At 46.7% G+C, this 136,666-nt stretch overlaps 1 protein-coding gene across 1 annotated transcript; it reads left to right on the top strand.

Annotated features, from left to right (window-relative positions):
* Window positions 1-53,495: 53,495 nt before the first annotated feature.
* Window positions 53,496-109,657, top strand: LOC119445472 (glucose 1-dehydrogenase 1-like). Its single transcript, XM_037709754.2, has 9 exons — window positions 53,496-53,601; window positions 70,335-70,474; window positions 71,378-71,470; window positions 87,731-87,869; window positions 94,297-94,337; window positions 94,503-94,572; window positions 103,659-103,695; window positions 108,426-108,489; window positions 109,295-109,657. Exons 1-9 carry the CDS (start codon window positions 53,565-53,567, stop codon window positions 109,466-109,468), a joined length of 795 nt encoding a protein of 264 aa, XP_037565682.2. The 5' UTR covers window positions 53,496-53,564; the 3' UTR covers window positions 109,469-109,657.
* The last annotated feature ends 27,009 nt before the right edge of the window (window positions 109,658-136,666 follow it).

The raw sequence follows: 136,666 nt of genomic DNA on the forward strand, positions 1-136,666 counted from the left end.
TTAATCCTGCCTGAGTGATTAACTCCCTTATATAAAAGTTCTAGCTACATTTCACTGAAGACCATTTGAGCCGCGCATATTACAAGAACTTGAAAAAAAAGCTGAAGCCCAACCCAGTTCCAACAATTTTTCCCACCGACCTGTCGTGAAGCACAGAAACCTCCCTCGACAGCGGCATGAACCTTGAACTGAGATTAGTAAGTGATTGCTGCTGCTTGATCCTTGTCCCGCCTCTAATAATATCAGCAATAATGATCTCAGTCGCTTAACGACGCAGCCAACGGCATTATGATTCTTTATGCAGAGCCTGTCGCCACCGCATGCTTGCCCGCAATCTGAAATGCGTCGGCAATAGGGCTCCCGCTAATCAAAATCACAATTTTACCTATCCAACTACATAACTTAACGGTATGTCGGTGTGAACTACCAAAATACTTTATCCAGAGGCGTTTCTTTTGCCTAAAAATATAGAATTCCTTATCCCATAGGTATACCGAGTATTTTTTAAGCTTCATTGACACCGACGCCTAAAGAAAAATCTGTAAACACCTTTCCTCAGCTTCTGTTATTGTGGGCGATGAGTGGCTGCCGGCACTATTATATCGCACTGAAATTGCGTAACCGTCCTATTCAATGCAGAAAGCACAGCGCAAAAGCTACTTTGACATTGAGACAAACACATGGACGGACGGTGCTCTCGCCAGTAATTTATTATAAGAAGGCACACTGAATATAATACCTGCGGTGCGCATGCGTGCACATACAAGAAAAAACTGCCAAACATACAGCGATCTGCAACAAGCATACTAGATCAGACGCAAAAAGTAAAGCAGCGTATCATGTAGCAGAAAAAATAACTGGAGTGTAGAACTCGCCTCAAAGCTCCTTTTACATCAGTGTGTGTCATTCATACGGCTTTAAGATGAACCAACCACCTCATAAACGTCGCCTTAAGCATTCTCCATACTGTTATCACCATTTTTCAAAATATTCTACGCCACTGGGGCGCGCAACTGGTCCAAAATATGCGCCTCCATCGAATTCTGCGGCCCGTCCGCGGGAGCCCAGGCGCATAGCGTGCCGTGCGCAGCGCGCTCAGCCGGCGGGCGAGAAGAATTAGGAGGAAAGTGCGCGCGTGGAGGAGAGTGTCGCTACTTTCAAGATCAAGGGGTTTTAGGCCTTCTCAGCTCACAGCGCGGTTGCGCGGCGGCAACGAGAAGCATTGCTCATGCGCAGTGTGTCCGGCATGCGCAAATTCTCCCGCCGCGCGCATTGCGTCACGCAAGCAAGTGCGTGTCGTCTGCTGCGCGCGTACCGCAATAAGCTAGCCGTACGGTTCGGGATTAGTGACGATGTTGAATTTCTCATTAGGCTCCCCACGAAGCATCAATAAACTTGAAAATATATGTAATGTTTTGTGGGCGTTCTCAAGATCATTGTTGATCTGTAGCCAGGCCACGCATGCTCATGACACTTGTGGGCGTATTTAAAAAGAGGCTTCCGTCTTTGAGGAGCGTATATATATTCTTGCACATTACCGCATCTGTCAGAGCAGCAACTGAATTTCAGCATGGCCCGCGTTCCGAGAAGAGAGGTGGAAAATCGTACAATATTCGCTCAAGGGATATCACAGCGCTCCGTGGTGCTCTCGCGCACAGGCCGCTAAAGACCATCAACAGGATTATTCAGGCATTCAGCAAGGAAGGCTGACTCCGTGATGCCCCACACAGGCGTCGACCAAAGGCAACGACGGAGGATGAAGACGCGCTTATGGTAGCTGCTGTCGTCGAGAATCCGTTCCAGTCCGCTAGGCAAGTGCGGGAGAAGCTAGATGTATACGCTTCCCTTGCTACGGTCCGGCGACGCCTCCGAAGTACTGGACTGCGAAATTCTGTAGCTGCACGAAAGCCAGTCGTCACTGCTTCGAACAAGAAGTGACGCTTCCAGTTTGCCGAAGCACATGCCTCATGGATGGCAGATGACTGGGGCTGAGTGATCTTCTCTGATGAGTCGACTTATACAACTCGACTTACATCGCAGCGATAATGCACAGAAATTTTGGACAATGTGTTGCTGCCCTACGCTCACAGCGCCTTTCCCGATGCCGACTTTATGTTTCAACATGACCTGGCGCTGGTTCACATGGCAAAAGTTGTCAAGAAACATATAGAAAATCGCAGAATCAGCATGCTTTCCTGGCCGGCCAAAGGCGCTGACATGAACATCTGCGAAAATATATGGGGGTACATCAAACCAGCCATGGTGCGAAAACCTGTCCGCCCGACGACTGGGGACGAGCTGTGGGCAGCCGTTCGACAAGAATGAGAGGACTTTCGAGCGCATCATGAGTTTGTGCCAGCGCTGTACGCGTCACTGCACTCTAGGATGGCAGCAGGCGTTTCCGCAAAGGGTTGTATGACAAAATACTAACATCATCAAAGATAAATTTATTCGTGCCTACTAATACTACTTCTAAACGGATCAATCTTCTGTTGAACTTGCACCAAATAAAAGTTCGAATGTTTGTGTTCCCTTGCCTGTTCATTGTACGATAAGAACACAGCAGAAGGAAAACTAAACAAAGTGAAAAGTTGAAGTAATTACAATAACGCCAAGCATAAGAAGCACAACGTTCTGAATTAAAAGCATAAAATCGTGGTTTCTGTCATAGTTTGGTTTCTATTGAGGGGAAAAAACTGCTAGCAGACGACACACGCGCGCTACGATGACGTAATGCGCACGAAAGGAGCCTACCCTCTCCGAGCATGCGCGCAGATATTGTGGCCGCCGTCTGACGGCGCTGGTGATATAGAAAGCCACGCGCTCCCGTGTTCACCCTTAAAAAGATTGCGACTCTACATAGCAAGCATGTCTTTGATAGTTCTATTAAGACGCTCTGTGAGGCAGTTCGTCTGAGGGTGGTACGCCCTTGTAAACTTGTGCTTTGTAGCGCAGGAGTGCCAGATGTCCTGGACAACCTTTGATATTAAAAAGCAGCCCCTATCTGTGAGGAGCTGTCGAGGAGCACCGTGGTGAATTATAACGTCTTCGAGGAGGAAGGCGGCGACGTCGGTTACAGAGCTGGTTGAAAGCGCCCGAGTGATGGCGTACTGTGTCGTGTAGTCGGTAGCGACTGCTATCCACATATATCCGCAGGCAGATAGCGGAAAAGGGCCAAGAAGGTTCAACCAAACCTAAAGAATCGCCCCGATGGCACGTCAAGCGGTTGAAGGCGGCCAGCTGGGAGTACTGCTGGTTTCTTTTGGCGATGACATTTTTCACAGGAACCGACGTAACGGCAGACGGAAAAGTAAATACCGGGCTAACAGACGCGATGCCGAACACGGCCATACGTCCTCGAGACTCCGAGGTGACCCTCGGTAGGCACATCATGTAGCTGTGTGAGGACAGTTTGACGCACATGTGTAGGAATAACCAAGAGCAGTTCAGGACCGTCAGGCTGCATGTTGTAGCAGAACAAGATGCCATCCTGCAGCACAAACATACGCAGAGAAGGGGAACGCGTCTCAGAAGGCAGTCGGAGAATGACGTCTCGCAAGTAGGCGTCACAGCGTTGAACACGTTCTCGGAACACGCAGCCTTGGCTGAGCCATCACAATGCCCGAGGCCCGCCTGGCAGTCCAAGCCCACGGACACGCATCGAAGGAGGCACCACTCCAACATGTCTGCCCCCACGACCAAATCGTTCCCCTTCGCCACGCCCACGTCTGTCCCGCTCGCCTCTGCCTCGTCGCTCGTCGTCGTCTTCCGTACTGTCGATCAGTTTCCTCTCGAGCAGCGCTTGTTAACACTGTATATATATATATATATATATATATATATATATATATATTTCTTTCAATTCATTTATTGCACTTTAAGGGCCCGCAGGCATTTCATAAGGATGGCGTAACATCAAGTTTACAAGTACAATGCAATAAAAAGCAACTGGTAACAAAGTTGACAAGCATCAGGTTGGTCTACATCGAGTTTCCGAATACAATGCAATAAAAATCAACTGGAAACAAAAATTACCAAAATACATAAGTGAGATCAAGCAAATAAAAGAAGCGTACGGTAGAACGAAGGCAGGTTCACAACACGCTAAGGTGGGCGTGTTTCGTGTGAGAGGAGGTGGCGGGTTAATTGTTCGCGAGGTTTTACTTGATCTTAGCATGCAGCTATGCTGTCAGGGAGCGTGTTCCATAACGGAATTGTCTGCGGGAAGAAGGAGCTATTCATTGCCGATGTTCGGCCGCTCACGCGTGCGACAGGACGTGCCTGAGTTAATCGCGAGGATGATCTGAGTGGTGGGTTAGGCAACACCACCTAGATAGGACAAGGCCGACGCACTCCGATGATGACGTCACGCTACCTGGCCCGACTGTCATAGAATCTAATGGGAATGGTCCCGCGTAAACAACAGTGATTTTGACGTCACCGCTTTTGTCCCGCCAGCCTTCACAATGGAAATTTAAGGCAAGGTAGAATGACGTCAAAGATCGGAGTGCGCAGGCCTTGTGCTATCTAGGTGGTGTTGGTTTAGCAGTGCGTGTCTTGTATGCGACAGATGAAAGCAGGAATGAAACAGGCACAGAGGAACGTTTGTGCGACGTGATTCTAACGCTGGGAGGGAGAGTGTCTGTTTTATAGCAGTTATACTGATGTATGGAGAATATGGAGATGTTATAAAACGTGCTGCACGGTTTCATACTGCTTCTATTTCATTGGTGAGATATAATTGTGATCAATGCCATATAGATGACGCGTACTCGAGGTTTGGTGGCACGTATGCCAGTTTCTTGATGTCAGCGGATGCTGATTTAAGATTGTGACGTAGGTATCCAAGTATGCGTGATGCCTTAGAACAGATGGTTTCGATATGCGATACTCAGTGATGGCTTTAAATGCACTCCCAGGTACCTATACGTTGAGTCAGAGCCTATAGGGCACGAATTAATTTGGTATGTGTAGTTTATCGTAGTGCGTTTGCGCGAGAACAATATTAATTTACATTTCGTCAACTTTCACCCGCCGCAGTGACTCAGTCAGCTAAGGCGTTGCGCTGCTGAGCACGACATCGCGGGATCGAATCCCGGCTGCGGCGGCCGCATTTCGATGGAGGCGAAATGCAAAAACGCCCGTGTGCTTGCGTTGTAATGCACGTTAAAGAACCCCAGGTGGTCAAAATTAATCCGGAGCCCTCCACTACGCCATGCCTCATAATCAGAACTGGTTTTGGCACGTAAAACCCCAGAAAGAAGAAAGATTTTGTCAACTTTAAGGGCGTGAGCCATTAATTACACCATGCACCAATACTATCTAAATGATGTTGCAGATTAGTTATGTCATCTGAATTATGAATAGGGTTGTAAACAGCGCAGTTATCGGCAAAAAGCCGTAATTTTGATTTTATGTTAGCGGGGAAGTAATTGATATAGATTGAATATAACAGTGGTGATAAGCCTGCACCTTGAGTACGCCTGCTGTTATGCTACTGAATTGAGAGTTGCTGTTATTGGCAGTGGTAAACTGAACTCGACCTTTCAGAAAGTGTTCCAGCCAGTGGATTAGATTTTGAATGATACCAAGTGCAGAGAGTTTAAGGAATAAATGATTGTGAGATACACGATCGAATGCCTTCGAAAAGTCCAGCTGTACGGCATCTATCTGAAAGAGCTCATCGACATGATGTAGCAAATCATGTGTCAATTCTCTGAGTTGAGTTTTGCAGGATCGTTCCTTGTGAAAACCATGTTACATACAGCAGGTAGAAGTTAATGGACTCGAGATGTGCCATTAGGTTGGAAGCAATTATGTATTCAAGCAGTTTGGATGTGATACTAGTCAGAGAATGTGGTCTGGAAACGGTGCCAAATTCTTTGCCAAAATTTTGGACAAGTTTACCTATTTTCCAATCGTTGGGAACGACCGAGTTTTGCACAGACTGGTTAAATATTAGGTACAGTATTTTGCTAGATATTGCAATGGTATTTTTCAGGAGCTTACTGTTTATGTTGTCGTAGCCTGCTAATGATGCTATTTTAAGGCTGTCTATTAGTTTATTTCAAGGTAGGTTAACAGCGCAAGGCCACCAGAAGGAACAGAAGAGAGAACAGAGTGCTGAAATTCCAACAGTTTAATATCTTTCTAGAAAGCATCGCTATTTATACAGTCATACAATAGCACATTAACCATGGGCAGAACGCCATGACAAAACCACACAAAATTCAACGAGGTGAAAGCCCGAGGTATCTGATCGCCTTGTCAGTGAGAGCGACAGAGGGGGTACTGACGCAACCATCCCTCAAACGTAGAATTTCTCCCGCTTCGATTGTCCCCCGTGTAACACGGTCTCTGTGTTTCGCGACGATACTACAATTTTTTAATGTTGGCCTGCATCCACATGCGCAGCAGTAGGCAGAAAGCCATCCCTGTTTTGCGTGGTCTACATTGTATTTGTGTTCCTTCAGCCTTTCATTTATGCAGTGGCCCATCTGTCCGATATAATATTTGCCACAAGACAGTGGAATCCGGTAAATGACGTTGTCTGCACACTCTATAGGTTTCTTTTGATGTGCGATACGGCACTCTCGTTTGGACCTGGATGCTGGGACGGTCATTTTGCATAGGCTACCTAGTTTTTCCGAGCAGAGAACTTTGACGTTTACACGCTCAGCGACCTTTTTCAGATTATGCGCGATTCTATGCATGCACGGAATTACTGCCAAATTTGCCTATCCCGAGTTGGTCCATCTGGATTTACATCTACCTATGACAAAGATCTGCGCAGCAGGCCTTCAGCAACAGAGACCTGCACAAGGATTGGGTAGCCTGCCGAAGTTAACCTCTCAGATTGCTCACGAAAACTGTCGGCCATTTTGTGTTCGCAGGATTTTCTTAGGGAATTATTGAAACATGATCTAACAATGCCGCGTTTTATATGTTTTGAATGCGCGGAGTTAAAAGGAAGAAGAGGCTTGTTACCACGTGGGTAGTGCATCCAGCAGGAACGCCCTTCGTGCGAAAATAGCTTGACATCAAGGAACCTTATAACACCATTCTCGAAAAATTATTGGGTTAGTTCAAGTGGTCTAAACCATTTGCTCACTGTGTTCAGAAATAAAAAAGCATCAGACTAAAAATTCGTCCACATATCTACAAGCAGCTAAGGCGTTAGTGTTAATGAACGCATACGAAACAGATCTGTCAAGTTTTGCTAAAAACAAATCACTGATAATGGGAGTGATGCATGATCCAATGCAAATACCTTTGTTTTTTGAAGATGAGGTTTACCACCCCAATAGATGTACGTCGACTGAAGATAAAAACAAAGTAATTCTAAAAAGCAGTTAACGCTGATGCTAGACTGAGTCTGGAACTCAGAAGGGCCAAATTGGTTATTGCATTCATCAATGCAGTGAAGTAGTGAGTCATGTGGTATAGAGTAATAAAGGTCCTTAACGTCAATTGAAAAGGCAAACAGGCTTTCACTGCATCGTGAGCTGACAAATTGCTGTACTGCATCAGATATCTTTACAAGTGTGGCGGCCTCACGGTTGCACAGCAGCAGCCAGATCACCCTCTCGCATCTATGACTCAGTAAAATCTTATCGCGCTGTTTGCGGGAAAGGGAAGTGGTGCGAGGGTGCGCAACCGAGCCGTAGAAGCTGTACGATTAAGAAAATAAAAGTTAGTTGTTGCTTGTTCTTCAGGGACGCACTACTCGCTTCTGCCTGCTGATTTCCAGCCACGCTCGCGTCCCACGCAACATTGGTGACCCGGACGAGCAGCAAGAGCTATGGACACACCTCAAGGCACCGAAATTTCGACACTCTCCGGTGTCGACGTCAAACTGCCTCCTTTTGGACTGCGGATCCTGCGTTGTGGTTCATTCAGGTAGAATTACAATTCGCTGCACGGCGCATCACAGCAGATTCCACGAAATACCCATTATGTGGTGAGCAGTCTGCCCCCATCAACCGCTAGCGAAGTTCGAGACCTGTTGCTTTCTCCACCAGCAGACAGCGTTTACGAGGATCACGACCTCCGAAAGCCAACGTCTACAACAGCTTCTTCATGAAGCCAACCTCGGTGAGAGAACGCCAAGCCAGCTGCTACGTCACATGAAGCAATTATTTGCCAGCAAAGTGGACGGTCTTGACAGCCTGCTGCTCCGAGAAATATTTCTACAAAAAATTCTCCCGAACGTCAGAATGGTCATGACTGCCTGAAATGAGAACCATCTATCCAAACTGGCCGAGTTAGCCGACAAGCTCATGGCGGTAGTTCCCACATCTGTCGCGGCCGTCACAAACGAACCGTCTTCACATGAACAGCTTCAAGAGATGAAGAACGAAATCTCGCATCTCGTGGATTCCGTGGCCGCCCTTCATACCGCGTCACGGTCAACCAGTCAGGGTGCTCTGCAATCGCCTACGAAACGCCAAAAACTATGTTGGTACCATCGCAAGTTCGGCAATGCTGCACGCAAATGCGTACGTCCCTGCGAGCTCTCGGGAAACGCCCCGGGCAGGCGCTGAGGGCGACCAGCGCTTCTGCCATGCAAGAACATCACTCATCAGTCTTTTTCGTAACGGACCTCAACAGCGGCTTCCGCTTTGTCGTTGACACAGGCGCCGAAGTGAGCGTACTCCCAGCATCGCCCGCGGACCGTAAGCGCCCGAACACATCGCCTCTGCAAGCAGTGAACAACACGGCCATCGCCACGTACGGAAACCACTCCCTAACCGTCAGTCTGGGCCTGCAGAGAACGCTACGATCGATCTTCATAATAGCCGACGTGAAATTCGCCATCCTCGGGGCGGATTTTCTGCGCCACTTCGGACTGTTAGTCGACGTGCATAACCGGAGGCAACGGGACCCTGTGTCACAAAGCGATGTAAAAGGCAAGCCTTCAAGACATACGCCGCTCAGCCCTACGCTGATCAAGCCAGCAGGCCCTCTTCGCTTGACTTCCATACTCAGCGAATTTTCTGACTTGTCACACCAGCTCCAAGTGGGATCCCAAGTAAAACACGACGTGTTTCACCACATCACCACAACTGGGCCACCGGTTCACGCTCGACCACGTCAATTGTCGCCTGAAAAACTGGTGGTGCCACGATAGTAATTCGACCATACGTTGGCGTTGGGCATCATCCAACCTTCTTCCATTCCTTGGGCCTCTCCCCTTCACATGGTTCCTAAGCGCTCATCGGGTGACTGGCCTCCTTGCGGATACTATCGAGCGCTGAACAGTGTTACAACGCCCGACCGGCACCCCATGCCACATATTCATGACATACTGGCAGGTCTGCATGGGGCCAAACTTTTTTCAAAAATTGATCTCGTGCGCGCATACCACCAGATACCTGTATCACCAGAAGACGTCCCCAAGACTGCTATCAATACACCCTTTGGTCTATTCGAATTCCTGCGCATGCCATTCGGCCTTCGCAACGCGGGTCAACCGTTCCAAAGGTTTATCGACGGCGTTCTACGGGGCCTCAATTTTTGTCCCGCCTATCTGGATGACTTGCTTATAGCGAGCACCACCCAAAAAAAAAACATGAAGCGCACCTGCGGATTGTTTTTCGGCGCCTATCTGAGCACGGTGTTATGGTCAACGCGGCCAAGAGTGAACTCGGCGTGCCTGAGCTATCATTTCTGGGACACATCATTTCGAACTCGCGAGTGCGGCCACACCCATCTAAAGTGAAGGCCATAAAAGATTTTCCACTGCCAACCACGAAGCGCCAACTACGTGAATTTCTCGCATTGCTAAACTTCTACCGCCGCTTTGTGCCTAAATGCGCACATATCATACAACCACTTCACGGACTGCTGAAGACAACGCAAGGATCTTCGAATGACCTGCCTTGGTGCGAAGAAAGGAAAAGGGGCTTTCAACCAAAGCAAGCAGGCTTTGGCAATTGCGGCTCTCCTGGCATACCCACAGCCAGGAATTCCCCAGTGTTTAATGGTCGATGCCTCACACATAGCCATCGGCGCCGTGTTGCAACAGCTGAGCGACGGCACATGGCACCCAACTGCATTCTTCTCGAGGAAGCTGACCCCTACTGAGCGCCGCTACAGCACCCTCGGGCACGAACTGCTAGCCGTCTACTCAAGTTTACGCAACTTCCGGCATTTCTTGGAAGGCGTCCAGTTCTTCATTTTAACCGACTATAAGCCGCTGATCTATGCCCTCCGCTCTATGCGTTCGGACGGTGGCACGCACACGGCCCGTGAACTTCGGCAACTGGCATAATTCTCCGAGTTCACGACAGACGTCCGCCACGTAAAAGGGAGCGACAACGTCGTTGCCGACGCACTGTCGCGGAGTGCAATAAACTTTGTCAACGATCCAGAAGGAGTTAACTTCGACGCGCTCGCGGCAGCACAAAGAGAAGACGAAGAGCTAAAAAGTCTTCTAACAACATAAACAGCCCTCAAGCTACAGTGGATGGAGATTCCGGGATCAGGGGACCAGATTTGCTGTGACACCTCCACGGGCAACCCACGCCCCTTCGTGCCTGCCAATCTACGTCGCCGCATTTTTCTTTCTGTTCACAAGCTATCGCATCCTGGAATCAAAGCTACGAAAAAGTTGCTCACATCATAATTCATTTGGCCAGGCATCAACCGAGACGTGCGTTGCTGGGCAAGAGGATGCATACAATGTCAGCGTGCCAAAATTCATCGACATACTGTGACCCGTTGGCAAAGTTCGCGCCTCCAGACGCGCGTTTCGACCACGTCCACCTCGACATTGTCGGACCTCTGCCGCCTTGCCAAGAGCATGCCTATTTACTGATGTGCATTGATAGATTCACGCGCTGGGCGGAGGCCATACCTATAGCGGATATCACTGCTGACACGGTTGCCCGTGCTGTTTTGCACCCCTGGGTTGCTCGTTCCGGGCACCATCCATAATAACAACGGACCGTGGAAGGCAGTTCGAATCATCACTTTTCGACAGCATTACACGTTTCATTGGTGCTTCTCGCATCAGAACAACCGCCTACCAACCGATTAGCAAGAGCATCGTGGAGCGTTTCCACCGCCAGGTCATGTCGGCGCTCGCCGCAACAGAAGAGCGCAACTGGATGGAGGCACTACCACTAATTTTCTTGGGAATCCAGACAGCTGTCAAAACAGACATCGGCTTCAGCGCGGCCGAACTGGTGTACGGAACGACACTACGCCTACCAGGAGAATTCTTCACCGGCAGTCCGCAAGACGGCTGTACAGCTACCGCAGCCTACGCACTTAGGCTACGAGACATAATAGAGTGTTTTAGCTGAGCGCTTGCTGTCCGCTCCGCTCAGACCGGCATATGCTAGCAAATGCCACGCAACCGCTTAGCGGGAACGTTATTGCGCTTGCGCACAATGCTCATACCGGCAGCGTACCGAAGACCGCATCCCTCGCTCCGCTACAAAGTCGACTGAGCGGAGCGTGACAGCGTGTCTACTTGGTCTCTTCGTCGTTTTGCAGCCGAGTTGATAACGCGTCCCTCGCGTCTCGGCAAGACGCGCTTATCACATGCGAAATCTACGCAGTTCCCTGCAGTATCTCATAGCGTGAAATCTGAGCGGAGCGGAGCGTAAGCGGCGCTCTGCTAAAACTGTCTAATGGAAAACCTTCACGCTACGCCACCACGCCGGGCAGCGCCACGCGCGGTGTACGTACCATCGGAACTCGATTTGCGCACACATCATAGAGTAACATGCGGATTACAAGAGTGGCCACTCGAGCCTAAAAGCGGCCGAGCTACGCAGCTTCATGCCGCCCGCTAGAGGGCAATACAACACTCCCTGTCTCCAAGGAAACGCGCATACTACTAATCTATTGTAGGAACTTTTCTATAGTGCATTATACGTCTACTTGTCTATGTGGCTGTAGACGTAGACGTTATCAACGGGATCAGCCGGCCGTGAGCGGTGGATGATAAGACTAGTATAAAGAATAACGCATCGCTACAAAATATCGGCCATGGTGTGATCAGGCAAGGCGGCGCTAAAAAATATGCGCGATAACGTCTGCGTGGTCATTGCAGGGTTCGTCCTGCCAGAACGTGTCTGTCTGCTTGGCTGCTGCTTGGTAAGAAGGCCTTCATTACGTTCTTTTTTCCCTTAATTACTTTGCAAATTGCTTATGTATTTGTCACTTCAGCCGTAAGTTAACATTTGTCGCATTGTGCTGTTCGGCGCAGAGAGCTTTTTGTGTTCTTCACTTCGCGCATGATGTTCGTGGATTGCTTCACATTATGTAAGAAACAGCAATTTGGAATGCTGCGCAGCACGTTTGCGAGAAAATCGTTTCTGGGCGCGAGAAAGTGAGTCGGCACACGCCGGTATACGTAGTCTGAATTTAATGCACGTGTGTTGCAATTGTGTGAAAGAATGCAGTTATGCTTAGGATCGTTATTCGTGGCGTGCGCAGATTGCTTGAAGCCTTTGTTACGAGCGAAATTAGAGAGAACTTGCGAATTGAGAAGAATGTAAGCTGGTGGCTACGACATATTCTGAATAAACACTCCTGCCTCAGTGGCACATGCATGGCACCGAAGGTTGCTTTTTTTTTTAGCTGCGACAATTACACGTGACACTTTTTGCGAAAGGGCGATCTGAAGTGCGTAAGTGAAAATTTGTGCGAAGGCGGGAGAGAATACATAACCAATACATTTTTTTTCAGGTCATGCCGACCATAGTCAAGTACTACGGGAATTACTGCTGTGTTGCGAGGTGCAGTAACAACGGGAGGACAGGGAGAGAGCGTGGTTGGCTGAGAACTGCAGTGAGCAGCCTTCATTCCTTGTTTGCTATGCAGCCCGAAACTACCACTTAATAAGAAAGGTTAGGCTTTAAAGGACGAGCGTTGTTGTTCCTCTTTAATGCTAATGCCGTCTTCTGCAGCTTTACTGTTCTGTGGGGTTTTTCATAATATCGCCTGTTTATTCCTTTTGTGAAATTTATTCTCAACATGTGGCAGCTGTATTGGCATGTCTCTCATTGTGCAGTGCACCAATCTTTTTGTGCTTGCGTTCATCGAACGTTGCGAAAAAAAAAGTGTACATGTGCTTACTGAGAATGACTGAAAAATAAAGTTTCGTCTCTTCCAACACTTGTCATGTTTATTTAAAGTGCCTGCATAAACAAACAGTGGCATCGTGAGCTTGCTGCTCTGGCGGTACAGCTTACACGAAGCTACTCGATGCATGCAAGCAATGCGTTAAAAAATCAAAATATAGCCATAATATAGCCTCCGGGACGAGCACTCGCACGGAAGCAATCTTGGAGGCCGTGTACACTTTCTGATCGCCAGAAAATAGCCTTCGAGATTAGCTTTTCTGCGGTACTAATCTCCGAGTCTGCGTAGATTCCACACACCCACTAGGTGCGCTGCGAACCAAAATCGGCCGGAGGGGCCTATGGAAGTGTCCGCTCTTATCCTTGTATGTTACTCTATGCACACATAGGTTTGTGCGCCATGACTCACTTCATCGGCCGCTCCAATCACCGTATAACGGGCCATTCCGAGTGCTGCGTCGAGGTAACAAGCAGTTCACTATCGACGTGCGCGGTCGTCACAAAGTGGTATCACTCGATCGGCTGAAGCCAGCGCACATTGAAGATGCAGACACCGTTTCACATGCAACGCCATCTATACATCCACCCTCCAAGGCTCTACTCGTTCAAACACGCCAAGTCACAAGGACACGCAGTGGACGAGTCTCCAGGGCGCCCCGTCGTATGGACTTGTGAACAGTTTAAATCGTCCTATGAACGTTAACTCACTAGGAGGGGAATTGATGTGGTGGCCTCACGGTCGCACAGCAGCAGCCAGACATTCTCTTCCATCTTTGACTCGGTAAAATCTTATCGCGCTGTGTGCTGGAAAGGGAAGTGGTGCGAGGGTGCGCAACCGAGCCGTAGAGGCTGTACGATTAATAAAAGCTAGTTGTTGCTTGTTCTTCACGGACGCAGTACTCGCTTCTGTCTGCTGATGTCCAGCCACGCTCGCGTCCCACGCAACATAAGAAACGATCATCCACTTTTAAAGAATTTAGGTTTTTCTGCAAGAAAAGGGCGACGCATTTTTGCCAGGTACCATTTTCTGAAATGATAAGCCTAAAAAGCATACCAACTTTATGCTTTTTCGCAGTGAAAAAGACTTCAAGAAAACCATTTTGTGCATTAGACATGCCCTTTAGAACACATTCCAGGTTTAATTTACGACAAATGTCCTTAGATTTGCTTTTGACCTTTTTCAAAGAAACCGTGTTGTGGCAATCAAAAAAGGAAGAAACCGAGCGCCGTGCCTTATCCTGATACAACTCAATAGACAAGACTTCGAAGCCACCGTCTTTCTCTGCTGGGAGCACACACAAGGATCGGTCTTTTAGAAAAGAAGTAACACGTTTTACAGGAAGTTTTCAAGCAGTTGGCATACAGCGGCTCAGGACATGAACGCCGTCTGCTATGCAACATTCGTACTCTGGTTCAGAAACATGCCGGTAGACTTGCCTGACGGTAACCAGGAGATCTGGTGGGGAACACTTTGGTTCAACCGCGAACTATGGTTCCAAGGAAAGCACGTCAGTGACGGGCTGGGGAAGTTCGAGTTTTCCGAGTTGTTTAAAAAATGTCCAATGAATGTGTGGATAATTAAAATACCCGAAGAGATTGATAGGGGAGTCGAGGAATGTCTCCTGTCCAATGCGTCACAGAGCTTATCGCAAAAAAGGTGATTGGCTCTCTGGTGGTCGGTGGCAGATTCCGAAGACAGTCTTCAGGAGTGAGTTATGCACACATATCCATGTTAGCTCTATGTTGCTGTAATGAAAAATGAGGGAAGATTGCAAGGTATTTTTGATAGCTACTAATACGCCCCCTCCTCTCCTGCCATTTCTATCGTGGCGGTATAGCATGAAGTCTGAAGCTAGAATTTCGCTATCTTTGATGTCGCCATTCCGCCAGGTTATGTGAAATTCGCTGGGTGGAAACGCATGATGCAGTTCTTTCATTTGTGAATCTGTTTGAACCGGCGATCGCAGCTAAAGTTAAACGGTAGTGGCGAAAGTGCAGTTCAGACAAATAGTCTAGCATTGGCACTTTCGTCAGCGGCATTCCTTGTGAGCATGCATGTGGCGGAACTTGTGTTAGCGCTGACTATGCCTCTGTCAAAGAAGCTGCAGACTGTAACGTGAACATGAGCGCAGCAATTGACGACATAGATGTGGTACAGCAGGCGATCGAAAATGATGACATGAATGCGTTTGCTTCATTCTCAAAAATCTTTGCACAAGTACAGAAACTGGCAAAAAAAAAACTTGATGTGGAAATCACCAGCCGACGAACCGGTGTCCGACAGCAGGATTGTGGGAGCATTGCAACAGAAAAGGCTGATGAATATTTCCGTAGAACTGTGTTCCTTCCATTCATGGTCCACGTATTATCATAGTTACACCAGCGGTTCGAAAAGCACAGGACAATCTCAAAGGGCTTTTCTGTAATTGTACCATCCGCAATACCACCAACGCCAGATGTTCGAGAGAAAGGAGCGGAAAATCTCCTGGCCGTTTTTACGCAGGACGTGGCTGCGAGTGCTGCTTTGGGAGAACTGCCACTATGGTGGACAAAGTGGGTGAACAAATCAGCAAGCCAGCGCCGCAGCACAGGAACAGATGCCCTCTCTCATTGCGACTGCAGGTTCTATCCAAGTCTGAACAAACAGCTGGAGATTCTAGTCAGCCTTCCAGTGGCCTCTGCCAGCGCACAGAGAATATTTTCAAGCATGACATTACTAAAAACTACTTGCGCTCTACAATGTCTTAGGACGTATAGTTGGGCTGGTGCTTCTATACGCCCACTCTTGAGACGTCGACATAAACGCGTCCAAAGTCATTGACCGCTTCGCCATAAACATCGCAGCCGAGTAAAGTTTGTCCTTTAGATACCGAAAGAGCAACAATCAGAGCAAGTAAAAAGCTCTGTTCCTTCAGGTCCATAAACGCGTAGTTATAAAAAACGTATGACCCTTCGTTAGATTTTAGAACTGCAGAAAGTTATGCCGTGTGCACTCCAGCCCTATTTTAGTCTTCTGTAAATTTCTATATCACCATCAGGGTCCCTTGTGAGTAATTGACCTAGATAACTGTACTCCTTTACAGACTCTAGAGGCTGACTGGCGATCCTCAATTCTTGTTCCCGTTCCAGTCGATTGAACATTGTTTGTCTTTTGCATATGAATCTTTAACCCCACTCTTACACACTCTCGGTTAAGGTCCTCAATAATTTGCTGTAATTTGTCTCCATTATTGCTGAATAGGACAATGTTATCTGCAAACTGAAGGTTGCTCAGATATTCGCCGTTGATCCTCACTCCCAAGCCTTCCAAGTCTAAGAGCTTGAATACTTCCTGTAAGCATGCAGCGAATAGCGTTGGAGAGATTGTGTCTCCTTGGCTGACCAATTTCTTTATAGGTATGTTTCTACTTTTCTTGTGGCGAGCCAAAGTTGTTGTGCAATCCTTGCAGATATTTGCCAAGATATTCACGTATGCCTCCTGTACTCCTTGATTACTCAATGCCTCTATGACTGCTGGTATCTCTACTGAATCAAATGTCTTTTCATAATCTATGAAAACCATATAGAGAGGTTGATTGTACTCCGCAGATTTCTCTATTACCTGATTGATGATATGGATAAGATCCATCGTAGAATATCCCTTCCAGAAGCCAGCCTCTTCTCTTGGTTGGCTTAAGTCAAGTCTTGCCCTGATTCTATTGGAAGTTATCTTGGTGAATATTGTATACAGTACAGAAAGCAAGTAATGGGTCTTTAATTTTTCAATTCTTTAACGTCTTGCTTCTTATGGATGAGCATAATGTTGGCGTTTTTCCAGCTTTCAGGTACACTTGAAGTCGTGAGGCATTGCGTATAAAGGACCGCAAGCTTTTCAAGCATATCTCCTCCATCTTTGATGACAATATTGTTATTCCAACTCCTCCAGCAGCTTTTCTCCTGGTCATGTCTTTCAAGGCCCTTCTAACTTCAACGCTTGTTATAGAAAGAGCCTATATCCTGTTCATCACTACTTCGAATGAAAGTAGCTTGGCTGCTTTGGGCACTGTACACGTCAGTATAGAATTCTTCCGCTGCTTTTACTATGTCAACGAAATTTCTGATGACATTTGCGTGCTTATCTTTCATTGCATACATTTTGCCTCGTCCTATGCCACGTTTTCTTCGCACTGATTTCACGATGCGTCCATATTTTACTGCTTCCTCAATCTTTTCCATGTTATAACTTCGGATATGCCTTATTTTCTTTTTATTTATCAGTTTCGACAGTTTAGCGAATTCTATCTGATCTCTCGAGTTTGGCACTTTCATGTTTTGCCGTTTCTTTATTAGGTCCTTTGTTACTTCGGAGAGCTTACCTACTGGTTGCCTTGGTGCCTTACCTCCCACTTTAATTGCTGCTTTCGAGATCAGCCTAGTTACGGCTTCATTCAGTACCTCTATGCTATCTTCATCTTTCTTTTCTAAAGATGCATATTTATTTGCGAGCATCAGCCTGAATTGTTCTGCTTTTACCCTTACTGCGTCCAGGTTGGCCTGTTTCTTCATGACTAACTTTATTCTTTCTCTCTTCAAATTGAGAGAAATCCTAGATCTCACTAGCCTGTGGTAACTGCACTTTACCCTACGTAACACTCCTACATCCTGCATTATGCTGGGATCGGCAGAGAGTATGAATTCCATTTCATTCCTTGTTTTTCCATTAGGGCTTTTCCAGGTCCACTTCCTGCTGCTGCGCTTCCTGAAGAAGGTATTCATTTTTCGGAGCCTAGTTATTTCCGCGAATTCTACCAACATCTCTCCTCTAGTGTTCCTAGAATCGATGCCGTAGTTGCCACTTGCTTGCTCGCCAGCCTGCTTTCCCACCATTTTTGCGTTGAAATCGCCCATGACTACAGCACACTGAGTTTGCCCATTTCTCATTGCTAATTCAATATGTTCATAAAACTGTTCTATTTGTTCATCATCGTAACTGGAGGTTGGGGCGTAGGCTTGTACAACCTTCATTTTATACCTCCTACTCAGCTTTATTATGGTGACTGCTACCATCTTATTAATGCTGCAGAACTCATCAATGTTGCCCCCTATGTCCTTATGGACTAGAAATTCTACTCCGAATTCTCTCCCATCTGGAAGACCTCTGTAGCAGAGGACGTGGCCGTTAGTCAGTACTGTATTAGCCTCACCAGTTCTTGTCACCTCACTACAGCCAATAATATTGTCACAAAAGAACGCGTAATCCAAGCGCTGCGCCCAGTGTCACGCAAGCCGGCGAAAGAACGCGTCGGCCCCGCGGCAGCTTCAACAGAGGGGGAGAGCGCATACGCCTCAAACAGCTACGCGAACAACGGTGCCGAAACGTCTAGAAGAGCCTCGACGAAGCGACGTTAACCGGAAAGAGAGAAAGGACACGCGCGCGCAGACACACCTTCTCACCCGGCGAGTAGAAAGAGATAACTACAGCGTGAGCGTGCGCCCACAGCATGAGTCATCACCCCCCCCCCCCTCGACAACACTCCGATGGCGACGGTTGAAGGTACGAGAAAAGACGAGAAGCTTCCCAAGCTTTGGCCATGCTACGAGATCACGACTCCGATAGGAAGGTTCGAGAACGCCTGTGGAAGCTATATAACCCCCGTGCGAGAATCAGTGTGAGGGGTTCAAGGAGTTCAGTCCGCACCGGTGAAGTGATGTAACGTGAAGACCGAGCGTGTGCGGAAGAAGGGGATTCCCCGGCAAGCTAGTCAACGAGTTCATCGAGCGTCTACATTTCCAGAAGAAGTTCCTACTTCGAGATTTGCCCAGAGCTACGCCGAGGTCGTCTGACTCTAAGACCAACCAGCACGGGTGAATACGGTTGGACACTTAGTGTTCCTTTTTATTTTGTACTTTTCGTGTTGGACTCTTAGTGCTTGTCGTGAATTATTTTCTTGTGTTTGGTAATACCCATCTGAATTGTATTGTGTTGTGTCTAGCCTAAGTGTGCAAGTGTATGTGTAAGTGCCTTGTGTGAAGAATATATTTTGTTGTGTTTTGACAACTCTGGGCTCTGACTCGGTCTTTGGACAGCAACCGGCGTTCGCTGGCGCACCAGAGGGCCCACTCTTAATTGTCCTTGCTTTCGTGGGATTATTTTCGGAAGCTGATAAGTCGGCTTCGGAATTTGGTCTGGCGTCTGCGCCTCGATCGCGGGGTCAGTGACAATATTTCTGGCGTCCGCGACAAGGACCTTTCTGGTGCAAATTGTGTGTCCATAGTGGGGAGAAAGAGCCTAGGGTCGTTTACATTGCTATTGTAAACGATTTTGAGAGTTGCACCACGTTTTGCTGACTTGTGTGCAGAGAGCAGTTCGATAGTGGAAATCTAGGCAGATATTTTTTGCACGCGGCTAGATTTTTGAAGGGCATTATGGATCTCGAGAAGTTAGTTGCCCTTGGTGAGAAGATAGGTCTTTCGGGAGCCGAACTACGGAAGTGGGTTAGTCAGAAGGAAAAAGAAGCTGTAGAAAGAGCCAAGCTAGCGGCCGAAAGAGCCAAAGAAGAAAGAGAGGCACAGGAGCGAAAAGAAGAACGAGAGGCAAAGGAGCAATAGATAAAAGAAGAAAGAGAGGCGATGGAGCGAAAAGAAGAAAGAGAAGCAAAGGAGCGACATAGAGAAGTTGAAATAGCCGAAAGAGAAAGACAAAGACAGCATGAGTTAGAACTCGAACGACTTCGTTTGCAGCAGCGCACAGACGCTCCCGCCCAAGCAAGAGTCGATAGCACTGAAAGGGAAGAAACTAGCTTCCGTCTGAACCCAAGCAAACTGCTTGTGGCACTCGATGAAAGAAAAGATGACTTGGATGCTTATTTGCACAGATTTCAGACAGTTGCTAAAAGCCAGAATTGGCCAGAGGATCAATGGGCCACAGCGTTAAGCACGTGTTTGAGTGGCGAAGCACTTAGTGTATACGGTAGGCTGACGCCAACCGATGCCTCTAATTATGGAAGGGTGAAAGCCGCTCTACTAAAGAGATTTAGGTTCACCGTAGAAGGCTTCCGAGACAAGTTTAGGACTGGAAAGCCCGCCGATGGCGAGAGTGCTACGCAATTTGCCGCGCGGCTCAGCCACTATTTTGATAGGTGGACCGAACTTTCAGAGACTGCACAGGAGTTCGGTGCGCTTAGAGAGCTTCTGATCAAGGAGCAGTTCCTCATCAGTTGCCACCCGAGCCTGTCACTCTATCTGAAAGAAACGAAAGCTAAATTCCTTCAAGATATGTTGGAATTGGCAGATCAATTTTTGGAAGCACAGCGAGGCACCAATCTCTCTAAGATCAAAAAAGGGGAGCCAGGGGACGCAAAGAAACCGACATCCGATACTCTTTAGGTAACGTTACCCTCAGCGAGAACCGACAAAGTTAAATATTTAGTCATCATACTTACAAGTAACTTCAATTGGGAACAGCATGTTGAATATGTATGTTGGGGAGCGCTACAGAAATTGTCGTTTTTGAAAAGGAAACTGCGTAATACCCCTTCTGCAGTAAAGCTAAATACATACAAATCTCTAGTACGATCGAAATTGGAGTATGCATCGGTTATTTGGACCCCTAGCCAACAATACTTGATTAATAAAATCGAAAGAGTACAGAATCTAGCTTTGCGTTTTATTTATTCTGATTACTCCCGTCACTCTAGTATTAGCTACTTACGTAATAGGGCCAACCTACAAAAACTTGAGCAGCGCAGGATCATATCTAGATTAACATTTATTTACCAACTTTATCACGAGAACTTTGAACTATCACGGGAATGATAACTTGAGGATCCTTTCAAACGATCAGAGAGAACACATCACAGTAAAAGTATTAGACAACCAGTTAGCCACATTAATGTTCACAAGTTCTCTTTATTTCCTCGCGCAATTTATTATTGGAATATGTTATTTGCGGAGGCAGTAAACTCCGTCTCGTTGGAATCATTTGTTGAAAGCATTAGTAATATCAACTTTTGTTAAAATTCGATTCCAATAGTGGAGTACACGGCGAGTTAATGATAGTCCTTTGTTCGAGCATTCAATTATGTCATCTATGCCCAGTGTATTGCCATGTTGTTCCGCATTTGTATGTATTATATCTTTCCAACTATGTCAAGCACTTGATTTAAATTTTCTTCTCTTGTTTGTAACCACTCCTGCATGGGCCCGAGAAGGGCCTGCAGTATCTGTAAATAAAATAAATAAATAAAAAAGGAGGAACCCTCAGAAGCCTGTTCCGAGGTGTTATCTTTGTAAGCGACTGGGCCACCATGCCAGTAATTGTCGGACCAATTTCACGCGCCCCAATGATGTCAAATGTTTCAAATGTGGACGAACGGGGCACAAAGCCAGCACATGCCGCAACGGAGTGAAAGAAATTCCTCAAGCATCATGTTTGTAAGTCCCGCCAAAACACGAAGAAGACGTAAACGCCGACTTTGTCGAACTCCGAGACGGAAAAATAATTCTGGTCGTTATAGCGGTTATGACTCAACGCCCAGAATTTCCCGATAAGGGAATGCCCGTACTTGCCGGAAAAATGGCAGGAAAACAAATTACGGTGTTACGAGATACCGGCACCAGCACAGTGATCGTACGGAGGGACTTAGTAAAAGACGACGAGCTCACGGGCGAAACCAGTTTAGTTTTCCTGATCGATCGTACGACTAGGAAGCTTCCCGAAGCCAGGAGTGAGGTCGAGACCCCCTATTACAGTGGGAATGTCACTGCCCTTTGTATAGACAGCCCAATGTATGACCTAATTCTAGGAAACATTGAGGGAGTTCGCGCCCCAGACGACCCGAAACCTTTGAACGAATCACCGAAGATCGAGCCATCGATGATTGAAGAGCCAAGTGAAAAACCATCAGCAGCTGACGAGAACACCGGGGCAACTGTCACCCGAGCTCGAGCGAAGACTCCGGCAAGGCCTTTCCAGCCCCTTTCCGCACCCAATTCCGAAAATAAACCGGTTGGTTTATTTCGCGACTAAATAAACCGACCGGGACCCATAACCACGCGAAACACTACCATCGAAAGACCAAGGACAGGAAATTCAAATTTAATAACAGTTGACGATTAGTGTGTGGTGCAAAGTGTTTTTATGAGTGTACGGTTTGTTTATTTATTTATGCATCATGAACATAGTGCTGTTTGTTCGTGCTCTGTAAACTACCCTGTCATATTTTTGTACACTTTTTTGCACATGTTATATTTCATATGTTTCCCTTGTTACGCGAGATATGAGTTTTTGTATAGTGCAAGTGTATTTGTTACGCGAGAGATGTATTATTGTATAGTACAAGTGTACATGTTACGCGAGAGATGTGTTATTGTGTAAGACAAGTGTGCTAGTTGCGCGAGATATGTGTTGTCCAAGTGTACCTGTATGAATTGTGTTTGTACTCGATGTATCGCGAGTGAAGTGACGTGTGAATTGTGTTGGACTGATTTATGTACTTACGGACTCGTGTGTAGTGGACTCTTGTGTGCGCTTCTTTTGTGTTTTCTTGAATATTATTGCATAATATTCTTAAAGTGAGGCGCAGTGTCACAAAATAGCATGTAATCTAAGCGCGCGCCGAGTGTCACGCAAGCCTAGCGAAAGAACACGCCGGCCCCGCGGCAACTTCAACAGAGGGGAAGAGCCCATACGCCTCAAACAGCAACGCGAACAACGGCGCCGAAACGTCTAGTAAAGCCTCGACGAAGCGACGTTAACCGGAGAGAGAGAGAGGGGGGACACGCGCGCGCCGGGACAACTTCTCACCCGGCGAGTCGAAAGAGATAACTACAGCGTGAGCGTGAGCCAACAGCATGCGTCATCATCCCCCCCCCCCCCACTTCGACAACACTCCGATGGCGGCGGTAGAAGGTACGAGAAAAGACGAGAAGCTTCCCAAGCTTTGGCCATGCTACGAGATCACGACTCCGATAGGAAGGTTCGAGAACGCCTGTGGAAGCTATATAACCGCCGTGCGAGAATCAGAGTGAGGGGTTCAATGAGTTCAGTCCGCACCGGTGAAGTGATGTAACGTGAAGACCGAGCGTCTGCGGAAGAAGGGGATTCCTCGGCAAGCTAGTCAACGAGTTCATCGAGCGTCTACATTTCCGGAAGAAGTTGCTTCTTCAAGATTTGCCCAGAGCTACGCCGAGATCGTCGGACTCCAAGACCAACCAGCACGGGTGAATACGACTGGACACTTAGTGTTCCTTTTTATTTTGTACTTTACGTGTTGGACTCTTAGTGCTTGTCGTGAATTATTTTCTTGTGTTTGTTAATACCCATCTGAATTATATTGTGTTGTTTCTAGCCTAAGTGTGCAAGTGTGTGTGTGTAGCTGCCTTGTGTGAAGAATATATTTTGTTGTGTTTTGACAACTCTGGGCTCTGACTCGGTCTTTGGACACCAACCGGCATTCGCTGGCGCACCAGAGGGCCCACTCTTAATTGTCCCTTGCTTTCGTGGGATTATTTTCGGAAGCTGATAATACCCCTGTCACACGAGCAGATATAACCGCGGTTAAGCTTAATCATGGTTTACAGGGTTAACCGTGGTTAACGCGAGCGCGGTCTGCCATTGCTACACGGACTTTGTTAAGCAAACCGATGCAATCACGTGGTCCTCATGTGTGCAAAATATTTGGCGCAAAGTTCACTGTGTATAATAAAGAAATAATAACCAGCATGCACATAAATGTTGCAATAAATTATACGCTCACATTTTCAATACTGCAAGCCTTTAATAACTAAATAATATTGATGAACTTGGCGAGTTTCACATTAAGTCTTTCAACACTGGTTGCTGTAGCCGGTTTACAGTGGCTAGTAGCCGGTTAGTAGCATTTACGAGAGCCAGCGCATTCCATTGCGTTTCTTTTTTGTTGTGCGTGGTAGTTGCGGTGTGTTAGCAGTTTGTGCGCAATATTTCCTCTGCTACAGGCTACAAGTGTCGTACGGCCAGTAGGCTTTGCTGAGAATACTTCACGTCGTGTGTTTTCTGTGCTCAAGTGGTTTGTGTGTGTGTGTGATTCGAGTGAGGACCCGTGCGGCCGGTGCGATGGCCCTCGTGGCTGCCCCCAACGACTCTGAGGAGGCAGACGTCGAATTTGGGGCAGCATTTGCCATTTATCAGGCATCTCTTCAGCAGCGGCGTAGACAGCAACTTTCCATCCTTGCTGAACTGGAAGAAGTGAACGCTGACCACGAAGGTGCTCGGCGCAGGAGCCGAGAGCTTTGATAGCTGCAGCACTCTCTTCTGGCGATCGTTCTGTTTGGACATACCCCCGGGAAATTTCGTGGTACGAAGCAACACTTCCGCACCTACCTGACAGCGGATTTAGAGAGAACTTTAGAATGAACCGCTCGACTTTCGATTACACTGTGAGTGTTTGTGAGTCCATGAGACTGCTAGACACGAACATGCGGAAGGCGATTACATTAGAAAAACGTGTAGCGATAGGACTATATCGTCTCGCGACCTCTGCTGAGGACAGGAGTGTTGCCAATATCTTTGGTGTTGGCCGTTCTACAGTAAATATTGCGTTCCGCGAGTGCTGCGCGACTATTGTACGCAGACTGGAGTCGCGTTACATAAGCTTCCCAAGAGAACACGAAGTTGACGAGCACTTGCGCCGTTTCGCAGCTGTCTCTGGATTTCCCCAAGGCATGGGCGCTCTGAACGGATGCCACATCGAATTGTCCCCCCCAAAGGACCATGCCACTGATTATATTAATTATAAAGGGTGGTACAGCGTTATATTGTTGGCCATTGTCGACCATACATATAAGTTTATGTACACAAATGTAGGGCCACCTGGAAGAAATCACGATGCAAGCGTTTTCCACCGGTCACGACTTCCCAAAGTGTTGGCTGGGAGCTTGTTCACAAGCAAAACAAAAGTACTTCAGAGTGTTTGCATTGGTCCTGTGTTGCTTGCTGACCAGGCCTTTCCTTTGCAGCCAACAATAATGAAACCTTATTCCCAGCCTGGCCCAGTCGGGTCAGCTACACAGGTTTTTAACTGCCGGCTGTGAAGTGACAGGGGCATTGTTGAAAACGCATTTGGCCGGCTGAAGGCACGTTTTCGCATCTTGCATCACCTGGAATGCGATATCGACAACGTGAACTGCATCATTCGTGCATGTTGTGTGCTGCATAACATTTGCGAGCAGCTTAATGACCGTTGCGACACCACGTGGGTCGATGCCATCAGAAATGAGGACAGAAGACGACCGCATCCAACTTGCACAATAAAGCGGGTGGAACCATCTGGTGTTGTAGTAAGGAATGCCCTCGCCAAACACCTGCATTGCAACACATGATCTAATGTTCACATGCTGGAAAATTAATTTCCGTTTCATTATAAGAATTTTAATTTTTTGGTTGCTTAGCTTGTGCACAACATGATTGCTTCAGATGTCTTGGTCTCGATTCATTGTCATGGTAGTGTACCGATGTGAAATACGTTGAACTTGACCAATAACTTTTCATCGAGCTGATGTAGGTTTTCTGCATATACAAGGCACTTCAGTCGCGAGTGCACAAAGCATTCATAGTGTCGTATTACGAGAAGTGTGTTTACAAAGAATGCCACTTCAGCATTTATTTGTCATTTAGTTTATGTAAGAATGCCACTTCAGCATTTGTCATTCACTTTATGTTCTCCATTTGTTTGCTGTATCATGTGCATGAGTTTCCTGTCACTAAGCCATTGGTGGAAGCATGTAACTGAAAACAATCTGATTATATCGCTGTATTAGGGATCTTTGGTTCGGGACAATACCAAAAACTGTGAAAGAAGGCTTGATGTATGCATGTATGACTGCTTCGAAGCAGGGTTTTTTCAGTGTTTAGTTGGGCACAAGTTTTGCTGGTATTCATTGCACTTTTGTTATTACGTCGTCTACTGCAATTTTAACTTTCATTTTCACTTTCACATCTTCCAAACACATGAACCAAAGTTACTCCAACGACAAGGAGGCAGTCTTCACCGACACAGCCCGTTATCGAGAGAGGAAGAGTTTCATGGCGGCAGTTACTACCCACCGAGGGAACCACCTCACGAGTGTCACCGTGAACACGGCACATGCCGAAGCGGCAGAGGAAGCGGCCATAGCACTGGCCCTCACACGAACTAAAGCTACATACGTGATCTGCGATTCACAAGCGGCAATTCGAAATTGTGCAAATGGACGCATCTCGCAAGAGGTGTATCACATTCTCCAGCGACATCCCATACACCAGGGACAGGCCGACTTCGATAACTGAAGGCACTTGCTATGAATCCCAGCACACACTGGACTGAGCACCCCCAACGAAGCGGCTCACCGCGTTGCTCGAGGCCTCACTCACCGAGCACCATCGGACGAAGAGCCCCCGCGGGGTACTGCAAACGTCTGGGCGTGGGAGGATCGTTTGACCAGGTTCCACGACATCACGACACACTACCAGTTACAGAGATGCGTATACCCATACCCTCACGTTAGGTTAGACAGGACGCAAGCAGTACACTACAGAAAATTACAAACGTATTCTTACAGAAACCCCAGACTTATACACGCCATGTATCGAGACATGTACACTACAAACAGGTGCACGTCGTGTGGCAAGGTTGCGACGCTTAATCACATGTTATGGGAGTGTCAGGATTTAACAAATAATTCGGGCAGTGCCGACCCCTCCGTCTCTTCCACCGCCAGCCTCCGCTCGCGCTGGAAGACCGCACTGCTCAGCTCGAACCTGACAGCACAACTCTGGGCCGTCCAGCGGGCCGAAGAAGCCGCTACGAGACAAGGTCTCATAACCGCGTCCGCGGTGGGTGCCCAGACCCACTAAACATACGGCGGACTCGAATCTGATTGATTTGAAAATAAAGTTTACGCTCTCTCTCTCATTTGCCACATACTTCGTGCTTGCAGATTCAATCGAGCTACATACAGTCGAACACTTTTATAACGAAGCGCTTGGGGTCTCTCAAATCATTGATTATAGAGGTGACTTCATTGTATAGGTCACACACAGCTCACAATTGAACTGGGGCAGAATTATTCTTTCGTTATACAGGTCATTTCATAGTAGAAGCGCTCAACTGTATATAATTTGCTGTCTAGGGTTCTTCCTGCTAGTTGAGCACGGTTCATCCACAACTTGCATACCAGCAATCACAACTGCATAAATTCAGTTCATGCACAAACCACATGGGCCTGTACTGCTAAATTTGTCCACACGTATGGCCCTTGTTGCATTACTTTGTTGCTCAGCTGCAGTGCAAATGAAGCTGTTCAGCATTAATACGTCTGGCGATATGCATTAAGCATTTATGTAATTTTGTCAGTTTAGCAGTTATACTCAACCAACTAGAGTCTAAAATTGCGAACAATGACCACATGTCCATTTGGGGAAGAGTCGTTACGTGGTAGCAACTAAACACTGTGCTAATGAATGCTTTTCAGCGTTTCCATGCTTAGAATGCTTACCAGAACTCATTGTGCAGATAACAATTGCAAGGCCAGTATGTGAAACAGCAGAGCATCAACGGTTTTATTGCTTGTTTGTTTTCGATTCGAAGTACTTTTCCATCATGCGCATCATGCTGGCATTCATATCGTTTGATTCTTCTTGGAGATGGACAAGCTTCGCAGTAGCTTCTGCCTTTTCTTGTCGGACTTTCTCACATAAACCATTTCTTCCTTGTGGCTGGCCAGGATCGACTGCACAACAGTAGCTGGCCGCTTGCGACCAGTTGCAAGCTTGCTTTTGCTAGTGTTTAAGTCCCCTGCTGGGCCATCCATGCTACAGAGTGGCGAGGATGTTTCATCATGAATGGCATCTCTGCTAGCAGTAAGAGTCTCTGCTGGCTCAGAGGCTGCCACATCGCCATCGGCTTCGAAAGCTGCACTGTCTTCCCAACATCCAATCACCTGTCCGCCTTCAGGCAGTTCTCTAACCTCTGGCACCTGTGCAAGGAAAAACATAAAGAAAAAACAATGTACACTATGCACCACATCTTTAAGTCCGTCTTACAAAAATGCGGCTTTGTGACTTTCAATATGTCACACACTGAAATTAGGTTGTCGCATAACTTGCGAGGCTGTTTCGAGTGCACCTATTGGTCATTTGTTGAGCGCAATGAATGCCAGAAACCAAGAAAATTTGAGGGGGGAAATCTTTAAATCAGCCAAGCATGCCATGAACTTAAACAAGCACTGATACACTACCTCCCATGACATGACATACTGCTACTTGGAATAAACAATAGATGCATACAATTTTTTGCACTGCTGTCTGTGACGTGCATGCAGCAATGGCTATAGTTGGTCATGTTGAGCTGTAACAGCTGCATTTTTATTGATGTGAAATAGAAGAACACGTGTAATTGCACATGTAGGTATAAATTGAGGAACGTTGGGCTGAATTTTTTCATGATGCATTCACTACAGCGTCTTGTCTTCAGTGCTGCTTTGGGATGTTGGACATCAATTGTTCTTTTAACATGGTGCTATTCCGTTTCATAGTTGATTCTATTCTTTCATAGCATACTCTACCTCTATCAGAATTACTTTCTGTACTGTTTTTGCAACTCAACAAATATGTGCTGGTACTTTTATGTTGATAATAAAAAAGTCTTTGGCGTACAACCCAAATACTCTGTTTCAAGTTGTGTACCCGTTTCAGTGGTACACAATATTGTGCAAGAAATTAGTAGAGACAGCATATACTTTGAAGAATGGCTAATTTCAGTTTAAGAGATGAACAATGAGCTAGATAATTGTGTACTAGGGGAGTTCCCCTTTGTTAACCTCTATCTTTGCACTTTCCTGAACAGCAATCAACTAGCCCCCCAAACTACGCAGTCACCGTAAATTACCTCAATGTTTTCCTCTACCAGAAATTCATCGTTCATCGGCAAGGAGCCGAGCAAACTGTGGAGTAGCCAGTAGTAGGGCCATTTCGAGCTGCTGGACCCGGTTCTAGTGCAAAGCAGTCTCTCCTTCCTATAAAAAAAAGAAAAAAAAAACATTTGAGCGCGCACATTCTAGAACAGTGTGGCGAGGTACATACTATTCCACTTTATGCATTTTAGGGTTTCCTGCAACAAATCCAGCATGCCTGGGCATTTCCATATTGATTGAGATTTGTAAATGTCTCTAAAATGTTTTCAAGTACCTAGCAGATAGCGACATGCAAAAAAGAAAAAAAAACACCAGAAACCACAGAACCCCATGCTGTTGCCACTTTAGTTCTCGTGGCTTATACAAACATTAAGTATTGACTATAATAGCATTATGATTGCTTGAGCATAATATACTCCCCAAATTTATTCAAATTTCTCAAATTTTCGTTTAATGTTAACGAAGCTCAACTCGTGTACCATGTACTATTCTCACAAAACCTTGTGCTTCAGGATGAAAGGTTGAGCAAAGTATCGAGCAAGTTACTGCAATGCTGCGAGCGGCAGTACAGCCACTCAGGCGAGTATTTTAATAGGATACAAAGTAGACGGCCAGGATCCTTCTGGGCCTCCATACCATGGATGTTTTTCACATCTCGTTGATTGTTTAGACATTTCTATCAGTAGCCTGACTGAAAGGTAACACAGACGCCTTCGGTTCTATTGAACTGTAAATGCGGCACGAGTCCCGAAGCCCAGCGCACGCAGCAGCACGATAACGCTGGCGTCAGCAAAGAAGTGCTACTAAACATACAACGGTAACTAACAGCGGCAACGCAACACGAACACTCAAAAGATTGCGGTGGCTTTCCCTGCAAGCACCTGCATGCTGGTGAAACAACACTTTGTCGCTCGAGCGAAGCCTATTCCACAGCGAAGCCTACTCCACGCAACAATTAGCATCTTATTCCGCTACCATAAACGCCACGATTTCATGGTTGCTCATGTTAACCGGCACATTCTGTACTTACCGATAGCGCTTGCTGAGGTTGTGCATTTTTAGTCGCAGCTGTTTCATGTTGTACGGCGTTTCTCCATGCGGCAGCCCGGCGTTCACTTCTTCCAAAATTTTAGCATATATTCGCGCATTCCTTGTGCTCGACCGCAGTGCGGTAAGGTGATCCTCCCAAACGCGTATAAGCGCCCTTGTTGTAGCGTCGGACCAGTTACTGCGCCTTTGGCTCATTGCGATCTCGGACGACGCTGGAGCACTCGCAATTGCCATGGCGTCCGCCATCTTGCCTGTTCGTCGGTTTGCGAGACTAAACCGAGGTTGCCAAGCTCGGTTTGCGATAACCATGGTTAGGGGGCTAACTACGGTTACGTCTGCCGTGTAGCTAGCGGTAACTGCGGTCAGCCGTAACCGTAGTTAGCTTAACCTCGGTTAAGGCTGTCCGTGTCTGCGGACGAAGAGGATTCCCCGGCAAGCTAGTCAACGAGTTCATCGAGCGTCTACATTTCCGGAAGAAGTTGCTTCTTCAAGATTTGCCCAGAGCTACGCCGAGATCGTCGGACTCCAAGACCAACCAGCACGGGTGAATACGATTGGACACTTAGTGTTCCTTTTTATTTTGTACTTTACGTGTTGGACTCTTAGTGCTTGTCGTGAATTATTTTCTTGTGTTTGTCCATCTGAATTGTATTGTGTTGTTTCTAGCCTAAGTGTGCAAGTGTGTGTGTGTAGCTGCCTTGTGTGAAGAATATATTTTGTTGTGTTTTGACAACTCTGGGCTCTGACTCGGTCTTTGGACACCAACCGGCATTCGCTGGCGCACCAGAGGGCCCACTCTTAATTGTCCTTGCTTTCGTGGGATTATTTTCGGAAGCTGATAAGTCGGCTTTGGAAATTGGTCCGGCGTCTGCGCCTCGATCACGGGGTCAGTGACAAATATCCCAGGAAATACCTGATAATTCTTCAAATAGCTCTGCTAAGCTAGACTTACTCGATAGGGTGCGCGTGCTCAATGTTGCCAGTTTCAGTTTCCATTGGCGGCCTGTCCAAACCCAGAGATTCTTAGCACCCTCTGCCGCGACGCAGGTCTCACCGTCGCCTTGGTCAGGTGCTCCGCAGTCGCTGGGGACTGAGGGCCATGGGTAAACTGTAGGAGTCATTAGGGAGGTAGCGGCCGAATACTGCACCACGGAGGTCAATTCCTGTTCTGGTGAGGGAGTGACTTTGTTGAAGCTTAGTGGTCCTTCCTTCCAAATTTGGTTGCACCTTGAATAGTATGCCCCACTAGCTCTCGGTGATAGTTTTTTGCCGTCGTCAGGGACCACTGCATGCCTGAAAATGCAGTGGACTGGAGGAGAATTCGGAATTACGACCTTGAGATTACTATAAAATAAAAAAATCCAACAGAACATTACTCTAAATAAATGGTCATTGAAATATCATCTGCGGCACAAATGCCATGAACCGTGTGTTGGTACTCGACATCCGTTAATAACGCACGTATTAGTGCCACTGAGAACCTCGTTGACTTCACGGATGTACCATCAGACTCGCTCTCACTTTGCGGTCAAAACTCTTTCGTGCGACTCACGCATTAAAGAAACAAAAAAAACTTGGCCAAATTACGCGTTCGACACTACAAGAAGACTCGCGCTTATTTAAAGGTACTTCCACGCGCTAAATGAAACTCAAATGCTGCCGTCTTCTAAATACACGTGCGAGACACGCACAGCCTTAGACATACCCTTACATAATACGTCGAACAGAAAAGAAATGTGTAGAGTATACCATTACTAAAAGCGATCAGCGCATCCCGTTTCTAAGGCGCGGTACTCTCTACGTGCGTGCGAGAACAACCATCCGGCGATTTCTAGAAACAGCTGAAGTAGACTACAGAATAACCAGTATCTAACCTAATACAGCGTTATTTTCAGAACTCGCGAACTGTCTACTTATCTCTGCGAAAAAAACCACTGACGCTATCCTTTCTCGAGCGTTCAGCTGTCACGTTTTCCTGAAAGGAAACATCAAATAACTCGAAAATTTATCTGCCTCTACCACGATGAGAAGAGACCAACCCCCGCAGGGGCGTCTGCGTCAGCAGGCGTTTGGTGTGTGGCGACACCACGGACCCGAGCACATGAGGGTTGGACGCTCCCGCGTGTAGCCGTGAGCAGCTTAGCTGTGTCTGGGGAAAGGGGGACCCTGGGGGTTGATCCAATACCGGGTGTTTGGACCTTTAAGGCCCCCCGGCGGAGACAACACACCTCTTCGGCCTCTGCTTCACATATACGGCACCTCCAGACTGACCCACCTGGAGGAAATCGGCAGTCACCTTTTCCTGTCTCCCTCTTCAATCTTTTCTCTTTCTCTCTCACTTTTCAATCTGTCCTGTCTTCTAGTCACTTCTTCTCATTTCCGAATTTCTGGGCGGCAAGGTTTAACCTGGTGTAGCTATCCAACCTTGGGTATCTTACATTAGGTTATAGCGGCGATGCATGGCTGGCGTCTGCAAGCATTCCATCCTTGTAGCGTCGCCTTGTTGGGCTCGGTGGTGGGTGGATACCATCGCCGCCGAATTTGGCAATTTTATATGGAAAATCCTTTTCCCCCACTTCCTGATCGCTCCCGGAAAAGGGGGCGCACCGATGACACTTTCAACTTTTTAATGAAACCCAAAGAAATATTTCCCAAGTATCATGTCATTCATAGCCAACAGGAAACGAAGACAGTCCGTACTATATCTCTATTTGTTGTAGCAAAATGCCTGACAGAAGCAATCGGCCCAGGTTACAAAGTAACTAAGATGGGAAGCGGAGACCTTCTTCTGGAAGTGCGTGACAAGCCCCAGTATAACAAATTGTCTAAACTTGTTGCATTTGGTGACATCCCCGTCTCAGTGGGCCCTCACAGGTCGATGAACACTGTACGCGGTGTTATCTCTGATGACGACCTTCTAGAACTCAGCGAAAGCGAGCTGTTGGATGGATGGCAAGACCAAAACGTAGTAAAGGTTCAAAGAATTAATGTAAGGCGTGACGACAAGAAAATTCCCACAAAGCATGTAATTATTACGTTTGGAACAAGTGACCTTCCAGATTCAATCGAGACCGGATATTGTAAGCTCCGTGTACGACCGTACTTTCCTAATCCGCGCCGATGCTTCAAGTGTCAATGTTTTGGGCACGGGTCTCACAGCTGCCGAGGGCACGCTACTTGTGCGAAATGTGCTTCTAAAGAACACGCCTCAGACATCTGCACTTCCACAACCCATTGTGCCAACTGTGAAGAAGACCACCCCGCCTATTCGCGATCCATCCCATCATGAAAGAAAGAAAAAGAAATAATACAACTCAAAGTAAAGCTAAACATTTCCTTTCTAGAGGCGCACAAACGTTTTTCTGCCCACAACCAGTCCAGTCCTTCCTACACCGATGTGGCGCGCCGGGGGGCAGTGTCACATCCTGCGGCGGCCACCCGAGTCACACAGTGTGTGACGGCGGTTACGCCATCAGCCCCCCTGGCAGGAACAGTCAGTGCTGTTCCACCCCCTAAAACGCAGGACAAGCAGTCCTCCGGGCCTGCCAGTCCCAGGGCCACTGCTCGTGCAGACCTGCTCCAAAAACCCCCTAGTGTGCCTGCGGAGCGGGCAGCATCCAGCGCCTCTGACGAGACAATGGATGCAAGCATCACTACTCCGGCGTCCCTGGCGCCGAAGGAACGGCGTAGCTGCGTGGAGCGCGTTAGGATAAAAGAAAAATGCCGTATCACGGAGCCTGGAAAGGTCTCGTGAGCCACCTTATTTCCTGTTGACACACACGAAAAAACACTTCCAATATGGCTACACAGATCATGCATTGGAATGTGAGAGGTCTACTCCACAATCTGGATGACATAAAGGAACTCCTACACAAGTGTAATCCACGAGTGCTTTGTGTGCAAGAGACACACATCAATCCAACACACACAAACTTTCTGCGGCAATACGCCATTTACCGTAAGTACCGCAACGACGCTTTTGTCTCATCGCGCGGTGTCGCCATAATAGTTGATAAGGGTGTCACCTGTCAACATTTCCAGCTGTAAACGCCCCTTGAGGCAGTTGCAGTCAGAGCACTGCTTTTTGGTAAGCTGCTGACAATTACATTTTATACATCCCGCCCAGCTATCAACTCTCCAAAGCAGAATTTGGAAGCCTCATTGCACAACTTCCGGAGCCCTATATTCTCGTTGGAGACCTAAATGCACATAATACCCTGTGGGGTGACTCTCGATGCGATGCCAGAGGGCGCCTGATAGAAAAATTCTTGATATCTACAGGTGCATGTTTATTAAATAAGAAAGAACCAACATTCTACAGCGCCGGAAACAAAACCTTTACATACATAGATTTAAGCATTGCATCGAGTACAGTCGTGCCATACTTGGAATGGAAGGTCGTTAAGGATCTATATGGGAGTGACCATTTCCCAATTATCTTAAGATTAACAAAACAGGACGAATGCATGTTTATTAAATAAGAAAGAACCAACATTCTACAGCGTCGGAAACAAAACCTTTTCCTACATAGATTTAAGCATTGCATCGAGTACAGTCGTGCCATACTTGGAATGGAAGGTGCTTAAGGATCTACATGGGAGTGACCATTTTCCAATTATCTTCAGATTAACAAAACAGGACGAATATTCACCACATGTGCCCCAGTGGAAAGTTGACTCAGCGGACTGGCAGCGATACCGTTACCTTACATATTTGACCTGGGATAGCATTCGTATGCTCAGTATTGACGGTGCAGTTGCATATTTAAGAGCATTTATTGTGGATGCAGCGTCAGTATGTATCCCGCAAACAAATGGATCGCCTTCTAAACGACGTGTTCCCTGGTAGAACGATGAATGTAGGGAAGTGCGAAAGAAACAAAATAAGGCTTGGAATAGCCCCCGTGACTCTCCGACTACAGAACACCTCATAATCTTCAAGAAAATAAAGTAGGAAGGCAGAAGAACGCGCCCAGAAGGGAAAGCTTGCAGAAATACATCTCCAGCATTAATTCTTATACACACGAAAGGAAAGTCTGGAACAGGGTTAAGAAAATAAAAGGCCGTGAAACCCATCCACTACCTCTAGTTAACACACAAGGAGACACACTTGAGGACCAGACTGATTGTCTAGGAGCGCATTTCGAGGACATTTCTAGTGCACCCCATTACACAGATACATTTCTAATATACCAGCGACAAGCAGAGCGACAACTTCTGGGTCGAAAAGGTAAAATCAATGAAGCATACAATCAACCATTTAGCATGGCCGAGTTTCAGGTTTCACTGAATTGTTGCAACAAGTCTGCTCCTGGATGTGACGGAATACTATATTAAATGATCAAACATTTACACCTTGAAACCCACAGAACACTACTTTCACTCTTTAACTTCATGTTCTCTGCTGGCTACATTCCGTCCGCCTGGAAAGAAGCCATCCTAATCCCTATTCTCAAAGAGGGCAAGGACCCTTCCTCGGCCAGTAGCTATAGGCCTATAGCTCTGACAAGCTGTATATGCAAACTGTTCGAGAAAATGAATTACCGCCGCCTCATTCATTTTCTTGAGAGCAATAAAATACTCGATCCCTTACAGTGTGGTTTCAGATAAGGTAGACCCACAACAGATACCTTGTCCGCATCGAGACAAATATCCGTGATGCCTTTGTACACAAACAGTTGTTCTTGCCAGTGTTTTTAAACATGGAGAATGCATACGACACAACATGGCGTTTTGGAATTCTCCGTGATCTGGCTGGAACGGGAGTCCGAGGCAGCTTACTAAATGTGATACAGAGCTACCTCTCTTATCGCACGTTCCGTGTTAGAGTTGGTAATGTCCTGTCTCGACAATTTGCACAGGAGGCTGGTGTGCCACAAGGTGGTGTGCTGAGCTGTACTTTATTTATTGTCAAAATGAACTCGCTCCAAGCGGTCATACCACGTACAATGTTTTATTCTGTATACGTGGATGACATCCAGATGGGTTATAAATGATGTAATCTTAGTATCTGCGAGCGAAAAGTACAGCTTGGCTTAAGTAAATTATCTAAGTGGGCGGACGAGAATGGTTTCAAACTAAACCCCCAAAAGAGTACATGTGTCCTCTTCTCCAACAAGAGAGGTGTACTACCAGACCCCGCTATACACCTTCATGGAGAACGACTAGCTGTAAGCTCCGAACGTAAATTCTTAGGTATTATCTTAGATAATAAACTAACGTTTATCTCCTATCTGAAGTACCTTAGAGCGAAGTGCCTCAACACTATGAACCTGTTGAAGCTCTTGTCACGCACATCTTAGGGAAGCGACAGGAGATGCCTCATAAGCTTGTATAAAAGTCTAATATTATCACGTCTTGACTACGGAGCCATAGTCTATAATTCTGCTACACCTAGTGCTTTGAAAATGTTAGATACTATCCACTACTTGGGCATCCGCCTTGCTGCAGGCGCCTTCAGGACAAGTCATGTACAAAGCCTGTACGTCGAATGTAATGAATGGTCTCTACACTTGCAAAAGACATATTTAAGCTTCTCCTACGCCTTGAAGGTGAAATCAGAGATAGATCATCCGTGCCATTCAATTGCTCGCGATTTGTCCATGGCCAGGCTGTTCCATAACCGCCCAGCCACTAGGCCTCCTTTGTCCCTCCGCACTGTCCGAAGAAACAAACGTGCCTCTTCTAGAGAATGTCCTAATGGCTCCTACTCGTCTTCCACCGCCTTGGGAGTGGCAGACTATCCAGTCTGAGATATCTTTCATAGAAATATCAAAACGAGCACCTGAAGAACACATACACTCGCATTTTCTTGAACTTCAGGATAAGTATTCTAGTGCTGAATTTTATACAGACGCTTCGAAGTCTCCTGCTGGCGTTGCTTACACAACACTGGGACCATCATTTTTAATATCCGGTACATTTACCCACACACAAGTATTTTTATGGCGGAAGCATATGCGATCCTTTCTGCACTTAAACACATCAAGCAAACCAATCTCACCCGCGCTATTGTGTTCACGGACTCATTGACTGTAGTCCGAGCCATATTGAGCTTACGAAAACATCAAAACACTGTCTTTAACGAACTATGTTGTCACGGGTATAAACTATTTACAGAATGTATTTACAGGATATAGACAGCAGCTGAGAACACAGAGAGGCTGTTGCCACTTCGTCCTCTTCTCCTTCGTCGACCTTGTCTGTTTTCCTCACTGTAACACAACCCCCGGCGAAAAAATCACTGTCCCGGTGCTTCAGACGGGGCCATCGGGAAGGGCATAATAGGGCTTAAGCCGAGAGACATGTACGACGTTGGGTGATGTTGAACCGGTTGGCACGACGGATGTCATTGGGATGATCTCATAGGTGACATTGGTCACTTGACGTCGAACACGGTAAGGACCTTTGTAGCACGGAAGGAGTTTCTCGGAGAGCCCCAGACGTCGGCAAGAGGACCAAAGGTGTACGAGAGAGCCTGGTGCAAAGTATGGCTAACGATGGCGGCAATTGTAAGTGTGCTTTTGAGTTTCCTGTGATGCCAACAAACGAGTACAGGCAAGCTGGCGCGCATGGTCAGCGTGGGCGATGGCGTCGCAGGCATACTCGGTCCGTGAATTCCATACCAAGGGGAGCGAAGCGTCCAATGGCAATACAGGGTCACGACCGAAGAGCAAGTAAAAGGGGGAATACCCAGCAGTATCGTGGCGTGACGAATTATAGGCGAACGTGACATAGGGTAGCACAATATCCCAGTCCTTGTGGTCGGGTGAGACGTATTTCGAAAGCATGTCAGTGATGGTCCGATTAAGTCGCTCAGTAAGGCCGTTGGTCTAGGGATGATAGGAGGTAGCGAGTTTGTGCTTGGTAGAAGAGGAGTGTAGGATATCGGCGATGACTTGGGCGAGGAAAGTGCGGCCACGGTCGGTAAGGAGCTGTCGCGGGGCGCCATGGACTAAAATGACATCCCGGAGTAGGAAATTGGCGACGTCAGTTGCGCAGCTCGTGGGAAGCGCTCGAGTGATGGCGTAGCGCGTCGCGTAATCAGTGGCCACAGCGATCCACCTGTTGCCGGAGCTGGACTCAGGAAAACGGCCAAGGAGATCCAAACCCACGTGGAAGAATGGCTCAGTTGGAATCTCTATCGGCTGTAAGTACCCGGCAGGAAGCACTGCTGGCTTTTTCTGATGTTGGCAGGACTTGCAAGCAGCTACGTATCGCCGTACGAAGCGCGGGAGGCTGGGCCAGTAGAAGCGGCGGCGCACGCGGTCGTAAGTGCGAGCAACCCCAAGGTGTCCGGCAGTAGCTGCATCATGAAGCTCCTGAAGCACGGTTAAGCGGAGGGGTTGGGGAACGACAAATAGAAGATGAGGACCGTCAGGGTGAAAATTGCGGTGGCACAATATCCCGTCGTTGAGAACGAACCACCGTAACGATGGATCAGTGGGAGCAGATTGCACTCGGTCAATGAGGGTCCTCAAGGTAGCGTCATGGCGTTGCTCTTGGGCCATGTCCAAAAGCTGTGAAATCGAAAGAACACTTGCGGAAGCATCCGTGTCGGCGTTGGCGGGCGTGGGTACAGGGTAATGGGACAAGCAGTCAGCGTCATTGTGTAGGCGACCATACTTATGCACCACAGAATAGGAATACTCCTGCAGCCGCAAAGCCCATCGTCCAAGCCTCCCTGTGGGATCTTTTAAGGAGGAAAGCCAACAGAGGGCGTGGTGGTCCGTTACAGTAGAAAAGGGCCTGCCGTATCAATAGGGGCGGAATTTTGATACTGCCCACACAAGTGCCAAACATTCGCGCTCGGTAATAGAGTAATTCCGCTCCGCAGGTGACAAAGGACGCCTAGCGTATGCGATAACCCGCTCGCGGCCGTGCTGAACTTGTGCCAAGACGGCACCGACGCCTTGGCCACTGTCATCGGTGCGCACATCTGTAGGGGCTGACGTATCGAAGTGTCCTAGAATCGGCGGGGTGGTCAGTATGGTGGTAAGGCGAGAAAAGGCGGCGTCAGAGTCTCCCAATGAAAACGGCTCATTTTTCTTCAGAAGATCTGTCAAAGGGCGTGCTATGGTGGCAAAATCTTTAACAAAGCGACGGTAATAGGAGAAGCGGCCCACGAAACTGCGCACATCTTTTTCGGACTGTGGGACAGGAAAATCTTTCATGGCGCGAATTTTCTCCGGGTCCGGTCGGATGCCAGACGTATTGACGACATGGCCAAGGACTGTAATCTCACGGTGGCCGAAGTTATATTTCTTCGAGTTGAGCTGCAGACCGGCCTTGCGAGAACACAATAACATCATCTAGGTAGCATAGGCAAGTCGACCACTTGAATCCTTGGAGTAATGAGTCCATCATGTATACGCTCAAAGGTAGCCGGAGTGTTGCAGAGCCCGAAAGGCATAACTTTGAAGTGGTAAAGACAATCAGGCGTTATAAAGGCGGTTGTTTCACCATCGAGATCATCCACAGCGATTTGCCAATATCCGGACCATAGGTCGATGGATGAAAAATACTGTGCCCCGTATAGGCAATTAAGGGCGTCATCTATACGAGGTAGTGGGTAGACGTCTTTCGTCGTGATGCGGTTGAGGTGCCGGTAGTCGACGCAGAATCTTCATGTGCCGTCCTTCTTCTTTACTAGCACAACAGGTGACGCCCAGGGACATGACGATGGCGCAATGATGTCCTTCGCGAGCATCTTGTCCACTTCCGTTTTGATGACTTGGCGCACCGAAGCTGAAACTCGGTAGGGTCGCCGATGAATGGGAGGATTATCGCCTGTATGTATATGGTGTTTGACAAGAGACGTCCGTCCTAAGGGACGGTTGTTTAGGTCGAATATATCCTTGAACTAAAGCAATAAACTGCAGAGCTGTTCAGCCTCCACAGGCGTGAGACTCGGGGCGATCATTTTCTTAATGTCGTGGTCAGTACAATCGCTAGACCGTAAAGGTTCACAGAACGTGTCGACGGCAAACGTTTTAACGCAGTGAACTCCTAAAGCAATGATCGTAGCCAGGGTAATATCTTTAGGCAGAATTTGCTTTGTAAGCCCGAAATTCACCACAGGGAGATAGGTGCGATTGTCTTTCACTCTCAGTATTGTATGCGGGACGGTAAGGTTGTGGCTGAGAACGATAGCAGTTATTGGAGCGGAGATGTAATCACCATCGGAAACTGGCATAGATGGCGCCATTTTGATATATTGCAAGGCCTGTGGTGGAACGGGAACAAAATCAGTCGGTCTCAGGCGAATTTCGTGAGGTGTTGTAGGATCGTCCAGCAGAGGCAGGTCAAGACGCACAGTACTTGAGGAACAATCGATGAGCGCTGAACGGGCAGAGAAGAAGTCGAGGCCAAGTATGAGGTCATGGGGGCATTGGTCAAGCACAGTGAAAAGGACGACAGTATGGCGGCCGGAAATGCTCACGCGTGCAGTACACAATCCGACCACGGCCACCATGCTGCCGGCGGCGATTCGTACGACCTGAGTAACAGCAGGCGTAACAATTTTCCTTAAATGGCGGCGAAGGTGGCTGGTCATAATCGATATCTGTGCTCCGGTATCTATGAGTGCTGTGACGGGTGTGCCATCAACGTGGACGTCGAGAAGGTTACGTTTCGTAAACAGCGTCAAAGGAGGATTTTGCGGCGAATTCGACATTGCAGCACTACCCCGAGGTGCCGCATTGCCTAGTTTTCCGGCTGGGATGGTCCTGGGTAGGTCGGCGAGGGCGAGCGGTGAAGCTGGGGCGGACGTGGCTGGCGACGTTGAGGCGAGGGCGAGCGAGTATAGCGGCGAGGAGAGGTAGCGGCGTCGGAAGCGTCGTAGAAGCGACGGGGTGAAGAACTACGGGGCGAACTTGTATTTCAGAACGTGTTTTGAGGCGGGGACGACCAGCGGCTATGGCAGTGACGGGAAACGTGACCGATTCGGCCGCAGCAGAAACAGATCGGCCAGTCATCAGGTGTACGCCTGTCCGATGGCTTCCGGGCACTGTAGGGATAACGGGCACTGTACGGTGTACTGCGATAGGACCGAGGCATAGGTGCAGGGCCGGTGCCAGGACCACTCAAAGAGCAGGCGCTGGGGAGACCCACATTAGCAATTTCCTGGCGAACCACGGATTGGATCAGCCATATCGTCTCGGCAGTGTTGGTCCAAGAGGTCTGTTGAGGCGAGACAGGAAACGCTGCTTCGAGTTCGCGGCGCACAATGCGGGTCACGTTTTCACTTGGTGGTGGCACGCTAGATTGGTCGGTTGGGTCGGTGCAAGAAGAGGTCGCTGCAGTATTTGGAAGCCGTGTAAACTGATTATGTATACCGCGGCTCTTCGCCTGCTCGAAACGGCGGCATTCCTTCATGATGGCGTCGACGGTCGATAAGTTTCTAAAGACCAGAAGGTTCAATGCGTCGTCCGCGGTACCCTTGATAATGTGCCCAACCTTGTACGCCTCTGGCATTGACGTGTCAATTTTATGACAGAGGGCGAGGACGTCCTGAATGTAGGAGACGTACGATTCGGTAGTAGTTTGGGCACGCGTGGCGGGTTGTTGCTTGGCGGCTAGCTGTCGACCGGTCGGATTGCCAAAAACGTCGGACAGCTTCTCTTTAAACAACTCCCAGCTGGTGAGCTCTTCCTCGTGTGTATAATACCACGTTCGCGGTGTTCCGTCGAGATAGAACACGCCATTGGCCAGCATTATGGTCGGATCCCACCTGCTCACCTTGCTGACGCGCTCGTACATCTTCAACCATTCTTCTACGTCAACGCCATTGAGGCCGTTGAACTTGCCGGGGTCTTGCGGCTGAGGTAGAGCAACGTACTGGGTCTGCGTAGTCGGCGATATAGGTTCAGACGCGGTGCCTGCCGCTGAATGCATGTTCCCAGGCTGGGCGAGACGTCCGCTGTGGAGCTCCGTGGCGAAGACGCGTACCCCGCACCTCTCACGAAAATGTCACGGGTATAAACTATTTACAGAATGTATTTACAGGAGATAGACAGCAGCTGAGAACACAGAGAGGCTGTTGCCACTTCGTCCTCTTCTCCTTTGTCGACCTTGTCTGTTTTCCTCACCGTAACAATATGCTCTGCTATACTAAGCTTATATGGGCAATCAAGTCATCGTCTTATGCTGGGTACCTGGACACAGTGGCATAAAAGGCAACGCAACTGCTAACGAAAGCGCTACCTAAGTAGTATTTAGCGACACATTTACATAAACGTACCCATCCCAGCCACAGACTTTAAACTATACTTACGGCATAGGCTGAAGAAGCACTGGCAGAAACAGTGGGACACCCAGGTATCCAATAACCTACAGCTCATCAAACCTAAATGGGCTACTGGATATCAGAGAAAACAGCGTGATACAAAGAAGTGCTCCTCTGTCGATTAAAAATAGGTCATACCTTCGGCACCCACTCTTACCTATTGACTGGAAGTGATCCTCCGTCATGTCGAAGGTGTGGTGACAGCCTTACAGTGCTCCATGTCCTCGTCCAGAGCAGAGAATTAGAAACTGAGCGGAAAAAATACTTCCGTTCTGCGTATCGTCAGCATATCCCACTCCATCCAGCATTTTTTTCTTAGTAACGAACCGCTGTTTAACTTGAAAACCGTTTTTAGATTTTTAGATGAAGTTAACATGTTGGAAGTAATTTTGCCGGGTCATGTGTAGCATAGCCTCGCGGTCGAGGCTGTAGCTGCAGGGACATAAGTTTTTATAGAACGTGCCCCTCAGCTCTACTTCAAGAGCCCTGTATAGGCAGTAGTTCTTGTAAGCATCACAATATGTCACCCTTTCATACTGAAACTTTTATGGTCTTTTTTTTTGGCACGAATCATTGTCATTATATCTTACGCAGTTTACAGCGACCTGTATTTAAGCCACTTTACAACCGACATTACATCGATATTTACAACTCTATTTACTCACTTCATACATAATACATAAACAAGTCATTACCATGTGTCATGGCGCTCTTTGGCCATAGCTGGCCCTTGCGCCATTAAACGTCACACATCAATGGAGAAGAGACCAACACTGCCCTCTGTCTAACTGCACGTTCCTAAAACCCAATGTTGTTCCAAAGTATCCTCACAGAAATGAATAATAATGAATGCAACTTAACAAACGTGCCTCGAAAAAAAGCACTACTGTCAAGCAAAACTCGACTTGTTACGAACTCGCGCTGAAGCGTCGCTCATTAACTGGCGCAACTTGCGCGTGACCTTCCAAACTATATGTCGTTGATCAGCACAGAAGCAACAGCGGCCGCCGGCCATACGATTTACTTTAAAATTAATTACTCTAATTTATAAAGGCACATGCCGTGCCTTTATTAAGGCAGGTTACATTGAATTATACTAGGCACAGGAACAAGAAACACAGAAAATGAACGAAATACGAAGACTCTAAAAAAAGAGAAAGTAGAAAATGGGACCGGGGCGGATACAACGGCCATCTGTGTAATCTCGAGCTATGCCCCAAGATAGTGAAAACAAGCTTAGAGGGCAGGGTGCCTTATAAACTGTTTTTTTTTTTTGTCTAAGCGTCGTTCAAGTAGACAGAAGCATCTCTTGCTTCTTCTCACGCGACGCTTTTTGTGTCGCCTGGTTTTCTATGTACCTTGTGGCAGTTTCTTCAAGGCGGAAGCTTGACTCTTTCGAGAGGCAGAAATTACCCTGACAAAAGTGCATTTTTACTTGAACTCGAAGAGTTTGTCCTGTCATCATTTCGCGCTGTGGAGCTACTTCAGCCGTTTTCCTCTCGAAAATCGTCATCGCAACGCATATTCAAACCATGGTCTTCGCTGAACAGATCCCTGCAGACTCCAGCCTGCGAATCGTGGGAATCATTATGTTTTTGAAGGCAAGGCTGAGAATTACCATTACGGCACGTGCCTGAGTAAGGGAACGCACCTACAGTTTGTGCAGTTGTAGAGAAATTGTTGTCCTCCTGCCTATCGGCATCGATGTCTTACGGTTGCTTTGGGCATTCAGCATCAATAAATTGCGCCTGGCTTCCCACAGAAATCGTAGAAACTGCTTCCTTTCGAAGTTGATCGAAGGAATTTCTTTCGGTATAGTAGGACATTCCCTTTGCGTTCGCTGCACTTCTTATCAAAAGTCAGGGGCTACTCGAAATGTCACGCACGTGTTTCGTCTTTTGCTTCATACGGTCGCACACTTCAGGAATTTTCGTTCGCAACTGCTGCAGCAGCTGTGGATCAGATGGTGCTACGACGAGAGAAAACTACTCCCGTCCATTGCAATATCCGGTTTTATAGCGGGGCGCAAAACACTTCATCAATTACTACTCTGTCGTTCTGCCTTTTCTAAAAGCACGAATGTCAACACGCCCTTGTGCCGTCGATCATGAATTAACATACTGTACGCATAGTAAGTGAAGCGCCCAACACGAAAAGTGCGTGGCATATAACCTTCTATTCGGCACAGACGTTCAGACGTGTACTACTGCTGTCCCTTCTCGTACAACTTGATTTTTCATATGCTTTCTCTAGAGACATGTACAAAATCTTTGCATACGTCCAGAAAAAGAAGGGGCATGTGTTCATTTGCGTTTTGTTTATTTGTGCGTATGAAGTTTTGTGCATGATTGCTGTCGAATCGAGACGGTGGAAGGTCCGAGTTTTTAATAGACGACAAGCACGATGCGCACCGCCATATTCCGCTACTATAGCGCATGCGCATATGGAAACAACTTGCGAAACGGTTTCCAGGCGTCTCGGCAGACGACGCTACGCAAGTAGAGTAGTTGGCCGGGCTCGCTGAGAGAGGACAAAGCATATGCGAAGGCTAGGAAGTGGAGCGGAGGAGGGGGCGCAAAAGTGAACTATAGACGCCCTGCGTCCGCGGTTCACGATTTGTCCCGAGCGAATGCGTTGCGCTACGGCGAAGTCTGCGCTCCTGTCTATCTTATTCCGTGGGCTGGAGAGGAAAAGCCGCAAGGAAGACGCCAGTGCGACTTTACGACACCTACAAACACTCGCCTTAAGTGTCAGGAAATAACAATATACTATTCTGGGCCACCGAAAAGCGCTACCCATAGCGGAAAAGCAACAATATTGTTTGGTGCGAACTTATAGCAAACGGTATGTCAGTGCCTTATAACAGTGATAAACGGCGAGATGGACGATAATATAAACACCTGAGCACAAATCACTCTCCAGTAGAAGGAACATCTGCTACGCTGTTGGCTTCAGGAATGCACCCGCCCTGCCTTTGTTTTCCAGAGCCCCATTGTGCACTGCCACAGATAGTCGGGGCACGCACATATAATGCAAGTACGTTTAATTGGGGGTAATGATTTTACATTCTTGTTTTATTTCTCTCAATTATCGGCTGCATGCGCGGTCTGCAGTAGTATGAAATAAAAGTGGAAAACTCACCACTGCTGTTACATCTGGGCCGTGCACGTGTTATCGCAACGGTTTCTACAAACGAGATTGCGCAGATAACGCTGTCAAAGTACGGGTCATCCAGAAGGTAACAACGTAGGAGACCATGTTATCACTGCACAATGCACTGCGTGCTCGCTTCTGTTTTATTGCCAACTTCGCCGATGGTCGTCATTCTATGACGTTAACATGTTTCCCTAATTGTCGTGACAAATGGAACATGACATGACATGCTTGTGCGATAATCCTGAATATTTTGGAGGCTGCATCCATTGCATTGTCATTGTTTGAAGTCTCTACGCGCCTAACCGTGTGGAAAAAATATCACGGCGTTTAATGAACCAAAACCACCATCTGATTATGAGGCACGCCGTAGTGGGGGACTCCGGGTTGATTTGGAGCACCTGGGGTTCTTTAACGTGCACCAAAATCTATGTACACGGGTGTTTTCTGCATTTCGCCCCCATCGAAATGCGGCTGCCGTGGCCGGGATTTCATCCCGCGACCTATTGCTCAGAAGCCCAACTGTGTGGAAGCCACAATTGTTCTTGACATATTGCACATCAGTTGTGCTTTTCTAACGCCTCCGCGGTGATGTACGTTTGTTTTCTGGGAAAACCATAATTTTATTCTACTATAAAATCTCTACGTTTAATTATCACGCATTAGTGGTCAAATTCTGTTAATTTCATTCTCATGATAAGGGTCCGCTGTGATTAATTGACCTAGACGTACTCCTTTACAGACTCGATAGGCTGACTGGCGATCCTGAATTCTTATTCCCTTGCCAGGTAATTGAACATTATCTTTGTCTTCTGCATATTCATCTTCAATGGCACTCTTACAGTTTCTCGGTTAAGGTCTTCAATTATTTGTTGTATTTCATCCCTATTATTCCTGAACAGGACACTGTTATCGGCAAAGCGAGGGTTGCTAAGAGATTCGCCGTGGAACCTCACTACTAAGCCTTGCAGTCTAAGAGCCTGAATACTTCTTCTAAGCTTACAGTGAATAACATTGGAGATGTTATGTCTCCTTGCCTGACCCTTTTCTTGATAGTTAGGTGAGCCTTTTCTTGAGAAGGAAAATTAGAGAAGAATAAAATTGGTTTGGAGTACATACGGCAGGCATTGCCAAAGCCTGACTGGGAGCTTACTACTGCCCTTGAAAAGAAATGCATACAATCATAGCATTCTACCGGTGCTAACATATGGAGCAGAAACTTGAAGGTTAACAAAGAAGCTCGAGAACAAGTTAAGGACCGCACAAACAGCGATGTACGAAAAATGTTCGGCCTAACATTAAGACACAGGAAGAGAGCGGCATGGATCAGAGAGCAAGCGGGGATAGCCGATATTCTAGTTGACATTAAGAGGAAGAAAATGGAGCTGAGCAGGCCATGTAATGCGTAGGATGGATAACCGGTGGACCATTAGAGTTCAATAATGGATACCAAGAGAAGGGAAGCGCTGTCCAGGACGGCAGAAAACTAGGTGGAGTGATGAAGTTAGGAAATTTGCAGACGCAAGTTGGAATCAGCTAGTGCACAGAAGGGTTAATTAGAGGTCGCAGGGAGAGGCCTTCGTCCGGCAGTGGACATAAAGAATAGGCTGATTATGATGATCAGTGGTCGAATTTTTCACTCCGTGCTTGTTTTTTCAACATTACAGGAGGTAGTGAAATACCAGCAATGTTGACAGGACGCGGAAATATTGCCACGTTGTCGCGACGGTTAATAATCCGATCGTGGCACCGAGGGCGGATCTCAAAACAAACTCTTTACTGAGCGAACCTGTACCCACAAGAACTGGTATCACTCGGGTATAACGATAATGACGAGCACATGCGTCGAACGTCAAAAATATGATCAGCTGATCAAGCATGGCGGCTACTTATAATTGATTCTTCGTAGATTCCAGAGTATTCACAGCTGCTCGCCTGTCTTTAAGGATGTTCAACACTTTTGACGCTTCGCATGCAATATGTATATACGAGGCTCGGCAATAGATTCGAATCGAATCGAATGGAGGAACAGTATAATCGAGATTATACGATCCCCAACATATAGAACCGGCGATAACTATCAAGAATGCTCAGGCACATGCAGGCGCGTCTGCCCCGCTTAGCAATAACATTTGACATTTCAAAGCCGGTTCCGCTTCCGGAGGTGTCGGTATTAATGAACTGGTGCCGTGAGCACGTACGTAAACGATAATGCCTTAACACTGAAGTGTTGTGCCCTAATACTCCCCCTTTCTTGAACCCTATAGGAGGGAAGCCATACTTCTGAAACTTGGTGTAAAAATAGATAAAAGAGAAGACATGAAATGTGCCTGCTTTATGTAATCATTTAAAATTCAGAATGACAGTAGTTTGTATTTGCTCCCTTATACTTGCATGGTGATAAATTATGTCAGCAGCAAACCAAGGACGAGGTTTTGCTTTTATTGCGATAGCAATTACATGGACACTTCAACCGGATTTCTGCCGTCGGCGTCGCCGTCGCCGTCGTCGTCGCCGTCGTCGTCGCCGTCCCCGTGAGGTTCCGTATAGATAAAATCTTCGCCGCGCGCCGTATGCCCGAGCGGAAGCGTGCGGGGACGCACGCTACCACGGAGGGCGAACGCACTCAATCTCCCACGCGCAAGCAAGGAAGCGGGAAGCCAGCGCCGGAGGGAGATGGGGCGGGGGGGAGGGGGGCGCTTTTCTACTCTGCCAACAACCGCGCCCGTCACTCGCCCGCACCGTCTCTTATCTCCACACGGCTCTGAATTTTATGCGCTGTGCATTCGCCGCTCAGTTTCCGTTGAAGCGATAGACCGCACGTACCTTCGCCCGCTGCGGCGTATGCTCTTGCTGCCAGCGTTTTGACAGTCGTTGTCTGCAGTCATTCAGTGTGATCTATTCATGTTTGTTTGTGCGCGCTCACACCACGCTTGTTCAATCAGTTAGTAATAGTCGGGCCAAATTTTCCAACGCATGCTACACATGCAATGCTGCCCGGATCGGCAGTGCAGCGCTACAGGTGTGTCCCTTCGCACGCGCTGCCCACGGGAAGCGCTTCTCATCAACACCACCGTTTCACACGCGACTTCTCGTGGTCATCGAGTCTCTCTTCATGTCGGTCTACTTACGCCGCAGCACACCTGCTTACCTAATCAGCTCATGTTTACTACAATTCATATTGCTACCAAAGCCGCTCACCTTACTTCGTATGACAATGCTGTGTTGCTATCGCATTCATTGCTTCGCCCTTAGGGCGAAACTGTGACATTTTTATAGCCAAAACAGGCACCTTGCTCAGTGTAAGTATAATTTCACTAAGGGAATTTGCAATGTAATTGTACCACTCTTTTTTGTCACGTGGATATGTCTGTTGGAGGGAAGACAAAAAGTAGTCACTTCTCGCAAAACTAATCAGCTGTTTTTCGAAACATATTTCCAACTTTTCAATGATAATTACTCCTATGTGCATGTCTCCAGAGAGCATACTTAATCTTGACTTGCCCATCATACATGTCACAAAAAGTGGTCGCAGTTTCACCTGAAAGGCGAAGCATCAATTGCGATAGCAAACTTGTAGAGAGCTATACGGAGTAATGATATTAGCTTTATCAGCTGTATAAACTTGGACATGCAGCAGCATCGGCAACACGCAGAACTGTTGTCGACGCCATCGGCGTTTTGCCCGCGTTCGCTCAAAATGCGTGCGGCGTTGGTGACTGTTGCCGGAGCCTGTGATATAAATAGGCACTTGGTGCCGCAGCTAAACGTCGCCTCCCTTCCCTCCCCCTCCCCCACGGCTTCTCGCGCGTCGGAAGAAGGTGCGTTTGCTCTACATATATGGTGATTGTAAAGGAGAAAAGAGACGCCTACTTCTGCAGCCCTTAAGCGAGCACGGCGCGGAACGCGCGTTTGTTCTCCGCCGTGCGTTCACTCCCCGTGAAAGACGCGCCCCTCGCGCCCTTTCACTCGCACATACAGCGTTCGGCGCACGGCGACGATTTCTTCTCCAAATGACGTCATACGGAACCTCACGGCGACGGCGACGGCGACGCCGACGGCAGAAATCTGCTTTTGAGTGTCCATATAATTGCTATCGCAATAAAATTATTAAGTCAAGGAGGCTGCCAAGAACATATCAGAACTTTCATGTTTGTGTGACATACTGTCTTTTGAAAGTTTTCGTGCCATTTGTTACGTGGTGCACCCAGTATACCAACCTTTTTGTTTTCTCGTCCAAATTGCATGGCAACGTATTCTGATGCTTTGGTGTGCGCTCCTCTGCACCATGTGGAGTCGAGCTGAAGTGACTCCTTGACACCATTTTGTCCTTGCAGCTGCCTTCTTGAGTTATATAAAATGGGTGCCTGAAAAATATTGTGGGCAGAAATGAACACGAGGAAATATTGTGAAACCACGTAAAGACAGACAAGGAAAAAGGTAATTGCAATAAAAATAAGCCTTAGCACATAGTATTTCTACTCTAATACATGTGAAACATCTAATTGACTGCATTAGTCAACTGCCAAACCAACTTGAATTTTTAGATTTAAAAAAAAGAAAACCCTCCGTTAGGCCTCAGTCCAGCACCAATGTTACAAACTTATACAAAAATAGAATGTTAGTCATTGTTGGCACACTTCACAAATGCATCCTGTCTAGGGGAGAGAGCTTGTGTATGGATGGATAAGGGGCAGTGGTGGTATGGTGTGCATCTCATTTCTGACGTCATCAACAAATATAATTCCCAAAGATAATTCTGCCGCTTTGGTTTATCTAAAACAAAAGAAATCAGCCGCCAAAGTAAAGGGAACACACCGAGTGTAGTTAAGTATAAAGACTGCACTCGTCGCACAGACGTGGCCAACAATAACGCAAATGTGGTGCTAGAAGAATAAGGGGAGATGACATGGTAACGAGTTCAACCGCCTTTAAAAAAACCCGTCAAACTTATGAAACCGAATTCTGTATACTCTGCTTATGCTGCACTTGAAGCTGCATTAGATTATTAAATACTCATATCTGCAGTCATTTAACTGTGTACAGTGGTGCATGTAGCTTTTTTGTAGCCTACCAAAAAGCAAACAGCGCAACGACGTATTGACAAACTAAAATGACGTATGACGAACAGCGTATTCACGAACTCAAACGTGTCACAAACACCACTTGGGACACATCCTAGGCACGTGCCCAGTGTGCCCCCCTCTGGTTATGCCACTGCTCAAGCCATAATTTAAGGATCATATTTGCAGTAGACATGAAAATATGGTCTAGTTCATTGGACATTACTGGATGTGATTATAAGAAGGGGTAGCAATGCTTGCTAGGGCAAGCTTACCCACATTTCAAGACCCAAAAGGAACAGTTCACTGCGGCCTGCATCTAAGCTTTCTGAAAGAAATGAACTTATTTTAACTCATAAGGTACGCAGTGGGGTTCATTTTTGACAGACTCGACCCTTGCCGCCGTTTGAAATCTAGCATTTTACATTCTTGAAGGCATGTAAAAGCTTCAGTTAGACCAACGTTATTAGTTTATTAAACCAACTCTTAGTTTGTGTATGACAGACTTGTAACATGCAGGGCAACATTTTCTTTGATAGTTTATTTCTCCACTAAAATATCAAGGCGGTAAATGCATTTCAATCTGCCCTGCGATAGCAAAAATACACAACTTACGCTTGGAACCCGCCGAGGAAGGTTGATTTAGCCGTTCGTACGACATAATTCTTAAGTGCCAATTCATACCAGCAAATGCGCAAGGATATCGAAAACAGTGAACGTGGAGGCCGAGCGAATAGCAACAATTCAGATTGCCCCTGTCACTGTAATCCTACAACAGTAGCCGTTATATTCGATTGCGGTGCATAACTTGCTGCTTCACCAGTCACCGAGTTCTTACACATAAGCGCCCGTTCACATTCGCACCGTGCTCGAAAACCGCAACACAAAACACAAAATCAGACATAAATTCACACCATTTTCATACATGAGCAAAATAAAAAGTCAGTCTTATTCAGGCCAAAACATCAATTCTCAATGCGTTTTCAGGCAGTTCACGATTACGCGCCAAATGCAGTGTGCAACGTGAAGCTGTACGTCTGCGGCCAGTTTCTAACGGGCACTAGCGCTGCACGTAACTTCAGTGGCCGCAGATTATCCATGGGCGAAAAACACGATCAAGCGCGCGCCTTAATATAACGAAAGCATGGTGCCAGCAAGTTGACGCCTTTTGTTATGTAACTCTTTAGTTAAACAGCGCTCCGCACACAGTAGACTGCCAAATTGAATAAATTCAAGCACATAAGATGCACGCTCAGCACTCCTCATGGGCGTTGAATCATGGGATGGGGAACAAACCTTTTTTTGCGACGCCGCGCCTCACTCCTTATTCAACACACCATGGTTCACTCAGCGTTTGCAATTTTCAAAGCTCTTTCGTATAGCGGCATGTGATAAAATCAGATACAGTCATCGCGACGATTGTCTTTTTCGATTGACATCGGACGACGCAGCACGCATACCTAGTTGGTTGGCAATAGCGGCGGCTAACCTTCGCGGTAAATGCCTGGCGATATACGCCGAATGTACACACAACGTAAGTTAGAGTTCACTTACGTGGAGGATTTGTTATTCAATCCAACCAACGATGAATGATTGTCCTTTTTTCGCGGCGGCGAAAGATGGCTCACAAAAGATCTTTCTTGGATGGCCTGCCCGCTGAACGGATCGTCTTTCTCCGGTGCTTTATTGTTCCGCGATGTTGTGCGGGCGCGCGGTGGAGGAACTTCGAATTAAAAAGTAGTACGCTGATCTCCGCACTCGTTTGCGCTCTGGATGCCTGTTCTCTTACAAGAAAAACGGTGTGTGCTTTGCTCTGCGTGCGTGAGCGATACATCACCATGTTCGGGACCAGCCTCACGCAGTTTAAGCAGCAGTATATACTACGTTTTGCTCCGTTTTGCCGGAAGAAAAGAACGGGCTTTCTACTATCTTTCAGAAAGGCAGACTACAAATAACATCTCACTCTCTCGCTGCGGATAGAGTGAACAATGCATTTCACTGCAGCCGACATTTTTCGAGAGTAAAATAATGCCTTGAAGAGTAAATCGACCCCTTCACTCCTGCGATACTCTCCCTAGTGTTTAGAGTGAATGCGTTTGAACAAAAACTAGGATACCTCGTCCAGAGCTTTAGGTATGTTTAGGAAATAAGAAATAGTTTGGTGCTATGAAAACACTTTCATATCGCTACGCTTTAGTTCTTGTTTATCAAATTGAAATAGCAAAAAATTTCGAAAGACTGCTTGTTGAGTCCTAAGTCTATGCGAAACCGTTTACGACAGTTTTCCTTTTCTTTAAATGTTGTCTTGCTGACTTATTTTGTTCTTCTTTGGAATGTTGACTATGTATTACGCCTTACTTGATTTGTCAGTTTTCTTGGTACCGTTGTTTAGCTTTTTGGTATAGCACCCGATTCAGGATCTCCCACAATGTGTTCGTGCCATCTTTGAAGGAAATCATTTTCATCATCAGATGAACTCACGACGCCTCTCGTCGCAGTGCGATCGTTAAAAAAGCACCATTAAACATCAACGATGGCTGTTGAAAGGCCTCTGCAGAGGAAGAAACAGCGTTTATCGATCTTGTCGATCTACATGACCACCAGCACGGTGTGGCGTACATCAAGCGGATGTTACAAGAGTGCGAGAGGAGCGCGCTACGCTGCATAGAACGCGTGCGAGTGCAAACGCAGAACCCTAGTCCTGTCCATCACCCGCATGACTGAGGCACGCAATGGGAACTTTACGACAGCAGTGATTAAATGCGAGGGTATCGGCCACCTTCCTACGTTAAACACTGATATTGTGGCGACAACTACATTCGCAGCGCGACGATGCGTTTCACTACGACGCGCTTAGGAAAGGAGGAAGGGGCGGAGATTGCGCCGGCTGCACGGCGGATTTTTGCCGATGCGGTGGGGATCAGTTGCCGCCCGCAAGGCTGCGCCGAACACTTCGCTGCGCGAGCGCATTCCACTCGCGGCCTGCCTGCCTGCAATTGTACGCACAATGCCAGACCTGAGTGGAAAAGTGGCCGTGATAACGGGTACGTATTTTACAGTTTGTACGAACTTTGCCGTGTGTTTTTATCGACCGCAAAATTGTCTAAAAATTAAGTTCTGGGTTGTTACGTTTCATGTGACGTCACGGAGCCATCTCTCACCGCGCTGGTACCCAAAGATGGCGACTACGATGACGTCAGTGCCACGCATTATCACGCACACACTGTGTTAATTTTTGACGGCGCTTGTTTTTCACCGGTGCGTGACTGTTATCGCTCTGACGTTTGACGCAAGACGCTCCTGTCTTTGATGTGATGCTGCCATAGTTCTTGATTACGCCGCTTCTCGACCTGCTAGTTCCCAAATATGGCGTCCACGATGACGTCCGTGCAACCTAACTCCATTCCTAATATGAGGCACGCCAAATTGTGGGGGGCGGGTGGTGGCGGGGCTCCGGATTAATTTTGGCCAGTCGGATTTATTTGAAATCCACCCGATGCACGGTACGTCAGCATTTCTCCTTTCCGCCACCACCAGAATCCACGCCCTACAACTGTGTTCGAAACCATGGCCTCGAACTTAGCAGCTCAAAGCCTTAGCCACTAAGCTACCGTGGCGGGCACCGAACATTTATTGTGCACTCCTAGTCTAGACGCTAAAGGGCGACCTGTGATGCCTGGACACAACGGGGAGGCAGGCGTGGCTTTTTTTTTTTTTCTCAATGCGCTCCATATTATAAAAGGTTCTTTTTGTCAAAGTTACCCATGGGTACAAACACATAATTAAAATATATCCTAAAAGTTATCATTGCAGTCTGCTGGGGACTGTTTTTGAATGGAAAAAAAAGTTAAAATTACCGACAACAAGTCTATCTTAGACAAACTGTTACACGGTGCCAAATAGCGTGCGCGTGGATAGGCAATTTTTTAAATACCATGTGTAGCCGAGATGGCAATTTTCGCAGAAAAGGCCCGGCGTTCTTCGAAGGTGAACGATCTATAAGCATTTAAACTATAAGAAATGCATGCACATCCTATGATGGATGACCTTTGGATATCTGCACTTCGGCGAAGATGAGCTGAAAGATGGGCAAGCGTTGACGTACATTCTTTAACAGCCTAATCGCTATAAAGAAATTAATGTAAAAAAACAATTATTTTGAAGGGAAAAACGTTGACGGTATTGAGTTTATAACGTACGACTCCACGCCCTGAAGCTTCGCGTTCAACTATCTTTCTTTAAAAAGGGGGCTTCCATTTTTCATTCCTAGTTATCTCTTAAATACCTCTCTATAGTGCTCTCTTGCGAACACAAGCTGACAAAGTAATCTATTACTGACGCCCAAGCGGACGCTGTCATCCTGCATGGATGACAGAAACGTAACCAGCCAGTGTTTATGCTAGAGAGCTTTAGAATTTTCATGTTCAATCCCGGCCATGGCGGCCGCATTTCGACGGGGGCGAAATGCGAAAACACCCGTGTACTTAGATTTAGGTGCACGTTAAAGAACCAGAGGTGGTCCAAAATTCTGGAGTCCCCCTCTGCGGCGTGCTTCATAATCAGATCGTGGTTTTGGCTCGTAAGACCCCATAATTTAAACAATTTTAATATAAAATAATTAATTTTCATGTTGTCGTGACGCTTGCCCATCAGACTGGCACAGCGGCGAGACGCAAAACTTAGTTTATTGAACCAACCTATGCTCCCAAAAACAAGTTATACGCGGGAAGAACAACAGTGATGATCATATGCGTCGATCGTCGTAATCTGACCTACGCGTCAGACGCGTTGACTATTTCTACATGACTCGTCGATAATTCCAACGTAATGGCTGGTGCACTCGTGCCTTCCGAAATGTACAACATTATATCGGTAGGGCATGCAATATGATTGCAAGGTTGGCCGACAGCATAGTCAACAAAAGGTATGGGCGAGAACGATCGAGAATGTTCTGATGCACACGAGCGCGCGCCTTGATCTGAGCGATAACTTGACCAGTTAGCTACTTACAAGTTAGCAACAGGTAAAGGTACTTCCTGAATGAATATATATATATATATATATATATATATATATATATAGCCGCAGCATCTTTTAGTTTATGTTTTATGACAAAAACTTCGTGTTGAGTGGATCCAGGTATGCTATTTATGTGCTTTGTGCAATTAAGATTCCTAGTGACGGTGACGCCCAGCTACTATAATTGAGCAGTACGTTTATTTCAATACTGCATGACCGTCAGTATAAGCAAAGGTATTTTATTGGATGAGATGCTCATTCACGCTGCTATATCTAAACTAATTTTCATGAGAGAACCTTAAAATCATGTTTTTAGAGTATAATCAATTTATTCAGTAAGGCTTAGTTTAGGAGACTTTTCAGACAGCAAAAAAGGAGTCGATCAGCCACAAAAACGTTAATATTATTTGAAGGGGGACATTGAGAAGCATATATGAGTTAACATTATATATATATATATATATATATATATATATATATAACTTAAAAAGGGTAAACAAAGTACAAGTGTAAATGCCCCCTTCTTAAAAAAGCATCGTCCCAATGCTGCAAACAGGACATGAGACTAATAAAGAAAACGAACACAGTAATTAAGAAAGCAAGTTTCCAGAGTTAGTTAACGTCCGTAGAACAGAATAACGCGCACTACATTGACGAGTTCTGGCCTGTGCACGGCGCCACTATTATTGCAAAATGCCGTCCGGCGCGACCTCATAGTCCAATGTGTCAATATGTCGGATGATCTAGTACGGTCCGAAATAACGTCGAAGTAGCTGCTCACTCGGTCCACGTTGGCATATCAGGGTCCAAACCCAAGCACAGTCTCCAGGCCGGTATTCTACATAATGTCGTCAAATGTCGTAGTGTCGGTGTTCCGCCTTTTGCTAATTCTTAATGTCAGCTTCTTCGGCACTTTGGAGCTAGGCGGCGACGTCGCAGTTGTCTTCGTCGCTGACATTCGGTAGCATGACATCAAGTGTTTGAGCCACGCTCCTTCCGTAAACCAGCTTGAAGGGCATTATCTGCGTTGTTTCTTTATTGTGCTCGACGTTGACGTACACGTTTGCAATTTTTTAATAATATAGCGCGAGTGTCGAGCGCATGGCATGGCAGCGGTCGCTGTAGAGGCGAGAGGGTGCGCGGGCGCGCAAGGCAATTTCCAGTTCGAATTTTATTTGCTGCGTTGTTCGCTTCAGGAGTGCCCCTCGTCGTTACAAAGCCGATGACACGTCGTGCAGTTGATGCTCGCGCGATAGTATTAAAGATAGCAAAGGTGTACATTGTCAACACGTTGGCAAGGGTCTTACTTTCGCGTACTGTACGACCGTTCATCTGCGGGTAGTAAGCGCTTATCCTCCGGTCACTTCTTTCAGTTCTCTGGCTGTACTGCCGGGTCACTTGCTTAAGCTCCGGTGTAAAAGCCACTCCTCTGGCGGTGATGAGGAGGCCTGGGGCTCCATGTCGTATCAGCTAGGATGTTCTCGACGAAGAATTTCGCCACATGCGTCACACCAGCTTCGGGCAGGGCTTTCATTTTGGCATAGTGGGGAATCGTAGTGGGCAGCCACGACGATCCACTTATTCCCAGATGTTGACGTAGGCAATGGCCCCAATAAGTCCATACCCATCCGATGGAACGGTCGGCAAGGTGGCTCGACTGACTGTAGCAATCCCGCTGGCCTTGTCAGTGGCGTCCTGCGTCGGTGACTGTCTGGGTACGGTATATTTTAACTGCGCTAACCCACACGGACAAGGTCGAGGCAGACAAGACGTGCGCAGACTCGCAACTGAACTGTTGTTTCTGCGTGCGTTAGCGCGGTTAAAATATACCATGCATGTCAACCAACTAGCCCGACTTGGAGCTCTACTTCTGTCTCGGTACGTCTTGACATAGTGAGCAACGTCGGCGGTGAGGCGCGGTCAGTGATACATCTGGTGGAGGTACTGGGTAATCCCCAGCTGCCCAGTGGTCGGATCATCATTGAGGACGTGGACAACCTTTGACCGCAGTGCTAATGGCACAACGTGAAAGCAGTTTGCGCATACTGCAGAAAAGTTCTCCTTAACCAGAACGCCCTTTTGCAAGCAAAACAAGCACAATCCGCCTCTAAATATTCTTGAGGCAGTCGCTTTTATCTGCCAAGTACTCAGCAAGACTACTTATGTCCGGGTCTGCTAGTCAGCGATTCTTGTTCCTGTAGGAAGGCGTCCTTTTATTCGTCTACTTGCTGTGGTGGGTCGATGGGGGCGCGAGACAGGCTGTCGGAATCAGTGTATTTCTGTCCACACTTGTAAATGCCGCTGACGACAAACTCGTGCCATCTGAAGATCCACTGGCCTAGGCGTCTTGAAGGTTTCTTTAACTTTGCTATCCAACGCAATGTGTGATGGTCTTTTACGACTTTGGATGGACTGCCATATAGCGAAGGTGAAATTTCGCCATAGCCCCATTGTTTGCAACACATTCTATGTCCATGGCAGAATAATTAGCTTGTGCTTTTGATAGCAACCGACTAAGCGTAAGGTGTGACTCTTTCAAGTCCGCCTTTCCTTTGACAAGCATGGCGCTGAGGCTTACGCTGCTTGCGTCACTGTGGACTTCGGCATCCGCGTCTTCGTCGAAGTGTGCTAGTGCCGGCGGTGACTGCAGGCGTCTTTTGAGATACTGAAATGCTGCTTTCGGCGACAAATCACACGTTAACTCCACGTCTCACTTCGCCAGATTAGTCAGTTACTCGGCAATGCATGACACATATTTTGCAAAGCGCCTGTAATGAGCGCACAGACCAGAAAATTTGCGTATTGCCTTATTGTCAGCAGTTTGCGAAAATTCGGCGGTGGCAGATGTCTTCTGCGGATCAGCAAGGACTCCAGACGTGCTGATGACGTGGCATAGGAACAGCAGATTTTCGTACTCGAACCGCCACTGTCGCGGTTTCAGAATGAGTCCGGGTGCAGTTCCATGTAGCCTGAGATGATCATCGAAACGTTCGGAAAGTACGATAGTGTCATCCGAGTAAATGACACACGTCTTCCATTTTAGGCCCACAGGCACCATGTCAATCAGGGGCTAGAATGTTCTCAGATGATCATAGAAGTTTGCGGAAAAGACAGCAATGTCATCCAAGAAGATGAGACAATTTCGCCACTTTAAGCCGGCCGGCTCCACGTCCATCGCAGGCTGGAATGTTTCAGGTTCCGAGCAAAAGCCGAACAACATGACTTTGAATTTTAAGAGGCCGTCCGGCGTAACAAAGGTGTTTTGTTCTTGGTCCCAGTCGACTTCGCTATGCCAGTAGCCAGTCTTGGCTGCCATTGAGGAGAAATACCTTGTATTGCAAAGCTTGTCCAGTACGTCTTCTACCAGTGGTGGAGGATATACGTCTTTCTTCGTGACTGTTTACGCGACAACAATCGATGTAAAATCAGAGACTTCCATCCTTCTTTTTTGCTAACACAACAGGAGACGCCCACGGGGCTTTTTGTTGACTGGTTGATTTCGTCACGCAGTACTTCCTCGACTTGTTGCTTTATATGCTCTTGTTCCCACGCCGAAACTTGGTAGGGACTCTAATGTTGTGGTTGAGCGCATTGTTCAGTTCTTATGCCATTATTTTCAACTGATGTTTGTGAATTATTTACGAAAAGGAGAAGCAGTCCCTTTTTTTGCTGCAGGAGGCTATTCAGCCGTTCTTTTTTATGCCTTATGACGACTAGGATTATTATTGAAGGTTGCCATGGCTCAGGGACACAGACCATTGTTGCAGTTTCGCTAAAAACCGGAGGGCAAACGCATCGCTGCATGAGTGCTGCATTTTCTTTCATATATACGATCTTCATGCCTTCTGTTGAAATCTTTATGTTTCTGGCTGAAGTTAGTCCATTACCTGCGTTTTTCCTCGGCGCAATTGCAAGATTCTCCTTACGGCGCCGATTTCTCGGCCGAGTAGTAGGTATTGGTCGCTCTCGACGATGGTTTCCATGTGTCAGGTTGCTTCTGCGTTAGGTGGCAATATTGATCTTCAAGTACCCTCTAGAAAGGTGGACTGAGACTCCTATTCGGCGTTATTTCTTGCTGTCTGGACAGTGCTCTGGACGCCACGTCTAGGCGGTAGACATGGCTCGCTACATTGCAGTGATACCAAAGAGGGCAGTGGTCGGAGGAGCGCCAAATGTCCGTCCTTCTTGGATCGTCAAAATCAGATCTACGGGCCAGTCACGTCGATGTGACTCGTCGATAATTCCAGCGTAATCATTGGTGCTCTTTTGCCTTCCATAATGCACGGCAATAATAGCCAATCAGTTAATCCGGTGTCGCTCAACACACCAATATGCGCGCACTGAAAGTGATATCACCGAAAGTGACCATCCGTGAATACGTCCTCTGATTACAAGGTTCGGCGACAACATACGCAACAGATGGAATCGGCTACAACAATCGAGAATGGTCTGATACAGTCGAGTGCCTCGCACCGAGCGATAACATTAACAGTTGTTAGCAGGAGTAACAGCGGTCCCCGGGAAAAGGATAACCAATGTACGCGTGTTAGTACTATGAACACTAGCAGCTGAACCTTGGTTAGAAATTTCTCAACTGTATAAAACAGTTGCGAAAAATCTGTTCTCGGCTGTGCTTATCAACAACCAGTCACCTGATGCGCTCCCAGCTGGTGCAAGTGTCACCGTGTGGTTCCTTCCTCCCCTGTTCCGTCCTATTTCCACATTAATTACTGAGCCGTAGGGGTGTGTTTCCATACGCGAACGTTTGGTGACGAGCAGGTAACATGGCCTGCCGTCAGAATCCCCTCGCACGATTCGTCTTTTCAATTTTACCTCGAGCACAATTACGAAGAGCGTGAAAAAATGCGTGATGAATACTTGCCATCAAAATTCCATCTAATCTATTGACCATCCGTCGCAGAGCACTTTGTATTTACTGCGCATTCGCTATTGTTTATGTAGAAGTAGTGTCAACGATTGTTCTCATCGGGTCACTATTTCTGGCATAACTTTATCCGCAAGCTGAACATGTTAATTGCGGATGCTACATTTCCGCCACACATGATACGTCCAACTGCCTTTTCAGAAAAAAAAAACTTGATCCAGATCGGCTTCCAGTGGCCACGGCAATAAAACTTCTCCAAGAAATCTGAAACCTTCAAAAATAGCGTCATAAGTAGGCCGTTTGGCCTCAGTCTTTCAAACTAGGCACGCTGAAAGATAGCGGGACCTCTAGCTTTGCTGTAAGAAAGCGTTTGTTATTCCCATTTTTACTACACTAATGAACTTGCACAAATATTGCTTTGTAATACCACATGTACAAACATTTTTCTTGTTATTCTTGCAAACAATGACCCTCGCGCCTAGCGACATTCGTATTAATTATGTGAAAAACAGAAGCCAATAACAACATACTTAATCTAAAATATGGTTTCAAATACACAACTCAGTTCAAAGTTCTACCAACTTTTCAATTATTGCCCCCCTTTAAACAAGTGCTAAACCATCGCACGTGGAGGGGACGCTGATTCCAGTACCTGCTCCAAGAAAGCGAAATCGCTTTCAAATGCTGCCATGATACTTTGCGCAGTAACATGGGAAAAAGCGCCGCTCCTCTATCTTTTCCTTGATTGCCACTGGAAGTTGTCCGCGAGCATATAGCAATAAAAGCTCGCCCGATGAGACAGAAAGCACCAGTGTAACAGTCGTGACAGCTACGCGCCGAATAGCAGCCGTCGAGAAGGCGAGAATTATACGTAGGAGCACACGAAGTCTTTAAAAACATGGCCGCAAACGCCGCGAGTGAGTTTTATGGCAGGGGCACATTGTGGATTGCTACCAAGAACCGGCGTCCGCTGTGGTGTTACAGGTCAGCAGTCTAGCAGTATCCGGGAGTTTTTCGACCGAATCGACGATGACGTGAACCTACCTTTATTCTAGCGAACCAAAAAGAAGACCGTGTGTTCAATTGTGGTAAGGCAATAACTTGATACTCAACAGCCCATTACATTTATGTGCCCGAGGAACCATTGCGCAGTGCATGGTGCGTGCGCTTGCAGAAGAACAGGGTCGAGAGGTCAGTACGTTCTTAAAAACGCGTTGATCGCGGGATGAAGTCAACAACGGATATATTGTTAACTGTATGCCTCATTACAAAACCTAAAGGAATTCATAATAAAATGAAAGCGGGAGCATGCCTCCTAGTTGTTGACCTACGAGCGAGATGTTCACAAGTTGCACAACCACACGGCTCTGTATTCCCTGCAGCTTTGAAATTCCGCTTCAGGGTTCACGTAAAGCATACATGGGAATCCGAAACCGCACACGCGATTTTAGGAGTTAGTCTCGTATTTAAGTTATGTAAGTGGCATCAGTGGCCTGGCACGAAAATATTTAAGTACATTTAATAGAATTCTGGGTTTTACGTGCATGCCGTAGTGGGGGACTGTAGATTAATTTGGACCAACAAGGGATTATTAACAAGCCCCTGATGCACGGGACATGGGCGTTCTTGCAGTTCGCCCCCATTGAAAAGCGGCCGCCCCGGCCGGGAAATGAACCCGTGACCTCGTGTTTAGCAGCGCAACACCATTGCCGCTAAACCGCCGGGACGGGTCATATATAAGTGCATAAACTGATAAATAAATAAATTAAATAATTCATTATATATATATATATATATATATATATATATATGGTATCTTACCTGATATTGCTATTTGATATGAACTAGTTAATATAGGGAACTAATATTAACTATTATAGTTAATTTTGTAATTCAAACGACGTTTTATTAAGAAAGTAACTGGAACGCCGACGCAAATTGGGGAATTCATTTCTCGAAAGTGGTGTCATTTTGAGAATTCGTTCCAAGTGGATGCCCCTTGCGAACTCCGCGGCTGGAATTCGTAAATTGTAATATGAACGATAAGGTGCTTTGTTAACAACTTCATTAGTGAATGTTGGTTGATTAGTCACTTATGCATTTCAATTTTTTCTGCAAGTAATGTTTTTGTGGAAGTAATATTTTCTGCAACGATTGCTGCGCGACTGGCCGCTAGAAGCACCTTTATGTTGTCGAGCTACGTGGCACTTGCATATTTTTAAACTTTGGTGCAAGGTGCGGGGGACACCCACGTGACTTGCACCCGCCCACCCACACAGGACAAGCTTTAAAGAAAGAAAAGCCCGAAATGCTGCCTCGGTAAAATGCACTTTGTTACTTTTGAAATAGTTGCAAATGGACACCATGAGAAATTATTTTAGAGAATGAGAACCAGAATCACTGTATTTAGGTAGAATGAGAGCGTAATCCGCCGAATCTAAAAAGGCAAGATTTCAGCAGTAGTCTATGGCCCTCTCAGTTTGTACCTATCCAGTGACGCAGCCATCATCGCGGTCTTTCTAGCGCGCTGCAAACGTTTTGTTGTGCGACTTGCGCCTCAAAATGACGCCGTCGAAAAGCTTAGGTTGCAATGCCGACGACACGCAATTAAGATTAACGCTGCCGCTACTTAATTTCATACATGAGAATTGCGCGCCTTCTCGTTGGGGTGCATTAGCGCAAGCTCGAGCCAGCTGGTGCATGAACTTGACAAAGCGTGTCCTGTGTCCACCCGTGTCTAACGCTTTTTTTTTCTCGTGTATGCGTTCTTGTGTATTCGCTGGTAACCCCTTTTTCATGTTCTCATTGGGCTGCCTCTAATTGTCTGACTTGACTAGTCGAATTCTGGGTCGGCAAACTATTTCTTTTCTGTGACTTATGTTTCGATTTTCGAAGGTAAATAAGCAATACATTTCGCACTGCTGCGTATGTGGTCACTGCGAAACCGTCCACTGTGTGGACGTTGTTGCACGTCATTGCCGTCGAACTTGTACAATGATATCCTTGTACAAAGAAAGATTGCGAACAGTAAACATTGGTTAACGTGTAGGCACTGAATCTGCAACACAGTTTACAATTCAAGTTATATGATAGCTCGTGCTCTGAACGTACTATTAAACGTATTGCGCGTGGCGTGTCAGGAAAGTTTTATGAACGCATTATACACAGCTTAGTCCCACAACGCTGTCAAACGAGTCAGTAGAGGGACACGTCTGGAGAATCTTCTGAAAGCATAAAGCGGCAAGCAAATGATCAACACGATGCAGCACCCTATTTGGGAGGCGTCATTGCACTTTGAGTTGGGATACATACCTGGCAAGATGGAGAGACCGACATTCTTTACAGAAGCAATTAGAGTTCATTTATAGTCGGTAGAAATTTATTTGTCGCTCAGCAGCGCAGGGGAACAATTACTCGAAGAAGAAGGTACAAGCCAAAGCGCTGACTTTACTCGCCATGCACAAATATGTCGGCAAGTTCATCACGACAAAAAAAATCGTAAGAAGCAAAAAAATCAAAAGACAGAAAATCATGACGTATCGAGCACATTCGCCTCCTTCGGCCCCCAACATCATCAAGGCCTGACTTACGCACTCATCACCCGCTTTGATAATATGATAAGGCTCAGTTGTTAATCTAGCGAAAGCATGCTTATTTTCAATCATCTTCGTAGTTTCCTCAAACGTTATCCTTGCTAGATTCGTCATGATTTTCGTCAGAATCTATCCTTGCTAGATTCGTCAGACTCGTCATGAATAAAGTTGTTTCTTATGGTTTTGCGCGATAATAGTGCTAGTCTGTCTATGTATGTGCATGGGCCAATAAACTTAATTCGAAATTCAGGAGCTTGTCTTGTCTCTTGGTCCTCGTGTACGTGTTATCTTGCGCTATTTAGCCACACGAAGCGATTATCTCTCTCAGCAGAGCCCCGCGTAGAACTTTGGTTGTAGAGTGAGCTCCAGAGTAGCATTGTCGATGGGGTCGTGCACTGCTGCGAATGCTGTATGGCTGAAGGAAATCAAGCCTCCCGTTCCATAGGAAAAGTGTTTATTATGAATAAACCGTGAAACGACTCCGTGGGTTAGCTGCTGTTGCGCGTGCTCCCAAGCACGAGCTTCGTCCTCTACTTTGTCGCGCTTGTTCCAACAACTGCCCCGCACGCAGAAGTTCACAAAAAGTTTGATTCCAGTGGGTACAGGTGTTGAACTACCCGTTTAACGGTAGATCCGCCCGGTAGTCTCAAGGTACAGGTTCTTGTCTTGCCATCCCTTCCTTTATGGAGCTCCTCTATTCGAACAATGCTCCACAGTTGCCGGGGCTTGCTGGGCTCTTGTAGAAGGACGAGGTCACCTTTCTTAATTCTGTCGAACGGTGTCGTTGACTTTGTGCTTGACATTGTTCTTAACTCCGAGAGGTATTCTTTGGACCAACGTTCCCAGAAAGCTCTTCGAGTTTTTTCTCGTTGTTCCCACATAGGTAGTATATGGCGACCATCGGCTGTGATCTCGCCGCGTGTTAGGTCGGCAAGTGCAGATATTCGCTTTCCAATGAGAAAGTGAGCCGGGGAGAGGGATTCCAGATCTCGACAGTCGCTATAAACGTATGTGATTGGCCGGGAATTGATCACAGCCTCTACTTCAGTTAAAGTTGTTTGTAGTTGTTTCTCCGTAAGATGTCCCTTGCCGATGCACTTCTTCAACGTCAGCTTGACCGACCTGATAAGTCTCTCGTAAAAACCGCCCCACCACGGTGCATGATCAGCGATAAATTTCCATTTTATGTGATGGTTCGCGATGAAGTTACAAACTTCTTCGTTTCTCAATGACTACCACAATCTCGAAAGCTCTCTCTTGCTCTTCTTGAATGCTAAGGCGTTGTCGGAATATATAACAGAAGGAAGTCCCCGCCGCGACACAAAGCGTCGAAAGCGTTGAGAAAGCTTGTGGCGGTCATGTCTTCTACTATTTCGAGGTGAACAGCTCTAATCACGGCGCACGTGAACAGGCAAATATACACTTTGGCGTAGTCATTTGGATGTTTAACGTAGAGGGGACCGGCGAAATCAAGTTCTGTTACTTGAAAGGATTCCGAAGCCATTACTCTTTCAGGTGGTAACGGTGCAGTCACTTCGGAGAAGCTTTGACGTTGTAGCGTTGGCTCACGATGCATCCTCTGATGACCTTCTTGATTAGCTGCCGTCCTCGTAATATCCAAAATCTTTCCCTTATTTGTACAAGTGTATCCCGAACTCTGCATGAAGTTGCCGATGGTGCTGCATGACGAGGAGCTCGCAGTAATAGTGGTCCTTTAGTAAGACGATTGGATGTTTTTCATCGTATGATTTCTTACTGTATTGTAGGCGTCCTGCGACTCGAAGAACTCCACTGTCGAGGAAGCATGTCACGTCCCGCAGTATAGAATCCTATATGTTTAACTCCTTTGGAGACGCGGTCAATTTCGGGAGAAAAGGCTGAGCTTTGAACCTTCTTTATCCAGTATGGTTCGCCGGCTTGTACTGCATTCAGGGCTCCCCGGGACACACTTTTCCGCTTCAACTTCGAGGTAAATCGCAGTATCCAAGCTGTAACACGGTGTAGTCGAGTAAGAGAGCTGTAGTTGTGAATGTCTATAATAGGTGGCTTGGCTTGCATGGCGACTTGCAAGCATGGTACCCGATGAGTACGCTCCTCCGTGACACTCGGTGGAAGATCGGTTGAGTTCGGTCTACGGTGTGGTGGCCATTCATTCTCTTCACAATTAATCCAATGGGGTCCTGTCCATCAGGCTGAGTTTGTTGTCAATTCACGCGCCGAAACTTCTCTTGTCAAAAAATCAGCAGGATTTTGCTTTCCAGGGCAGTGTCTCCACAATGTGACGTCCGTTTTACTCTGAATTTCCGTTACCCTATGGCGAATGAAGTCTTTCCATCTCTTAGGATCGCCGGTAATCCAGTACAGTGCTATCATTGAGTCAGTCCAAAACTGCACTGATGTAATGTCCTCGGATAGCTCTTGACGCACGTACTCGTACATTCGTGCTGAGACGAGACAGGCTAGTAGTTCGAGTCTGGCAAGCCTTGTCTCCTTCATTTGGGCCACCCTGGACTTGCACAAGATCTTCGGATCTTCAGAAGATGAACACCGGGTTGTAGCGTACGTTGAACGGGTTCGTTTGACGTCGACGATGACGTACGGTTGAGTGATTCATGAATCTGACGTATACGGTATTTGAGCTTCGCGGACGTCGCTGTGGCTCGATCATTGCAATCGACAACCCGATCAAACTCTGCTTCAGCTTCCGTGGTAGAGAGCAGAGGTACGATGTCGGAGTCAGTTGCCCTCAAGTCGGTGTAAAGATGATTGAGGCGTTCGCTAAGGATGCAAAGCTGCTCTTCCGTGACACTGTCTTGGCTAAGCGTTGATTCGATGTCGTTAATAAGCCGCGTTAGCTGCGATCTCTCGGCTTTGCGCTTGAGCTTGAGCGCTTCCATGGTTGGACTCCGCGATGAGCAGCCAAAGGTCGGTACGATGAATCGGTAGGCAGGAAGGCGATTACCTGGGTACCATCGATGTAGTTCGCTGTTCCGATGAGTTTCGGCACCACTTGAAGGAAATCAAGCCTCCCGTTCCATAGGAAAAGGGTTTATTATGTATAAATCGTGAAACGACTCCGTGGGTTAGGTGCTTTTTCGCGTGGTCCCAAGCACGAGCTTCGTCCTCTTCTTTGTCGCGCTTGTTCCAACAATGGCATATACGCTTTCGAAGGGTTTTTGTTTTTTGCTTTCGGTTTTCAGTGCTTTTGGCTTTTGCTTTCGAAGGGTTATGCTTTCGAAGGAATTTGGTGCAGCAGGTAATGAAGGGTTTATACAGTTTCTCCACGTTATGCAAAACACAAAATTGAATTCTGCAAGAACTTTTATTCGCTAGTTATATCGCTGTCCGCAGTTAACGGTGTTGCTAGAGTATCTTGTATGCGCAAGATCAGTAGTTGCTTCAGCATCTCTACGTTAAACATCCAATGATTTATATGAGGCTGGCACGTAGTGCGGAGACCCTCTTGAAAGTCTCTCGTTGCGGATAGCCATGGCTCTTAAACTGCGGCATAGTTCTAAGGCGACGGTCCTGGCGAATGCAACTGAAAAAGCAACGCATGGAACGGCAAAGCAGAGCTGTCGCGGATATGGTTTTGAGTGACAGCGCCGTTTTGCGCGCTGGTATAGTTATAAGAAGAACGAAATTGTGGCCAAATTGTCATCGATCACACACCGATGACATCGGTGGTGGACGACCACAACTATGGTGGTGCAAAAAATGGAAAAGCACAGAAGAGAAAATTTTATGACGCATTTCAGTGTTTGTCGTGTTTGCATTGGTAAAAGCTGAAGGAAAAGGGTTGTAGGGCTGTAGCAGCTCCAATAAATGGTCTCTTCACATAGCTTTAAGGAAAAGCAATAATTAATTGGGTCCACGATCCTGCTGAAACGGGAATGAATTAAAACTAGAAAGAGAGAAGTTTCTTTCTTTTCAACGGCAGAGAACTTTGGTGGCCTGCGCAAGAAGCAGCCACAATGGTTAAAACAAAAAAAAAGATGCTGGTGGCAAAATTAAAAAAAAACGCGTTAAATGGGTGTCCTACCTACTTGGTGTACATTACCTGATCAAACTGTCATGCGGCAAAAGATATGTAAGCCAGAGGGGTCGTTATATAAACACGCATCCGCTAGATCATCACTGTTTTTCCCACCCTCACTTTTAAGCTGCCAACCCGCCCCACGTTATCATAGTACACTCGCAGTGTTGTACACTCACATGCGAGTGTACTACGTTACTAATGACCTACCCATTCTGTCGGGACATTGTAATTAAATAACAAGAGAAATGATAGTATTCGTATTCAACGGATGAGAGTACAATCGTATCACCCAGACAATAATATCTCTACCAATAATGGAACTCTAGAACCTCAGCAGCTCCTGCTTGCGTAAGCTTGGTAAGATAGGCCAACTTCTGTGAGATATGCTTTCGGCCGTTGTGTCTGTGCGGCCACATCTTGATTCTTCGATAATTGTTACATGATTTTCATAGAATCGTTTTCTACAAGTTTCCGTTGTACTAAGGCGTTTTATCTTGAATAAAAATTTAGTTGCGAGACGAGCAGCTTATGTGAAGTCGGAAGCATTCTTGTCCCAGTTTCGTTCCGCTGAGTTGGATATGACTGCGGTAAACACGACCTAGAGGACAGAACAGTATATGTGTCGTCCTTTAGACGAAGGGTTCCTAAACTGGGTTCTGCGAACAGCACTTTAGGCTTCCGCGTGCGGCCAAAACGAATCCGACCCCCTACGCCCTTGGGTGTATTATTACTCTGTTTGGTTGATTCGATAATTTGAGCACTTGTTTTGTTTTAAGCCATTCAATTGACTGACCGTAACAGACATCGTGAGACCACGGAGAAGCACATCGGTTGGCAAAAATTCAGAGCCCTTCCACTATGTGAAGATGGAAGACCAGCGAAGCTGTTGGTTTTGTTTAATTATAATTTATTTTTTTTAATTTGGTGGTTATGTTAAATGGTTGAAAAGACACAACACATAACTTCGTTGTTTACATTTGTCTTGTTTTTGGTTTTACTTTCATTCACTTAGTCACCATATTGATCAATTTGATCAAGGATTCCAAAGCTGGGTTCTGAACTACCCTTAACCTTATGGTCGCTATAGTAAATTGCAATTGGTTGCACAACGATTCTAGACACATTCTTGTTAAATATGAGATCAATGCACGATCTGTTGCGTGTTGTTGGCACATCCACCTCATTGCAACACTTTAAGCCGAAACTTTCCAACATGAACGATGAGATCGACCTTCCGTCGGGTATGCTGATGTCAACGTTGACCTCCCCCGCGACGACGATGGATGTGTTGTTGTCGAGAGACACCCAACCGAATACGTCAGACAAAAAGACTTCGATCTCTCTCTTTGAGGTTGCGGGAGGGATCTATACCGCAGCAACTGCACTGCCATATTCTAGCCTAACGGCACAAACGCCCGCACAATCCGAGGCGGTGGCACCATTTACGACTGGCAGCGTATCGTACGGGGTGGCACTCATGCAGTCGGTCTTTGCAAAGATGGCGACTCCACCCGCCCGGGACTCGACGCTCTTGTTGCACGCCAATCTCGTGTGTCCATTCATTGACAAGGGTAGTTCAAGGGTGCGTTACAGGTCCCAGGGGTGTGTGCCATGGAGCTTGGACTCTTTCCTCACAATCACGAGGATCGGCCTGTCAACTTCCCGGACACATTTTTTTCCAGATCCTAGCCACAGAGAGCTTCGCTGTAAAAAGTAGGGGGCTGGCGAAGGGCGGGTATTCGAGACACTCTGGGAAGGAAGGAAGGAAGGAAGGAAAGAAGGAAGGAAGGAAAGAGTGGAGAAGGAAAGGCAGGAAGGTTCAGCACAACCGGTTTGCTATCCTAGAGACACTCTGGGAAGGCATCTGGTGTTCCCTATGGACATAAAGTTTGGTAACCCTACTCCAGACTGAATAAACCCGGTTCCCCTGTACAGCGGTGGCGTATTCAATCACGTCAAGATTATGTCGCTATAGCCATCGCTCTGTGGCAGCTCCTGTATGCTCTGACATCGATAGCCTGTGCTTGTCTGACAAAAGGCAGATTCAGCTTATCGGTCAATGTGGCTTTGCCACCATGTGTCCATTGTACAGGAGCTGCCGGACTTTGACCGTCAAACGCCCTGGCCTCTGCACTTTTTCACCTTACTCTAAATTCATTTCAGTAATATAATGGTAATAAAAAAGCTTGTAGCTAAGCCGCACGTTACTCTGATAGTGCTGTCTTCACTTTAACACGACAGGTGCTTCGTCGGGCATCGGGGAAGCCACGGCTCTACGTTTCGCCTCCCATGGCTGCTGGCTCGCGCTGACTGCAAGGAACAAAAAGGCATTGGAAAGCGTGGCTGAGGCGTGCTGCTCGAAGGGGATTCCCCAAGACAAGGTGAGCTGTCTTTACCTCTCACTAAAATGACACAGCTCTAAACCAGATCCACGCGGGACGCTTCCGCTATTTATAGGGCCGCAGTGCTTATGCATTCCGAAAGCGTCCCGCCTAGCGTCAAGGACTTGGCTGTCTCTTCATCTTTAGGGCAGCATTCTTTTTGCTTCCTTTCATAATCGATGCATACTGCTTTGTAGTCCGGCCTTGACCCCTTTTATTACATTTCCCTTTATAGTCAGTGTCTAATCAGTGTTGTCAATAAATGTGATCTGGTGGGCTTCAATATACTTATTTAATGTATAACTGTACAATCATTTTTCCATATATAGAATGTCGGATTATTTTTACAAGGAATAAAGTCAATGGTGCAGATTAAGTGGATTAGGTATTCGTGAGGGTACCTCGGGAGGATGGTGCGGCGCAAGTGGAGAAACATGCCACACATGCAGTTTTCATTTGACCTGAGTTCTCTGTAAACTCACACACCTGCTCGCAGAATGTTTGACAGAGAGAGACGCCTTCTATTGGAAGGCAGAGATGTTTGCCTGGGAGCGGGAAACGGAATACTATTCCTGAGGAGAGTGGAAAAAATAAAAACAAATATAAAATGATCCAGTAACACTGATAACGATAATCACAGTTCAGATGATGCCGAAAATTGAAGCGTTTCTATGTATTGAATTGAATCTTTCCTAAACATTTTGCGAGGACACTAATTTATGAAAAATGGTGGAAGCATAAATTCAAGGCCAACCGCAGTACTAAAGGGCATCACATAGATGCTAAAATGTAGAGTACCGTTAGTGGAGCCTGGCAAACCTATTCGACTGTAATTCAATTTAGGCGCCAAATGCGGTGCCGTAGCTACACTTGCGCAGTCCATTATATTCTGGTCATTTCCAGGTGCTTGTGGTGCCCGGTGATATCACAGTCGAGGAGGATATTGCTGCTGTAATAGAGACGACAGCCAAGTATTTTGGAAAAATTGACATACTGGTGAGTGGGACGCCTCATAACTTGAAATAAGCACGATTTCGTCTCATGAACACTATCGTCGATTGCATCATTTAAGACAAGAAAATTCAGAGCCCCTCGCCTGTCAAGAAAATGGCCGTAAGCGATGCTTGTGACAAGACGACACTGTTGCAGGCGTTCCGCTGCGTTTGCCCTAAACTCAGAGTCAGCGGCTCTTCGTTGACGTTTGGCCTCAACATCGCGCACCTGCAACTCGGGGTCCGCGGCTCTTCGCTGAGTTTCGCTCGGGCTTCGGAAGCCCTCACGCTAGAATCGAACGACACGCTTTGCTTACTCCCGTTTTCTCGGCAGGAGAAGGGTTGGTGACTTTGTGTCTCCGTGTGACAAGGGTAGTTCAAGGGCGCGTTACAGGTCCTCGAGCCCACAGGGGCATGTGCCATTGAGCTTGGAACCTTTCTGCACTATCACCAGGATCGGCCCACATGACATGGTTATGTGCCATTGAGCTTGGACACTTTCTGCACAGTCACCAGGATCGGCCCACTTTTCAGCGTGACACCACCACTACCACCACCGCCATCGAAACTTGTGAGCCTATAAAGCTTCGCTTAATAGTACTACGTGGTGGTATTTAGAAAAGTAATATCTGGAGCTACACGGTTCCTGGTTATTCGTAAAGCGCGCTGCATCGAATAGCACAAAAAAAGCACAGTGACAGAGCGGCACTGTGGTGCTTTACTGGTGTACCTGTCACAGTCTGCGTGATGTGCTTCATCAATTTACGGCGTTTTAAGAAGTAAAAGTAGTTAGCAGAGCGAGTAGCACAACGGTAACTGCAGTAGTTAATATACTAAGTATCACTCTTCAATCTGCGAGAGCCACACTGCATAACAACGGTTCTTAATGAATCGCGGCAAAACCTGTTGCCTAATATTTAGTATTTGCACAAAAAATGCAGCAGATCCAACGAGTTCGCATCGATATACCGCGATGCTTCGTGTCGCGCGCTCGTGTGTCGTGTGGGTCGCAAACACACAGACACACATTAACGCGGGCATACATACATTATACCGAACTTACTGTTAAGCGCAGTTGCTGACAACTAGCGAGTATGACGGACGCTTTGAACGCACCACGGTTTCAGAGGCAGAATTTGCATACGTATGTAGCGCAATTCGAATCCATTCTATCTGTAAAAAGCGTTTACTTCCTCATTACCGTGCAGGCGTGGATACGCGAAGGTGAGCTTTCTGGTTCTCTATTGTTTCTTTCCCCCGCACGCATGGCGCTGCGGCTACCGCGGATTCCCGGAGCCGAGCGCCATCGGCTGGTGTTGCAAGGATCCCAGTGCCGCGTGCGGCATGCGTACTCCGCTGTGATTGGTTGGCCTAATCGGAAAGGCAACAACCAGGTAGCAGCCATGCTCACGAAACCCGGCGCGGTTTCAAGAAAGTTACAGTTTCGCCCGACAAGCGAAGCATCGATTGCGATAGCAAATTAGTAGACAGCTATGCGAAGTAAGGACAGTAGCTTTATCGGCTGTATAAACTTGTAAATATTCGCTTACTAACTAAATAAACAAGCAAGGTGTGACGCGAGCACAGGTAAACATGAACACATCTCGCTCGATGACCGCGGAAACTCGTCAAAACGCTGGAGTGAGAAAGCGCGCCTGCAGCAGCGAGCAAATTGACCTTCGCGCGGTCTCTTGTCTCGCTGCAACTCGAACGTCGAAAGAACAGTGCATACGAAGCTACCGGCACTCTTCGCGTGCACTTTGTACCCATCGCAGATCGCTTTGAAGATGAGGACCTCGCGGGCGCACACTTCGTCCACATAGCAGATCGCTTTGAAGATACAGTGCCCGCGCGGCAGCTGCGCCAGCAGCAGCCGCCAGAGCAGAAACCCGCCTCCGTCGCCTCGTCCCCGTGCCCCGCGAGCCAATGAAGACCGCGCGCTTCCGGCCGCTTTCCTCTCTCGCGTGCGCGAGATTAAGCTGCGGTTTCCGGCTCACCCTCGCAAGCTTTCACTCGCACACGCATCGTACGGCGCGCGGGGACGGTTTTATCGCCTTTGGACTTCATAAGAAACCTTACGGCGGTGACGACGGCGACGGCAAAAATGCGCTTGTGAGTGCCCATATAATTGCTATCGCAGTAAAACGTCAAGCGGCGCATGTGCGATATGATGGAAGGCCGCCTTGATAAGCGAGAGTGTGGCTTCACCCATCGACGCAGCTCAGCGGCTATGGCGTTTCGCTGCGCAGCACGAGGACGGTAGCGGGATCCGGGCTACGGCGGCTGCATTCCGATAGGGTCGCAGTGAAAAACGCTCGTGTAGCGTGCTTTGCGCACACGTTAAAGAACCTCATGCCGTGAAGAATTATTCCGAGTCCACCACTACGACGTGCTCCATAAGCAGATGGTGGGTCTGGCTCATAGTTAAATTGTAAGCAAGTGTTTGCAATACGTCCGTGTCTAGCAGATCAAATATCACTCAATATCAGAACGAATTCACGCTCTTGGGGTAAAAAACCCCGTCCCTCTTGTCGTCCTATGAACTAAGCTTTCCTTTTAATGAATGATTTTTATTTTTTTCGGAACGTGCTTCCCGCAAGTTGTACTCTTCAAATGATATACTGGGTAGTCTAGCCACACGCGGCTTTAACGTAGCTTCCGATAGCAATACGAACGAACGCACACACGCATACACGCCTCTCTCTCTCTCTCTCTCTATATATATATATATATATATGTATACTCAGAAAAACACATTTATGTAGCACGTATTGAGCAACAGAAAGCTGTATCGGGAGTTTTCATGTTGCTCTGCAACTTTCTCCGTGACACTTTTATTTATTTTGCCCTCAGGGCCGAAGCATTACAGAGGGGAGTGGTAAAAAAAAATGTGGTTGATCCCTCTTATATAGGAATCGGTATAGAACACGAAAGTGAAACGTGTCTTCACAGAAGTAGTGTAATGTTTATTGCACATTGATATATAATGTCTATTGGTGTTTTGTGGCTAAAGCGCCCTTAGGCGTTGATGCACCCACGCTGACGCCTGGTGGCACGTCTCCTCCATCACGACTACCAACGTCGATGACCATGAGCAACCGTCGTGCATATGGAAGCTGCACTACGCTGCACACGCTAGCACAACGCGAAAGACGAAGCACGTAACTGACACACTAATACAACACGCAAGACAAAGCACGTAACTGAATCGTCACCGAGTCAAATCAGCGCGTACAGCGCGTCGTAATTGCAGCCTCCGCGATCAACTTCAGAAACATTTTCAGAGCTAATTGCGGAGGCCACGCTCCGCTGTGCTGAGTACGGTGAACGCCACCTAGGTGGCGTTGGTAGTGCTTCTTGATGCCAGCGTCCCTTCGAATGCTGGCATCGAGGCGTCGTAGTGCTGAGACCACCGAAGCGTTCACTGTCGGAGCGCGTTAGTGTCATAATGCAGTACTTCTCTTTTCTGCTCGTAGGCGGCGGCACCGCCCCGAGCAAGAGCGCGGGTACACGGAGGAGTGTTAGATATATAAGGCGCGTCTGTGTAGCTCTCTGCAAATGCGTTTGTGGCGCAATGGGTTAAACGCTCGGCGATCTAACGTCGCGGACCGAGAGGTCGTGGGTTCGATTTCCAAATTTTGCATGTTTGTGGAACTTTTTCTTCTGGTTTCTTTCTTTGTATTATGTTCGTGTACATTGTAAGAACGTCATATCCGTGACGGAAATACGTCAGTGAAGTCTTGGTGGACCCCGGCATAAAACACTTTCGTGTTAAAAACATTTCTGTGAGAAGATACACCTACACATTGAGTACCAATGCAAATACATACTCTAACAAATCAAATCGATACAAATCATCGAACTACAAAACAATAAACTGCCAAGATGATACCGCCCCACACAAGCAAACAAGAAACAACGAAATATAACATGACGTAAAGAACTATTTAGTTACTGTTAGTTAAAGCATTCTTGAAACGTTGATGGTCTGTAATTTCCGCAGTGGTGGTAGGAAGATGGTTCCACTCCTCACAAGTCCTGGGGAAAATGAATACTGAAAAGTAGAAGTCCTACGAAAAGGAACGGCTACTTTATGTCGATGGTCAATGCGGGATGATAGATACTGGGGAGGAAAGATGAAATCATCGTGTAGTGAACGATGGTGAAATATGCGGTGAAAAGATACAAGCGATGAATCTTACGGCGAGATGCTAGTGATGGTAGTTCAAGGCTCGATTTAATATCAGTCACACTTGCGGTTCGAGCATAATTAGACACAATAAAGCGTGCAGAGTTATTTTGAACCATTTCAAGTGAGTAGATTAGATTGTCATGGAAAGGGTCCCAAACAGAGGCGGCGTATTCCACCTTCGAACGAATTAGTGTTTTATAAAGTAAACGTTTAAGGGCCTGAGGAGCGCGTGTGAGAAATTCCGGCGAAGATATGCAAGTGTTTTGTTGGCGCTGGCGATTATGGATTCAATGTGATCATTCCAGGTTAGTTTTGAGGATATAATGACGCCAAGATATCTGTATGTCGATACTACTTCCAAAGGAAAGCTATAAAGATGATATGAAACATTTACATTAGCAGATCTAGTTGCACGCATAACTTTGCATTTTTTAGTGTTTAATTCCATGCACCAAGTCTTACACCAAGCGGACACAGCATCAAGATCAGACTGCAGAATAGTAGTATCATTTGGGCTAATTATTTCTCGAAATATTACACAGTCATCTGCAAACAAATTGATTTGGTAAGAGACGCAGGAAGGTAAGTCGGTAATGTAGATTAGAAAGAGGAGAGGGCCGAGCACCGATCCTTGAGGTACCCCTGAGGAAACAGGACTCGGAGGAGAGTCAGTGTTATTAATAGAGACAAACTGGGAACGATTTAGTAAAAAACATTCAAGCCATGCAAGCAGTTTGGAATCTAAATTTAGTAACTGCAACTTATATAAAAGGAGATTATGGCATACTTTATCGAAGGCTTTTGAAAAATCTAAAAATATACAGTCAGCGAAAGAAAACGATCGAGGATAGCATGAAGACGGTGAGTGAAACATACGAGTTGTGTATCGCACGAGAATGTCTTGCGGAAACCATGCTGTGAAGGCGAAAATAATGAATTCGATTCAAGAAAAGAAACAACATTTGAAAATAGAATATGTTCGAAAATTTTACATGGAATGCTAGTTAGAGAAATGGGGCGATAATTTAGAGGCGAGTGTTTATTACCAGACTTGTGAAGCGGAACGACCCTCCCGATCTTCCAGTCAGTGGGGAGGGAACTGTTCTCTAGGGACTGTTGCAAAATTTTTGTTAATATAATTGAGGAGTAAGCGACTGTATTTATCAGAAACATAGGATTAATGGAATCGTACCCAGGTGAGGAGGATGCTTCTAAATTTTTTATAGCTTTGACCACGCCATTGTAATCAGCTGTAATGGGAGACATTACTATAAATCCTAAAGGTTTAACATGAGGAAGCATTGTTTGAGTTGTAGAAAAGTTGCGGAATATGACTTCATTTAACACAGGGCCACACTGCGCATCACCTATAGTATTCCCTGCAGAATCAACAAAACTGATTGCGCTATCACTTTTAGGATGAAACACGCGCCAGAACTTTTTGGGATCGGATGTGAGCATTGAAGGTAACGTGTTATTAAGAAAATTATCTTTAGCATTCTTTATGGCTGCTATGTACACAGCGGGAGCTTGTTCGTAGGCTGCCCAGTGACCGTAATCTGTGGACTGTATCGCCGAGCGGTATGTGCGTTTTTTCTTATTCGACAAGCGTTTTATGTAGCGGTTATACCATGATGCATCAGCATTTGCAATTATCGTATGAGTAGGTATGTATTTACTTGTTAATTCTTTAACCTTAAATAAAAATAAATCCCAATTTGATTGTACCGTTCCCTCTTCAAAACCATTGAGAAAAACGTCAAGAAAAGTGCAAAGTTCCTAGTTGATGAGTTCCAAGTTGGCATTTTTATAATCTTTGATAACTTTCTTTCTGTTTTTGCATTTTCGACGTGAAATGTTAATGCGAAATGATAGAATGGAGTGGTCACTTATACCGGGCAGGTGAGTGACGTTGGAAACGTATTCAGGGTGTGTTGCTAATACGAGATCAAGAATGTTAGCTGTTGATTCTGCGATTCTAGTTGGTTTCGTTATCGATTGTGTTAAAGAAAATACAGCGCACATATGCAAAAAGTCTCTTGCGAGTGATGAAGGAGGATTCAACACAGGTGGCTCACAATCCCACAAAACATTAGGGATGTTAAAATCACCCATTAAGGAAAGCGGTAACCTCGGGAATTGACACACCACAGAATTGATCACGTCATGTAGTCCGTTAACGAAAATGGAATTGTGAGCAGGGGGGCGGTAACAGACGCCAATGATTATTTTTTTGCTCCGGAAATTCAGTGACAACCCAAACGGTTTCCCACTTACTTGGAATGTGAATGCGGTACGATGGTAGTTCTTTCGAGATGGCGAGCAATACACCACCGCCGATCCGCGACTCTCGATCACAGCGATATACAGAAAATTGATTAACTGATGAAAAAAAGTTCGTTATCCATTACTTCTGGCCGAAGCCAGGTTTCCGTCAATACGAGTATGTGTGCATTGCAAGTATGAATAGCAGAGTTCAAAAGGTCACGCTTATTAGGCAGGCTTCGAACATTATTAAAGAGTACAGATGTGTGTAACTGATCCTACCCACATTCCCTCGCGCACCTCTAGCTTGGCGTACCTTTAGTTGCGTTGGCATTTGTACGGCGGTTATCAGGTGACGCAAATTGCTTAAGTTCAGTGACGCTGTCTGTTTCTTAATTGTACACGTAATGCTATTTATTCATGACAAGCGTTTTGTACCTAAGCTGATAGGGCTGCGTTTCTGATTGATTTTTGACAAATCAGCAAGTTTCGAGCGTATACGACGCGTTGCGGGTGAAAAATCTTCGCTCATAGTGATGCCATTTTCCTTTAGCTTTTTACGTGCACTCAAAACTTTTTGTTTAACTTTATAGTTTGAAAAATTCACAACAATGGAGCGGCACTTGTTGGGGACGAAAGGTCCGATACGATGCGCACGATCGATAGCATTATCGGGCAAATTATTCGCAACACAAAAAAGGGCAGATTTGACACGTGCTTCAGACTGCTCGCACGATTCAGGAGAGTCAGGTATACCTCGAAAAATTAAGTTGTCGCGACGCGACCTATCTTCTAAATCATCTAGGCGGGCTTCCAAAGAGTCATGCCGGGCGATAGCGCCTTGCTGTTTATGGCGTACTCCATTAAGTTCTTCAGACATTTTGTCGAATGATTTAGTTTTTTCTTCGAGTTCAACCAATTTCTCGTGAATGTTGCCAATCTTCGTTTCGATAATTTTCTGACTGCTTTTTATGGCTTTTATGTCAGCGGACAGCTCGGCCTCACTTTTTTTTTGCTGATTGCACAGAACGAGTATGCAGATCTTTCAGTAAATGAAACAGAACCCGCATTTGTTCTGCGGGATCATCGGGCAAGTCTTCCAAGGAAAGCAATGATGCCGATAGAGTGTCAGGCCCGGGATTTGTTTCCACATCACCGGAGCATAGTAGCAGAAACATTAACAAAACACAGTCACAGTTAATTTCACAAAATACTTGTGGGCAAGGGAACAACAGCAAGTACGGGTTGTCGCTTTTTTAGCATATAAAGAATATCGTTTACACACCTGCGAAGCGCAAACGGGCCAAGCGTGAGCCATGCTGCCTACGTTGCTCTCTTGCCCACTAAAGTGATGAGCGTGCGGCCAGTAGATAAAGGTAGCCTCAGGAACTGATGCCAGTGTCGATGAGTATTCCCTGCAGATAGCGAACTGCGGTGCTGGGCAAACATCCGGGATAATACCCGGGAAAGCGTAGCATTCTTCGGTGTAGTCCAGGCGTTCCAGAGTTGCAGAAACGTTGATTGCCGTCTGAGCAGGAGGCAGGCACGCCATAAGGAAGGATGACGGGAAAACTTGCGAAGAGCAAACGGGCCAAGTGTGAGCCATGCTGCCTACGTTGCTCTCTGGCCCACGCCTGATAATTAGTGCAGTACTTCTCGAGTTAGATAATTTATTACAATTAGCTAATAAAATCTCAGTAACGGAAAAATTACTGGCGGCTACTCCACTGTACTGGAAACAATACACACTAGGTTTACTTCGCGTAGCGCCGTTCGTCTTTTTTTAATCGTGCTGCGTGATAGTTTGGACACCCTGATGACATCGAATTAGGAAACAATATGTAGATGTAATCCACATGTTGGAAACAGAGGAGCGAGGTTTTCGTGAAGCGGTTCAATAACTACTATACAGATGATTATGTTCCCCATAGCGTGTGGTGCCATAGCAATTACCTGCCTACCAGTCAAGGCAAAAAAGTCGCAGTTTCGCCCGAAAGGCGAGCATCAATTGCGATAACAAAATATTACACAGCAATAATAAGTAAGCATAGTTAATTTATCGGCCGTGTAAACTTGTAAAAATTCGCTCAGTAACTAAATTAACGAGCACGGTGTCACACGCGCACAGGCAAACGTGAACGCGTCTTACTCGATGACCGCGGACATTCGCCCTCAAAACGCAGGCGTGAGTAAGAGCAGCAGAATGAATTGTGGGGTTTTACGCGCCAAAATCACGATCTGATTATGAGGCACGCCGCAGTGGGAACTCCGGAAGAATTTCTACCACCTGGGGTTCTTTAACGTGCACATAAATCTAAGTACACGGTGTTTTTGCATTTCGCCCCCATCGAATTGCGGCCACCGTGGCCGGGATTCGATCCCGCGACCTCGTGCTTAGCAGCCGAACACCATAGCCACTAAGCAACCACTGCGGGTAAGAGCAGCAGCAGCGAGCGTATTAATCTTTGTGCTACCTCTTGCTTCAACGTGAACTCGGCGGCGAAAACAGCGCACACGATGCTATCCGCCCTCAGCGCGCCTCGACTGTGCCCATCGTAGATCGCTTTCAACCTATAGGGCCCGTGCGGCTGCGATCAGCCGCATTAAACGCCGCCACCGTCGAAGTAGAATGCCCTCGCCACACCCACAGCATATGGCACGTGACCACAATGTTTTCGCACTTGACTCTATGCGGAACATCACGGCGACGACGACAGCGGAATTGCGCCTGGAGTGTCCATATAATTCATATCGCAATAAAATAACAGCAACATTATGACGCGTTGGTTGCAAACGCTTACCATCAATTGCTTGTGGCATCCTGTTTGTGCGTGTTATTCTGAGAACTGTATGCTGATCATTTGGCGACTTCTTCAACTTCCTATTGGAAGCTCATTCATCAGGAAGTCATTTTAAATGTGTTCCAGCATAATAAACAAGCATAACTAAACGTCCATGATTCTCTGGTCTGAGCTTTGTAAGCTGCAATCTCTCGCCCTTACTTTTTTTTTCGTTGTTTTAAGGCGAGTATATGGTTTTATTTTTGAGGCTTTCTTATACCCATTCTCGAAACTAAAAAGGTCGAGTATTGTCATTTATAACCTCTAATTACAAGAAAGCGTTTCAGGCATCTGATAAGCCTCTCCTCCTCGCGCCCCGGCGCGGCCTCTCATTGGTCGCCTCCTATCCCAGCACGCCTCTCCTCCTCTGCTGGTCACGTCACCTGCCCTTCCACGGCGCGGCTCTCATCCTCTTCTGGTCACGTGACCTGCGCGACGCCGGACAGATGGCGAAGGGTCGACTAATAACAGCTTCGCTGTTAAAGACATCTCGGCTACTACACATTCCTCGAAGGACATCTTCAGTCCTGCATAATCAATTTGTCCCATAATAAGCTCTCCCAAATACAAAAGTCACTCGGATACTTCTCTTGAATGCGCATGTAACTTTGAATAATACAGCATAGACAAATAAGGGGCACGTGCTACCGAAACATCGGGGCACGAATGTTTTCACGATGTAATTACGCACGTGGCAACACCTGCCAGTCGCTCATAATAGAAGCCTGCGCCTCGCGACTCTCTCCAGAGAAGGTCTACAAAGCACATAGTTGCCTTCCCTTAAGAAAATATGAGATGAGTTTCACATGAAGGTCTGATGACGTTTGACATTACAGCCAAATGAGCCTCTGATCTGTTTCTTCTGAAATATTCTGATGTATTCCTAATGTCATTCTAAAACATATTGGCCACCGTCGTTCTGATGCATACTTGATGAGGGTTTTTCTTGTGAGCATGAAATGTCTTCCTAATGCGTGCTCCAAAGCAGTTTTCGTGTGACCGTTTCATGTCTTCCTAATGAGCCTCTTCTGAGTTGATACATTAGATTGCTGGCATTCATAGAATTCCTAAAACAAAATTAGCCACCACGTGTGGCAACATTTTCTTATGTGTCTTTCGTGCTTGATATACATATATCAAGCTAAGGTGCAGCACTTTTTCCAACATCCAAGATGTACGTGGGCCCGTACATATGCTGAACATTAGACATTTCTCAACGAAAAAAAGTTGATAAAAACCTTTATTGAGCATATACCACGCTGCCTTAAAGAGAGAAGGAGGTTAAATGTAAGGAACACATAGTATCTGTCTGGTTATGGATGTGGTATTTTCCTTTCATTTTGTCTCCCTGCTAGTCTTTGAAGAGAGGCTGTTTTTGAGGTGGAGGGTCGTCGTCTTGAAGCGAGTGCACGTGTACCCTGCATGGTGAAAGTACAGAAAATTAACACTTGGCAATGAACCCCAGGAATACACACTGTATCACTTGCTGCGGAACGATTTGGAGATGTTAGTTTTGCGAAAAGTTTATGCGATGTTGGTTCACATAAAGTCGTTGAGGAACCGCCGTGTAGCCTTTGGGTGTAGCAGTAGCTACAGTATGCCCAAATTTCTCTTGGCTGTACAAACATGCAATGCCGATCCGCTGTGGAGTGTACGTGTTGTGAACTACTCTGGCTGTATTGGTTTCCACTCGACAAAGAGCAGCAGTGTCTGTGGATTGCTAGCGGGAATTGGAAAATATTCTATATGATCACTTGGCGTGGAAACAAGCATAGGAGTGCTGGTGTACGGGCAACCCAATGCAACCCCGAGACATTTAAGTGCCAGCCGTTATAGAATATTTGCATGAGCTACCGGCATAGTTCTCATGCATTTCAAGTCCACTATGCCATGCCTATGTTGGCCTATGTCCACTATGTCCCACCGATGTTGGTGCTCTCCTAGGCACATGTTGAGGCACCGGCCAGTCTGCCCCATGTAAATCTGACCAAATATACACATGATCAAAGGAATATACCACACAACCCCTGACGGATACAAGACAAGTTTGGTGGTATCTTTAACTAAGCAAGTCTCCCTTGCCTGGGTGTCTTTCTCAATTCCCTTGTGGACTGCTATGCACATATATAACCAGAAAGAAGTAATATAGACAGGATATGAACGACAGTTCGTAAGGGAACTGCGAAAGGCGAGCCGGCAAGCGAGACTTGCTTGGTTAAAGATACCACTAAATTTGTCCAGTGTGTGTCCGAGGCAGTGTATTGTACTCCTTTCAAATGTGGTCAAATGCACATAGTGCGGACTGGCTGATCCCTAAATATGTACGTAAGATATCAACCATATTTGACTCAAAAGACCAGTATGCTCATCCGTCTTGGCCGTGCATTACAGCAATAGGGCTTCTGGCCAGATTACGATAGTCACCTATTTTTCACCTACAATAGAAAATTGACACGTAAAATCACTGAGGCATACCACATAAATAAAAAGACTTGTGAGCCAGCCCCATTAGTAATGGGCTACCCTTCTCTCACAGTGTAAATTTTGTTCTGAAAAGTTACACAAACTGCCCGGCAAACTCAAAAGGACGCTACAAATTTCACCTAGTGGACATGGCTGGTTCTCAGAAAATGCACAAATGCAGGGGTGGGTATCTCTTTGCATACTGTTTAAGACAAGTTTAAACATGACTTAGTTTAAACTTAGTTTAAACAACTTTCCCCTGCCATGTTTAGTCACGTCAAAGTTATGGCAACACCCCTTGTTTTGAAAAGAACGCTGTACTACTAGCAAGCTGTGACTGCTTACATTTTCGTTTTCTCCTCAAACTGCTCGTAATCCGAAAACCTGGTAAGCAGAGATTATTTACAACGTCGAACAGTTTATAAGCGAAAAATTGTAATTGCAGTAAGAATCGGTGAAGAGACAGATGAGTCATTATTATGCAACTCCAGCAGAAAAGCGGAAGCGCACGCACAGGTGAACACGATTATTTCCGAACGTAATCTCCCCCCCCCCCCCCCCCCCATGGGAAGAAAACGCTTATCAGGATATTCAATTTCGCATCAAAGCAATAAATTTGCGTAACTAAATTCTGACAAACAGCGCGCAGCGTGCACAAGCACAGGTTTCACTGTTGTCGCAGAAGTTTTATTTCGTACGTTCGCAAGGCATGCTATGCACACACGAGGAGCACACACAATACGTGTACTTAGCAAGCACGACTGCTTACCTTTTCAATGGTACGACGCTCTCCAAGTGGCCGGTGCTGCGTCGACGACATTACTCCCATCATAGATGTCGCTGTGTAGTGGACGAGCTGAGGCACGCTAACAATACGTATTATTGTTACCGACAAAGGCCACGGCATGAAAATCGTTGGTCCACATTTACCTGGCGCGCCACTCATACGGCGAGTTTGCAGGGAGACAAAGGTATCTTCTCGCACTTTTGTGCACGCTAACTACGTCCTGTTTCATTACAGCAAACATAAAAACACACGATCAAGCAGCACATCGTAAGCAGCACAGTTGCAGCTCGTACATACGACCGCCATCTTGAAGACTCAGGAAAAACAACAGCGCCACCTGCATACTTGTGAGCACCGTGCTTGTGAGGTTGTGGTGGCCTCCGTGAGGCCAACAATAATAACCACTGAACTAATTTTTTGTGCCTTGTTACGCCCAGCTACCTATATATGTTGCGAGGCAAAACAAACCACCAAACAGTCCACATTTTACGCTACAGTTTATCGTAAAAAGAAATTCTATGACGTATTTTAATTTTGGATTGCTTCCGCCGTCTGCAGCTAGCAAAAGCATGGCCTTAGAGATCTGGTTATGTTATCCTTTGAAAGCTGTCGCTGGGGCGTGAGATGAATGATTTTGACTGCCTGCGCCGTCACTTCGTTTTAGATGACTCCCTGCTGTCGTTAACATCAGCTGTAGGCTCAGAAATTGGCGAAACGATCTCTGTAGTGTGCCTCGATCGTGGTTTTCGCATAAACCCCAGAATTGGTTTTAAATGAACATTTTTGGCAAACAATGTAACACTGCGATTGGCCTGTGAATTGCGCTCGATATGATAGACTAATAATCTGTATTATTACCCCCCCCCGCGCCCAAAACAAATAGCAGAGCCCTTCCACTATGTGAAGATCGCAGACCAGCGGGGCTGTTGGTTTTGCTTCATTATATTTAAAATTTTTATTACTTTGGTGGTGTATGTTTGAATCATGCACACTTGGCCCTCCTGGACGAGAAACATGCCAACATCTTCAGCGACTCCAGGGCAGCCATCCGCGCCTTCAGCGTTGGCGCCGTGTGTAAAGAAGCCTGTCGCATCCTCGACGGTAAAAGCATTGCCACCCACACTCTCACGTGGTTCCCCGCTCACATGGGATCCATCATGGGAGGCCCCACAAACCTCAACGAGCTGGCCCACTCCAAGGCGCGAGGTCTCGCTTTCCGCGACCATGGAGAACTCCCCGGCCAGCCAGGAGTGGTGGAGAACAGAGATCAACCGACAACATACAATGAAATTACGCAGTACTTTTATCTCGGCAGGAGAGACTTTCCCCTTCCTCACAAGAAGTTAAATAGAGCGCAGGCATTGACCCTCAGATTATTGCAAACAGGCTCGTATCCCAGCCCGGCTTTATTACACAAGCTTTATCCCGACACTTATGCCAGTAGTTCTTGCAGGCACTGCAATGACTTCGCTAGCTTAGACCATATGCTCTGGCGTTGCCCCTCGTTACGAGGCACGGAACAAATAAATGAGGACAAGTGGCTCTCCGCTATCAAGAGCCCCGATGCCGGGGCGCAACTATAGGCTGTCCAGAGGGCCCATGATGCGGCGGTCGGGCATGGCCTGACTGTCCCAACGTGGGAGCGGCCCGCTGCGCGCTGAGTCGCGTACCTCAGGACGTTCATTAAAGTTTTCCATCCATCCATCCACTTTGGTGGTTATGTTGGTTGGAAAGACACAACACATAACTTCGTTGCATCGCCGCGCGCCGTATTCTGTATGTGCGAGTGAAAGCGAGTTTAGGCGACTCGATTCGCACCACCTCACACCATCGGCCTCAGCAATTGCATGGGCCGCGGCGCGTACCGGCTTCTCGTCGCTTTCGCATCCATTCGCGATGTTGAGTGCTGCGGCGTTCCTCGAAGGCGCGCTCTTCCTCTCCGGAGTGAGCGACACGGGTCTTACGCATACTGAGTCCAAGGGGCAACTGATGACGTCGCTATGGAAATGGCTATGTCACGATAGAATGAGACATAGCTACTGGTTGGTAAGACTATTGCGTTTTATCACTGACGTTTCGACACGCATCGTCATAGACTAGCGTTTGGGCAACAGCGTTCATCGCGCCGTCGCATTGTTTTTGTCTCTCTGGGTCCCACGTGTGACAAGGGTAATCCAAGGGCGCGTTACAGGTCCCCGGTCGAGCCCACAGAGGTTTGCGCCATTGAGCTTGGACCCTTTCTGCACTATCGCCAGGATCGGCCCACATGACATGCGTATGTGCCATTGCGCTTCGACCCTTTTTGCACGACCTCCAGGATCGGCCCACTTGTCTTTTGTCAACATTTCGGAGACATTTTTTCTAGATACTAACTAAGGACAGCTTCGCTGTATAAAATAAAAAAATAAGAAAAAGAAATAAAAGTTCCTGTCATACGCATTTTTATGTCATGTGCTTTGACATTAGCAATGACAAAAAAAGCTGTGTACTCCTCTCATCAGAAATCCTAATATGCATTGCCATTTGAGTATCTGATGTACTTGTGATGCTAAACAACATTAGACGATGCATTTCTGTCTGATGGCACACTAGAAACGCGTAACGTCCTAATAAGAAACTCATGGTTCATTTTCATAAGGGATTTGCTGCCAGCTTGCACGAAGAGTGTTCTAGCCTCCTTGGTTCAAACCTCCTTGGTTCTAGCAGCCGATGCATACAGCACTCCCCGGCTCGCCGATGATAAGCGGCTTGCAAAGAAGACGTCAGAGGCCGTACAATCCTAAGGCGGCCATAAAATTGAACCCCTTACCGCAGTATAGCTTTAAAAACCTACAATCCTGCCCTCTCGCTGACAGTAATAACTGCACGAACGATAGAACCTGAACTGAACGGACATAAATTTTATTTGCAACGATGCTGCAAGAGACTACGCAAGAATCTGAATAAACAGCTTTGGAGGAGCTTCAGGATTATGTTATTTCATGGCCATGTCAACTACAGAGAAATATAGAACAACGAAAGCATCAGTCGCGGTTATACTAAATTAGGTGACTATAGATGATCTATGTAACTTTATTTCAGAATAATATTCGGTTGGGTAAATTGCAGAAGCATGCTCAGGACGGAAAGCTTAGTTCATAGGACAAGAGGCACACACGGACGGGGTTTTTTACCGCAAGAGCGTGAATTCGTTCTGATATTGAGGGATATTTGATCTGATAGACACGGACGTATTGCAAACACGCAGGTTTGCAATACGTTTTCGAATCAAGCTGGCAGCACGGGCGCACTTCCCTAAAATCATCGATAATTTAGTAGCAATGTGAGAACCTAATTTTCCGTCCCGTTCGTGTCTTCCCGTGATGCTGTGACTGGCATTTTGTGTCCTTACAATTGACTCAACTCTGTCATCGGATTGAAAGGGACCGGCCGTGGTGATCTAATGGTTATGGTGTTGCTCTTCTGAGCACGAGCTCGCGGGATCAAATTCCGGCCGCGTCGGGCAAAATGTAAAATCGCCCGTGTCCCGTTCATTGGGATCACGTTACATCTCCTGGTGGTCAAAATTAATCTGGAATCCCCCACTACGACGTGCCTCATAATCAAATCATGGGTTTGGCACGTATAGTACCTCAGAATAAATTAAATTCGATTCAAAGGGCTGGCTTTACTTTAAGCAATAATTGTTACATTTTGTCGCGTTCTCGTTTGTTACAGGTGAACAATGCAGGCATCAACATGAGGAAGTCGCTTGAGAACTCCACTGCAGAGGACTACAATCTCGTCTGGCAAACTAACTTTCGGGGTCCTTTCTGGATGATAAAATACGCTGTGCCCTACTTGCGGCGAACGAAAGGTGGGGCTTAGATGCGTGTTTTGTCACCGAACGCTATAGCACTTTATTTACTTATTTGTTTACAATACCCTGAGGGCCAGTGAAGTCATCGAAGAGGGAAGTTGGGTAACAAACAATATAAAAGAGACATAACTTAAGTGTTTACAGGGGTGAAAATAGCACACAACTAAAAGTAACGAAAATGAATGCAGTAAGTATTCATACAATGCAGTAATCTTGTCATTATACCGAGTGTTCAAAATTAAGCCTTACGGAATTTTTTAAAATTGCCTGTGGCAGGTAGCATTACTCGTATCGTTGAGCTGGGTTATTCGATGAGGGGGGCATTAGTAGCACGAGAAATTAAAGCATATCTTCAACTAATTAACAACAATTCACTGATGAATTTCTTAGTTAATTTACGACACATATTGCAATTTACGAATTGTAGCCGGTGAGCTTTTCAGGTGCATCCACTTGAAATGAATTTGCAGAACGACACCATGCAGTTTGGAGATATGCGCCATCAAACTCACCGTAAAAATGCACTGTTGTTCCACTTACTTTTTTTTACCATAATGCTGTTCCATACATTGAAGCACAAAAGTAACTGGAACGCCCATGTATTTCGTCCCACACTTTGGGAAATGTTATCTCGAAACTGGTGCCATCCTGGAAACTAATTTCAAGTGGATCCGTCTTGCAAGCTCACCAGCTACAGTTCGTAAATTGCATGATGTGTCATAAAGTAAATAACTAAGACGTTAATTAGTCATTTTTTGTTAATTAGATGCATATGTGCTTTGATTTCTTGTGCTACTAATATCCGCCTCTTCGAATAACCCAGCTCAACGATAAAATTATCTAACTGCCACAGGCGCTTTTTCAAAATTCAGTAAAGCTTAATTTTGAACACCCTGTATAATAATAGCTGGAGCGCTAAGAAAATGTTAGTTACAGTTGATGGAAATAATATTGGCGGGAAGGTGGTTCCATTCAGTGGCTGACGTTTGGATCAATACAGGTCCCTATTTCCGAGTCCGAAAATAAATTAGGATAGTGAATGGGCAATCGGCGCAGATCGTGAAAAAGCAATTTTTTTACTGCTCTTATTGAACCAGCTCATTCCTAGCAATTATTTCACCTGACCAGATGCTACTCCATCGAATTCTAAATTACACGACTGGTGAAACCACTACATTGGGCCGCTCAAAAATATTTTTTAGAAAGCAGTGGCGCGTTTTGCTCAGGAATGGCGTAAATCGACTAAGGAGACACGCCGATGACATATAGGAATGCTATCATCGACGCCTCTTACTAAAGTGAGACCTGTGCTTGTGTTCTGCCAAGCAAACGTTTTAATTTTGGTGGGTGATAACTTCCACCATAATGTACGACTGTACATTGCGCTTCCTGCGCCATAGCATACGTGAATTTTGCGCTTACTTCGTTGCGGCATGGGCGCAACGTAATGGCTTGTTCACAATGGGACTTTCGGCATCTGAGGCGGCGCAGAGTCTTCTGCTGCCGAAATGCTGCTTCGGTCACATTGCTCGCCTTTCGCGCCGCCGGAGCTGCTGCCATCTCTCGAAATACCGCGAAAACACGGAGAAAGCTTGCAGCATTTTACTACTAGTGCGATCTGTCGAGACGAGTATGAGAATGCATCAACACATGTCCACACCGAGTTTTCCTCATTCGTTATTTTGACTTGCTGGCCCATGAACGTTTCGCTTCCCGATTCCCACAGCGCTTAGGATCTGTATAATTACAATATTCTCACCTCATATCGAGGCGCAATTTGCAGTGTGCCATGAGGGCTGGCTTCGTAGCTCGCTCGCGTTCCGATTGGTGGGCGGTGAGGGATTTCGGTGGCAGCGGCGGTGGAAATTCGTCTGGAACTGATTGGCGAAATTTGCCGCGTCCGTATTGGATTCGGCGCCGCTCAATGGCGACAGACGCCTGCGTATGAACGGGACCTAATGACGTGGCGATAGCTGGAGCACATTCTCGAACCTACGCGAGCACCACGGACTTCTATCTAATCTGCGATGATATGTATAAAGTACAACTGGGGCGCTATAACTAAAAATGATTCCAAACTGTTTTGATTCCAATTTCTGCAATCAGCCTCCACGATTGGTCAAAACATTTTCGGGCCACTCCCAACTGCGCCTGTCTGTCACGCGACTTCACGAAAACCGCGATAGCTACCCATCTGATATAACGTGTACACACTGATTATGCGTCATTAAACCGCACAAAAGAAAAATACTCATTCCTGATTCGACGCCTTTTCACCATTAGCCCTCTGCTATTGGTCTAATGTTTTCTGGCTACGCCCACTTCGCCTGTCTGCCACGCGACGTCACAAAACTGCGAAAACTCACCACGTCAAAGTGACGCGTACTCGAAAAAAATGCATTAATATGCCGAACAAAACGTAAGATTTTTCTCAATAGCCACAGACTGCCCCGTTCCGAAAGAAATAGAAGATGGCTGCCCGCCGATCACTCAGGCCCTCGCTACTCGCACCTGCCGGTGAGCATGTATTTATTTGCGCATGATAAACATTTTTGCGTGGCAGTAAAACGTTATCGAGCCCTTTCGGCATGCATACGACATCGCTCTGCCAAGTCTTCCTTGCTGAGGATCCGTTTTGGCGGCATTCTTATCCTTCTGTTGCACTCCGCCGCGATTTTCGACCAGCCACCGCACGCTAAGTAAGGCGAAGCGGACCAATCAGACAAGCTGGTACCACCCTCTTTATGCGGTTATCTATTTTCACTGTGCTGGCTCGGCCCCATCGAATCCCTCTCCACTAGATCGTGCTCCTCGCCTCTTGTCAGCCAATTAGATAAGAAAAACCACTGAGTGTATACAATGTTATTGGTCTTGAAAGCGAGCAAAGATGAGCTCCTATAAACGAGGAGAGTGTTTGATTGGGCTGTTCAGACAACGCTGCGGGTCACCGCCCAATGCTTGCGTCGGTGGTTACGTAAATTTGACGTCAGGAGTTTGGAATCGAAACAGTTTGGAATCATTTTACGTTATAGCGCCCATGCTCGACTTCAAGACAGGAATAACGTGGCGATTGCCATTGCTTGATTCTAGTCTATTTTATCACCCACTGCTTACCACAGGATAATTGCGGTACTAACTTGGTTGGCGGAGAGCAAAGGGGTGGGGGGGGGGGGGGGGAGGCACTTCTCGGATCATTCAATAGGCGCGCAAAAGAATTGCTTGAATATGTAATCATCCCATTATGCCGACTCAGTAAACTGATGCGATTCGACGATCGGCGATCAATATCGCCGCTGTCGTGGCTACCGCGTTTTTTCTAGCCTGGGCATAACTTACCCCCCACACCCCTCCCCCCCCCCCAAAAAAAAAAAAAAAGAAACAGCTATGTGCTTCTTAATCTTTCCACTTGTTCCTTCAAGCCAGCGTTCGCCTTAGCACCGTCATTATCTTATGACAATACCTTATTTCCCAGCACATTTTGCATCCTTCCTCTACCCACAAATGCTCTTAAGAACACGCTTATTGCTCTGATCGTCGGCTGCAAACGTACACAGAAAAAATTACTCGTAACGGTATCAAATTTGTGTCTACAGCCCCCAGTAACAGTAAACGCTCATGACAGTTTATGATTGCTTAGATTTGAGCACTCACAACTGCTCAAATCGGAACAATCCTTATAGAGTAGTTTTGAGAGCTTACTTTATTTCATTTTAAAACTCCAGAGTGAGCATTTCTTTCTCAGTTTGAAGACATCGAACCTACGGAACGGAACAGCATAGTCTGCTCTAGGTTTGCTACTCTGCGACCAGGATATTACAGTGAACGCGCGGAAGAAGCCAAGACTAGGAAATTAAAGGTGCGCTGAACCAATTTTTTATAGAAATGTAGAACGGCATTTCACATGAAAATAGGCTTACTTAATGTGTTTCAATGCGTTCAGCAGAAGCGGAATTATTGGCAATCGAACACGACCTTCGCCGTGCTCCCGTACCTTCTTCAATGCTTTAATGCCTTGCACTGCGAAGGTAGCCTTCGCAGTGCAAGGCATTAGAGGTTCGTGGCCACAACGCTCCCAAATGTCACCGTGGCGTACAGTTCAAATTTCATTTTGGCTGTTAACGTAGACGCCACGACTTCAGTTTTTGGTGCCTACGACGCACTAAACGTAAATCAAACGCGGTTCTCCTCAATGAGCCGCAGTGCGCTTAGGCAGTGGACTCGCGGGGCACCGTGCGGCGGCCGCGGTACCAACGCAGCTTAGTCAACGCAGCTACAAATTGCAACCGCGTAGGAGAATCCGCTTTATTAAATAAATCGTCCAGAAGAGAGCGATGGTCACGCCTTCTGTTAAAAACAGACCGTTTCAGAGAAAGGCGACGTGGCGCTCCGCTTGCGAGCTCCACGCACCGCGTACGATAGCTAAACTTGGCGAAGATGTTAACAGCAGTGTACCCGCGGACTACGTTATTTCACCAAGCCGGAAGGGTGGTTCAGGGTCCCTTTAAAGAAACACTGAATGAACGGAGGTCTATAAAATTAGAATAGTAGAAAGAAAAGTACGGGACAAACATGGTAATCGTAATAAGGCCAAGTTTAGCGAAGATAACTTACCTTGCAGGCAAATGCCACTGGGCATTGCAGGATTCAGCAGGCGCTGTCTCTCCATACGGACGTGTTGCACTAAGAGTTATCTGTTTCATTATACATCGAATTCCGAATCACTCTAAAATAATTATAGCAGTAGAATAATGTCCAGCCCTCATTTTCGGCTGTCATTGTGTGTGATAGACTCGGTTAGGCTCTATAGCCACTCGCCTGCTCCGCCACGCACTTTTTTGTTTTGCAACGTTTATGCAGCGTTCCTAGATGGACAGTCCCGTGTACAGTTCTGACAGTAAGTCATGATAGGTGCGCAAGATTCAATAGGGTGTTCACAGCACCGATATCACATTGTATCCGCGGCCACTCCGTTACCGTTGTTGCAGTATTTAGAACCGGAGTCACACGTGTACTTTCGCTCGCGATCGAGCCCTGTTGAGCTTTCTCTTTGTCCCATTTCCTCAGCGTAGTGGCCAAAACAAGCTACAGCTCAGGCCGACCTCTCTACCTTTTTGTAAATAAAATTTTATAAACGAACGCAGCGAACTCCACCCGGATCCAGTTATTTGCTATTTGTGCATCGCGATCACGTTTCTAAATCGCGATGGTAGCGCTTTGATTTCTCGCTGCATGTCAGACAAGTTAGTCGAGTGTTTGAAGTCCACTTAACGACAACTAGTGCGCTTCGAAAGTGCTCCAATCTCATGAGCGGACACCTGCACTCTGAGCTATCGCAGTTCATCGTCATCGGCGGTCACACTAGAAATGCAAAGGTCACCTTTAGCAAAACATACGTCACAATTGTCGTGCCGAAGCCGACAATGAAATAGTGGGCAACGGCAGCGGCGACCGCATGAATCTATCGACGTTTCCAAGCGTGCCCTTTAGTATACAATTCGTATTGCTTGAACACTAATGTCAGTTCAAAGTGGACGCTTGTCTTTGTTTTTCTGTTCGTCCTTCGCCTCCTTCTGTGCCGTCAAAACAGCATTCATCACAATCAAACGCGTTCCCACACTTTGCTTATGAACCGATCGTTTAGCCAATACTCAAGCGCTTGCGAGACGCCCCTTCACTTTTGCTCGATCACCACGCGTTGTCACATCACCAGTACATAAATAATACGTAATAAAACAAACCGCGCTTCTCAGTTTGCTTAACTATTTTGCGTGTAGTTCGCTTTTATTGAAGCCTGATCGACGTTGAATTCCGCAGAAGCATTATGGCTCCTGTTTAGGCATCTCCCCGTCACCTATTTCATGTTGTTGTACTCAACGAAGCGTTCGTGTTGCAGGCGCTGAAGCATACCGAGGTCCTTCACTCATCCCGTTGCGGGGAACGAAATTTGCAATTACAAGGCCATGTCGCACGTCAGAACTCTGCGGCAAGGAGGCGTGAATAATGTTTATGGTCGCACCTCTCTGTCACGGTGCCGCATGCGTGCCTATAGCGTTTATCCATCGCAATGAGGGGGGAGAATCAATGCGGCCTTGCGCCAGCAATGGATTGTCGGCACTGTGATCAAAGTTGATAATTTCACGGTCCGTTAATTCCGACAATGCAGCTCGTAATAGGCCATGCAATGGTGTAGATGGTTTTCATGAGACTTTGCATAAGTGGCATGCTCGACGGCAGTCGAAATTAAGGGGTGAGCCTCCCTGCTTCACTAATGCATCGCAGCAAGACAGAAGCAAAACAATTGTCTCTCTGTTCACTCAAAATGACGTATTTTCCAGCTTCCAGAGGACAATACAGAGCGCTTCAAGAGGTGCTTTTTCTGCTACCAAGCTTGTTGTTTATTATTCTACTTATGCGTATTTTCCAGGCAGCATCGTCAACGTTTCAAGCGTAGCATCGACAATTGCGGTAAGTGAAATTTTAAAAACAGCTCAGTTTGCTTGTCGTATTTTCAAGCATGCAGGTCTTCATATATGGCTGAAAGGTAGTAGGTATATTTCGTTTTCCTTTTTACGCTATAACATGCGTACGCCATAAGATCGCTCATCAAATTTTTATCGTCTCTTTGTATAGGTTAACGTAGCGACACCTTACTGCGTGACAAAAGCAGCGTTGGATCATCTGTCACGCTGCGCGGCACTAGGTAAGTGAGCATGGCCGCCCAACAAACTGCATTCCTGCAACCGCAGCTGCTCTAATGGGCGCACTACGCCAATGCATACGTAGGAGACAAACTTTTATTGCTGCTAACGATTACAGCTGAGGAAGACAGCTCGGGAAGACAGGACTACAGAAAAATTTAGCGCCTATAGGATTGGCATCGATGAGTAAGAGCCTACGGAGTTGCGCGGAAAGTTTTATTCGATGGCTATCGTATACCTGAAAGATTATCCATGATTTCAAGGTCATCGTCGAAATTGGGCTGATGGCGACCTAATGGCAGAGCACACTTCATTGTTACTTCAATACCTTTAAAATAGACGCCTCTACCAGAATTGTCTCGCCATTATCGCGCTCCGTTTGCAGAACTGATATTTAGTCGACGATTTCCCGCGCTACACGTCGCCGCTGCTTAGGATGAGCTACTCAACGCCCCGTGCTTCAGGAAACGCTCGGCGTTAGATCTCTCTATACCGCTTTTACAGCGATGATTGAGTTGTCCTGTGTAACTTTGAAGAAATATATGTATTTGTGCCACTATTACTGTGGCGTCTTAATTCAATCTAAAGAAATGCCTGTTTGCCTTGACCATTGGTACGCCGTTCTCGATATCTCTGCCCTATTTAACAGTTTCTTTTGGCCCGTTCACGTTGCCAACTGTAATTTTTCTCTGGATTCCGCACATCCACATCAGCACTATAGTCACAGTTGGCTCTCGCAGCTGTTTAATCGTTTTGCTTCCCCGGCATAGTGGCGGTAGGACAAGTTCTACATCATTTCTAGGCAAATGAAATTGCCCATTAGGGCTAGGACGTTCAAGCAAATTATCCATCTCGTTTAATAAACAGAGCAGCATCGAAATGTTTTGTTTGTTACCTTCTAAAGATAGCTTTGTCGAATCGAATAGCGCCCAGAACAAATATGGGAGGTGCTTTTATGTTATAAAGGTAAATTGTTTCCATGCAAGGCCACGGCATAGCCGCTTCACCGCGACGTTGCACCACCGCGTTAATGTACAGCCACAGCAGAAAAGGATTAGCACAAGTCGCCGATGACCGGAGCAGTGAAATTGCGGTCTTATTCCGTGCACGCTGGCATATCTAAACTGCTACATGATTCATGTTTCAAAGAGGGTGTGTCTGGCACTCTCGTTTTCGGCCTCCTATAGGGGACAGCAGCGTCGCGTGCTGCAATCTATCTGCTCGGGTGATCGGTCACTTTTGTTAATCTTTTTCCGCTGCAGCTGTACACTCATGGACGCCATTGCATTCTGCTGTAATAGTTTTACGCTAACTTGAAAAGGGATGCAGGCATTTTGCCGTGTTTTCTTTAAAACTGATGTTGTTTGTATTAGCAATGTACTCTATCTTGCTTTGTTCTGTTGCCTGTATTTGTACACTGATATATTGTACTTCCACCCTGCTGAAATCCCTTTGGGTTTGCAGTATCTATGAATAACTAAAATGAAAATTCAAGTAAATTTTTGTTAGGATGACAAGGTGTTTCCGTAGTGATCGAAAGCAAAATATTTCGACATTGTGTCACAATTATAGTATTCATTTGCAAATATATTTCTTCTACTTAATGGGGTCCGGCAAGGCACGTTGAGCTTGAAGTATACCGGGTGTTCCAGCGAATGCATTCAAAATTTTTTCATGGTTGCCTGTGGCAGATACCACAATTCTAGTTATGAGCTGGTCTACTCGAAGAGGCGGACATTATATGCACAAAAACTGAAATGAATAGTCAACTATTTACCAAAATTCACCAATTCAGTTTTTAACTAGTTATCTTATGGACCATTTTGCAATTTACAAATTCTAGCCGTGGAGTTCGCAAGGTGGATCCACTTGGAACAAATTCCCAGGATGACACCAGTTTCGAGATATTGTTTCCCGAACTTTGCCGAGAAATGCATTAGCGTTTCAGTCACTTTGGTGCTTCAATGCATAAAGCGGCGTTTTGTTAAGAAATATGCTGATTACAACGGTTCTCTAGGGCTAGATCTGTGTGATGAATATAACCTTATAGTAGTTAACAGGGAACATAAGTGTCATGGACAGGTAGCGTAGGAATGCGGAAACAGGCAGTCATGTATCGACTACTCCTTAGTCTCAGAAATAGTCTACGAGCAACTAGACCAAATTATAATAGGCGAACATGGACAAAATAGCCTGGGTAACGATCATAGACGTTTACCATTCAAGTTTGGGCGACATAGCAAACACGAAGCAATTGCAACAGAATTTCTAAAACGAATGAACAACTAATAACGGAGACCGCAAGAAACACAGAGAAGAAAATGGAAGCATTTCCTGCAGCAGTCTCGGTATATAAGGAACTGGTAGACGTTATGCAGGAGGAAATAAGACAGACACGGCAAATAGATTGTTGGATTGAAAAGAGGAAACCACGTAAGTGGTGCAACAAGGAAATAAGCTATAGAATAGCGTAATCAGGCATCTAGGGATCACAGAGAAGCCAAAAGGTTGGAATTACGCGAAGGAGAGGTGCTCCTAAGATGGAACAAATACCAAGAAAAGAAAAGGGTGGCTAGTGAGCTCGTGTAAGAGAAAATTAAACGCTCAATTCAACATATTGGGTGCAAAACATTCACAAAAGGGACGAAGGCGCCCAAAAATATTCTGTAACCATATAAGAGCATTCCGAAGCGGCAACCAAAAATTCGCGAACGTCTATGAAGGCCAAGATGGCACCAGTTTCGAGATATTGTTTCCCGAACCTTGCCGAGAAATGCATTAGCGTTTCAGTCACTTTTGTGCTTCAATGCATAAAGCGGCGTTTTGTTAAGCGTTTTTGGCGCGCCAGGCCGCGGCAGGCGAAGTCGGATACGCTACGCCAGCCACGCCAGCCGGTTGAAGAAATTTGCGTCCTCTACAGTTCGGCGCGCACGCCGCGCGAGGCTAGCACCATCTCTGTTTGTGGGAGCGCAACTTCATGGCCGCGCGAACAGCTGTTTCCATGGCGCATGCGCATTCTCGCCTTCTGACAGCATGTACGCGCTTTTTTTTAACCAGACAAGACACTTTATTTCAGACAACCAACATACATGGTTGCCTAGGAGTCGGCATAAAGGCACATAAAGCCTGACAGAGCGCCGATAACCCGCTTACACAAACATGAAACTTAGCGCTCAGCAAAACTTAGCGCTCCTAGGATTGGCATCGATGAGTAAGACCTACGATGAGTAAATACTAATATTACGGATCATTACCCTATGTTTCTGCCCACTGTCAAATCCACTTCCCAAGGAAATAAAATTCACACAAGAACCTACTTTGATAACATTGAATGCACTAAAATTATTGAAGATGCAGACTGGTTGCCGGTTCTTGAAGCTCTAGATCCTGAAGTTGCATTAACCAAACTTACCCACATTATTAATACTGCCGTGAAATCATGCACTACCATCCTGTCATCTCAGCGGCGTTATCATACTCCCCTTTGCCCCTGGCTATCAAATTCTCTGTTACGTTCTTTGAGAAAAAAGGACAACCTCTACAAATAACCAAGCGCCAGCCTTTCAACATGCGCCTTAAAGCACGTTATAAGCATTATTCAAACACTTTGTCCACACTTCTTAAAAATGCAAAGCGCAGCTATTATGAAGACCAAGTTCAACAATGCAGTAATGATACTAAAAGAAAATGGCAGTTGGTAAATGAATTCTTAAATAATTCTGATTCACATGACCCGATTACATCACCATCTATAACTGGTGAGATCATAACATTACCGAATGAGATCGCTAATGCATTGAGCGATTACTTTTCGGCAAGTACTACCATCCCTGACAGTCCTGATTTTTCTCCTTCCTTCGCCCGTCAACCACAATTTTTTTCTTCAACCCACTAACACTGAAGAAATTGAATCTGTCATTTTAGGTTTAAAATCAACTGGCTCTGGTCTGGACAACATCTCCGCAAAACAAATTAAATTAATTCGTTCTACAATCTCACCCATTTTAAGCCACATATTTAACCTTATTTTCAGTTCTGGTGCTTTCCCTGACCAGTTCAAGGTTGCGAAGGTCATACCTGTCTGGAAAAAAGGTGTCAAATGTTCATGTGAAAATTATCGCCTGATTTCTGTTCTTCTCTTCCTTGTCAAGGTTCTAGAAAAATTGATTGAAACAAGACTACACAACTACTACACGAAATTTAACATATTAACTTCTCAGTTTGGTTTCCGCTCAGGATTGTCTGCTGCCGCTGCCATCGCATGTTTCACGGATAATATTAAATCATACATTGATCATGGCGACATTTCAGTTTCTGTATTTATAGATTTTTCTAGGGCTTTTGATTCTATTGATCATAACACTTTCTTTTTTGAAACATGAGTGTTATGGCATTGTTGGGCCAGCGCTATCACTGCTAAAGAGCTTTTTATGCTAATAGATGGCATCTTGTTGGTCTTGATTATTGTTTTTCTAATCCCTCATATATTGTTAAAGGTGTTCCCCAAGGATCTATTTTAGGACCCCTTTTGTTTTAACATACATTAATGACTTGCCTTATTGCCGGTACAGCTCAAAGTGTATTTTATATGCAGACGACACAACCATCTTTGCTCACAGCCCTAACCTTAATGTCTTAATTTCCTAGTTACAAGCAGATTTAAATTCCCTTGCGCAGTGGTGTGCAGAAAACCGGCTCCCAATTAACCCTTCTAAATCTTCTTTTATACTTTTTCATTCACCAAACAGAAAAAAAATATCTCCGTGTCTTTTCATCAACAACCAGGCTCTAACTTCATCCGATCATTTTACTTTTCTCGGAGTTATTGTTGACACTCATCTTCATTTTCATAAACATAATTCTTCAGTCTGCATTAGAATATCTTTTGGTATACGTGCCCTCCTTAAAACCAGATTCTTCTTCCGCCTCCATGTCCTCACAACACTATATTACGCCTTTATACAGTCATATAAGCTACTGTATCTCATCCTGGGTCATACATACTCCGTTCACTTCTCCCCATTGATTAAACTCCAGAAACAAGCACTTTGTATTATTAATTTCGCTTCACGGTGTAGACGTTCCTTTCCCATTTTGTTGATCTTAATATTTTGCCTTTGTCTAGCCTTTATTTTTATAATATAGGCATTACATTCTTTAAAATTTGTAAGCATGACCTCACTTTAGACATTTTTCCACAACATGTGCTCTCTAATCCCAATTCTACTTGCTTCGCTACTCATCGCAACTTGCTCTTGCCTAGCATCCGTACTAATTATGGTAGATCCACTTTGCTTTTTTCTTCAGTAACATTTTGGAATAGTTTACCTCCGCATATGAAATCTGTTACTTGTTTGCAAATGTTTAAGAAAAACCTAAAACAATTTCTGTTTTTAAACCATAAATAATCCCATCTACCAGTGAACGTTATTGATACTTACGTGTATTTTTACTTTGTAATATTTATGCTCTCTCGTTTGCTTGCTTTTTTACATTGTAGTTTTGCTTGTTATACTTGCACAGGAGGTCCAGACAACGGTGATTAAAACCGTGGGACCTCCTTCTGTATATGGACAACTATGTAACCTTTTAAATATGTAATAAACATGAATTGAATTGAATTGATGAATAACCATTCATGCATAAAATATGAACAGTTCGAAAAGAAAGCACATCGTGATTTTTTACATACGCAAACACAAAAAATGCCTTATACACAGCTCTCGCTCCGTGTGCTGTTTGGCTGCCTTCACGACATGGCGTTAACTTGTCCTGACAGCCAGAACATCGCACTCCTAGTGCTAGTGCGTCGGCTACGTCAAGAGCGGAAGCGGACCATGTACATACATCCTCACTTGCACTGTCATCGTCCACGGACGTTGAGAAAGCCACAGCCGTGCCTTCACTACGAGCGCCGCAAGCCGCCATTTTGCCTTCTGCCCACTGCCCCTGCAGCGCGCAGTGCATTCTGGTCTAGCGGCAGCCGCGTGAAATCGAACATGTATCTCCGCGCCGACGGGGCTCAGCGCGCCCGGCGCCGCTGGGCCCGCCGGCTACGCCGTGACGCCAGACTGTAGATTGTGCACTTTTCACCGGCGCTGCTTAACCGCGCCGAGCGTGGCTGCGCGCGTGCGTTACGCCGGACTATATCTTGCCCTTAAGGGATGAAGACGGCATCATCTACGAAGGAGACGATGTGCTGCGGTACATCACAGACGTTATCTGGGATAAATTCAGCACGAACGAAAGGGTAGTTCAGACTAAAACGGATCCAGCAACAACAGAGAAGTCCGTGAAATCAAAATTAACATAGAACGTTTTTACTGAAAAAAAAAACAGAAAAATCCAACTCTGTGCCATTCCACTCTGAAGGTGCATGACCAGTGGAGCTTTATATATGGTGATAAATTATATTTATTTAAATCAAGACACGTACCACATGAATTGTGATTGTCCACCGCCTTTATTATTTTGCCACTAAGGTGAGTATAGCTTTGTGGTTGTTATGGCAGATGGCCATGGGTTCTGAAACGATGCTTGAGCGAGATTTGAGTGAGATTCCCGCTTCTGCTTACAGCGTCGTTCTTCGTAGGCATGCTGTTCTTCCTCGGTGCGCACAATATGCGGCCTACGCATTACACAGCGCGAACGCAACTGAGATAACTTGCCTATGCAGTACGTGACGTCACCAGCCAAAGAAACACCCATTGGCTATTAAACGCAGCTGGAGCACACCGGCGATACTCTTTTGCTTTGTATCGAGGCTACGGCGTTTTTGGTCTATGCGCTCGGTCCGCTGGAAAGTAGCGTATAACACCTCCGCTGTAAAATATCCCTAATAACACAGCAGGAAGACCCGATGAAATTCCTATACAGCTAATCAAAAACATCGGAACAAAGAGCAGGGCACTGATGACTAATGCCGCAGAGCAAGTGATTAGAACAAAGCAAATTCCGGCTAGATGGCATCAATGCAACATGAACCTTATCTACAAACGAAAAGCTGATAAGGGTTAAACAAGCTCGTACATGCCAATTACAGTAACATCGCTGATATATAGAATGGCAATGCAAGCCACAAAATTAGAACTGTCGAAGTGGGTGGAGATAACGATGTTCTGAGGGAACTACAGAATGGGGCCAGGCCAGGCAGACGATTAGAGGATAATATGCTTTCACTAACTCAGAGCATATAGATTTCAGTAGCTCAGAATAGACCTTCTGCGACGGCATTTCTAGATAGTAAAGTAGCCTATGAAAAAGTGGACAGGGAAGCACGAGGGCATAGGTGACGTTTCGTGGAGCTACTGAGGGATATATTCAGACTAGACAATTTTCAGGAGCATGGAGAGGGCAAGTTTTTTCATTCTGGGGTATTAGGTGCCGAAACCATGATATCATTATGAGCACACCGTAGTGGGGGCTCTGAATCAATTTTGACCACTTGCCGTTCTTTAACTTGCAACCAGTGCACGGTAAGCGAATGTTTTATCAATCCACCGCCATCATAATGGGGCTGCCGCAGCCAGGATCGCACCCGGGACCTTGAGCTCAACAGCGCAACGCCAAAGACACTGGGCTACCGCGGAGGTTGCGAGGGTGAAATATTTAGGGGCTTTAGAAATAATCGACCATTCGAATCACAGAGGCAGTGAATTTGGCGAATAACCTCTGCGGGAAACGAACAGGCGGAGGAAGTAGCATTGAATTGTATGTATGTGTTGTTGTATATGACCATGTATGTATTGATGATAAGAACCATAATTATTATGACTTATATTGTTATTGACGCCATCTAGTGGTAATGTATTGCTTTTGCAACCTCAAGGGGTAATCTATTTTGTTGAATTTTCATCAGGGCCCTTCGTCTCAGCAATTTTTGCCTCTTCCTCGTTTCGCACACACATGTAGTCAAGACGAACTTCGAAGCTTACACAAGTTTAGTTCCGAAGCTTTAGTGAGGGTCAAGGACGTATGTGAATTTACACAACAACCGGTTTCTTAGTTGCCAACACCTTAATGACGCGACATACGTGAACCACCACAACTTACTCCTCCGTCTCCGTATTCGCTGAGTATTTTCCCACATTGTACACAGTTTCCGTCACGGAATCGGATGAAGGCCGAACCAACTATAGACTTTTGCATTAGGGGTGCGGTGAAGCGAAGAGCACGTTACAGAGAAACCTGAGATAATATGTCGACGTTTATATTAGAACAGCCAAACGCGAGTAGTGAGTCACGGTTACTAGAATATTGGTACCATATTCATGACCAGAATTGTGCCGTACAACTAGGGACACGGCGACAGAAACAATACAAACAGGCCCGTGGTTTTCATTATCCGCGTCCCTATAGCTGTGCCACAATTGCGGACCAAAACATGCAACTACTAGGCCCACAACTTAATTTATTGGTACTAGAATATTGGTAAAACACGCACACACATACACGACACAAAGTGCCGAATAGCGACAAATCATCTACTGAAGCTCCGAGTACATCGACATTGAATTAAAACCTTGTCACATAATTAACTGCACATGGAATAAACAAGTGTACATAAAACAAAAATGCCCCCTCTTGCCATTGGAGGGTTTTCATTTCTTTTGTCTGTGATTCTGTTATGACCACACATGCTGTTTTTCTGCAGTTAAATGACAAGATTTTATTTTTTGTTTTCAGTTTGCACCGAGGCCCCATCACGCCAGTTCTGAGTTCTTTTTTTTTCTTTCGTAGATCTGTTTTTATTTTTTATGTGTTGTCATCACTTGAGTCAATAATTAGTAGTGAGCGCTCGCTTGTGTCATTTCGTTAGTAATCGCTTGCTATCGCACAGTTCGTCAAGTAGAAGTTACAGTCTGAATAATACTTGAACGGTGTGACCCCTAACAAAGATGAACATAGGCTCTCTGAACGGAGAATTGATCCGTTCATCAAGCCAGTGACATTTCAACGAGCTGTGTCAAGTTAGTAATTCAGATGTAGCTATCCACGCCATTCATATATCCCTTATTGTTACAGATGGCACTGCGATAGTTTACGTTGTCGTCTAACTTATTTTATTTTTACACGTTACCTTTTGCAGAGAACGCGCCGTTCGGGGTTCGCGTGAACACCGTCAAGTAAGTGAAATGTAGTTTGTTTCTATTTCTAGTCTTCTTTATAATGAGAACATTTTGCTTGGCCGCAGTTCGCTTCAGCGTATTTGTACTCTCGAGCTTTTCATTAGTGCAGCATCTACGTACTTAGTGTAACAATTTAGCGTTGCACAAGCGAACCATCCCGGCCATGGAACGTTGGGAAAGTTCGAGTATTTCCCATTCCATCCATGTTTATACCTGTCTGGCGCAACAAGTGCACTGAGCTTCCAGAGCACCAGTCTGTGTTCTGAGCACCAATGTATGCATCCATGTATGCACATCTGCGCAATATGCTATGGAAGTTGGAAGCTGAAATGTCAAAACGGTTTATATTGTAAACGGATATGTAATCGGAGGTCCCGATTCAGTCTCCGACTATGGGACCTCCTTCTGTATACACATATTTTGTAATTCATTCAATGCCCTAATAAAACCACTTCTGACTCTGACTCTGAAAACGGTTTAACTGTGTACCGGGTGTCCAAAATGATGCTTTACAAATTTTTTTAAATCTCTTGTGGCAGGTAGCATAATTAATATCGTGGAGCTGGGTTATTCGAGGAGGCGGATATTAGTAGCACGAAAAATCGAAACACACATTCAAATAGTTACCTGAAATTGACTTATGTACTTGTTAGTTAATTACTTTACGACATATATTCCAATTTACGAATTTTAGCACGTGAGTTTGCACGACGCATCCAGTTGAAATGAATTTACAGGATGACACCAGTTTCGACATATTATTTCACAAGGTGTGGGATGAAATACATGGGCGTTCCAGTTACTTTTCAGTTCCAGTTCAATGTATAAAACAGTATTTTGGTAAAAAAGTAATTGGAACTACGGTGCATTTTTACGGCGAGTTTGATGGCGCATATATCCAAACTAGTGTCATTCTTGAAATGCATTCCAAGTGGGTACACGCCTCACCGGCTACAATTTGCAAATTGCAATAAGTGTCGTACAGTAATTAACTAACAAGTTAATTAGTGATTTCTTACTAGTTATTTGGATATGTGATTCGATTTCACGTGTTATAATGTCCCACTCTTCGAATAACCCAATTCAACGATAATAATTACGCTACCTGCCACAGGAGATTTTTAAAAATTCCGTAAAGTTTAATTTTGAACAGCCGGTATTGTACGTTGTTCATGTGAGACTGGTCATCCATGCAGTAAATAAGAATGGAACGATACAAGCAAATGCTGATTTTAATGGAAATCTAAAGCTTTGTAAAGATAAATTATTCGTGGATAAGTCTGTACCTTTAACGAAAACTATTTGCTACGGTAACTTAGTGGCTATGGCTGCAGCACTACTCAACCCGAGTTCGCGGATTCGATGCATTCCGCGGCGGCCGCATTTCGATGATAGCGAATGCAGAAAACGCTCGTGTTATAGGTGAGCTTTAAAGAAACCCGCGTTTTCACAGTTACTCCGGGGTCATCCCTCATGTTACTACGGCACGCCTTGAAGTAATATCGTGGTTCTGGCCCGTAAAACCCCAAAATTTAGGCAGGACGTTTTGTTGGACTAGTTGGTTGAGGTTCATCTTCGTGTAAATTGTACTAATTTACTAGTATGCGTCGTCCTCTTTAGTGCCATTTCAACTCAAAATTTCACGTTTTCTAGAAAATAGATATCGCGCGAAAACTGGCGTTATGTTTCGTGTCATGTTTTTAATTACTCTCAGAGGAAATTTATTTCATGTGGTAAACCTTACGCTAGTGAACTATTGATCCTATGTGCAGAAAACGCGTTATAAAGAGCCTGAGGATTCAGTTCTGAAAAAAGAAATACTAATGTTTAATTCCACTATTGCATATCGATATCTCGCTCATGCTTAGCCGATAACTAACATCTTGAGTTACTCGGTGCTGTCGCGATGGTGCCGTCAAGCGATCTATTGTCAAACTCCTTGTAAGCACATCGAATCACGAGGTCAACGACCAATAAGATACAACGTTTCGCAGATTTTTCCGGGTATTTCTACAATGCACTGCATTCAGATATAATGCGTCCCGATTGAACATTTCAGATAAGCACATAGCTCGACAATGTTTTTCAATCGACACGTATGTTTAGGCACGTATCTCCGTAAGAGAAGCGGTCGGTTAATGCGGCTGACAGCCTTCGGCGAAAGCACACATAGGTATGTTTATAACGTCATATCGGCGCTCATCGCTTGTTATGCTGACACTGTACACACGAAAGAATAGTCTGTCTAAAAGCAACCATGGGAAAGCTGAATTACAGAGTGATTTAACCTCGTTAGACTTGTTGATTCGTCAGCTTAGACGGGCCGATTGAGTGTAGACAGACTCAGCGGGTACGGTAGACCTAACCTTCGCTGGAAGTGAACGATCTCGGCGCGGCTACCTGATGAATGGGAAAATGTTTGTATTTGAGCTTCACAACCTTTTAACTATTATTTTTAGTACACTAGGGAAAGTGGAAGCGCACGAATCACCGCAGCTTTGTTGTCGGTGCGATAATATCAATCAGCGGCAGGCTTTCTGAGGTCCGTTCGAACGCGTCTGTACGGCTGCTCGGTTTCGTGTCGACTGTACAACACTGCGACAACTCGCAGTCATTGATTGCGTACAAACTACTAGAAAACGAGGCGTTATCTGCGTAATTTCGTTCACGAATACAGCTATCCGCAGAGTCAAAAGGGAAATGTACCAAGCGAAAGTTATCTCAAGTGTCGCTTATGCATGGGCTAGCATCACGCACCTTTATTCCAAGCTGCAACACCGCCGACACGAAATAGACTTTTATGATCCCAACTTATAGCGCTATATTTAGGACAGGAGTCTCTTTTTTTGGACAGGAGATGCTCATAAAATTGTATCAAGCATTTAATATTCAACAGCGCCTATACTCTGGCAGTGCGGCACAAACGAAAGTAGCGCAGTCTCCAGTACGAGCCAGCGAACTCCAGCGCGTGTACAGCGCACACCAGTGCGCCCCAGCGTCATAGCAGTGAAATCAGCGTCTCGTCCAGCGTGACCCAGCACTTCTCCAGCGATCTCACCAGTGCCGCAGTGACTCCCAGTGACTCCCAGCGTGCGCCAGCGTCCCCAGTGCCAGCCAGTGTCAAAAAACGCGCTGGTTTCACACTGGAAGGCACTGGAAGACACTGGTTTTTGCAATAGGGTTGCTATAAGTGGCTGGGTGGTAATTCTGGAGTGACATTATTGTTGTGCCAAGAACCGAGCGAAATGACCAAGTGTAAAGCTGAGTGGTTATTGACGAGATTGCAAAATCGGAAGACGTAACTTGTCTCTGCTGTTTGAACAGTTAGAGAGAAAACAATTCACGGAGTTGCGAGAGGCTACTCAGAAGTAATCTGTGGAGTTGCTACCGTATATATTTCACTTGTATTTATTTATAAGCTTGGCTAAAGTTCGCTTGCAGGCGTCATATAACATTATATTCAGGCCAAGTGTTCCTTGCGATAGAAGCTTTCGTAGATGATGACACTTTTTAAACACGTCGGTATATTGAAATCGACTCCTTGTCAGTGAATTCTCGCTATTTCTTACGGAAGAGGTGCATTAGGGAATCTGAAAGAAAAAGAAAAACGGGAAAAGTACATCACCACATGTAGATTATGAATATGGCAAATATAAGTTACGGTGAATAAGTACATGGTGCTCATTGCCCTGAACAACGGCAAGACACTCACTGACTTGCATGTTTAATTATTTTATAATACATGTGAAGGTAGTACTAATATAATTAAAGTTTCCACGGGCAACATACACTTGAGTTCAGTGCGAGGCATGCTTCTTAGACGCTATAACGTGAAACCTCATGTCTTCGAAAAAATGGCTGGTTCCTGTATATTTTGCTCCGGTGGATGTAAAGCTTATGCTTTACTAAAGTTACGAGACATGCTTGCTTGCTTTGCTGGCATAGGCATCGCGTTAGCAATAATTATGTCAAGTTACCGGTATACGGGTATATTAGGTCACACAAATTTCGACGATTAGATTTCCGTGTTTAAAGACTAACAAACACCTACGCATACGCGTGCCATAACACAGCCCCTGGCTAGGTGCCTACTCACACAGGCTCAAAGACATACGCATACGTCTATTTAAAAAATAGGTTTGTCCAGTAGCTAGCTTAACCTACAAAGCCTTGGCTGTTAAGCGATTTTAAAGCGAAAGCGTTAAGGGCCCCGTGTCGCAGAAAATCCGGTGTCGGTGTCGGTTTAAGCATCGGCGTTCGTGGCGTCCGTGGCACAAAAAATGCATTCTGAACCACCCCGACCACACACACCCACCGCGTGGCGCCAGGGGTTAGTGAAAAAAATTGAATTTCTCAAAGTAAAATTTGTCAGAAAAATCGTTAAATACGAATTACCTACAACCTAAAGACATGCCAGCGTCGAATGGTAATTTGAATATTCGCGAAAAAAGCCTGATAAGCAGCCAGGGATCGTTGAATGCTATCGTGCTCTACTCTGAAAGGCGAAGCTTAAGCGTCTTCCAATGCTGATGGTGCGCGGCTCAAGCAAGCACCGCTCAGGCAACAATTTTAAATACGCCATTTTTCTATTCCTTACCGAATAATCTGGAAATGCTGGCCGATCAATGGGTTCAGAATTAGCAGTTGATTCCCCGCTATTCGTTCGTCCATTGTAATCGCACTAACAATAACTGAAGCTTTCTCTCGCATTGTTTTGTCTTGTCCAGCCCAGCGGTCATCAAGACACCCATAGGAAAGCAGCCTGGGGACAGTCTGGAAGACCATATGCGGGTATACAATTATTTATTTTTTTCGTAATCAAGTTCGTATGCACCGCCTTCCCAGCAACAGTGCTTCTTGTCGAGTGCGCATTCACTGAAAGCGTCGGCGCGGCACATCGCGGTGGTTACGGAGGGAGGCTTGTGGGGTACGTAATAACCTTGAAGCACGATGTAAAAACAGTGACGACCGTTAGGACATGGACAAGCGCTATGCGTCCGTCCTGTAGTCACTCTGTTTCCTTCGCGCTCACAAGTTTATTATGGAATGCCAACTAATCCACTGCGAAGCCTTTCAAGTACGTTGCTAAGCCGCGTGCCGACTTAATGGGTTGTGAGACTTGAACAACGCCTTCAGTTGTAGTAGGTCTATGACTAACGTCGAATTATTCGACATGAACCTGCAATACTTCATTTATGGCGCTTGAACAGCAGCACCAGTTAGAAACTAGTGCGCACCGGCGCTGGCGTGACGTAGCGTAGGGGATGAAGACTCCCAGCGCGTTCGTCGGGCGTGAGTGATAGCGCTGAATCTCCGCCTAGAATCATCTCCCTGCTGAAGCGGGGCACCACTCTACGCATTGATCTTTCAGATATTCATCGAAAATATTACCTGCAAGATATCCCCAGCACCTCATGTAAAACCCAAATGGGGTACTTCAGGTATCAATAAAAGTATTTTTCATGTAACGTAAATATTTAATGAGGGCCAGAGCTATATCCCTAAAATAGTGTAGTGCATTTGGATTCATTACTTTGCAGCGTCACGCCGAGTTGTATGCCTAAGTGTTCGCGGTGTGACTCGTGCATCCGTGCAGATGCTGGATTCAACGGGCCCCGCACACGCCTTGGGCAGACCAGGCACCGCGGACGAGGTTGCCTGTTGCATCGCCTTCCTGGCCTCGGACGACGCCTCCTTCGTCACTGGAATTACAATGCCCGTCGACGGCGGCATGCAGCTGCTGTCGCCTCTCAATCGTCGCGATATCTGAAAGAAGACCCAGAGGTCAACGCCACAGCAAGTCAAAACACATAGCCGGTGTTGGCCAGTGATGCGCAAGGGAAGAGAAATCGATATCATTGTGAATGCACTGGCGCATGATATGAACACATGTTCATGAAAGACCATTATGGAGCATATGGATATACGCTTTCACACTAATAAATATGTATTGGCTGCAGGGAAGTCTTGTTCTGAGTTACCTTTTGCAAGGCCTCAGTCCCTGGCGCGGCCGTGAGTATGTTCATCTGCAGCGCATGCCGTATTTTACGTTTGTCATACTGAAAGCTATGCTTAATCAACAGCGGATTTTGTCTTGTTCTGCTAATCGTTTTATCTTATTTCCCCTTCCCCAAATGCCGCGTAGCTAACCGGGCTGAGTCCTGGTTTACCTTTCTGCGTTTCATTTATCCTTCTCGCCTCTCTATTCTCGCGATCCCGTTTTCCTGAGTGTGGGGTGGCATCAGCAGCAGGTGAGGCAGAGCCGGTGCAAGCTGGTTATGTAAATACTGCGACGGTGGCGGGGTGTTTTTGCCATTTTTCAGATGAAATTGGCCTGAAGTCATTTCCGGGAGCTGCTGCTCTGCTCCCGGCTTGTGTGCAGACGTTCTGCTCTCCACGTGTGCGACAGAACTAACGCGGTAACTCCTCCCGCCTACACTGGGTCACTCGGTAGCCCACGGTCGAATGGGTAGCGCATCCAGCTGATGTGCTGAGGTGACAGGGTTAGAAAGCAACCATTCGAACAACTAAAGTCGCTGAGTATGTGGCAATGTGTACATGTGTACCGTTCTTCAAAGAACTTCTTTCTCGTCGACATGGCTGACAGTAGATGCGGGAAGGGGTAGGTACCGCCGTTCGAAGAAACTTTCTGACGCCGACTGGGACCACTGCGTATGTGACACTCGGTCTGTGATGGTCTTCGATAAACCTCATTGATGCCTACTTGGGTCAATGAGCCGGTGGTGTGTTCCGTTCTTCCATGAAAGTCGTCGACGCGAACTTCAGTAACCAGGTCTGTACCACTGCGAATGTGACGCTATACAATGACGACAAGAATCCCATAAGTTTGTCCGATGCTGTGCGGAATGAAACCCACGTCACAAGGGTCCCTCAAGGACAGCAACCGGATGCATTAGCAGGCTACGCCGCAAATTCGCTGGCTTTGTGCCGCTCCTCAATAAACCTCTAGGCAACTTGGGTCACTGGGTGCCCAGCAACGATGGGTCAATTCTGCGCGTTCACACGCAGTGGCGCGCCGTGTATTTCGGAGGCCACACGCAGGCTTCGTGAGTGGCGCCAGATGGTGCCAATTGTTCTTGGGGAAGCCCGAAAGAGGGATACCGCTGCCATACGTAGACGCCTCATACATTACTTGTTTCGATGGTGGCAATACGTTGTGTCGCTATATTTATTCAATGCTAAACCATTACCGTCGACAGTCATCACGAGATGGGTTCCGCCGAATTTTAACTTTGCATAGATATATGAGGTAGTAAACAAACAATATTGCCTTGCACTGTTAGTGCGTCCTTTGCAGCCCTTCATACATTGCTGATCTGCATTAACAGTTGTTTTTAAAAGGTTGTGTTGGTGATCATTCCTGGTTTTATTGCGATAGCAATTATGTGGACACTGCAAGTGCATTTCTGCCGTCGCCGTCGTCGTGATCTTCCGTATAAAGTCCAAACATGATAACATCGTCGTCGCACGCCGTCATCCGACACAAGTAGGATGAGGGGATGGTGGAGGGGAAGCAAGGGAGAGGGGAGGGGCCTTCTACTCCAGCGCCTGCTGCTTACGGCGCGGCCGCGCGGCGCCGTATAGTGAAAACTATCTGCGGTGTGGACAAAGTACGCCTCGCCGAGTGCCGGTAGCTTCATATGCGCTGTGCTTTCGACGTTTAGTTCGCTTTGAAGCGAAAAATAGCACGAAGGTCAATTCGCTCGCCGCTGCTGCTGTGCTTCCAGACAGCCAGGTTTTGACAGCGAGTTTCCGCGGTCGTGGAGCGAGATGTTTTCACATTTACCTGTGCACGCGTGAAACCGTGCTGCTTAAATTACTTAAAAAGAAAGATTTTGCAAGTTTCTGCGGCCCATAAAACTATCATTCTTACTTCGTATAGCTGTCTACTAATTAGCTATCGCAATCGATGCTTCTCATTTCGGGCGAAACTGCGGCTTTTTAGTTGGGAAGAAATATGCAGTGACGCTGAAAATTCACTGAAGGAGGGAAAAGAAAGAGAACTACCGGGAGATTAACCGGCTCGCTCAATGTGCGTGCTAGGAGTTAGGTGGCGCTATAAGGTAGGCCGATCTTGAGTACAATATTGTCGTTTCTGAGCACCTGGGTCTCCAATGAAGCGCAGGCCTTCCTTGTTTCTCGGAATTCGAGAATACTCTCACCGGCTGGGCCAATGAAAAGGTGAAAAAATCGTCGATATATAATTTCCAGGCATTAACATCCTAAGGGCCTTTTGTATAGACACAAACTAACAACGTTTAAATAAGGAAACCTCACAATGACTGTCGACAGTAATGCGTTTAACATTGAATCAATATATGTAGATAGATAGCGTATTACCACCGTCGAAACGAGTTATGTATGAGGCGTGTACTACAGCGAAAATACTCGCTCGCACTTCCCGAAAATACTCGTTCGCCTTATAGACAGGTCGACACAAGGCCTGCGCGTGGCCTCCGAAATATATGGATTGCCGATGCTTGTGAACGCTGAGAAAAGCGTCATGCGCCAACCGGGCTCGTCTCTCGCGCTTCTTTCTGTATCGCCATCTAATGGAACTGCCTAGAAGTCCGCGTGTGGCTTTCGAGTCGAGAAGCGTGATGTGCCGTGGCCTGCGAACGCTGAGAAATGCTTCCTCGCTTGACGTACACTCAGTGGCACATACTCAGTGACCCAAGTTGACCCGCCGCGGTTGCTCAGTGGCTATGGTGTTGGGCTGCTGAGCACGAGGTCGCGGGATCGAATCCCGGCCACGGCGGCCGCATTTCGATGGGGGCGAAATGCGAAAACGCCCGTGTACTTAGATTTAGGTGCACGTTAAAGAACCCCAGGTGGTCCAAATTTCCGCAGTCCCCCACTACGGCGTGCCTTATAATCAGATCGTGGTGTTCGAACGTAAAACCCCATAATTTAATTTTTTCAAGTGACCCAAGTTGGCGAAATGTTCACTGAAGAGAAACACATGCATACTCAGTGCATTCATGGCGCAGCCCGCTAAAGGTTCTCGTGAAAGGCGTTCATTGAGAAGCGACACAAACAGAGTTAACTTGTGGCGCAGCCTGCTAATGCATCGGGTTGCTGTCCTTCAGAAACTCTTGTGACGGCGGTGCGATTCCGCTCAGTAACGGATAAACATGGGGGATCGTTTTCGTTATTGTAGAGCGGTACATTCGCACTGGCACATACCTAGTTACTCAAGTTGCGACCACTGTTGCGCGCGCTCACTCACATAAGCTCATATATATATATATATATATATATATATATATATATATATATATATATATATATATATATATATATTATAACGGAAGAAAGGAGACAGAGACAACGCCCCTTCCTGGGCCAGCTGTTCTATTATCTTCCTCGTTGCTTTCTCTCTGCTAGCGCCCGCTTTGAGAGCGCCCGCGACCAACGTCACTTCACCTTCACACTCGGCCACGTTGCAAGTTTCCAGCGCGCTTGCAACCAGACAACTTGTCCAGGGAGTGAGGTCATCGTTGTCGAGCCGTCCAGCGCGCTACCACCTTCTCTGGCGGGCGGAACTGACTGTTGCGCTCTGGTCGGAGGTCTCGCCGACGATTATACCGCCGCAGATGTGCCCGTAAGGCAGGAGATGCTTCACAATGAAACGCTGCATTGCTCAGCTGTCGCGTATGTCTTTTCAGTGTTTTCGCTGACTGATCAAGTTTCGCCTATGTGCTCGAATACGCTGAGCTCGACGAAATGCCTGCTGTTGCTGCTTCCGCCTTATCTGAAAGTGGAACAAGGATCGTCCGCTTTGAAACCGATGGTTGTTTGCGCATCTGGGCCCGAATTCACACAATATTCTTACGCTGGAATTGTTCATAAGAAATAATTATAGCCAATCCGGATGCCAGGCATATCATTAGTGAAGGCGGTCAGCCAATGGCAAAGCGAACTTACGAAAGTAAAAGCCTTCTCAATGTGGCCCCTGTTTTCTTATGTGTCTCTTGCAGTCTCTTGAGATGGTAACTTGCGATGGTCTCTTGAGCGTCTTGAGGCCTCTTGCGCGTCTTTCGCGTGCAGGCAGGTCTTCGATGATGATGAGCTCAGAGTGTTACTTGACTTCGTTGCTTTCAGCGAGGCCTCACTCAGCGCGGGACCAACATCCACGCATTCGGCCAATGACTGCATTGAAATTCTAGCATCTGGCGGGTCCGGACGGTTCTGCTTGCTGCGATCCGTGGACATATCGTGTACCCGGAGTACTAGGTGCTCAAGTACTACAAGAGCCGGTGCCTCCATGTGCTCCGGCATTGATGAATTCGGGAACTGCTGCACCAACTGCTGTGGACGGAAAGTGGTCACGGTTTTTAAAAGTGATGGTGTAGTGTCGGAAGCTGACGCTGAGACCGAGAACCACGGTGGAAAAAATGGCTCGCATCCGCGGTCTACCACGGAGCAGGCTCTGAGCCCATCTAATAAAACCTTGCCGGGTGCAGCTTCAGTGCCGAGACGGTGCAACTCCCGAGCTTCACTGGGTTGCCCCGCAGCACCTCGGCTGGCGTGGACTGCCAAGTCGAAGCAGCAGTGGTGGCCTGCTGCGTTTATGCGTTGTGGTAGAGCCGATGGTAATGGAGTGTGATGCGCCGCTTGGTGGTGGCCCGAAGGCGGAGCCCTAGTCGCCACGTGCTTCCCACCGTCAGTGGTGGGGCCGACGATGACACTCGGGGATCCGGCGTCTGCGGCAGCGCAACCAGCAGGCCTCTGTGTGGAGGCGTTGTAGGACACGATTGGCACGGCAAAGCGGTGTCCATCCGCGGAGCAGTGTCCTGGCCGCAGGATGAACCCAGGACAGTGACGATCAATGTCCAAGGCAGCGTGGATGGCATGCCTTGGCGGCTTGGAGATCGAGGTAGTCCAAGGTGCGGTATCCATGAACAGGGAAGCGTTGACGGCGTTTCTCGCCAGAGGGACCCAGGACGGCGATATGCAGGACAGCGCAAGGCCTCCGCAGTACGGTGCTTAAGGCTGGAGTGCCTTAAGCACCGTATTGTGGAGGTCTTGCGCCCTCTTGCATCTTGCCGTCCTGGGTCGCCCCGACGAGGGAACGCTGTCAACGCTTCCCTGGTCATGGATACCACACCAGACTGGGCTTTCGCCGTCTGCGCCATTGTACAGGAATGAAGGCGACCGAGACAGCACCCGTTCCTGGGTCAGCTGTTCTATTACCTTCCTCGTCGTCGTCTCTCTGCTAGCGCACGCTTTGCGAGCGCCGGAGGCCAAGTTCACTTCACCTTCATAGCATATATATGCTATATATATGCTATGACATATATATATATATATATATATATATATATATCGGTTGGCAAACGTTACGACGGTTGCCAGTGTGGACACGAGCCCTTGTCGACCATCCGACAGATTGTCCGCGAGGAACTTTCCCGCCGCGAAGAGATGTCGCGTCCAACAGCTAACCACCATGGCATGTACACGTCGCGTGAGGGTATGACTGCGCCACATTCGGCCCCTTGGCAACCGATGGTTAGCGCAGCGGCCGTAGAGTACAGCGCGGCCCCACAGTCTCGGATGACAACACGCTCTCTGACTCCGCGCTATGACCGACGCGCTCAGCACACGCCTTCTCGACGCCTGATGTATCGTCATGACACACGCCATGAACCAGCCCACTACATAAGGGAAAATGACAATGTTCGGTTCATCGACGAACAACCAAAGTTTCGACCTCCCCCGGTATGCTACTCTTGCGGTGTCCCGGGTCATATATCTCGGTTTTGCAACCAGCGTATGACCACGTGGTATGGCCATCCCTCAGAGTTTTCACGGCCCTCCGAACGGCCCCATGGTGTCCCGTGGCCAGCACACACATCCTCTGGCGACGAGTATTGGCCGCGCAGCTCCCGGAATCGCTCCCCGGCATCTGACAGGAGTTTGACGCCCCCACCGCGTCGTCGTGCTTCCCGTTCTCCCTCACGCGTGCGTGCAACATTATATATATATATATATATATATATATATATATATATATATGAAGGCGGGACCCCAGCCGAAACGTCAGTAAAGTCTTGTTATGTTTTTCCTATGTGCTTCTATTTTTTGAACTACTTCTGTGCCGGCTCCTGTTGCTCTTTACTTCACTGATATATATCCGAAAAAAACTTCACTTCACTGAAAATATAGCCGGTGGAAAGCGGCCACCGGTGAAAGATAAACATGTATATGTGTCAATATATATATATATATATATATATATATATATATATATATATATATATATATACAGGGTCCTGCCTATTTCGCTGCGCCTCTTCGAAAACAGCGAGATGACGGCGACGTGACGTGTGTAATCACTCACGTCCTAGGCACACCTTTAGTAAGCCAGAATCGTGGAGCAGCCGTGACTTCATGATCGGATGCGTCCTCGTGTCGCACCCAGGCGGCCCGGGCTCGACTGCACCAAATTTGATTTTGGTTCGGTCCCGGTGACTGCCCCACCGGGACCGAAATGCACCAAATTTGATTTTCAAAGCCACTAACTTACTTTGCTTACAGGAACCTCCCTGAGAAATGTAACGTCAATCCGAGCATTTTTACAGCGAAGCTGTTAAGAGCTAGTTCCCCCAGGATCGTGTCCGCGTGTAAAAAAGAATACTTCTTGTTTCTGGCATTTTACGTGCCAAACCCAGTTCTGATTATAATGCGCGCCGTAGTGGTCGCCTCCGGAATAAATTTGACTACATGGGGTATTTTACCTTGCACTACAACACAAGCACATGGGTGTTTTTGCATTGCGTCCCCATCGAAATGAGGCCGCCGTGGTCGGGATTCAATCCCGCGACCTCGTGCTCAGCAGCGCAACGCCTTAGCTAATAGAGCCACCGCCGCGGGAAAAAAACTATCGTCATTAGCATTGGTTATAGCGTCGTCGTCTTCTTGTTGGCGCTCCTCGGTTAGCGCTCCTCGGTTTGCACTCGTGACACTGTTCCCACGTTCGTCGTCGTCGTCTGCTTCCACAGCTGGCTGCGTTGCCGCTAATCATTTCAGCGTAGAATTTCATTTCTCTCTCTGTCATCGTAATGGGGAAGCCGCATTACGGGTGCATGAGCCATTGCTTAAGGCTATGAGCCATTCATGAGAAACTGACCACGTGTTCTAAGGCATTTGAGCAACGCCGCCGCGAACGCGTTAGGGAAAGGGGTCGTCGTCGACGTGCCGATTCTAGCGTGAGGGATTCCCAAGCCCAGGCGAAACGTCAGCGAAGAGCCATGAACCCCGAGTTGAGAGAGCGTGATGTTCAGGCGAAACCTCAGTGAAGAGCCGCCGACCCCTAGTTACGTGAGCGCGATGCTTAGGCCAAACGTCAGCGTCAATTTGCCCTCTACAAACCCGACAGCGGTGGTGCATGCCTCGACAACGCTAGCGTCAACTTCCCCAGTGCGACGACTAGGTTTCCATGCGAGTTCCTCAACTGAAACGTTCATGATAGACATGTTCGGTTGGGTTTTGCCCAACCACGATAGGCCCATTCTCATCGTGGGGGAATATTCACTACAGCAGTTCCACCATAGTCACAGCATCGCTGGCTTCCATCTTCACAGTTGTAGAAGAGCTCTGGATGTTTTTGTGTGTTGTAACAGCGAAGCTGTTTAAGCCAGCCGTAATCTGTGGTGCGTAGCAAGAACCGACCAAGAAAAAAAAAGAAAAAACTTTCTGGCCGAGGAGGGATTCTAGCCCGCGTACCCCCGGTCCCAAAGCGAGTGTCGTAACCACTAGGCTATACAGCCTTTCCTTTACCACTAGGCTATACAGCCACGCTTGCAGAGCATGCATTTATACGAACCATATGATTGCGTTCGAGCTCGTCGTCTTTGTCCACAGCTGGCGCGTTCGTACGCTCGTGCTCTGCGAGGTGAAGAGGTTTTGCGCGCTATGAGAGCGAGAGAGAGACGCATTCACGGAGCAGGTCTCATGGTATAGTGCATAGAATATACTGGCTAGTGTGCCGACCACCAGCTATTTTCAATAGAGGAGGGTGGCACCGTCTGCAATGAATGCCCACGGTGGCCGACAGGGACCGCAGCAATACAGGTGGGTTCAGACTCCGCGTATCGTCTGCTTGGCTGGAGCAGTTTCACAGTGGTTGCATCGATTTCTGTGTTTGCGTTCTCAGTGTCATTACGGTGTTGCGTGTTTGTTCTTGCGTCATGAAAGCTTCAAGTGAGTTTGTGGTAGTCTGCTCCCTTGTCTGTGAGTACGATGAATATTTGACGGCGGTGAAAAAATGTCGAAACCACAGCGACAGTGAAGAGGGGACTTGCTTTGCGTGGTTGTGTTGGAGTAGTTACTGCTCGAGCGAAGGGCTTGTATTCTTGTTCACTGCACCATCTGATGGCATACGGCTCGCAAAATGGGAACGATGGATAAAAAGAAACAACAAAACGCTGACGCCAACTGCTGTGGTGTGTGAAAAGTATTTAAAACGCCGTTTCATCGAACGCACGTTCACTATCATCGTGAACGTCGTTTTCAACAATCTTCGCTTGCAATAAACTGCGTCTGAAATCGATGCGATACGTACGATATTCCATAAATATCCTACACACCTTGTATCTCAAAGCAGAAAATTAAAAGAGGCAAAATATATATATGTGCGAAAGAACTTCCATCAAAGTGGCACAGGCGCACCCAGTCGGTGGCCTCCTTGTTGCGCTCAGCCGTTGAGAGCGCCGAATCGGAGAACTTCGAACGATCTGGTGTCCACCACAAAGCTTCTGTATCAGAAGAGTGCGCCCAACGCTGTAGTTTCAAAGCCGCGAGCGCTGATAGATTGCAAAATGATGGTGCACAACGGCCGCAAACCACCAGTTTAAGTCGTCATCTGTACTGCAATACTGAAATGAAATCTCGATCTCTATTCAAGTCGCGTGGATGAATCGTGCTATCTGGGCCAGTGGAATCATTAGCTTATGCCTATTGAGAAGGTGAAATGAATAACTTAAAATAATTTACTTGCCACCTTTATTTAAAAAGAATGGTAGTGTTCTGAATGCTGTGATGAAGATAGAAGACAAAACAGTTTTGGTCGCACAACGTGTGATGAGGTATAATCCTTGGTGAAGAAAGTTGCCTTATTTAGAGCTCCTGCTTGTTTATGGTCGACGCAGTTTAATTAAAGCCTGCTTCAAGGAAGCAGTACTATAGAGACATGGTTACCGCTAAAAAATGTTAGTTATAGCTTATGAAAAGAAGTACAATGTACGGGGAACATTGTACGTGTTTTCTGCCTCTACCAAACAGTTCTCATATACCAATCAAGCAACCATCCTTCTCGGCTCACCTTCGCAAGCTTTCGCTCGCACCTACATAACACGTACGGCGTGTGGCCGCAAAGTTATCGCACTTGAACTTTATACACAGAACACCACGGCGACGGTGAAAATTCGCCCGTAGTGTCGATACAATTGCTATCGCAAAAAAAAAGCGAAAGTGCAGGAAAGTATGGGGAAAACGAACAATCAAAAAGAGTTATTCCATATAGGAATTAACATTCTGGCAACCCTATTGCAAAAACCAGCGTCTTCCAGTGCCTTCCAGTGTGAAACCAGCGCGTTTTTTGACACTGGGTGGCACTGGGGACGCTGGCGCATGCTGGGAGTCACTGGTAGGGTTGCCAGATTGGGCTATTAATAGCCAGATTGGGCTACTTTTTACGCGGCTTGGCGTCGAAAATTCCAAGTTGGCTACATGGCTATATTTGGGCTATTTTTGTATTAAGGACTTCCGGGTCCTTAAGCACTGACAAAATTTGGGAACGCCGGTTTATGACAACCCAAAGCTCATTGCTGCGATAAAGTTATGTAGGCAATCTCGAAGGCTGTGTTTTTAGGCAATGTCGGCGCTGAGTGGATGGCGTTAAGTCATCGCTACCGTGTTTACACGTCTTTCCAGACTAAGCTATCTTTTTGTTTTGGTTTCGGCGCCATCTGCTGCCGCTTCACGCGTGGTTCAGTACGAAAACCGTTCTCAAAACTAAGCATGGGCAGACGAAATGCAGACCTGCATATAAGAAGGAATGGGGAAGGACCCCTCTTTCAAAGGTAAATTTTACTTTATGCGCATATTTGGTTTTAAAAGCGTCTGGTGGTGCGTTGTTTCGGAATGGAGTAAGAAACTCGGCAAATGTTTTACTCTATTACAAAATTTCCAAAATTCATTCCGCATTCGAAGGCAACTATTGCATCTGCAAAGCGTAAAGCCATTCAAAATTTAAAATATTCCCGTTGAGAATGAGGATGTTTTAAGGAAGGGTCAAGGTATTGCGTGAGGCTCCCGCATGATCACGAACTTCGGCACAGGCACGAGCGCACTGTCGGACTTCGTACTTGCTGGACGCACTTTGTACTCGCTCGTCGTCTACCGTTATCTCAAGATCGGTAGCCACGGCACGGTGCGCGTGGAGGACCGCTGCCGTTCCGTCCCCTCTTGCCCTTCTAGTCTTTGGAAACACACAGATATTGCCGGCCCACCGGCTTTATTAAAGAAATGATAATCGAATGCGCTATAGAATATTTATTGCGTGTAATTTTTGCAGAAGCAAGAACGCACGTGCGCCATTTTCAGTTAGTGTGACGTAGTGACGGTAACGGAGGGTGCGCCAACCTGGTCGAGCCGAATGTGTTAACGTGAGAATGCTTTCACTAGGTTTAACAAAAGTGGTTGTCTATGATAAAATAACAGGTAACTGAGCAAGAGGTATTTTTTCCTTTTATTGCGATAGGAATTATATGGGCACTCCAAGCGCATTTCTACCATAGTCGTGGTCGTGGTCGTCGCAGTGAAGTTGCGTCTAAAGTCCAAACACGCTAACAGCGTCGCCGCGTGCGTACGTGTTCCCTAGTGGAATTACATTTCTTACTTTTTTTTCAAGTCACACTGAAGGTAAGGTACACAGCCTTCATCGGAAATTTGGCAACACACGCATTCGTGCCTGCATTCACAGAAACTTACGCACACGTTTTCAGATTGCACGAATCTTGCCAGGGAATCCCTGTTTAAAAATTGCACAGTTCAACGCTTCGATACTAATACCACCTGGGTTATTGTCAACGCCGTAATCTAGGTGGCAATTAAAACGGTAAACTTTAATTTAATTCCCCTCTTCTGCTACGGGCCAGCAGGTCGTTCCGTTTTTGCAGTCAAAGGTGAATTGCAGTCACAACTGTCCCTTCTTCGCACAAGGAAAATGCGAGAATGTTTCACATTTTCTCCAGAGTCCAGTGTGCCTCTAAGCGGCAGCATGCATTTGCTAACTCAGCGTCAAGTTGCTTTCGAGTAAAAAATACAAAATTGAGAGATAAAGAAAGAGAGAGAGCGGGATAGAAATAACATGCTTATTTCATGAATCAAGCTTAGGAAAGGCATCACTATTCTAAAATGCATTGAGCTCGGGCCGCCTCTTGGACACTTCATCGTGACCAGCCGAAGCTGATCCTAGAGGCTGGAGCTGGCAGTATTTTGCCCGACACTTAAAGAAAAATGCCTCGAGTAAAGTGAGGCGTGAGCTAAATTTCGCTCACAACGGGGCTCAGTAAATACTGATAACGTCATGAATCAAGCGGAAACGAAATCCTTCGCCTCGTTGTAACAATAAGTGGTGTCCAAATCCACGTCTGAGTGGCAGCTCTCACTAGGATTCTTTGCGCAGATCTTGAGGCCACTGTTGGGCTGGTTGCATGCGGCGGCAGTAATTTTGGAGCCGGAACTACGCGGTGAACCATCTGCACCATCTGTAAGACACCTTCAGAACATCATCAAACTTTTGGCTATCTTTTTGGCTACTTTTGGGTCACTAGAAATTTGGGTCTGGCTACCTTTGGGCTACATTTTGAGATCATTTGGCTATTTTTTGTTGGGGCCATTTGGCAACCCTAATTACTGGGAGTCACTGCGACACTGGTGAGATCGCTGGAGAAGTGCGGGGTCACACTGGACGAGACGCTGGTTTAACTGCTATGTCGCTGGGGCGCACTGGTGTGCGCTGTACACGCGCTGGTTGGCGCTGGAGTTCGCTGGCTCGTACTAAAGACTGCGCTGGTTTCGTTTGTGCCGCACTGCCGGATTATAGGCGCTGTTGAATATTAAATGCTTGATACAATTTTATGGGCATCTCCTGTCCAAAAAACAGACTCCTGTCCTAAATACTAGCGCTATAAGTTGGGATCATAAATGTCTGTTTCGTGTCGGCGGTGTTGCAGCTTGGAATAAATGTGCGTGAGCTAGCCCATGCATATGCGACACTTCAGATCACTTTCGCTTTGTACATTTCCCTCTTGACTGTGCGGATAGCTGTATTCGTGAACGAAATTACGCAAACGCATATAACGCCTCGTTTTCCAGTAGTTTGTACGCAATCGATGACTGCGAGTTGTCACAGTGTTGCACAGTCGACACGAAACCGAGCAGCCGTTCAGACGCGTTCGAACGGACCTCAGAAAGCCTGCCGCTGGTTGATATTATCAAACCGACAACAAAGCTGCGGTGACTAGTGCACTTCCACTTTCCCTGCTGTACTAAAAGTAATAGTTAATAGGTTCTGAAGCTCAAATACAAACAGTTTCGCATTCGCCAGGTACCCACACCGAGATCGTTCGCTTCAACCGAAGGTTAAGCCTACCGTACCCGCCGAGTTCGTCTACACTCTATCGTCCCGTCTGTGCTGAGGAATCAACAAGTCTTAGAAGGATAAATCACTCTGTATTTCAGCTTTCCCATCGGTGTTTTTAAACAGACCATTCTTTCGTGTGTACAGTGTCAGCACAACAAGCGATGAGCGCCGATATGACGTGTTATAAACATACCTATATGTGCTGTCGCTGAAGGCTGTCAGCCGCATTAACCGACCGCTTCTCTTACGGAGATATGTGACTAAACATACGTGTCGATTGAAAAGCATTGTCGAGCTATGACAATGTTGCATTACCTTTGCGCGATGAATAAGAAACGGCTTTCAAAATCGGCAGTGACGGCCCGTACAACATTCCAGGTCGGCGGTTCATTTCAGGCTTTTTTCGTAGTTATTATAGCCAATCGCAAAAGCAAATCAGTGTTGCAGCACTGCCAGGCATGCTATCGAATACGGACAACTTTTTCGTTCTCATAGAGGCGTAAGTTTTAGTTGAAGGCGATATCGCATCTACCATGTCAGTGCGAGACGTCTGTGCAAAGCTACAACTGTGTGTGTGTGCGTTGACATGACAAAATATGAATCGGTAATCCCGAATCGGCGTGGCGTAGTGCATTGTGCATGATCAAAACATACATAAAAAAATCGGCGTGGCGTAGTGGTAAGATACTGGGATTGGGATCTGTAGGTCGGAGGTTCGAATCCACGTAGACAATCTTTTGTTTCTTTTTTTTCTTTTTTTATTGCATTACAACGTTCTCTGTTTCTTTATGTATTCGAAAAAATATATCAGGTAGCCAGGCACCACGTATTTCTCGCTCTAGAGCTGCATTTCGCACCTGTACCCAGCGCCCAGTGCCTCCCAGTATGCCGCGCCTTGCCAGCGTCCCAGCATCCAGCGCGCGACACTGGGCCCATAATCAGGCATGGCACTGGGCACTGGAAACTGGATTTTGCAATAGGGAAATGAAGCATAAGTTAATATTTTCCCTTGAAAGAGCAGCTCTTGTTGCACGACGTAAGTCGCATCACGGCATGCGGTACAATGATTAGTTTGTCAACGTATGATGAACATGCGAAGCACATATACGAGCCTCATCGAAGAGAACTCATATATAGACAATCCTGATTTTTTATAAAGAGGCTATATAAGAGCAGCGAAATGGCGTTGTTTTGCAGATGAGTTCCGAGGAGAGGCGAAAATACATTGCCGCTAATAAAGTGAGGTTCAGAAGATGAATTAACAAAAATTTATTAATGACCTAGCTTTTTTTATACAGTTGTTTAACTCGAGAATATGAAGGCACTCACATTTTAACGCATCTTTTTTTTTGTTTTTTTACCTTGAAAGTCACATTTAGTTCCAGATATTTATCATCTAATTTCAAAGGTAAATTCAGGATATCATCCGCTGGAGCGCAGAAAAGGCGACCCCGTTGTCATATCAGACCGAAACGCCGTGACGACAAGCGCGAGAAAGTAGCAAACCGAACGTCCACGTAGCACGCCAAACATGTCCCTGCTCCAGGCCCGGCATCATAGCTTCTTTTCAGCGGCGCGCGCGCCTTTAGGAGTCTTTTTAGTAACTGTACCACCCGTCACAGGTGACTCAGACACACAACACGCTTGGTAAGCGCACGCCACCAAATTGGAGACCGTAAAAACGTGGGTAAAGCAATGAAACAAAGCGCGACACAACCGTTCCAAAACGACACCACCGGCGATACTCTTCCCGGCATGCATCGCCAGAGCTGCGCAATGCGAAGGAGATATGACAGCGCTCATGTTTGGCTGAAGCTGAAGCGCGTTTGATTACGCCCCGCATCTAGCGCAACTAAAGATAATAATCAAACTACAGTTCCGTCAAAGTATCACAGGACCATATATATCAAGACGCTAATATTCTAATGTTTCAGGACGTTGCTGTTCGTTTGTATTTGTATGTTTTCTCCCTACTCATTTGGCCGGCCGCCATTGTGGCCTCCCACCGTGAGCGCACGTTCATCTCTCTACGATACCTTACTGGAGCGGCTGTCGCCCGCTGTCATGTGAATGTAGCGGCGTCTTTCTCGCGTGTTAGTGTGCGGTCAAAATTGGTGCATGTCTGGCGTTCTCTAATGAACCCAACATTCGCTGTAATTTAAGAACGACTTCCTCTAATACGTCAAAAATACAAAAAGAAATAAAAGAAGAAAAAGAAAGCGCGGTGGCCAAACATTCAGTTACAGTGTACAAGTAAGTCTGATTACGAAGCACCTTTCTCGCCCTGCAGATTAGTTATTCGACCTACTCTACGCTTTGATTCTGTCGGTCGTCGAGATTGTACAGTACTCTAGCGTGCGCCCACGTGCGACCTTCAGTGTGCGCCCGCTGTTAGTGAGTGTCGCGTTTCAGGAAAATATAAAACAAACGCGAATATAGGAATCATTGATACATAAGGAAATAATAATAAAAAATTGGTTACAAATATACATTCAATCGCCATAACACATCCGCTCTTAGTTATTGTGCAGGTACACAAGTCTATGTTTTATACCACAGCCTAAAATGCCCGCAGCGGTAGCGGGGGGCTTTCCATCACATTGAACCGCAGTGATAATTCATGCCACAACATCGTTTGCCACAATATTCTCCGCTTTATGTTCACTGTTTCTGTGGCTTCCTTTCAGATTATAATGCCACGTATGCAGTAGAGATCAGTGACGAATGAATTGATGCTGTCTCTCTAAAGCATACGCTCGTATGGTATGGTATGGTAAAACTTTATTATTGGCCGTCGGAACGCGCGTCAGCACGTAGCGGGCCGCTCCCACGTCGGCACAGAAAGGCCGATCCTCTCTGCTGCGTCGTGGGCCCGATGGACAGCCCATAGCTGTGCTTCAAGATCGGGGCTGCTTAGGGCAGCCTCCCATTTGCTCGACGTGACATCGTCGCCGTCGTGTAACGCGGGGCACCGCCAGAGCATATGTTCCAAGTCAGCTAGATGTGAGCATAGCTCGCAAGCATAGGTCGATTGTATATCTGGGTATATTCTGCGTAACAGTGCGGGGTTAGGGTATGCCCCGACCTGGAGTAATCTGAGTGTCAACGCCTGTGGTCTGTTTAGTTTCCTATGTGGCGGAGGATATTGTCTCCGTCCCATGTAAAATGTTTCGTAAGTTCGTTATATGAGGAGGGAGGGTCCCGATTGTCCATAACCTCAGCGTCGCGCCACCCGGTAGCTACGCGGTCAACGACTCCTCGCGCAGCTCTGTGGGCCGACTCGTTGAGGTTGGGCGGGGCGCCCTTGATCTGCCCCATGTGTGCAGGGAACCAGATGATCGTGTGCGACTTGATGTCCTTGTCCCGTAGAATGCGCACGACCTGCTCCGAAACGGTGCCCTTGGCGAAAGCTCGTACAGCCGTCCGCGAGTCGCTGTAGATCGTGGTCCTTTTGTCGTCCAGCAGGGTCAGGGCTATGGCCACCTGCTCCGCCACCTCGGCCGACTTCGTTCGAACAGTCGCACAGTTCGTGATTTTCCCATCGTGATCGATGCCCACCGCTACGAACGCCGTCCCGTCGGGGTACCGGGCAGCATCAACAAAACAGCAATCCGGAGCCTCTTCCCGAGCTTTGCCCAGGAGAGCCTTGGCCCTAGCTCGTCTCCGACCCACGTTGTGTTCGGGATGAACGTTGCGTGGAATTGGAGCCACGACAATGCGTTCCCGCTGTTCTCGAGGGAGACCGCAGAAGCGGGACTCCATTTCCGCCGGAGGAACCCCCAGCTCCAGCAGGATGCTCCTACCCGCTTGGGTGGTGGACAGCCTGGCGTACTGCGCCCTCTCCTGCGCTTCCGCGATCTCTTCCAGCGTGTTGTGCATGCCGAGACACATCAGTTTCTCCGAGCTTGTGTACATGGGCAGGCCGAGGGCCCTCTTGATAGTCTTCCTGATCAACGTGTTGAGCTTTTCCCTCTCCGACCTTTGCCAATTGTGCATGGCCGCCACGTAGGTAAAATGACACATTACAAAGGCGTGCACCAGTCTCACAAGATTGTCCTCTCCAAGACCCTGCTGCCGGTTGGCAACTCTCCGTACGAGTATGATGGCATTATCCGTTTTCTTGGCTAGTTTAGACACCGTCAGGTTATTGGAGCCGTTTGATTCAATCGTCATACCTAGGACCCGGAGGGAGTCCACCCTGGGGATGACACCGTCCTCACTTGTCCGTAGAGTGATGTCGACGTCCTCTACAGGCTTCCAACCCTTCGGTTTGGGCCCCCTTCGCCTGGGCCTGTAAATGAGCAGTTCTGATTTCCGAGGGGAACACCGAAGGCCGGTCGGCTTAAGATTACAAATATACATTCAATCGCTCTTAGTTATACACACATCCGCTCTTAGTTCTTGTGCAGGTACACAAGTCTATGTTTTATACCACAGCCTAAAATGCCCGCAGCGGTAGCGGGGGGCTTTCCATCACATTGAACCGCAGTGATAATTCATGCCACAACATCGTTTGCCACGTATGCAGTAGAGATCAGTGACGAATGAATTGATGCTGTCTCTCTAAAGCATACGCTCGTATGGTATGGTATGGTAAAACTTTATTATTGTCCGTCGGAACGCGCGTCAGCACGTAGCGGGCCGCTCCCACGTCGGCATCCGTTATCTCGATGGCTTCCTGCAACGCAGCCTCCACCCGTCCATCACTACCTCCGGTACACCAAATGGTGACGTCGTCTGCATATATTGTGTGGTTGATACCCTCGACTTCGGAGAGTCTCCTCGACAGCCCGATCATGGTTACGTTAAACAGGGTCGGGGATATGACAGACACCTCTGGCGTCCCTCTGAAACCCAGCCTAACCGAGTCCGAAACGAGGTCTCCCGCCCTGAGAGTGGCTTCTCTGTCCGCAAGGAATGATCGTGTGTAGTCGTGGAAGTGCTTGCCCAACCCGAGGCTAGATATCTGGCTCAAGACAAAGGAATGCAAGACGCTGTCAAAGGCCTTCTCCAGGTCTAATCCAAGTATGGCTCTCGTGTCCCTCGTGTTACGGTCAATGACTTGATATTTGATCAGCTTCATGGCATCCTGCGTTGACAGTCCTGCCCTGAAGCCTATCATATTGTGTGGGTAAATATCCCGGTCTTCCATGTATCGCGCGACCCTGTTTAAGATAGCATGTTCGGCGACCTTGCCAACGCACGAAGTGAGTGAAATCGGTCGGAGGTTATCGAGAGCATACGCTCGTGCAAGATTTAAATTTATGTTTTACATTGCGAAACCAAAGATCCCCACTGGTGTCAATAAAATAATAATTTAGTCCAACCTGCCTCATTCCCTCGGCCGCACAACATATCGTATAGGTTAGTCCCGGCTAAAAACACCACATCAGGATCGCAATATGACACAATAATAAGTAAACTTCCAATCCATAGAGTAGGTCCCCTAAGCCACGAATGCCAACTCGTTTAGAGGTTACAATCTAAAGGTTACAAGACATTTGGCGTCGCAGTAACCTTTAAAATATACGCTTCGGCACATGTAACCTCTAGTCGCGACGAAAATTCACGAAAACACAAAGATCAATTTTTTTTGTCACCGAGTAACCTTTATGTTATAAGTTACTCGCATATATAGGTTAACATAAACGTTACCGTGCTAAGAGTGTAGTCGTGGCAGCTATACTGATGCGCACTTCTTGAAAGGTGCAAACGATGCGTGTGGACGACAATATAACTGCCTCCTAATTTACTATTTAGACAACGGTCACCAAGGCACGAATAAAAATGTAATAATAAATTTTTCCTAATTAGTCTTCTGAAGCTCACGTTATTTGTGGCAATGTCGGCCTCGCCTATGAACTCGTCTGCGAGAACACCAGGTTCGTTTCGTTCATCACTTTTTAAAAATAGAAATTTGTATTGTCTGAAAAAAAAACATCCTATATATAGTGCAGTTACACATGAACATATAAATTAGGCATTCTTAGTTTCTATTAGTAAAGAGCCGCCGAATAAGTATACTTTAAAAATACTACGTTGCAATGAGTGCTTCCTTTTCCTGAATTGAACTACTGGAGGTTCGACACTCGAAACAGAGCTAGCTGGTACGTAAACTTAAACACAATCAGCAAGCAGTAGATAAGCTTTCTTATGGTAAAAGAAACCCTAAATTAGAAATGACCTCCCTAGATAAATTTGCTGCTCCTACGGCTTTATAAATACAAAAAGCGCAGCAGCGCCCTTATGATAACACGGCGGTCTATGACTAGCGGGCGGCGCCGCGGCCATCACCCGCACTGCAGCGCTCCTAGCGGCAGCCGCCAACATTCATTGCAAACGGTGCCACCCGGGAGGCCGCGGTCGGCACACTAGCCAGTAAATTCTAGGCACTATACTCATGGAACGCGGCGTCGGTGTTGCAAGCTGCGCCATGCAACGCGCAGTGACGGCCGTAAGTCTGAGACGCGCGAAAAGAAATCATCATCATCATCATCATGAGTAATAGGATTAAAAGTTCGCGCACACTTCCGGAAAATGCTGGGCTACGATCGCCCAGCTTCGCTGTTTCAAGCGCTGCGCGGCCGTGTGCAAGGTTTTTTTACTGTTTGCGGCGTCGGCCATTTTTCGGCACGGCGCAGTTTCTCGAAGGTCACCCGCCAATATAGACACCTAAAGCTTTCGCCTGAATATTAAATTTTGGGGTCTTACGAACAAACTGCCACAATCTGATTATAACGTGCACCGTAGTAGAAAACTGCGGATTCATTTTGGTCACGTGAGTTTTCTTACTTGCACCCAATGCACAGTGATTTTGCAATACACCAGCAATTTTGGATTTCCGCCTTGAATACGTGGCCGCCGTGGTAGCACATCGAAGCCGCGACCTCCTATTTAGCAGCACAACGCCGTAAACTGTCATTCAAGTCCTAGTTAGCTCATGTGCTTTACGCGGGACGCTTCAAAATTCAGAAGACGTTACGCTTATAGGAGGCCATGCGAAACGAGTTAGCCGTGACATGTCTGCAGAATAATTGACCCCCTACCGGAAAATAGGGGTAAGCAAAGCTTGTCGTCTGTTTCATCGGGGTTCCTCGGAACGAATTGCACTGACGAGTATCGCGATGTGTTCGTACCACAACGGGTCACGCGCACTACAACTGGCTCGGAAGTTGCGTTTGAAAAACTCGCGTTAAAACCTGGCCGTCGCACTGGCGAAGTTGGGGCTAGCGTTGCCGAGGCGTGCACCACCGTTGTCGGGTTCCTGGAGGGCACGACGACGTTGATGTTTGGCCTCAACATCGCGCTCCCGCAACTCTGGGTCCGCGGCTCTTCGCTGACGTTACGCCTGGGCATCGGAAGCCCTCACGCTAGAATCGGCACGTCGACGACGAGCCCTTTCCCGAGCGAGTTCGCGGCGCCGTTGTGAAACGTAGCCTGCTCCTCGCGGAACGCACCACGTCGGCTCCTTCCCAACCGTACGTCGACGCAGCCCAGTACTCTGATCGACCCCACACCTACGACGTTTGCACGGTTCCAGGCCCAGGACTCAAGGCACAGACAACTTCGAGCTCGCTAAGCGCTGCCACATCCAACGAAGAAGCCGCCATTGCGCTGGCCTTGGCCTCAACTGACGCCTGTATAGTTATGAGCGACTCCAAATCCGCGATAACAAACTTCGCATGAAGAATAGTGGCGCGCACTACACTAAAGCTCCTAAATTCACTACAAAACAGTGAATCACCACGCTCAGTAGAGTTGATATGGGTCCCGGCTCACGCGGGGAATCCAGGGCATAAAGCGGAACCCCAACATGCTCGAGGATTCGTCAGCGTAGCGGTGGGCCTCTCGTACCCGGAGATCTCAAACGAAGTCCTGCACTCGTATCACGACACAACCCAGTACTACCGTCTTACACGACACACAAGGCCCGCACCACACAGTAAACTAAACAAGCGTCAGGAGGTCACCTGGCGCAAGTTACAGACACACGCATACCCGAACCCCTACGTATACTCTTACATTTAAACCGACTGATTAAGTCTGTCACCTTTGCGGCGAGCTAGCTTTGCTCAGTCACATCCTCTGGTACTGCGAGGAGGATTCTCCTCCTCCCGATCTCCTGGCCTCTTCCTCACCTTCATCGTCGCCGGACGGGCAACTCCGAGCCGTGGAGCGATATACTCGCTCCACCTATTTCTGTAAATAGGTGTATATCAATTTCCGATAGATGTTTCCAGCCCTTAGGCCTGTCCCCGTTTTCACGTCTATAAAGTAACAGTTCCGATTTATGCGGGGAGCAGCTGAGTACGGTGGGTCTCAGGTATTCTTCCACCATCCGGATCGCTTCAGTCAGCGCGTCCTTGTATGTGCCATTCACTGCCATCAGCACACCATATAGTGAGGTCATCAGCATATATGGTATGTTCAATGCCTTTAATGTTACCAAGCTTTCTGGACAGAAGAGGACGGGCGAGATCACCGATCCTTGGGGGGTTTCTCGATCTCCGAGCTGAACCACTTCCGAGTTTGGGCCTCCGATCTTTACCCTAGCTGTGCGTGCTTCTAGAAAGTATTTGATGTAGTTATACATCATCAACCCAAGTCGAAGGTCTTCTACCGTTTTGAGAATTTACGCATGCTTATTGTTGTCGAACGCCTTTTCCCAGCCTAATCCGACTATGGCCTTAATATCTCTAGAATATCCATTGAGTAAGTGGTGTTTCATTTCTTTCATTGCATCCTGCGTGGACAGTGCAGACATAAAACCCAGCATGTTGTGAATGTGTAGTTCAAGTTCAAGTTCAAGTATGTTGCTTCATTAGTGGTACATATATGCAGTAGAAAATATACAGAAAGAGGTCCCACAGTTAGAAACTGCAGCGGGACCTCTTGTTCTTAGTTACATAACATTATATAAAAAAGGCGTCAATTGCGGTTATGAAAAAAGAACGAATTACACAATTTCTACAGTGTTAAAGCAATACAAGTTATGGCAACACATCACCACATATACAAATGTGCATAATAAGCAGCATAAAAATACATCAAAGAAGGAATGCAGGTTACAAGGAAGTAATATAAGCTCTCAGTGAACGTTGGTATGACGATAATGTAGGTGAGGATTTCACGTGAGCAGGTAAGTTATTCCACATTTTCACACTAGCAAAACCAACAGTTAGTTGGCCATAGTTGCTGCGTGATTTTGGAAGTAAAAGGTTATTTTGTAAAGAGAACCTGGTAGTGTTAGGATTAGCAAGACTATTCCTGCCAATGATATAATGTAATTGTGGATTTTTAAGTAGGCGGTAAATAACAATGCTGTGGTTGTACCAGATAATTTTATTTATTGTGAGGAGATTTAACTCAGTGAAAATGGGGGTAACATGAGCATTATATGGAGCCGAAGCAATGATACGGACAGCGTTATTTTGGATGTGTTGTAAGGGAGCTATATGACAGTGGTATGTGAGGCCCCAAGAACTGATACAGTAATTAAAATGGCTATAAATAAAGGCATAATACAATGTCAGGAGAGTGTGCTTTCGAAAGTAGTGTCTGGCCTTTAAAAGCACCCTGATACCATAAGCGGCTTTCTTTTTTATGAAGCTGACATGCAAATTAAACTTTAGAAAGGAGTCTAATTGAACACCTAAAAATGAGCACTCATTAGATGGTAATATTGGGTGAGAAGCTATGTACAGTGGTAGAAGGTTAGGGCGAGGTTTATTGTGTGAACTAAAAACCATAAACTTCGTTTTCTGAGGGTTAATTAGCAATTTATTTTTTTTGCACCAACTACTGATATTATTTAGTTCATCATTTAAACGCTCAATTAGCGTACAGATGTCGTTATGAGAAGCGTAAACAGTGGTGTTGTCCGCGTACAAAAGACATTCTGTAGAAGTTAGACAGTTTGGGAAATCATTAATGAAGATTAAAAATAAGATGGGGCCGAGTATGGACCCCTGTGGAACGCCAGTGTTAATTATTTTTGTGTCAGAAAGTACTCCTGAAATGCAAACCTGTTGCTGTCTGTCGTGTAAATAACTGCGCAGTAGCTCTAAAGATGGACCTGTTATGCCATATGCGCTGAGTTTAGTAAAAAGAATGTTGTGATTAAGGGAATCGAATGCTTTCGAGTAATCGATAAAGACAGATCCTACGAATCTGCCCCCATCAATTTCCGCTTTGATCTTGTCAGTGAGGGTGATTAAAGCTAGGTTAGTAGAATATCCAGCACGAAAACCGAACTGCCTTGGTGTTAATAGTTGGAACTTGTCCAAGTAGTTAGATAGGCGCTGTGCTATTAGTTTTTCTACTGCTTTACTGAAACACGGCAAGATGGATATAGGCCTGTAATTTGCTAGTAAGGTGACGTCTCCTTTTTTATACAGAGGAATTATTTTTGATCTTTTCAAGTCACTAGGGAAAATGGCAGTTTTAAAGATTAAATTGACAACGTGACTGAAAGCCTCACATATGATGTCAACAATTTCCTTGATATGATACGAGCATATCGAATCTAACCCAGGACTACAATTTTTAAGATTCATAATTATTGCGCGAACTTCACTGGGTGTAGTTGGGAAGAGATAAAATGATTGTTGGGACAAGCGCGACATGTGAACGTCTTTACCGCCAGGGATATCAGGCACAGTAGCAAAAAAGTTGCTGAATGCGCATGCAATATCTTCAGGATTTGTAAGTATGCAGTCTTTTTCTTGAATTTTCGTTATTCTATTCCTAGTAGGATTCTTATTCAGAAACGCATTAAGTACCTGCCATTGCTTTCGGGAATCGTTCCCGGTTTGATTTATTACATTTTCATAGTACGTTTTCTTCGCTTTTTTAAGTAGATATGTCAGTAAGGTGCAATACTTTTTGTACCGAAGCTTAAGAGATTGGTTAAATGGTCTATTTTTGCATTTACGATACAGATTTTCTTTCTTGCGCATGCTCTTCAACAATCCTGGTGTAAGCCAAGGGTTTGAAGGGGATGCAAAATGTTTACGGCACTTAACAACTGTTGTTGCTGAGGATATACAAGCTTTAATTATGCCAGATAACTCATTATAAGAGGCTTCAGCGTCATTTAATGATGTTACGCGTGACCAATCTGATCTGTTAATTAGCTCTGAGCTCTGAGCTGTTAATTGGAATGTACGTTATTGTCCACTAAGTGGTGTTTTAGCCTATTAAGGATTGCGTGTTCAGCGACCTTTTTTACGTATGATGTAAGTGAGATTAGCCGCAAGGTCTCCAAAATGGGCTTTACCCGGTTTCGGTATCAGTATAACTAAAAAAGTTTTCCATTCTTCTGGGACTTCGCCTGAGCTCCATGATTCATTGATGGAGTCTGTTATTCATTCAATGCACGGCTCCTCGAGATTTCTGAGTCATCTGTTTGTAACTCCAGCCTCACCAGGGGCTGACTTTCGATTTAGTTCACTCAGCACCCTTCGGATTTCAGATGTGACGAAGGGTTTGTCGTGTTCAGGCTCCCCTGTATTCTGATGGAAGTGGTTGGCCTTGCTCATCTCTAACTGGTAGGTATTTATCAATTAGTTGTTTGGTGACTGTTCGATGGTGTGATCCTTAAGGGCTATGTGTACGGCTCGGGCAAGGCTGTGTCTCTGGTTGGCCTTAGTGCCTTCTTGATCCAGCAGATGCTTGAGGCACTAGTAGCGCAAGGCTAAAGACACAGCGCAGCTGATCAGTTTCGTTCGTTCTCAGCTTCTCTCACGTCGGGATCTCCTCGGAGCCCACGCTTTCTCTCCCCTTCCCTAGCATTCTCTCGCTGCGCGTACTCGGTGTCTCCGGCTCGCCGCTGTCGTTTTGCAGCGGCTTCTTCGGCTAACAGCGCTGGGTCCAATCGGCGTAGACGCCGACCGTCTCGTTTAGCAGTGCGCCGCGATTTTTCGTTAGTGGCTTCTTCCTCGGTAGTGGAAACTCCCTTGGTCTCCCCATGTCTGTCTGGCGCGCCGCTTCTCGCACATCGGCTTTGATAGGGAACGAAGGAGCGTATGCGCAGTTGGCTGTGACGTCACGTCTGACTCGCGGCGCATGTGCAGCTGGTGGCGAAGTCGTAGGGGAAGTGGAGCGAAAGCTATGCACAGTGTACGGGCGGCGAGCGCAGACGCGCCCGGATGACCTCACGGCGCATGCGCAGCAGCGCGAAGCTGGCGGGAGCTCGGCGGAGCCGTGTCTGTGTCAAGCGAAGGAAGCGCGCACCTCGCTGGCGGTTACTAGGCAACGCGACGTAACGTCATAGCTTAGCGCAGTTTTTCGCGGACGAATAACGGAGTTATGGACAGTGTAAAGATCCCCTTCACCACCCAGAAATTTGGTTGTGGTGTTGCAGTTGTGCACGAGTCTACAACGAACACGTAGCCGCGAGAATTTTTCGAAATGGGGCTGTAATAGCGGAGTTACACGCGTTTGATGATCAAAAAACGGCCCTCGCTCGTCTCGCTCTTTCCTTCGCTACTCTCCTCGTCGGCTGGTCTCTCCTCGATCCTCGCCGAGTGCTGCTCCAAATGTTACGTGACATACGTCATCGCCAACGCGCTTCTCAAAACACCTCCCACTTCCGGTAAGGCACGTCCACGCTAACGGCAAATATACCGGCCTCCCGTGCCCTAGAACGTCTGCCGCGCGAGAGGTGTCCAAAGTAGACGGCAGTTCGGCCGGCGCACCGCCCGCAGGAAGATCAACGGGCCAATCGACGATTGCGAAGCTGCGCGCCTCTGCCACCAGCGACGAAAACATCGGCTGCAACTTCTGTTCCAAGCAAAATAATTTTCACTAGATAAAGTGATGCGTAAATTGTACATTTTATGAAGAATGCTATCCATTGTCAAACGTTATACATAAACTCGACAGCTCCGATACTTGTCGAGCTCAGCTGCCGTGCACGGCTACCGACGGGAGACGACAGGCTCGGCAGTGCTCGCATCGCCGCCGACGGCGCCGCTAATGTAAGCGTGTTTTCTTCTTCGTGTACAATTATTGCGAAGAGCGATACCAACGGTAAGAAAATAGTGCGGCTTGTGAGCGTCGGTAATTCATTCCGAAGCGCCGACCGTTTTAGCTTTGAAGTGAGCCGGAGAAGGCCTAGCGACGATATCGGCGCCGTCGAACGATCGGCGGCGGCGGTGAGGCTACCACACAAATGGGTCCCGGTTTCATTCTCTCTAAGGCAAGGAAATCTCGCTGTTCGCGAGGAAAACAACCTTCGAACTGAGCCCGCGAATGGCAAACGGCATGCGGCGAGTTACCGTGCCGGTAACGGGGACGTGGACTCGGCGCTTCTACCCGCTGTTCCTGCGGTGCCGGCCCTCGTTCATGCGAAGCGTGCCGCTATAGACCCTGTGTTGCGCGCTGATATAGAAAGGCCAACACTGTCGCACTCTGTTCGCGCAGCTAATCAGACCACTTAACACGACTGCGTTGGAACGCGAGCGATTTGGCACTTGCGCTGCGGGCTGTATAATTACCAATTCGCAAGGGCGCACAAGCGAGCAACACGACAAGGAAGAGCAGGGAGCGCGCGTACCTGCTAGCAGACAAACCGGAAGTCGTAGGTTCTTGTTCGACCAATGGGCATCGTCACCGACGCTGACATCAGCAGATTCAACCTGCTGACATCGTGACGACCGCTGGGAATACTGGAAAGGCCAGGAGAGGAGGACGGCTTTTTTTTTTTTTTTTTTTTGTGGCGCACCCGCGGCGCGTAGCGCTGCAGCGTTTGGAATCGTTGATCGTGACGGCATTCTGAACTCGATGCGCGTGTTTACTTGAAATGTTCAAAAAAATTTCGGAGGTGGTTTAGGGGCCCTTTAAACAGATTCGCTCTTAAAATCGTGGACCATGGGTCTTCGGCATGGTCGGTGCGACCACAGGGGTGCTGCGACTTTTCTAGGTCGACCGACGAGACGCGGCCACGCTAGGCCCCATTAGTGCAAGCCAATGTTCAACCGGAGACCATTATTCAGAGTGAAGAATGGGCCGCATACGATTGTATCCCAAATTTAGTGGATGCTAACGGGGCGAGCCTCAATCTGCATCGGGAGACAGTTAACCACAGCGAGAACTTTTTGAACCTCTTCCGGGGCGTTCACACGCGAAAAATGGAAAGTTATTGTCAAAAAGTGAAGCCTCACCTCGTCAGTGGTGGGTACAGGGTAACTGCACCGCTGCTAGAGTCCCACCAGGCCTGAATGTGGTGGCAGTCACTTAACGGCCACGTGCGCTACAAAGACCCTTCCTTGCGTTTGTTAAAAGACACGGGTC

Source organism: Dermacentor silvarum, chromosome 3, assembly GCF_013339745.2.
Source record: "Dermacentor silvarum isolate Dsil-2018 chromosome 3, BIME_Dsil_1.4, whole genome shotgun sequence".
Taxonomy (NCBI): Eukaryota; Metazoa; Arthropoda; class Arachnida; order Ixodida; family Ixodidae; genus Dermacentor; species Dermacentor silvarum.

What these genes read in the sequence shown, in the direction of transcription:
- LOC119445472 (XM_037709754.2), top strand. Translation starts at nt 53,565, where the DNA reads ATGCCAGACCTGAGTGGAAAAGTGGCCGTGATAACGG. An exon ending in AGGGGATTCCCCAAGACAAG is followed by an intron (nt 70,475 to 71,377) that starts GTGAGCTGTCTT and finishes GGTCATTTCCAG; the next exon opens with GTGCTTGTGGTGCCCGGTGA. An exon ending in GTTCGCGTGAACACCGTCAA is followed by an intron (nt 103,696 to 108,425) that starts GTAAGTGAAATG and finishes TGTCTTGTCCAG; the next exon opens with CCCAGCGGTCATCAAGACAC.